The sequence below is a fragment of the Schistocerca americana genome, chromosome 7, assembly GCF_021461395.2.
Source record: "Schistocerca americana isolate TAMUIC-IGC-003095 chromosome 7, iqSchAmer2.1, whole genome shotgun sequence".
Taxonomy (NCBI): Eukaryota; Metazoa; Arthropoda; class Insecta; order Orthoptera; family Acrididae; genus Schistocerca; species Schistocerca americana.
In genome coordinates, this window is record NC_060125.1 from 247,757,855 (window position 1) to 247,902,033 (window position 144,179).

Consider the following 144,179-nt stretch of genomic DNA (forward strand, 5'->3'; position numbering starts at 1 on the left):
CGGTTACACCTAGTTCCAGACTGTAAAGTATTGATTGCTCTGTGCGTGGAACACGTTTCCATCTTTAGTGATGTTTGTTTTAAATATGGATTTTGCTTACGCTATAGTGTGTGTTTCGTTACAAACACCCTTTACACGTTGGAAACACGAAGATAAGGAGGAAGATTTAAACCGTGGACACACCACTGCATTACTACAAACATGTGGTATGAAATAAGTAAAACATTCAGGTAAACACTACAATCTTAGTTTGTAACTAGCGTGGTTTATGGTACTCCCAAGGTTGTCTTCCTCTCCAGCTCTGCAGAAATTGTTTTGTTGGTCATGCCTGCTTTTTACCAATAAAAGCAACGTTTGGAACAGAGAAGGACTTGCTGCTTTGTACAACATGATAATTACACGAACTCTCAGATACGATAGAGCATTTGCAGTGTCAGGTTAATTTGAAAAGTTAAGAAAGAAATCTAAATACAGTTTCAGAAGCACTAAGTGCAAATGATAGAATGTATATCACACAGGTGAAGGAAAGCTTACGTTTGAAGAGGCTTTTACTGCGATTAGTGACGGATGCAGTACTCCATTTAAGTAAGCAAGAATTAGTATATCACGGTTACGATGAATCGTAAGAATTTCAAGGAACCGTTGACGTTGCTGGTATGAAGGAGTCCTGCAGAAATACAGAACCAATATTGAAAAACCAAAAATGTTTTCAGTGATGAATCACGAAGTAAACAGAATGAATTAATCGATTGCATTTCAGGCTAAATGCTTAATTGGAAACTGCTGGATTTATTTCTGCCCAGATACATAAGCAGTATCTATTCATATTCATAAGCAGTATCTATGCATCTCATTGTTCTGTAATAATGACGTTCGTTAATGCTAAAGAATCTGTAGTGGAGTGTTTCTTAGGTTTCTATGACGTAAATGCAGGCAGAACATCAGAAACTTTGTTTGCTTTCATGGAGAACATCTCGGCACCATTTGACTACGAGCACTGATTTGCATGGCGGTTTCGTAATGATGCAATCATGATGTCCGGCCTATTAAGTTGACTCCAGGAAAAAAATTAAAGACAAAGCTCTTTTTGTAGTATCTGTGCACTGTTTCAGACACCGACTAGATCTAGTCTTACAACAAAGTTACAGAAAATTATGGAAATGTCGTATCCTTTCTCCTTCTGTTACTGAAATCCCTGTCCTTTTCCATCACTCAGCATAGATAACTTACTCAATTACTTCTACATTGGAACCACGCATTCCAATGGTAGCACCTAATGTAGTTGTGGATGACTGGGAAACGTTGAAAGAGGTTTTCAAGACTATAGTTTTCTGCGAACAGTCTAATGATAACTCCACCCAACTTGCTAGAGATTTTCTAAACGACATGAACAATTCTGAATTTACATTTCGGGAATAATATTTCACGACATATTTTGTTTGAGAGAAACAGTATAATGCTCGACGTTTTGTAGAAGAGGTTACCGGGCGTTGACTACTGTATATCTAAAGTACGGACTACTTGGGACATCCTAAGAAACCAGATGAACAAACAGTACTTTTCAGTTATTTTTCAAAAGGCCAATAAGAAGGGCCTCCCACAAGTGTACAGTTCACTCTCTAAGGACGAGTGTGTTCAAACTATCGATGGTTCTATTACGATATTTTGGATCAAGCTCTGATGGAAACGGATGAGAGCTTTCGTGATAGTGAAAAAATTAAGAATATACTTTTAAACATTTCATATTTTTAGAAAAATTAGTATAGTTACACCAATGCAAGTCATAGTAAGGTGTTAAACAAGGCAAAACGGTGGAAAATGTATAAATTTTTCTCGTAGCAACAGTCGTTACACTTGGCATAAGAAAAGAGCAACATTAGTTTATTTTTAATTAGATCTATTGTTTCGTCGTACTTAGTACCAAAGCTTTCTAAAGATGCTGCATCAGATTAATTAAACAGGGAGTGTTTTGCGGAAATTGTAGGTTGTCTTTTCACTGGGGTGATTGAAGCGACGTGAGAGAATGAAGTTCTCATTGAGACCCTTCCATGGAATTGGAGATTATACCAGAAAGACCGGAAATAGATGAACAGGAGGCGAAGAATTGTACGCTTCAGGAAGAACTGTAAATTACGAAATTTGGAATACGACATCTGAAAGGTTAAAAAGTAAAAGGATGCTGGGAAAAGCTGGCATGTAAAGAGCGGACAGGAGAAAATATTATTAGCATATTCGACATTCCGTGAAGCAGTAGAACAGAACCAGAAAAAGAGGACCCTCATACAGATGTAGAGGAATATAGAATGCAGCAGAACAATGCTAGGAAACTTATAGATAAATCTGGAGAAAAACAGGAAAGGAAAGCAGAGTTCTGCCGCTAGGTAGTTGTCATGCTAGGGGTGTTGGCTAGCAGATGGGGGGAAAATTAGGTGCAAAACACCAAGTCACAAGTTTTGTGAAACGAAATGCGAATGCTAGCCAGTTAACAAAACACGTAGCACAAATACGGAAATATTTTAACAACGAAACTGAGGAAACTGGAAACAGCTTGGCTAAAAACAAAAAATACAGTATTAGGGGTGAGCAGGAGGAAATAAGAGCAGCTACTGAGTATACAAATGCAGGTATTGTGATGGCTGCTGGCGCCGTGAGTAGCTCCTGGTTAACTCTGCATTAAATTGAGTAAACGTTGGGCTTAAGGGTCTCCTTCAGACCAAAAACACACCACATTATGATTATTGGGATCAGGTGAGACAATAAGGGTTATGCAGGAGTAGGTTTAGTAATGGATGAGAAAGTAGGAATCCAGGTAAGGTACTATTAACAGCGTAGAGAACTCATAATGGTAACTAAGATAAGCGCGTAGCGAACTCCCACCACAGTACTAACAGCTTATATGCCAACTAGCTCCGCAAATGAAAAAGAGATTGAAGAAATATACCATGAGATATAAGAAATTATCCAGATATTTAAGGGAAACGAAAATGTAATTGTGATTGAGGATTGGAATTCGATAGTAGGTAAAAGAAGAGAAAGAAAAACTGCAGGTGAATATGGAGTGTCGGAAGGGAATGAAAGAGGAAGCCATGTGGTAGAATTTTGCACAGAGGGTAGCTTAATCATCACTGACGATTGGTTTAAGTAACATGAAAGAAGGTTTTATGAGCAGAAGAGAGCTGGAGAACCCGGGAGGTATCATACTGATTATAGAATGGTAAGCCAGAGATTTCGGAACCAGATTTTAAATTCTGAGACATTTCCAGGGGCAGATGTGGACACTGAACACAATTTGTTGGTTGTGAATGTTGGATTAAAACTAAAGAATTTGCAAAAAGTTAGGGCATTTTGGAGATGGGAGCTGCATAAGCTGAAAGAACAAGAGGTTTTTGAGAGTTTCAGAGGGAGCATCAGGCAACGATTGGCTAGATCACGGGGAAGGAATACAGCAAAAGACGAATGGGTAGTTTTGAGAGATGAAGTAGTGAAGGCATCAGAGAATCAAATAGACAAATCGACAAGGCCTAGTAGAAATATTCGGTTAACACAAGAGATACTGAATTTAATTGATTAAAGGAGAAAAAATAAAAATGCAGCAAATGAAGCAGGCGAAAGGGGATACAAACATCAAAAAATGAGAATGTCTGAAAGTTCAAAATGGCTAAGTAAGAATGGCTAGGGGATAAATGTAAGGATTCAGAAGCATACTTCAGTAGGGAAAATACAGATACCACCTACAGGAAAATCAGAGAGGTCTTTTGAGGAAAGAGAGCTAAGGTGGAAATGCGGTTCTAAGCAAAGAAGGGAAAGCTATGTGGTGGAAGGAGTATATAGAGAGTGTATACAAAGGATATGAACTTAAGGGCAATATTACAGAAGTGGAAGAGGACATAGATTAAGATGAGATGGGAGACATAATACTGCGAGGAGAATTTGGCAGAGCACTGGAAGACCTCGTAAGTAAAAGCAGCTCCCGTTACTAGACGACTTCCTGTCAGAGCTACGGACAGCCTTGGGAGAGCCAAACATGACACCAATCTTCCACCTGGTGTGCAAGATGAAAAAGACAGGTGAAATATCCTCAGATTTCGAGAATAATGTAATAATCCAATTTAAAAAGAAAGAAGTTGCTGACGGGTGTGAATATTACTGAACTATGAGTTTGATAAGCCATGGTTGCAAAATACTAACACGAATTCTTTACAGAAGATTGTAAAAATTTGTAGAAGTCTCCTTCAAGGAGATAAGTTTGGATTCCGAAGAAATGTAGGAACAGACAAGGCAATACTGACCCTTCGAGACTTCTCTTAGAAGATAGATAAAGGAAAGTAAAACCAATGTTGATAGCATTTCTAGAAATAGAGAAATGTTTCGATAAAGCTGACTGGAATACTCTCTTTCAAATTCTAAAGTGACAGCATTAAATACAGGGAGCGAAATAATATTTTCAGCTTGTACAGAAACCAGACGGTCTTAATAGGAATCGAGGAGCACGAAAGGGAAGCAGTGGTTGAAAAGAGAGCGAGACAGGATCGTAGTTTATCGTGAAAGCTATTCAATCTGTACACTGAGCACGCAATAAACGAACGCAAAGAGAGGTTTACATTAGGAATTAAAGTTCAGGGAGAAGAAATAATAACTCTGGCGTGTGCCGATGACATTGGAATTCTGCCAGAGACTGCAAAAGACTTGGAAGAGCAGTTGAACAGAATAGACAATTTCTTGAATAAGAGGACATAAATGAATATCAACAAAAGGAAAACAGAGATATTGGAATGTAGACTAATTAAATCAGGTGACGCTGAGAGAATTGTAATAGGAAACGAGGCACGTAAAGTAGTGAATACCGGACATTTGCCACGCCGGACATTTGCCACACTTGCCCCTTCGCCATGTAGCTTGAGTAGCGATCCCTCGGGTAAAGGACGCCCTTCCCCGTAGTGCCTCTGTCTGCTTTCAAACCGCCGTCTCCACATCTTACTCGATACAACCAGTACGTAAGGGACATTCTTCTTCGACATCTTGGCCAAATACAGAGCTTCTTTTCCGAAATCGAAATATTTGTATGTTTTGGGAAACGAAAGGAATACCGACGATTGTGTCAGTATGTAATTAGTTCTGCCAAGTATAAATATAGATTCCTCTGTCTGTACGGTCGCTTCCTTTCACGTTTACTGATTGCGATAGAAACAGTCCATTTGCATGGGAGCAACAAGAAAGGAACGATGTAACGAGAATGCGAATGTACGCTAATCATTTCTTTTTGACCACTGCATTTTTGCCTACTTTAAATACTGCAACTGCATACCTTAAAGACAATAGGGAAAGAATAAATGGGTATGTGAATGTTTGAAAAGAAGAACGACATACTCCATATTAATTTACTCTCTAAAAACATTAGTTAGTAAAGTGTAGCGGGGCTGTGTTCAAAACATAATTGAAAACACCTTCACTAAATAGAGATAAGAACATCTATGATTGACATGTCTTCTAAAGTTGACTTACAATTTTAAATGTTAGGAAAAAGGAAATGAAGTAATACAGAATGCTACGCTTGTAACGAACGTTGTTGTTCTACATTGTTTAGCTCTGGTATTTACAGAGAAAGCATCTTAGCTTCTGGAGGGAAAAGCCGTAATTGTAATTATCTGCACTACAACAGAAACAGGAAGGACTACATTAGGAAAAATAATGTAAGCTCACAATCGACTTTTGAAGCAGATAGTTCCTGTGACTTAGTATGGGCAGAGGTTATATTCGACAACCGGAATAAATTAATAACTGGCTCCTTTTACCGACCCCCTGTCTCTCAGATGAAACAGTTGCTGAACGGTTCAAAGAAAACTTGAGTCTCATCGCAAATAGGTACCCTACTCATACAATTATAGTTGGCAGTTACTTCAATCTACCTTCCGCATGTTGACAAAAATACATTTTCATGTACCCTATTGTAAATAGAAAACAACTTCCGTAATTGTTCTAAATGCTTTTTTTTAATTGTTTTTTACAATTAGTTGACGAGGCCATTCAAATTGTAAATCGTTACGAAAACACACTTGACCCCTTAGCTACAAATAATCCTGAGCATCACGACGGATACAGGGATTAGTGAACACGCAGTCGTAGCGAGGCTCACTTCCGTAACAAAGAAATTCACCAAAACTAAACGCGAAATATATCTATTTATAAAAGCAGCTAAACATTCGGGTGACGTCTTTCTAAGAGATAGTCTCCAATACTTCCAAACTATGCAAATGAAGACCATATGTGGCTTAAGTTCAAAGAAATAGTATCAACAGCACTCGAGGTATTCGGTACACAAAACACGATAGAAAGCTGTTGCAGGAGCACCGCAAAAGGCACGTATAATTTAGACGAACGCAAAATCTCCAAGATTGGTGCAGTTTTACTAAGGCTCGAAATTTGGTGCGGATTTCAATGCGAGATGCATTTAATAGTTTCCACAATGAATTTCGCTCTAGAAATGTGGCGGAAAATCCAAAGAGATACTGGTCCTGGTCCCATGTAAGTAAACCAGCGGAAAGGTTCAGTAAGTACCTTTACTGCGCGATGGCGACGGTAATGTTACTGATGACAGTGCCACTAAAGTGGAGTTAGTAAATGAATTTTCCGAAGTTCCTTCACCAAAGAAGACGAAGTAAATATTCCAGAATTCGAAATGAGAACAGCTGAAAACATAATTTAGGAGTAGATATCCCTGGTCCTGCAAAGCAGCTGAAATTACACTGACAGTGACAGAGGAAATGATCGAATATTTTTAAAAAGATTCTAATGTATAAGAAAAGTAGGTATAATACTTTTGATTCTGATGTTCTTTAGTAACAATTAATGTTCAGTAGAAAGCTCCTTGTTTTTACTTACCTGTTTAAAGATTATCAACAATTTAGCAAGAAATTTTAATTTTGTAAGGATTATATCTAAATGTACTTAAGTAGATTTACATCTACTATAAATGTTTGCAGCTAAACTTAAAAAAGAATTTGAGGTGCCAAAATTGTCAACCTTAGGATCCGATCAGTTTTGGGATGTCAATTTTAGGTGCAATTCAAAGGTTCAGTTCCCACTTTCTTTTACAAAAGCGTATACTATCAGTTTAACAAACCATGATATTTTAGGTGATAGTTGTGATTCTGAAGCTTCAGAAAATTATTTTAGAACTCACAGTTATGTAATAGTATGGCCATAATATTGGGAGGTAGAAAACAGTTATCTTAACGTGACAACAATAAGGATACTTTTGTGAGGTTTGAAACACTTTTTAATTTTTACATTAAGGGCTGATTCGCATCACACTTTGCACAGGCTTTGGACCGTCGAAATGATAAATGACCATTTACCATTCTTGCGTGTGTAAAATCAGCCTAAACACGCTGAACTAATGTACACTTTATTTATAATTACAACTTAATATTGGCTCCGATAATGCTGCTTCAGTGTTTTGATAATTTTATCTCAGCAATCTGCGAGGACTCAGTGGTCTTCATAATTTTTAATACATAATTTTTAACGCATTTTAGTCCAGTTTCTGAGTATGGGCAATGGCTTTCAAGCAAGGCCTAATGTTGCCTGTCTCTTCATAATTCTTTACGACTCTCTCTATCCTGTCGTTCAGCTTCAAGTACTTCTTCTGCCTCCTGTTACCTTCAAGATTCATTTCCAATTTCATGTGCATGCAGTTTGTGAGCTCTGCTTCCTTTTTCAAGCACTCCACCAAATAGTTGATTCTATGGTGAGGGTTTCCAATAATACTATTTATTTTGTTGTGCCACCCTTCAACAGCATTCGTCGTTCGGTGCCTTTTTCCGTAACAGTCCCACATTTCTATTGCGATATCCTCATTCTCTAGCCAGTTATCCACAAAGTAGTCAAAAAACTGAGAGAACCTTCCGTTATCAGTAGCTTCTGCATGAATCTCAATCCATCCATTGCTTACGTCCACCGGTTTTACAACTGCCAGTGCTGCACATGCTGACGTGAAGTCTTAAATCCTCGTTCTAGCGGTACTCCTCCGTTAGACCGATAACTCGAATTCTTCTCCATAAACTCTTCTTCATATGGAAATAGAATCCATTTATTTCAGTTGTGGGAAAAATTTGACGAATGGCCGATATCGCAGCTGCCTCAAAGTCCACCTTTACTTTTTTAGGACACCACTCAGACACTGCCTTTTTTATCAAACGAAATGTGTCTTTATCTTGTTAGGGAGCAGTGCAAATACAGTAGGAAGAATGTTTGTTTCCTTAATCGGGCCTCTTAAGTCTACGAGTATGGCGTAGATCTGTGCAAACTGCTTGCTGCATCATGGGAACATGTTTTTAAACTTTCTTTTCCTTTGCGTCCACTAAAAATCATTATTCTCACCTCTAATCTATCGTCTTCAAGAAGAAAACTTCTGCCATCTCCCATTTTTAATAGATCTTCATGAAGATCAATTTCATAAGAGTTCTTAGGCTCTTGTTGGTTCCCCCGCTCTTGACTCCATCAACGACGCATGGTTCTCTTCGTAGATTCTGAATTAGGCATCACTGTAACAAAGTCATAAACTTTATTATGTAGATTTCCCATTTCATCCGCGTATATCTCCGATAACTGTGTAGTTTCTTCTCGAGACCTTCTCTTCGCTCTTTCCACTTGCTTTCTCAATTTCAGAGCCGCATCGTCAGGTGGTCCACAGCGATGTTCTGATACGTTCAACACTTCTCCGTTCCTCGAAAGCAGCTTTTCCTTGCAGTGATCCGCTTTTCGGCGTGAGCACATCCATGTAACAACACCTTCTCTAGATTCCCTCTGTTTAAGATACGCGTAACCTTTGTAATCAGCAGGAGGCCTGCCCTTGTTCGTTGTAATACTTCCATACTGAAAGCAAACAGGCCGGGCGGGTGAGGAGGAGGAGGAAGAGGATGGGGTGGGGGGAGAGACAAGGGACCCGACCCTTCGGAGGAGGTAAAATCGTGGCAAATGTCCGGCGTGGCAACTGTCCGGACACCAAAGTAGTAGATGAGCTGCATTATTCATCCAGAAAAATAACTGATGACAGCCGAAATAGCAAGGATATAAAATGTAGACTGCCCATGGCAAGAAAAAAGCATTTCTGAAGAAGAGAAATTTGTTAACATCGAATCTAGATTTTCGTGTTAGGAAGTCTGTTTTGAAAGTATTTGTATAGAGTGTAGCCACGTGCGGAAGAGAAACACGGACGATAAACTGTTTAGACAAGAAGGGGAAAGAAGCTTTTGAAATGTGGTGCTTCAGAAGAATTGCTGAAGATGTAACTAATAAGGAGGTACTGAACAGAGTTGAGGAGAAAGGAAATTTGTAGCGCAACCAGACCCTGAAGGAGGGATCGATTGATAGTACACTTTCTGGTACATCAAGGGATAATCAATTTAGTATTGGAGGGAAGTGTGGAGAGTACAATTTGTAGAGGCAGACCAAGAGATGAATTCAGTAAGCATATTCAGAAGCATGTATGTTCCAGTAGTTATTTGGAGATGAAGAGGCTTGCATAGGATAGAGTTGTATGTAGAGGTACATCAAACCAGTCTTTGGAGTGAAGATCAGAACAACAGGTGCTGTTATTTGCTTGTAATTTCCTTAACAGAGTTGTTCAAGATAGTAGATAGATAATGATTTACACAAGAAGTAGAAAATAAAAGAGACACAAGTCTCTCCTGTTGTAAACGGGTTGTCAGATCATTAGGCGCAGTTAGTCACATTACATAATTTAGCTACATGTACAGTTTCTAAACACTGAAAGAAAACATTGAGTGTGATTAATGACAAAACTACTGAAGATTTTAAATGAAGTTATATAAAAGTTGAGTGGGCGATAGTATACAATGACCTAACGTCAACTCTGAATTCAACATAAATTCAACATGTTTTTTTATGTTTTTGTATTCATGTTTGAAAGTCGATTTCCTAAAAAACAATAATTAAAGGTAATAACTGGAAGTCATAAAAGAAACTTTAGATCTCAGAGTCTCTTCAAAATTAAAAACGGATTGCATATATATTAGCCAGAACAATTAATAATCCAACAATACTTTCATGTTATAAACAGTATAGTAAAATAAAGAAAAGTTGTAAAAATATTTAAGTGTATGCACATCTTGTCTGAAACTGGCAGATGAGACAATAAAATAAAATCAATGCGGAATACTGTTAATATAGAGACGGAAAGAAGCCTTAACACAAGACATTACTTTTCTTAAAGAAAACAGGAACTTATGAAACACTGTACATGTTGTAATGTGGGAATGTCACTTTCAATTTTGTAAGTTATCGATGTGCACGTCAGAGAGACAGAGCAAGTTGTGATACTGTTAAAACAATCTTTGTCTTGCTGTGGCACTGTCTTTGACTATGTGCAGTCTGATACATTTTTAGCTGAAATGAAGTAGATTATGGACATATTCATAGTGCTGTGTTAACTTGCGATTGTATCTGTTAGATGAAGAGAGATCTGGTGTAAAGGACAGCAAGGACGAATGTCATGCCTACACTGAAAGGCGAAAAGATTATAAATTGCGAATAATGTCATTTTTTAAGAGAAGAAGTTTGAGGTAAGACTGCAGCACTGCGCAGCTAGTTTGGGCGGAATGATTATTGTCAGATAGTTAACTTTGTTAACTTGTTCAGAGCTGAGAGAAAAACCATCCCACTTCCGGAGTCATGCATTAACATAGTAACTGATTTAGCAGTTTGGTTTTTATAGAAATTCCCTGTTAACATTGTACCCTTTTTAAATCGTTGTTCACTTTGTTAAGGATAACATTGTTCAGACCATTGCTATGTGTGAAGTTTCCCGCAAAATTTTATTATGCCTTTCTGAATACATACTTATTCTAAAATCGTTGTCTTGGAATATCGTTTCATAGAAGTAGTTACTCTCCCCTTCCCACTGTTAAAAGAAGGTTTACCATTATGTATTACCATATTGCACCATGTGGTATGCAACAGTCGGAATACTGTTTGGTAATTTTATTTAAAAATAGAAATCTAGCTTAGCCACTTCCTGCTTGCTGTTTGCTGTTGTGCTTTCGAGAAATCTGCAACAAACGTTGTCAAGAGGCAAGGTAAGTGGAAATTTTCATTAGGGTCAGATAATTGTTTTACTTCTGTTGCGCATTTAATATAAAGGCAAGTTGTATTCAGACCAATTATAGTTCAATTCAAATTAGATGAAAACGAGTTTAAATTGGATAACATTTCGAGGACACATAGTTTTGCTAACACGTAGACGTTTTACAGAGTGGGAGGTAAATTTGGGCAAAATTTTATAAAGAAATGTACGGTGGGAAACTTGTAACGTGTATCAAATGTTTTAGTAATTACCTTTTAAAAATAGGTGGGGAATTCGTGCAAGTAGTTTAGAACAAAGAACAAAGCAGTATACCAAAGAAGCAATACACATGACATGGTGTGAAATAAAATTTAATCTCGTATTCTCATATGAAGTAACCAAGATTATGATGACTGTGAAAAGTGAATGTTCATATGGGACAGATAATATCTCAAATAAGATACCAAGAAGTTGTGGCTCCATAATACAGGGTATGCAGAAATTAAGATTGGATTTTGTTGAAATTATTATTGTATTTTTATCATTTATAGTGGCGTATGTTTATCACATGTTATACTCAACATGAGCACCATTGGCATCCCTACAAAACTCCTGTCTGGTGGCTGTGCATGAAAGACATTCTGCTGCAATTGTGATGTTATAACTGCAGTAGCTCGTCTAATTCAGTCCTGGAGCTCCGGGAATGAGTTCATGTGGTGTCGGTGAAACACATATCCTTTAATAAATATCCATTCGAAGAAGCCTCACCCTGCTGGAAATAAACATTATGCACGCAGTCATTCTGTACAAGCTTTGGTAAAAGAAATTGTTGCAGCATGCCCAGGTGTGGTGGCCCATTGATGGAGGTTTGTGGTGAAGAAGAATGGGCTGTTTGACATGGATATTCCCGTCCATACATAAAAGTTGGGGGAGTCTCAGTGGAAATCCAGGTATTCCACTGTTGGTGGATCAGCCCAGGCCATACAGTTATGTCGCTTAACCTAACAAACGTGTGGAAGATTGCACCCTCGCTAAATATGATCTGGTTGACGATGCGATTTGCATCTGTTTCAAGAGAATCCGGCCACATATCCATACACTCTGCCAAATCCTCGTCATGTAATTGGTGGAGAACCCGCAGAAGGTGCGGCAATTTGCTTCAGTACGTATCGAACACTTCATGTACCGTCGATAGTGGAATGTCTAGTTCCACCAACAGTCGCCGCATCGATTATGGACTGCATTCAGTGGATGTTCTAAAGTATAAAGTTCAGTCAGCAGAGGTTGATGGACGGCCTTTCCGGACTCGTTCTTAATAGCATGAGTGGACTTGTTCACTTAAACATACCATTGTGAGCCCCCTCTATAGGAAGGGTGGCTACACAGATTGCAATAACTGCCGCCCTGCGTCGCAGCTTACATAATTTTATAATGTTTTTGTGAAGGAATGTACTCCATGGCTGTCAGCCACCTGTGTTGTAATGGGATACTTAGCCAGTCAGTTTGGTTTTCAAAAGAAGTAGACTACTGAGACAGGTATTTATACATTTACTGAGCGTACAATAAAATCTTTAAATGATAAAATTTTACCAATTACGATCTTCTGTTACATATCGAACGCTTTTGTCTGTGACAATGATAATATTCTATTGGAGAATATAAGGCTCAGAACATGCTTGTTTTAGTTCGTATTTAAGAAACAGCAAGCAGAAAGTTACCTTAGGCCGCTCGAGTAATGCAAATAGGGACGCCGCATCTTTACATGATCAGTTATTGCTATGAGAGTCGCACAAATTTCGACTGTGGCCCACTGCTGTTCTTGTTTTATGTTAACGGTCTGCTATTTTTTCCGTCTTGAATAATTGAATCAGAAGAAAGAATTGGTCATGTTGGTAGATGATGCACGTATTGTTATGAAAATTAGTTAAATATTTGCCGAAATGTGTGTTTTTGTATAAACAATCAACGCGTATGTCCAAAAGTGGATTTTATGACTAGGTATGCGACTGTATTCAACAACGTCAGAATATTCAGTCACGGGCTGAATTCTCATAACAGTTCATGAGACTGCAAATGTTGACTTTCTCACTCATTATATTGAAACTGGAGCTGCTACTATTCCATCATCAGTGATATAGGTATTCTTTCTTACGTCAACTCTTATGATCCAACGGTATCAGATTCGTCGAGGGAAAGCAGGCGAGACCACAAAATAATATTAGAGAGACCAGCTTTTGGAATTGTTAACAACACTCAAGAATAAGCAAATAGTCCAATCACCACTCACGCTTGATAACAATGCGTTAACCTTCTCGTTACTAAATAATTGCCTGGCATATGAGTCTGGCTACGCGGTACTAAGATTAAAACATTTACGTGATGTAATATGCCTTACTGAAACAATAATCACATACGCAACTACAGTTGTATAGTCCATCAAGTGAACAAGACCATCAACATTCCATCTACATCTATACTCTGCAAACCATGTAAAGTGCATAGCAGATGGTGTTGCTCATTGAACCACTTACTGGGGCCTTTCCTGTTCTAATCATGTACGTAGCATGGGAAGAATGACTGCTTAAGTGCTTCTGTGCGAACAGGAATTAATGTGATCTTGTCTGCTCGGCCCCTGCGGAAGCGATGAGCGAGTGCTGGAAACTAGTGCCTCCGATGTTTTTTTTTTTTCCTATTCTCATTATTGAGGTATTATATGTCTTGCATATTACTCGGTCGACTTTCTCGCTTCGCTGACGCTAGAAGGCTTCGAATTGTAGTGTGTAACGCGGTGGTGTGTAGCTAATTACGTCGGCGCGTGAGGAAAAGAGTGCTGTAACCGAGCTTCTAACCGCAGAAAACGTACCTGCAATTGAAATCCATAGAAGAATGAAAGCTGTGTACGGTGATGACTGTATCGACATAAATAATGTGCAAAACTGGGTGTTCGTGTTCGTAACGAAGGAAACCGTTGTGCCAACAGTGAGTGTGACAGAGCTCGGAGTGGACGACGAGTAAAATTTAAAACTGTGCGCTTCATAAAACTGAAGAACTTTGTATCTTATGAATGCGTTATAACTAAGTACCAATTAGAGTCAGTCAACTGATCCAAATACCTGAAAATAACAATTTACAGGGGTGGGAAGTGAAATGATCACATACGATCAGTCGTAAGCAAAGCCAATGTCAGACTCTGATTGATTGGCAAGGCACCGAAAAAATGCGATGTGCGTACTAAAGGAGACTGCTTATCAAACACTCAAGCGACACATCCTAGAATACTGGGGCCATACCAAATACAATTATCAGAGAATATTGAAAGTACACAAAGAAAGGCAGCGCATATTGCGATGGATTTGTCTGACGAGTGAGATGCTGAAAAACGCATCAGACGCTTGAAGACAGACGCCAACTACCCTGCGAAAACACACCTAAAACTTTCTGGAACAGAGATTAAGTGAGGAATCTTCGAGGACGTTCAGTAAAGTAATGCCTCCGAGATTTTTAAGTGTTGACTCTTAAAGCTTTTTAAATAAGACAAACTTTATTAACATTCTACGTCTACGTTCTTCATCTCTGCATATATTCTTCTCACCATAGTAAACCTGACGGCGAACACATTTTTCCAAATGAAAGGCCAATTTGTTGATACTGTCACTGTAGAATGTTTAACTTTGTTGACGGAGCCACAGCGTCACCTCAGCTTGTACCGCTTCATCACTATCAAAGTAAAGTCCTCGAAGTTGTTCTTTAAGTTACGAAACAGATGAAAATCGGATGAGGTCTGTAGGGAGAAAGATCAACGACAATGAATAAAGTCAGTCTGTTGCAGATGTTGCAGCGCTCGTGTCAGGTCTGGCATTGTCATGCTGAAGCATAGGAAGCTACACGCGTGGACAGGACTATTCGAATTCGTGCTTTCAGTTTTCTGAAAGTTTCCTAGTACGTTGTAGAGTATGGTGGTGCATTTACGCATGCATTCAAAATACACCTCACTTTGTTTCTATGTTAACTAACGATTTTCTCTGCTGAGTTCATCACTTCGATTACAATTCTGTTATTGAAATGATATGGAAGAAGTCTAATAAGAGGACGTTCATGCATGACTGATGTTGACATTAATAAATATACTACTTATTAATCCTACTCATGCAACAACACTTAAAAACTAGCTTTTTCAATTTATTGTTCTTACAGGCTACCAGTTTCATAATGAACATTCGTCTGTGGAATAGGAAGAATTGTCCAGGAGACATAACATTAGACTTTATTTAAAACTTGCTTTGCTAATTGTCAGACGCTTTATGTTTTGGGCAAATGGTTAAAAATTTTTGTTACTTCCTTTTTGAGTCACCGATAGCCTTACTAATGTGTAATAACGGTCATTCTTTTCTCTAGTGTTATAACTATAGACGTCGCTGTTCTCAAATAGTGATGGATTATTTATGACTAATTTCATTAATGACCATATGTACTGGGTGGCGCAGCTAAAACGCCTAATTCCTTGAACAAGTAACTACATGGCGACCGCTGACGAACACTACATATTATTCGTACTCCTCACTTTTGTGGAATCAACACTTTCTTTCTAAGAGATGTGTTAGCCTAGGAAATATTTGTTATAAGACGTTATTGAGTGGAAACGTGCTAAATATGTGAGAAATCCTATTCGTTTGTTTCAAATACCAACAATTACACCGAGGACAAAAGTATCACAGCTTCATAGTTTGAGCAGCTCGTTAATATGCTTCTTGTAATTCAAGTTTTCATCAACATATACACCGAAAAATTTGGGGTATTCTACACTGTTTCCTGACACCAGTTCATGTGCTACATAGGTCATTGGTATGACTTTATTTGTGGTACAGAAGTAAATGAAGTGTGTTTTCTCAGAATTTAGAGACCGCCCATTAATAATTCTTTGAAAACCATAACTGACAGTCACTTTTGTTGCTTTCTCTCTAATGGGACTGATTTGAACCTAGTATTATCTGCAGAACACACTAATTCTGCTTGATTCACGTACAGGTGATTCACGTACATAAGCAGTAGGAGTGGACCCAAAATTCAATCTTGTGGGACTTCCTTTGTTGATTATCTCCCCAGTCACTAAAGTTTCTCTCCTTCCAAAACTGTTTCAATTATTGAGAATAGTTTTTTGCATTGTGATAAGCATGATTCAAACCAGTTGTGCGTAAAGCTATCAATTCTATAAAACTTGATTTTTTCCAAGGGAGTAACATAAGCTATGCAATCAGACGCCTTGTAAAGATGACAGAAATATCAATTCGTGATATTTTATCACTTAAGGTTTTTAATATTTGGTGACTGAACGTATAAATGTTATTCTCAGACGAGCAACCCTGAGAAAGCGATTTACAGGTTCAGTCACCAAGTATTGCAGACACCAGGTGTTGTGAATAAAACGGGAAACGTGAATGTCTGAAGAGGAAAACCAGGTAATACGGAGACCCAGCTAAAGCCCTGGTGTCCACATGTGGACTAACTGGTGAGCGGGGACGGCCGGAAGCCGCTGACTCTGACCGGAGCTACGGTTTTGGTGCGGCCCGGAACACGGAAACACGCGCTGGTCCTCCAGCGCGAATGCCACTCTGCAGATGTGGAACGGACGTCCGCCGTGACGGAAACCACGACATGGTCAACAGCAACACTTCTGCTTTGCACTAGCAAATTACATGAAAATCAAAGTGTAACATGTCCTGGAAGTATTTTTTGCCGATCTGTTGCAATAAAACTATCTCGTTTCCCAAGCTACCCAATTACGAATAAAATTATTTGAAATGATGCGGCTTTAAGAAGTGGGATGATTTTACAAGACGCAACCTTTCAACCTTATACGAAGATAGTAACTGTTCTCGAAAGAACAATGGGCGTGAGTAACGAGTGGATGGGCAAAGTATCTATTAGGAACATTACGTATGTAGACTGTGGACAGTTGGGAATGTGGGTCTCACGGGAAGCGTGAAAGGGATAAGTCCCTGAAGTCGCGCTATTCATCTGTGTCCTCGGTGACTGAGATGGATGCCGGCACGGTAGCTCAGCGTGTTCGGTCAGAGGGTTATGTGCCCTCTGTAATAAAAGGAAACTGAGTTAATCGATCAACAACGAACATAAACGGATGTCTTATGACGTCCGCCCCGAGCAGATGCAACGAACAAAAGCGAACAAAATGAGATTAAAAAAAAAAAAAGATGGATAGAGCGTCTGTCATGTAAGCAGGAGATCCCGGGTTCCAGTCCCGGTCGGGGTACACATTTTCAGCTGTCCCCATCAAGGTATGTCAACAACACCTGTCGGCAGCTGAGGGTTTCAATTAATTATCATTTATTCTTTCACACTTTTTTGTTTTGGTATAAACAGAACACGCTTAACTAACAACACAAGAATATACGAAATAACAGTCAACCTTTGCGATCTGAGTGAGGAGTACCTACTAAATAGAAGGAAGAGGAAGAGGAGATTGATGTTTAACATCCCGTCGACAACGGTGTCTTTAGAGACGGAGCGCACAAGCTCTGACTAAGGAAGGATGGAGAGGGAAATCCCAGAAAACCTAAATCAGGATGGCCGGACGCGGGTTTGTACGATCGTTCTCCCGAATGCGAATCCAGTGTTCTAAACACTGCGAACCCTGCTCGGTTTTTAACACAATGAACAGGAGTAAGATCTCTACCCCATTGACTCCTTAACCAGCCTGCATTTATCGTGAATCTCTCGCCCAGCACTAAGTCCCGAGTGACTGGCAAAAAACGCAGGTGACTCCAGTACATAATAAGGGTAAAGAACGGACCCGCAAAATTACTGACCAATATCCTTAACTTCTGTTTGCTGCTGAATCCCTGAACATGTTATCATTTCAAATCTAGTACTAAACTTTCTTGAGACTTATGTCCACGAATCAGCATGGTTATAAAAAGCATCACTCATGCGAAAATCAGCTTGCCATTTTCTCACATGATACACTGCGAACTGAGGATGAATCCATAGTTCTAAATTTGCGGAAAACATTTGACACGGTGACCAATTGCCGACTATTAACGAAGGTACGAGCACTAGAATAAGTTCACAGATATGTCAGTGGGTCGAAGACATCTAAAGTAGTAGAACCCAGTATGTTGTTGTTGACAACGAGTGTTCATCAGAGACTACGGTATGGTTAGGAGTGCCCCAGGGAAGTGTGATGGGATCGCTGTTGTTCTCTGTCTACATAAATCAGTTGGGGGACAGGGTGGGGAGCAATTTGCGGTTGTTTGCTGATGACGCTGTGGTGTACGGTATGGTGTCGAAATTGAGTTAGTGTAGGAAGATACAGGACGACTTCGGCAAAATTTCCAGTTGGTGTGATAAATGACAGCTAGTGCTAACTTTGTAAAAAAGTAAGTTAATGCGGATGAGTAGGAATCAAAGATGTAGCGGTCGGATACAGTGTTACAGGTGTCCTGCTTGACACAGCCAAGTTATTCAAATGTCTGGCTATAACGTTGCAAAGCGATATGAGATGGAACGAGCATCTGAGAACTGTGGGATGAAAGGCGAATTGTCGACTTCCGTTTATTGGGAGAATTTTAGGAACGAGTTGTTCCCCTGTAAAGGAGACCGCATATAGGACGCTGTTATGACCTATTCTTGAATACTTGTAGAGTGTTTGGGATCCGTACCAGGTCGGATTGAAGGAAGACATCGAAGTAATTCAGAGGCAGGCTGCTAGATTTGTTAGCGGCAGATTTGAACAATATGTAAGTGTTACGGAGGTGCTTCGGGAACTCAAATGGGAATCCCTGAAGGGAAGGCGACGTTCTTTTCGAGAAACTCTATTGAGAAAATTTTGAAAACCGGCATTTGACGCTGACTACCACACGATTCTACTGCCGACAACATACATTGCGCATAGGGACCACGAAGATAAGATACGAGAAATCAGGGCTCATTCGGAGGCATATAGACAGTCGTTTTTCTCTCGCTTTATTTGCGAGTGGAACAGGAAAGGAAATGACTATTAGTGGTACAGGATATCCTCCGTCAAGCATCGTACGGTGGCTTGCGGACTATCTATGTAGATCTATGAGGTGCGACAATAAAGTAATGAGACTGATGTGAAAAAAATGTTGCTTACCGTTTTAGTCAAGTTTATTGTTCTCTCCTTCAAAGTAATTCCCTTCTGATTGCACACACTTCTTCCAGCGCTCCTGCCATTGACGGTAACATTTCTGGAACTCATCTTCTGTAATATCCTCCAAGACCTTCTTCACAGCTTTTTGGACATCTTGTGTTGTTTGAAAATGGTGTCCCCTGACCGCCGTTTTGACTCTTGGAAATAGAATAAAGTCGCTAGGAGCGATATCTGGTGAATAAGATGGCTGTGGTAGTACTGAAATTGGTTTTGAGGTTAAAAATTGCTGTACTGAAAGAGCAGTATGAGATGGCGCATTATCGTGATACAGAATGCAATTATCAGCAATGTTGGCATGGACACGAAGTATTTCTAAAATTTCTTAATTGTAATATTGGTTAACTGTTTGTCCAGGAGGCACCCACTCCTTATGAACAATTCCCTTGTAGCCAAAGAAGCACACAATCCTGCATTTCACTTTTGACTTTGACATGGGAGCTTTTTTTGGTCTGGGTGATCCCTTTGAGCACCATTGCGAACTTTGGCGTTTTGTCTCTGGATCGTACTGAAAAAACCAACTTTGATCACCAGTGATATCACGGTTCAACAATTCTGGATTGATTTCCGTTTGCTCTAACAGATCGGCTGCCACATTTTTCCGTGTTTCTCGCGGTTGTGGTGTAGGATTTTTGGTGACCATTTTTGCACAAATTTTTCTAATACCAAGATCTTCAGTTATTATTAGACGAACCTTTTTCCAATTGATGTTCAGTTCTTTTGCAACCATTTTCACGGACAATCTTCGATCAGATCGTAAGAGTTCAAGCACCCTGGCCAAGCTGACAACCGTCCGTTAGGTTGATGGTCGTCCACTGTCGTCTTCATTTTCAACATTCGTTCTGCCTTCACTAAACATTTTATGCCAACAAAAAACTTGAGCTCTTGACATAACCTCCTCCCCAAAAGCGTTCTAAAGCTTACCGTGAGTTGTCGTCGCGTTTTCACCCAATTTAACGCAAAAAGAAATGGTATACCGTTGCGCAATATTATGCGGTTCCATTTCCGTGACGAGAGACACAAAAACATGTTAACTTATTGCAGCACAACTCACGATTGAGCAGCTGCATTGATGTGCCGCTTGGACTAGAAGCAGCTTATAGGCCAAGGTCAAAGATATTGTGCCTACACAAGCCTGCAGGGTTGCCACATCTTGCAAAGAAAATCCGTCTCATTACTTTATTGTCGCACCTCGTAGATGTAGATGTAGATGTAATAACTACCTCGGGCATGTGACAAGGAAGTATGACAGGAACATTGCTCTTCGTAAGTTACAGTGCCAGACAGAAGGAGGAAACGAAATGACATTTCACGAGTTGAAAGGGATTATGGTGTTATTGCAGCAACTACAAAAATCGAGTCAAATTTTCGAATAACTGGATAGTATAAGCCCATTTATCATTATAACGTTACTACCTCTCTGGCCTGGATGCATTCACAGATTCAGTTGGGAAGGGTGTCAGAAAGCCACTGTATGCGCTGCTGAGGCAGGCTGGCCCACACCAGTCGTAACTGGTCATTGACATTCCGGGTACTGCCACTGTGACAGGGTTGGCGTCCGAGCTGGTCCTAGATATGTTTCATCGGGGACAGATCTGGCGATCCTGCTGCCTGTGGGGGTACTTGAGCATTACACAGACAGTTCTCAGAGACACATACCAAGTGTATACGAGGACTGTCCTGTTGAAATATTGCACTACGATACTGTCGCATTAAAGGTAACACATCAGGATGCAAGATTTTCGTGATGTACCATTGTGCCGTCACTTCCCTAAAGCACTACCAGCCGTGATCTGAAGTTATATGTGACGGCTCAACTCACCAAGACGCCAGGAGTAACGACGGTGTGTCTCTGCATAACACTGGAAGTGCTGACCTTCTCTCCAGGTCTTCACCATACTGGCCGACGATGGTCATCCTGCATAGATCAGAACCATGATTCATGGCTGAACACAAAGCGACGCCACTAATTAGGAGGTATGCTTCCCCGTCATGGCACCACTCCAAAATTAGCCGTTTGTATTATGGTATTAATGGCAGCTTACAGCTGGGACGGTGAATTCTTTAGTCCGGCTGTTGTTGGTCTCCGACCAATGGTGCTGGATGACACAGAACGTTGTAGGGACCCAATTACTGCTTCTCGAACGGCAGACGCCCTTGTGAAAGAGTTACGATGTGTTTGGGCGTAATACGGCGTGGTCCCCTCGAACATTGACGACGACTATACCCATCGTCACGTTCCCATGCAGTCCACTGTCACATCCGGATGTCCCAGGGATCTGGATATTGAACGATTCCCCCGCAGACCCACAATGAGCCCCTTGTATAGCCTCTAGGTGCTCATAACGTTGTCTCGCACGGGTGCGCAACATCTCTGTGTCTTTCACAGTGATCAAAAAATGGTTCACATGGCTCTAAGCACTATGGGACTTAACATCTGAGGTCATCAGTCCCCTGGACTTAGAACTACTTAAACCTAACTATCCTAAGGACATGACACACATCCATGCCCGAGGCAGGATTCGAACCTGCTACAGTAGCAGCAACGCATTTCCGGAGTGGAGCACCTAGAACCGCTCGGCCACATCGACCGGCACACAGTGATCACTGACCATCTGACGCTGCTCACGCCCGTTACATGCTCTACCCTGGTGAATGCACTAAACACGAAGAACACTAATGCACTCTGACATCCATTCTACCTGTCACAGAGAAATGCAACTCCAATAATTTACATACCCATCAGCAGCGTCTTCCTGTACGAAGTTACATAGACATCCGAATACGTCTTCTCGGTTTTTACGTTACTTAGTCAGGTATTGTATGTACATGATCTAATGTATAAGGTCGGAAGCTACACAAGACTGTTTCCGGGTTTGACGGATGTAGACAGAGAAGTCGAAACGAATGAATTCCAGGAAGACTAGCTGAGGATTAGCCTTTGGTGTATGGATGCCACATGACCCTCAACATGAACGAATGTAACATGTTGTTCATAAATAGGCGGAAAGTTCCGTTACACTTTGAGTACACTATTGCTTAATTTAGCCATTTGAAACTGTCGAAGCCATTAAATACACTCCAAGACAAAAAAGACAAAAAGACGCACCACGTAGGAATCATCCGAACGGGACGGAAATCGATAGAGGTGACGTATATGCACAGACAAGCAAATGATTAAAGTTTCAGGAAAAATGGAGAATTTATTCAAGAGCTTTACAAATTGAGCGAGTTAATAACGCGTTCGTCCACCTCTGGCTTTTATGCAAGCAGTTATTGGACTTGGCATTGATTGATAGATACCTCTTTGCACTGGAACCTCATTGACTGAGATAGAGTTGTCTTCAGTGAGGAGTCCCTCTTCGAACTGAGCCCCGATGACCAACGAAGACGTGTCTGGAGACGTCCTGGATAACTTTGGAATACCGACGTGACTGCTGCCCACCATACGGCCTGACAACGATGAGAGAGGCCCTGGTGTGCCACTTCATTTCATAACAGGACCTCTTTGTTATCCGCGGCACAGCGTAGAAGTACGTCGACGATATTCAAAAATGGCTCAAATGGCTCTGAGCACTATGGGATTTTACTGCTGAGGTCATCAGTCCTCTAGAACTAAGAACTACTTAAACCTAACTAACCTAAGGACTTCACACACATCCATGCCTGAGGCAGGGTTCGAACCTGCGACCGTAGCGGTCGCGCGATTCCAGACTGTAGCGCCTAGAACCGCTCGGCTACCCCAGCCGGCGTCGAAGATATTCTACGCCCGTTTTGTTGCTCTTTATGACAAGCCATCCTGCTTACATTTCAGCGAGATGACTCCCTCCCGTACACAGCGAGAGTTTCTACCACTTGTCTTCGTGCTAATTAAGTCCTTCCTGGGCCAGGAAGGTAACCGGATCTCTCTGCAGTTGCGAACGTTTGGAGCATTATGGGCAGGGTCCTCCAGTCAGCTCTGTATTAACGATCTAACGCCCCAGTTGGTCAGAATTTGGTACGATATCCCTCTGGAGGACATCAAACAACTGTGTCAGCCATTGCCAAGTCGAATAACTGCGTACATAAGGGCCGGGGGTGGACCGACGCTTGACTTGATAAGTTTGTGAAACTCTTTCTGCCGAATAAATCATCCAGTTTTTCTAGAATTGTTATCTTTCGTTTGTCTGTACATGTACAACACATCTACCGATTTCCATTCCATTCGGATAATTCCTTCGTAAGGTGTTGCTTTCTATCCGTCGTAGAGCGTATATGGGAGTGTAGGTACGTAGAGATTTAGAGTGAGACTGTTATTATTCTCGTCGTCAGTTGTTATAATGACAGATGGCCAATGCTAAATGCAAACATATATTGCAGGTTTGGCATTTGACGCTGACTGTCACACGATTCTATTGCCGACAACATACATTGCACATAAGGACCACGAAGAAAAGATATGAAAAATTAGGGCTCATACGGAGGCATATAGACATTCGTTTTTCTCTCGCTTTATAGGAGATTGCTGAATAGTCTGTATCTGCAACGACTGAAATAATTAGTAGCCGTTAGTAAAAAATAATGTATTACCTAGAGAGGCATTACTTATGCCATACTTGACTAAGCGCCTTGTTAGAGGTTGCTTCCTGTCAGCTGAAGGCTATGCTACATTCCTAGTTGACGTTCCGAGCATGAGTGGACGAGAGCTCGCTAGAAACTTGAAACAACCCGCGGAGCGGCGCTAGCGGCGCTAGTCGCGACTTGCGGGTCCAGCGATATCTATTACGGACCACGGTTGATATCTGCAACCCCTAACAAGTGTGTATCGCACGTTGATACCACACGGACGACCACATAAAACTTATCAAGCGAAAGCCACATGCCAGACTGAATTTATTAAAATAATCTTCAGAAAGTGTAGACCATCAGTGTAGGAGGTAGCTTACGAAACCCTTATTCGACCAATATGTAAGTATTGCTCCTCATTTTGGAACTCTTCTCTGGTAAGGTTGATAGTGGAAGCAGAAGACATCCAAAGAACGGCAGCAAATTTCGTTATGGATTCGTTTAGTAAAGGCTGAAAGCCTCTTCGAGATGATCAGCGAACTCCAGTGATGCAAGCTGCAGGAGAGATATTTAGCATAGTGTTATGGTTTACGTTAGAATTCGGTGAGTCTACGTTCCTGGAAGATTTAGCCAGCATATTGTTTCCTCCTACAAATGCCCGGCCGTGGTGGCCGAGCGGTTCTAGATGCTTCAGTCTGGAACCGCGCGACCGCTGCGGTCGCAGGTTCGAATTCTGTCTCGGTCATGGTTGTGTGTGATGTCCTTAGGTTAGCTAGGTTTAAGTAGTTCTAAGTTCTAGGGGACTGATGACCTCAGATGTTAAGTCCCATAGTGCTCAGAGCCATTTGAACCACTTGAACCTACTACAAATATTTTGTGAAAATATCGTGAATGTGAAATCAGAGGGACTGAAACTCATACGAGCACTTAGCAACAGTCTTTAGTACCATGCACCTCCCGGGGCGGGAACGAGAAACAAGAATGTGAGAGCGTTACACACAGTATCCTTCATCGCATACCGTAATGTTGCTTGCATACTATAGATTTAGGTGTAGACCAGCAACCGGCCCCGTCTCACGGGTAGCACTAACAAGGAGACCACACAGGAACTATATTTTTTTGTGTTTTATATTTTTAGTTTGTTAAGTTTCATGAAGCGCACGTCAGTAAAGCTCACACGAGGCAAGTTTTAATCGACAAGTATCATGAAAGTACAACTAATTTGCACGAAATATTTATGAATCGTACTCACAAATATTCCTCGTGAATTAGTATATCTATTAGTGAAAACTGTATCAAAAATCTCTTAAGCAGTTAGTGGAACTAGCCTCCAAATGCAGAGAGGAAAATGTGGCGGGTGATTTTAATTCACTGGTATGTATGGATACATAAGGAGGCGAAAAGTTTCATTGATTATCTATTCCGACGTATATGAAAGGGTGTCCTTCAGTAATAATATAAAAATATCGGAATTAAAGAACATGTAATTTCAATTATGTTAGGAACTTTATCACTAGCTAAAAAAAGGAAAATACATTCGTGCAATTAAGAATGATCTAACAAATTGCGATGATGGTTCCCAATGAGATGTAGATTGTTTCACAACAAATTAATCCGGTTTCTCCAACTGTCTCGAGGGTGACACCTTGAGTGGGAATCTGCACTGCAGTATTGTTGCAGTTATTACACATGGAATTCCAAAACGTTTGTTAGACAGGGATAGAAGTGTGACCTGATTTCTTTATTAGAAGTTGATTGGATCAGTCAGCACTAAACGAATGACACAAGAGGCCAAAATCAGGAATGGTGTTACTCTATGTTATCCATTGTCAGCACTGATATTTATTTGTGTGTTAAAGAGGCAGTGAAGCAGGTAAAGGACTATGGAAATGAGCGTTTGGAGTCATTGGCCGGGAGGCCCCTTACAGGGCAGGTCTGGCCTTCTTGGTGCAGGTCTTATTACGTTCGACGCCACATTGGGCGACCTGCGCGCCGGATGGGGACGAAATGATGATGAAGACAACACAACACCCAGTCCCTGAGCGAAGAAAATCCACGACCCAGCCAGGAATCGAACCTGGGCCCCTTAGGAGGGCAGTCCGTCATGCTGATAATGATAAAGGACTATCTCAGTATGGGAGTACTATGTCAAGGACAAAAAGCTAGCATGATAAGGTCAGAGACAGAAAAGCAGTAATCATCAAAGTAAACAAGCGGTGTATCCTGTACATGAGCATATAGGGTGACTTAATGATGGACCAAGAGATCATGTGATGGGCGAAGTCTGCTATCTTTGACGTAAAATAGATGAGGAAGTAGCATGCAAGATACAGATTAGATTAGATGTACTTCTCTTCTAATTCATACATAATGAGGAGACCCTCTGTAATGTGGACATGTCATTAAGCAAGAATACAAACTAAATATTTGCAAAATAAGAACAGGTATGCTAATGTACCTTCCACAGGTTCCAAATGAAAATGCCCTTGTGAATGGGTAATTGGTCAAAAAAAGTCTTAGCGATATTTACATTTAAATGGATGTAGGCTAACACTTGTGATCAAGCACTAAATGTTTAACACACTTAGGCTATTATAGCCACGCATCATCAAATAAAAAAGTAAAATAAAAAACATTTTACACCTTTTATTTACATTGATCTCATTACTGCACAGAATTTATGAAGAAGGCAGATTGTACGCAATATTCACATTATGTGATATTATTAATAACATATACATATCAATTCTGCTAAGAAATTTATCAGTAGAGTAGGAGTTGGCCAATAGATCCTTTAGATTCTTCTCAAATATATTAGTTGAATTTTTGTGGCTGGTAGCATGTTATTGAAAATGTTTGTTGCTGAAAATGTCTTTAGATGACTGCCTTTTTCCATGTTGTTTACAGCAATTCGCAGCAGCACGCAGCAGCAGCGGGTAAAGTTTATTGTTACTAAGAATGAATTGAATAAAAAGTAGTTTACTTGGGTCCTGTTAACTACTAACTAACTTTTGAGATGGTATTTCATAAATTAAGTCTATTTAAAACTTCAGAATCATCGTAACCCAGAACCAATAATAGACAATGACAATTACAATGACATCGGTATCAATAATGGCTAAGTGCCAGATTAACAAGTTATTTCAATTTCAACGTTACATTAACATTTAATAATCACAGCATATTTATTAATATTTGGAGGGTAAGGAGGCTTCTTTAACTGACAAGCAAAACATGAGATTATTGCGAACTCAGACTAACAATCACGAGCCTATAACCCTGCAATTGCTTTTGCACTATGCTTGCAAATTTTACCTTGAATTCCATCTTCAAGCATAGTTAAGCCATCTAAATTTCTCCTAGCTATATAAACGAAATCAGGCCTTGAGTGTGGTAAGATCTGCCGTCACCGATGTGAGGGCAGCGTGACACGTCCTCTGTCTCTGAGCTCCTGAGCTCTTGACCGACGCTACTACTTCCACTCTCGCAGACGGACCTCGACTCACAACAATGCTTAGAATCGCGCTCCCATGTTTCGCCCTCAGATTGTTACTGTCGATATCTAATTTCTTACACAATGCAAAGAATAGCGTTAGGTTGACTATATTGTTTTCAGTGTAATGGAGAGGTGTGACACACTCCTTATAAGCGGTAATCCCAATAAGTTAACACTGTCAACTCCTTATATCTGCCTGTTGTTATATTTTAGGCATATTCTGGCAGAGCAGGAAACATTTTACTAGTTTTTACAGAGAACTGGCTATGAAAATTTCAGTAGCCGACCTTTCTAAGGCTATACTTGATTTACTATTTATTGCAATGTTTACATCGTCTCCAGTCTCTCCCTAGAAAGATACAGATAACAATAAGGATTGAAGAACAGTAAAGATCTGCTTATAAAAAACAGCTGCTAACATCCATAACTTTAAATCAGGAGATAAAAAATGAAAAGTTGCGTTTTCAGTACAGTTCTGCTTGGGTAAGAAACCAAAAATGACGATTAGAAACTTCTGAAACGTGGCATGTTCAAAAAAATGTTCAAATATGTGTGAAATCTTATGGGACTTAACTGCTAAGGTCATCAGTCCATAACCTTACACACTACTTAACCTAAGTTATCCTAAGGACTTTTTTTTCCTTTTTGTTCAGCATAGTTCGTTGCGTTTGGTCTGTACGGACGTCACATGGCGCCCGTTCAAGTTGATCGTTGATTCCTTTACTCAGTTTTTTTTATTACAGAGGACAATTGGCCCTCTGGCCGAACAAGCTGAGCTACCGTGCCGGAAACCGCTCGGCTAATCCCGCGTGGCAAACGTGGCATGAAATGTGTTGTGGGCTATCAGATGGATTGGTCAACGACGTCCTGTTGCTACTAAACGAGAAAAGTAAAACATTATATTAATGTACTGGTCCCTGACTTACGGTCATTCGCCTTCTTCCTCCCAATTCAGTGTTGTTAAGACTGAGTTACAATCGCTTAATATTTTATAGTCTTTTAGATGTTCTTTCTTCATGATCGAACCAGTCTTGTAATACAGCAGATATTCTGGAGAAGGCAGGATGGAGATCTTATGCAGCTGTGTGGACAAGCAGTCGTGTCCAGTAGTTATGCGGAATGTAGCTACTCATTCTCCTCTTAGCCCATCAGGTACTACTGGACAGTCAGTAAGGCATCCCCAGATCTTTCCCTCACATGAAATTATATTTGAACATTTTAATTATTCCTGAAACATGTAGTTAATCTTGCGTTTCACTACAAAATACGACATGTTAACTTTTGCAACGTGTATAACTGCTATGCTCTTTTTTGGCTAAAAAAATCTGCTTTTTTATTATCATCTAACTATGTGACACAGTGAGATGGTAATCTCTGAACTGGCATTATCTTTTTCGTCTGTTGTAGAGATTTAATTACTTTTGTAACTTCTTTAACTTGCATAATTTTTTGATTTTGCTTGTCTAGAATCACAAATATGACTGTTTTTCGAAGTGTCTAAAAAGTATTTATTTTTCTCCTAAAATAATGAATTAATTATTATCCAGACTGGATTACACATTCATACGAATTAAAGGGACTGGCTGTCAAATCATGGATACAAACTGAACAAAAAACTTCATAGTACTCTAAGCGATCGTTACAGTATTGCAGTGCCTTGGACGTAAAGATACTTTGGTAATGTTAAATGGACAAGCCTTCTTTCTCACACATAATAATTTGAAACACGAATAAGTGGAATTATACGTATTATACTGAAATTCCTCTACAATGAATAACCTGAAAAGGTAATGCTGTCTTTATCTAAGCCTTTGGGAGTCGTTGCTGCAGGAAGTAATTGGGTGGAAACTATTGGTACAAAAAATGTACTTTAATACTTCTTTCTAATAAAAGAGGAACTATATTTCTTAATAAAAATAAGATTCTTTGAAGAAATTGCGTGCGTTTTTACATATTAAAAAACTCGGTCTTCGTTCTACCTGACCTTAGCGAGAGATGCGTATTACTTTAACGTTTTTATTAGGTCGCTTTTTTGTCTGTTTGCTGTTTGGAATAAATTTTGCAATTCATTTTAAACTAACATTATGATCAGTTACAGTATTGAATCTTTCTACATATAAGTGGATGACAACGCCGTATGAAGTCTCTTTTGTGTCTAGTGTGTGTCGGAGGAAAATTTGTTTTTCTGTCTGTTTGTCTGTGCAGTACACATTTTTCAATTGATTTTGAAGTAACTTCCGGACCTTGTTGTGGCTCAGTCTGCTTATATGGATAAGAAAGGAAAGACAAAGCACTCGTTTCTAGTTTGTATGGGAATTCGATATACGTCCCAATCTCCTTGTCTCTCCCCTGCCTCTGTCCATCTCCCCCTCCCCTCTCTTTATCCATCTCCTCCTCTTTACCTTTCTCTCTGTCAATCATCTCCTCCCCCTCTCTCCATTCATCTTCTCCTCCCTCCTCTCGATCTCCACCTTCTCCAGCCCCCTCTCTCTCTCCGCCTCTCTCATTCCATCACCTCATTGTCTGTCTTCTCCTCTCATCTCTCTCTTCATCTCCTTCTGCACCCCTCTCTCTGTCCATCTCCTCCTTTCCGTTCTCTAAGCGCATTTCCTCCTACCCCTCTGTTCATCTACTCTCCCCTCCCCTCCGCACACCCTCTCTATGACCTTGAGCCGTGTTTAATGTAACTGCAAATTCATATTCCCTTTTAGTATTCTAATCATAAACCAGTAAGCCATAAATATAACTTTCACGTATGCTAACAACGTTTCAGTATGTAGTCTATATGTGTCTAAGCATCTACTACAGTAACGTGTAAAAATTTGAAGTGAATCGGAAAGGTACATTTTGAGATTTTTTGTTAAAAATGATTTCCCTTTATATATTACACGTATTCATATTTATATATTATATGTATTAAAATAAACATATATTAATGAATTCAGTACCTAAATGTAGGCCTATATTGGTATTCAACTTTTTGTGAAAATTTCAAAGCAATCAGTCAAAAGCTTTCTGAGATAAACAGTTTTGAATAAATCAACTTTTACATTATTATAACGTCCTGCCTTTTATTACATATTTTGCAGATGGCGTTCCAGAAGCTAACATAAAAACGCAGAAGTATTAAACTACCTTGTTGTGTCAGAATCTCAAAGCAGACCGTGAAGATCTGAAATTTTGAAGAAACCAACATTTACGTTTTTACTTATATAGATATTGTATATCTACGTCGGTACCTACATGGATACTCTGAAAGTCACACTTAAATGCCTGACAGATGGTTCATCGAACCACCTTCGGTGTAATTGTCTATTATTCCATTCTCGAGTAGCTCGCGGAAAAAAACTAACACCTATACCTTCCCCTGCGGGCTCTAATTTCCCTTATTTTATTATGATAATCGTTTCTTCCTATGTAGGTCGGTATCAAAAAAAATTTTCCTTTTCGGGGGAAAAAGCCGGTCTTTGAAATTTCGTGATAAGGTCTCGTCGCAACGAGAAACGCTTTGGTTTTAATAATGTCCACCCAAAATCCTATATCATGAAACTTCCTGGCAGATTAAAACTGTGTGCCCGACCGAGACTCGAACTCGGGACCTTTGCCTTTCGCGGGCAAGTGCTCTCCCATCTGAGCTACCGAAGCACGACTGACGCCCAGTACTCACAGCTTTACTTCTGCCAGTATCTCGTCTCCTACCTTCCAAACTTTACAGATGCTCTCCTGCGAACCATGCAGAACTAGCACTCCTGAAAGAAAGGATAAAGCGGAGACATGGCATAGCCACAGCCTGGGGGATGTTTCCAGAATGAGATTTTCACTCTGCAGCGGAGTATGCGCTGATATGAAACTTCCTGGCAGGTTAAAACTGTGTGCCCGACCGAGACTCGAACTCGGGACCTTTGCCTTTCGCGGGCAAGTGCTCTACCATCTGAGCTACCGAAGCACGACTGACGCCCGGTACTCACAGCTTTACTTCTGCCAGTATCTCGTCTCCTACCTTCCAAACTTTACAGAAGCTCTCCTGCGAACCTTGCAGAACTAGCACTCCTGAAAGAAAGGATACAGCGGAGACATGGCATAGCCACAGCCTAGGGGATGTTTCCAGAATGAGATTTTCACTCTGCAGCGGAGTATGCGCTGATATGAAACTTCCTGGCAGATTAAAACTGTGTGCCCGACCGAGACTCGAACTCGGGACCTTTGCCTTTCGCGGGCAAGTGCTCTCCCATCTGAGCTACCGAAGCACGACTGACGCCCGGTACTCACAGCTTTACTTCTGCCAGTATATCGTCTCCTACCTTCCAAACTTTACAGATGCTCTCCTGCGAACCATGCAGAACTAGCACTCCTGAAAGAAAGGATAAAGCGGAGACATGGCATAGCCACAGCCTGGGGGATGTTTCCAGAATGAGATTTTCGCTCTGCAACGGAGTATGCGCTGATATGAAACTTCCTGGCAGATTAAAACTGTGTGCCCGACCGAGACTCGAACTCGGGACATTTACCTTTCGCGGGCAAGTGCTCTACCATCTGAGCTACCGAAGCACGACTGACGCCCGGTACTCACAGCTTTACTTCTGCCAGTATCTCGTCTCCTACCTTCCAAACTTTACAGAAGCTCCCTGCGAACCTTGCAGAACTAGCACTCCTGAAAGAAAGGATACAGCGGAGACATGGCATAGCCACAGCCTGGGGGACGTTTCCAGAATGAGATTTTCACTCTGCTGCGGAGTATGCGCTGATATGAAACTTCCTGGCAGATTAAAACTGTATGCCCGACCGAGACTCGAACTCGGGACCTTTGCCTTTCGCGGGCAAGTGCTCTACCATCTGAGCTACCGAAGGACGACTCACGCCCGGTACTCACAGCTTTACTTCTGGCAGTATCTCGTCTCCTACCTTCCAAACTTTACAGAAGCTCTCCTGCGAACCTTGCAGAACTAGCACTCCAGGAAGTTTCATATCAGCGCACACTCCACTGCAGAGTGAAAATCTCATTCTGGATCCTATATCATGTCTGTGACACTCTCTCTCCTATTTCGTGATAATACAAAACGTGCTACCCTGCTTTGAACTTTCTCTATGTACTCCGTTAATCATATCTGGTAATAATGCTACACCGCGCAGCAGTACTCCAAATAGAACGTACTAGCATAGTGTAGGCGGTCTCTTTAGTAGATTTGTTGCATCGTCTAAGCGTTTTGCCGATAAAACGCTGTCTCCGGTTCGCCTTCACCACAACATTTTCCAGCCGTTCTTTTCAATTTAATTTGTTCGTAATTGTAGCTACTAGGTATTTATTTGAATTCGCGGCCTTTAGATTTGATTGAATTATCGTGTAACAGAAGTTTAAGGGATTCCTTTTAGCATTCATGTGGGTTACCTTACCCTTTTCATTATTTAGGCTCAATTGCCAGTTTTAGCGCCATACAGATATATTTTCTAATTCATTATGAAACTGTTTTGATCTTATGATGATTTTACTAGGCAGTAAACGACAGTGTCATCCACTAACAACCTAAAACAGTTGCTCAGACTGTCTCCCAAATCGTTTATGAAGGTAAGGAACACCATGGAGACTGGAACACTTCCTTGGAGAAAGCCAGAAATCGCTTCTGCTTTACTCGATGACTTTCCATGAGTTATAACGAACTGTGACCTCCCTGATAGGAAATCAAGAATTCAGTCGCATAAGGTTCAAATGGCTTTGAGCACTATGGGACTTAACATCTGAGGTCATCAATCCCCTAGAACTTAGAACTACTTAAACCTAACTAACCTAAGGACATCACACACATCCATGCTCGAGGCAGGATTCGAACCTGCGACCGTAGCAGTCGCGCGGTTCCAGACTGAAGCGCCTAGAACCGCTTGGCCACCGCGGCCGGCAGTCGCATAAGAGACACCATGTTCCGTAAGCACGCAGTTTGATTACAATCCACTTGTGTGGTACACTATGTGATCAAAAGTATCCGGACACCGCCAAAAACATGCGTTTTTCATATTAGGTGCATCGTGCTGCCACCTAATGCCAGGTTCTCCATATTAGCGACCTCAGTAGTCATTAGGCATCGTGAGAGAGCAGAATGGGTTGCTCCGCGGAACTCACGGTCTTCGAACATGGTCAGGTGATTGGGTGTCATTTGTGTCATACCTCTGTACGCGATATTTCCACACTGGTAAACATCCCTAGGTCAACTGTTTCCGATGTAACAGTGTAGTGGAAACACAAATGGACACGTACAGCACAAATGCGTACAGACCGACCTCGTCTGTTGACTGACAGAGCCCGCTGAGCGTTGAAGAGTGTCGTAATGTGTAATAGGCAGACATTTATCCAGACCGCCACACAAGAATTCCAAGCAGCATCAGGATCCACTGCAAGTACTATGACAGTTAGGCAGGAGGTGAGAAAACTTGGATTTCATGGTCGAGCGGCTGCTCATAAGGCACACATCACGCCAGTAAATGCCAAACGACTCCGCGCATGGTGTAAGTAGCGTAAACATTGGACGATTGAACAGTGAAAATGCGTTGTGTGGAGTAACGAACCACGGTATACAGTGTGGTGATCCGACGGCAGGGTATGGGTATGGCGAATGTCCGGTGAACGTCATTTGCCAGCGTGTGTAGTGCCAACAGTAAAATTCGGAGGCGATGGTGTTATGGTGTGGTAGTATTTTTCATGAAGAGGGCTTGAATCCCTTGTCGTTTCGCATGGCGCTATCAGAGCAGAGGCCTACATTGACGTTTTAAACATCTTCTTCATTCCCACTGTTAAAGAGCACTTCGGGGATGGCGATTTCATCTTTCTACACGATCGAGCACCTGTTCATAACGCACGGTCTGTGGCGGAGTGGTTACACGACAATAACATCCCTGCAATGGACTGGCCTGCACAGAGTCCTGACCTGAAACCCATACAACACCTTTGGGATGTTTTGAAACGCCGACTTCGTGCCAGGCGTCAACGACCGACGTCGATACCTCTCTTCAGTGCAGCCCTCCGTGAAGAATGGGCTGCCATTCTCCAAGAAACCTTCCAGCCCCTGCTTGAACGTATGCCTGCCAGAGTGGAAGCTGTCATCAAGGCTAAGTGTGGGCCAACACCATATTGAATTCCAGCATTACCGACGGAGGGCTCCAAGAATTTGTAAGTCATTTTCAGTCAGGTGTCCGAATACTTTTCATGACATTGTGTATGTCAACAACCTTCTCGAAATCTAAAAATACGAAATTAATTTGAAATCCTTTGTCGATAGCAATCAGCACTTCGTGTGAGTAAAGAGTTAGATGTGTTTCACAAGAACGATGTTTTCTAAATCCCTATTGACTGTGTGTCTCTTCGAGGTAATTCATGATGTTTGAACAACATATCTTCCAAAATCCTGCTACTTATCGACGTTAATAATATGGGCCTGTAATTTAGTGGATTACTCCTATTGCCTTTCTGGAATGTTGGTGTGAACTATGCAACTCCCCAATCTTAGGATACGAATCTTTCGTCGAGCGAGCGGCTGTATATGACTTTTAAGTATCGAGCTGTTGCGTCAGCATACTCTAAAAAAGAATGTAATTGGTATGCAGTCAGGACCGGAAGACTTGTTTTTATGAAGTTATTTAAGTTGCTATATTACTCCGAGGATATCTACTTCTAAGTTACTCATGTTGGTAGCTCTTTTGAATCGAATTCTGGAATATTTACTTTGTCTCCTTTCGCGAAGGAATTTGGAAGGTGTTTTTAGTAACTCTGCTTTGGCAGCACTGTCGTCGATCGTCGATAGTATTTCTATTGTTACCGTGCAGAGAACGCCTCGATTGTGTCTTGCCGCTAACAAACTTAACGTACGACCAAAGTTTCTCTGGATTTTCTGCCAAGTTACGAAACGAAGTTTCATTATGGAAACTATTATAAGCATCTCGCATTGAAGTCCGCGCTAAACTTCGAGCTTCTGTAAAAGATAGAGAATCTAATTTGGCATGCTTTTTTCATTGTTACTGTAACAGTTTTCTGACCTCTTTTGTTTATCACAGAAAATCTGTTGCATCATTTGTTAATTTATATAGTATAAATTTCTCAATTGATGTCAATTGTATTTCTTTGTTTTCAATCCACATCTGGTCCACACTTACGTTGTTAATTTTGAATGAGTGGAGACAGCCTTTCAGACAAGTGCCATGTGAATTTTTTCTGCTTTTTTGAATGCATATATTTTAAGTTTATTTTTGTAGTCTCGCTACGGCAACCCTGTACTTACTAATCCCTGTATCCGTTTTGATGCCTGTTATTAGCTCAGGATCATTTGTTGCTAAGATGTCAAGTGTGTTTTCACAGCCGTTTACTATTCGAGTGGGCCCATGAACTAGCTTCTCGAAATAATTTCTAGAGAATGCGTTTAGCGCAATTTCACATTGTGTTTTATGTGTACCTCCGGATTTAAACATGTATTTCCGCCGACATACCGAGGGCAAATAGAAGTAACCACCAACTTTAATTGTATGGGTCGTGTACGTGTTTCAAATTAGACTTATGTTTTCTTTGAACATTTAGGCAGTTGTATCATCTGAAGTGGAAGGTGGGTAAAAGGATCAAATTACTATTTTACTCCCGTTGCCAAGAATGACCTCTAACCATACTAACTCACAGGAACTATCTACTTCAATTTCACTACAAGGTAAACTACTTCTAACAGCAACAAACACGCCACTGCCAACTGTATTTAGCCTATTCTTTCTGAACACCGGTAGGTCTTTCGCAAAAATTTTGGCTGAACTTATCTTCGGCTGTAGCCAGTTTTCAGTGCCTATAACGATTTAAGCATCGGTGCCTTCTATTAGCGCTTGATGTTCCTAACCTCAAATCTCCGAAAGTTTTTGACCGAATGCTTTACAATTTTGACACAAGTTGTACTGGAATACACCTGTGTTTTATGCACCTAATTTTTTAATATGTGGTATACATATTTTTTTTATAAATTTAATTATAGAAAAATTTTGTTACAAAAATACCAAAAAGTTATGGGTACCTAAAAAGGCACCTGTATTAAAATGCAAGGTTGTGCCAAATTTCAAAGCAGTCAGTCGAGAACTTCCGGAGATTAACGGTTTTGAGCTAACGAACATTTACATTTTTATTTGTATAGATAGGGGTGCGACTGGAATCGTGAACAGCGATCTGTTCCTAGCAACACAGTCTCATCTGTAAGAAACTCTAGTCAAAAATGGAAATTGTCCACAGCTGAGTTAACAGTCGAGACGACAACGTCGGTTCATATCTGTTGTCTCGGAAGTGTCATAAACAAACGCAGGAGATTGCCACGTAGCCGAACAACCTTTGGGTAATTTCCTAACTACCCCAAAGTTTGCTCTGGGCTTGTCCGCTGGTGATACAAACAGCTAGACGAACGCTCATTAGAAGCGGAAGAACAAAAGTCGTCGGTGCCTGGACTCAGCCGCTCATTAACGCTACGCGGACGTCACGTGGTGTGATTCAGTTGCTAATGAGTCCTATGAGTCCTTGAGGCCGTGTTCGGAAGCTGCCGTCCTACCACACCGCAGCAGGAATGTCCTTCAAGAATTTTACCAACTGTGAATGAGTATCACATGCAGCCTGCTCCAGGAGGAAATAGTAAATATTTTAGAATGTGGTTGTATAAAATAATTAGGATCAGGCGCGGCTCGTGGTTTCTATACTGGGGAAGGCTGCGGTATTTATCGATCGGAGCCAACATAGACCTCGGGTTACGCTACAGATTAGTCTGACGTAAACAGCTAAGAATTCAAAGGGAGGGGGATGGGCATATCACTCTCTACCTATAATTTTACGCACTGTATCTTCTATAATCAGGTATTAAATATCATTAGAAGCTAACTTCGAGTTAAAATCTTTGGTTAGTGTTTTTAAACGACATCATTACATTTTCTGACACTTTGCAGCAAATCATATGAAAAGACGCGTTTCGGAGAGATCTTTAATGCTTAATATTTTAGGTGTTTTCAGTTCTAAACTTAAGGTGTTTATTGTGGTTTACCTCCAAAGCTCGAAGTTTACGAGTTCGCATGACGATACTGTGATGTTTTGGTAACGTCACAGGTCTTGTGCAAGTAAAACTCACTAAAATCTTGCAAAATATACTCCGAAAAAGAAACTTGCTAATATCACACGGTATCAAAAAAAGCAGGCAGCATCAGCAAGCAAGAAAAGTAATGGGTCAAATTTCGCGCGCTTTTTCCTCTAATCACTTATGAAACTCTCGCTAGATGGCAGTACTGTTATGCTACTGTAGTCTAGTGCACTCTGGCGGGATATTTGCAAACTTATTCTAAATGTGGATAAAATAGCCAATGGCAGAAACAAAACAACTATGTAAAACATTATCAAAACAATAATACTAAACGTCGATTAATGACGCATCGAAGCGTAGTAGAGATGTGCAGAGACAGAGATTGGATAGCGAAGTTTCGGCCACTCTACATTCCTTTATTACATAGATAGTGGAACGTGAAAAACGTGTGGTGGTTGGTATGACACCCTTAGGCTGCAAGCTCTGAGCCTTCGGGTCGCCCATAAATAGTAGTACTATGCAGAAGCCACGCCCCCAAACCGCTACCACATGCAGCTTACGGACGTTCCAAGGCGCAGCCTAAACACTACTAACCGTTCGGAAAACATCTATCGATACAAACAGTTCCAAAAACGTTGACCGTCGTTATTTTAATCGGAATGGGAATTATGCGAAATTCGTCCTGATAATTTAAACTATGTAATATGTTCTTGCGAAATTTACTTTAACATACATTTTGGGGCGGCTCCGCCTCAGAGCCTTAAATTACGAGCCGCGCCTGATTAGGATAAAACATTCAGTATAACGTCTCCAATTTTTATTGGTTCTGAGATATAGCCATAGATGCTACAGGTATATTTGTCCACTGCCTTTTTTGTTTTGTGAACTTGTGCTTGAATTTACACCACTGAATTTTTGAACTGTGATTTTGATTGTGATTTGTTAGGTGATCACTTGGCCAATTCTGCTCTATCGTTTAGGCGTGCCACACGTATTTACAAATGCTAAGTGTGCCCATATGGTATTTGTGTATGAACTTTATATTGGAAACTCTGTTGCTGGTTGTGTAACTTCCCTTGTCTTGCGCATCTGCATAGGTAGCGGGTCGAGCGTGTAAGTGAGCGGCCGTTTGTAGCTGCAGTTTATGGCGGGTCGTGGCCCATCGAACATAAGCCGGTGTGAGGTGGAGGTTACACAGTTAAGTTAAGTAACGGTTTAGACTTTGTACATATGTACTGTTTGTGTTTCCCTTTTTTCGTTTATAAATGTATAGCCATGGTGTTCTTTTAATCATTGACAAAGGTCTTCTTAGGCACTTGTGGGTTTTATTGTTCTGAAGAAGGTGTAGTTATCTACGCCGAAACCTAGGTAAACACTAGGTGCTTTTTTCGCAGTCGAGGCGGGTTTCTAGTTTTTTAATATATTAACCAACGATTGCTGACGCGCTGCAATGCTGAAGGTTCTTAAATAAAAGATTCTAACTACTAAAGCCACTAACTACTAATATGCATATGGTTAGCAAAGGAAAGATTTTGTTGAAAATCAAATAAAGTTTTTTCTTGCCTTAATAATGTGACATCCAGTACAAAGATATATAATCATGAATAATTTTCAATCTCCAAGTCGGATACTTCCAGATCGTTAGCCTTCGCTAACACTTCAGACCTCTACCCACCATCAATGCTAACTTCTCACATTTAACATCCATCACTGCTTGCTGTTCACCTCCAACTGCCCAACAGTACTTCCATCACTACTGGCGATTAATTTCCAACTGCCCAACAGTACTTCCGTCACTGCTGGCTACTAACTTCCAACTGCCCAACACTACAGGCGATTACCTTCCAGCAACGAGTCCAACCAGCCACAGAGTCTCCTACAAAGAAAGCGCAGTCAGAGATCCAATGCAAAGTGCTACACAGCGCTGCCAACACAGAAGCAGCCCACTTACAACATTTACGCGGCCTCTACCCTTACTATTTATAGCGGACCCACCGCCTTAAGCAGGAAGGTGCGAATCAAGAATTAGAATTTTGTTGTTGGCTAGATACAGTTCTTCGATATTAATCCCATCAATTCTGTTTAATGCTGAAGTCACTTTCACTCGTGACGGTATTAGTAACGCCCGCAACTCCCATCGGCGGTCCGTCGGAAACATACGTGCATTTGTGCAGACCCTTTTCCAAAGACGCTTCTCTGAAAATATGTGTCGTGTGACAGAGAAGCAGCTGACAGCGCCTATTGCGCTACCGTATCGTCTTACTTATGCTCCATTATCTAGACTTTCTCGCACAGTACAAAGATATAAAATCATGAATAATTTTAAATCTCCAAGTCGGTTACTTTCAGATCGTTAGTCTATGCTAACACTTCAGACCACTACTCTCCATCAGTGTTAATTTCTAACATTTAACATCCATCACTGTTGGCTTCCAGCGCTATCGGAACAAACTAAGAAAGATAGAAACACATTGTGCGTGTCGCTGTGTAGAAGAGGGTTCAAAGTTCTATGTTCGCACAAGTACTATACCATTCGCTCAACATGCGCACGACGCGTGAAACATCAAAATGGTAGTCCATTTAATTCCACACACGTATCAACAAGCCCATATTAACTGAATCAACAGCTTCAACAGTTCTGTTTCTCAGCTGTTGAAGAGTAACTGTCAGAATTAGGACAAAGACTTTGTCTTTATGTAACAGCACAGAAATAAATCGCAAGGTGTGAGGCCAAAAGCAAAGAACAAGATCTCATAGTCCACTTCTTCCGAGCCAACGTTGTGGGATGGAGTTGTTGAGATAACGCCACACCTCAAGGTGAAAGGGAGGCGTGGCGCCCTCATGCATAAAAATGAAATCACTCGAATATTCGTGAAGTTCAGGGAACAGCCAAGTTTGTAGCGTGTCCAGGTGTGACATTTCTGTCACGATTGCCTCCGAAAAACGGAATGGTTGATAAACTTTGTGAATAGAAACGACACAAATCACATTCAGTTTCGGTGAGTCTCTTCCGTGTTCGACGACGACGCCAGGATTCTGTGACCCAACATTCTTACATTATGCTGCATTACCTGACACATGAAGCGTCAGTTCGTCCGGCAAGTATGAGTTTTTCGGAAAATGTGTCCTGTGTCACATCCTGGAGAACTGAGACGCTTAAGTCTTACCTTCTGTTACGGACGCCGGGATGCAATCGCTATAGTAATTGAAACTTGTAAGGCTTTTTATATAGAAAAACCTCAAGGAGGGGGCGCTAAAGATATCTTCAGCTACCTTTACATTTATCGTAATAAAAAATAGTCAAGTCACATGGAAAGTTCAATAAAGTTAAATTTAAATGATTGTACACATTTACAAGACAATGCCATCTTATGATATATGAAAATTACAATTGTGGTTATCTTCCTTAAATGATGAATTCTATGTGCCTATTCTTCCTGTAAAATTGGTTAATTACATCGTCAAGAGGACAATCAATATCAGGGTGAGTGTTCAACAGAGCTAAGCCATTAAATCGATCCTCCTTCATTGTCGATCTCAGCCATGGCTTTGTACGCCGCAATATTGAAAAACTTCTTTCTTCTGTAGCAATAGATACATGTAGACAAGCAAATATTCTGTACAGCGTGTTCCAAGTCAGACCTAGGACAAACAGACGATGCTTGCATAACAGAATCAAATGGTTCAAATGGCTCTGAGCACTATGGGACTTAACATCTTAGGTCATCAGTCACCTAGAACTTAAAACTACTTAAACCTAATTAACCTAAGGACATCATACACATCCATGCCCGAGGCAGAATTCGAACCTGCGACCGTAGCGGTCGCGCGGTTCCAGACTGAAGTGCCTAGAAACGCACGGCCACTTCGTCCGGCTAACAGAATCACGATCATTAAGGGCGTTTATGCCCGGTTGCTTGTGTTGAAGAATCTCTCCCATTAGTCTCTTTTTAATCACAAAACGGTAAAATATTCGTGACTTTTCTCGAACAAATACCAGACAGAACAACGTATCGAGATCACTACAATGGCCGCGAATTTCCTCGTAGGTATGTGTTAGTTATCCGTGTGCCAGACAGCTACATACGCTCTCGCGGATGCGAGTGCTACATGGAAAAGTACAATTACTCCACAACTCGATTCAGTCGATTCGACGGAGGAAAGAAACGAACGAATGCGTGCGGGCTGACTGGCGGGGGCGGTAATGCGGGTGGTCACGCAAGGGTGGGGGGGTGGGGGGGGGGCGATCCCCGCGCGGAACCCATATGTATACGCCACTGCTTCATATGCACGCGTCGTTTCTGAAAACGCAGCACCGTTGTTTGAGGGAGTTAAAGCTCCTGACCTGCCGTCTTATGCACTTCCGAGGGCTTCGTGTGAACGGATCTCGAATGGGCTCGACATTTGCATCCGACGTGTGTGGCCGACCAGTGCTCTTTCCTTTGCATATGCAACCGACTTCCGAGAATTTTGTATGTCAGTCATAAATCTTGATGACTCGATAGCTGTATGCACATTTCACTTGAACAGGACTGACTTCAAACAAATTCCGACACACTAAATGATACCTCCTGTGGTGTAGTCGTCGTGTTGCTACAAACAAACAACAGTACAGCTGTGTCAAAACTTTGAACCTTCCTCTATCCAGTTACATGCTCAACGTGTTTCTCTATCTTTTACAGTATGTCTGTAACAGACACTTGAAATATATTGTTTCTTTTTTAATCACCCGGTATAATATTCCTCGGGAGATGTATGTACATCTACGTGATTACTCTGCTATTCACACTCAAGTGCGTGGCAGAGGGTTCAATGAACCACCTTCAAGCTGTCTCTCTACCATTCCGCTCAAACGCCACGCGGGAAAAATGAGTACTTAAATTTCTCGGTGCGAACCCTGGTTTCTCTTATTTTATCGTGATGATCATTTCTCCACACATAGGTGAGTGCCAACAGAATGTTTTCGCAATCGGAGGAGAAAACTGGTGATTGATATTTCATGAAAAGGTCCGGTCGTAACGAAAAACGCGTCTGATTTAATGATTGCCACTCCAATTCACGTATCATATCTGTGGCTCTATCTCCCCTGTTTCGCGATAACACTAAACGAGCTTTGTGTATTTTCGATGTCATCCGTCAGTCCCACCTGATGCGGATCCCACAGCAAATCCCAGAATAGGACGGACAAGCGTGGTGGAAGCAGTCTCTTTAGTAGACCTCAACAGGTCTAAGTGTTCTGCCAGTGAATCGCAGTCTTTGGTTTGCTCTACCCACAACATTATCTCTGTGATCGTTCCAATTTGGGTTATTTGTAATTGTAATCCCTAAGTATTTAGTTGAATTTACAGCCTTCAGATTTGTGTGACTTATTGCATAATCGAAATGTAGTGGATTTCTTCTGGTACTCATGTGAATAACTTAACACTTTTCTTCGTTCAGGGTCAATTGCCACTTTCCGCACCATACAGATATCTTATCTAAATCATTTTGCAATTCGTTTTGATCATCTGAAGACTTTACAAGTCGGTAAATGGCAGCAGCATCTGCAAAAATCTAAGACGGCTACTCAGATTGTCTCCTATGTCGTTAATACAGAACAGGAACAATAGAGGGCCTATAACACTTCATTGGGGAACGCCGGATACTACTTCTGTTTTACTCGGTGACTTTCCGTCTATTTATACGAACTGTGACCTTTCTGACAGTAAATCACGAATCCAGCCGCACAACTGAGGCGATATTTCATAGGGACACATTTTGGTTAGAAGACGCTTATGAGGAACGGTGTCGAAAGCCTTCTGGAAATCTAAAAATATGGTATCAATTTGACATCCCCTACTTCATGAGTATAAAGAGCTAGTTGCGTTTCGCAAGAACGATATTTTCTGAATCCCTCTGACTATGTGTCAATAAATCGTTTTCTTCGAGCTACTTCATAATGTTCGAATACAATATATGTTCCAAAACCCCACCGCAAACCGACGTCAGTGATATGGGCCTATAATTCAACGGATTACTTTTACTTCCCTTTTGGGTATTGGTGTGACTTGACCAATTTTCCACTCCTTATGTAAGGATCTTTCGTGAGCGAGCGGTTGTATATAACTGCTAAATGTGGTGCTATTGTATCAGCATACTCTGAGAGGAACATGACTGGTATACAATCTGGACCGGAAGCTTTGCCTTTATTAAGTGGTTTAAGCTGCTTTGCGACATCGACGATATGTACTTCTATGTTTCTCTTGGCAGTTCTTCTTGACTGAAATTCAGGAATATTTACTACATCTTCTTTGGTGAAAGAGTTTTGGAAAACCGTGTTTAATAATTCTGCTTTAGTGGCACTGTCATCAGTGACTTCACCGTTGTTATCGCGCAGTGAAGGTATTGATTGCGTCTTGCCACTGGTGCGCTTTATGTGTGACCAGAATCTCTTTGGATTTTCTGCCAGGTTTCGAGACAGAGTTTCGTTGTGGGAGTTATTATGAGCATCTCTCGTTGAAGTACGCGCTACATTTCGAACTTCTGCAAAACTTTGCCAGTCCTGGGGATTTTGCGTTCTTTTAAATTTGGCATGCTTTTTTCGCTGCTTCTGCAACAGCGAGGTGACCCGTTTTATGTACCATGGGGGATCACTATCATCACTTATTAATTTATGTGGTATTGTAACTTCCCCTTAGAAAAATTAAGAATGACTGTGCTGGAAAACCTCTACGTTATTTGATTTTCAAACAGCTGAACAAAACTGAACGTACTCAGACATTTCTCTCTTTACTTATACTGATCAACACTAAACTGACACACAATATTTTTAGCGAAACGCAATCTAACTTTCAATAATCCCTACAAAAGAATGGCCCTGACTAACAATAACCTATACCTTTCATTAATCACTTACCTCACAAAAATCTTCGTTACTCGAACTACTGCAATACAGCGAGCGCCACTACTGCCAACTAAATAAAAGATTCAAACTACTGAAGGCACTAACTACTGATAGGCATAGTTAGCAAATGAAAGATTTTGATAGAGAACAAACAATATATTTACCTTAATAGTGTTCAAAAGTCAAAATATATATACCAGTTCATGATATCTAGTGTTACAAATTTACTCTTTATGGCGGACTCACGTCCAGATCATCCGCTCTCAAAACTCCGCCATCTTTCTCCCCACGATTGTAGCTTATCAGCACCACCGTGCAACGAATTAACAGACATTATTTTGCGTAGGGAAATGGAGCGGGCGTCAAATAACGGTGTAGACAGTGAAACAATTAGTGAACAGGGAAGCATTATCGATCGATCGGTCGGCAACAGCTCGCCTCAGGAATCCGAAATCACAGGACACAATATTGCAAATACTGTAGATTCAGATTTTGGGTCCTCACCGTTCTCTCAAATAAGTCAAGACACATTTTCTTCTTGTCAAAATGTGACTGTTGCCCGTGCAAATGCACTGCCGAAAAGCATAGAGGAACAGATTCCAGACACTAATACATTATTATTGCAATTAATGCAACCAATGAAACAAAATCAGAGATAAACACAACAACAGTTAGACACAATGGAAGAAAATCTTCGAAAGTTAGACACAATAGAACAACACCAGAGACAAACAGATCAACAGCTATAATAGTTAGACACCACGCTTGAACAAACACGTGAAGGTCTAACTGCTGAGTTACTTAAAATCGAATCGAAATGTCAAAAAGTCTCTAATGACTTACAAACACAAATTTGTGAGCATTTCCAACCTTTTTTTCGCATCATGAAAATGCATTTCAGAATCACGAAGCAGCCATAAAGGAACTGCAAACTATTGTTCATGAAAATCACTGACTGTGCTGTGTGCAGTCTGAGGCTGGTCGGCATTGCTGCAATATTTGCTATTGTAGTGTTGGGCAGTTGGCAGTTGGCACAGCGCGTAGCGTTGCGCAGTTGGAAGTGAGCCGCCAGCAGTGGTGGATGTTCAAATGGTTCAAATGGCTCTGAGCACTATGGGACTTAACATCTGAGGTCATCAGTCCCCAAGAACTTAGAACTACTTAAACCTAACTAACCTAAGGACATCACACACATCCATGCCCGAGGCAGGATTCGAACCTGAGACCGTAGCGGTCACGCGGTTCCAGACTGAAGCGCCTAGAACCGCTCGGCCACAACGGCCGGCTGCGGTGGATGCGGGGAGAAAGATGGCGGAGTTTTGAGAGCGGATGATCTGGACGTGTATCCGCAATAAAGAGTAAATTTCTAATACTGGATATCATGAACTGATATATATATTATGACTTTTGTCCACTATTAAGATAAATACATTGTTTGTTCTCTATCAAAATCTTTCATTTGCTAACTATGCCTATCAGTAGTTATTGCCTTCAGTAGTTTGAATCTTTTATTTAGTTGGCAGTAGTGGCGCTCGCTGTATTGCAATAGTTCGAGCAACGAAGATTTATGTGAGGTAAGTGATTTGTGAAAGGTATAGGTTAACGTTAGTCAGCGCCATTCTTTTGTAGGGATTATTGAAAGTCAGACTGCGTTGCGCTAAAAATATTGTGTGTCAGTTCAGTGTTGACCAGAATAGGTAAAGAGCGAAATGTCTGAGTACGTTCAGTTCTGCTCAGCTGTTTGAAAATCAAATAACGTAAGATGTTAATCAGCACAATCATTCATTAATTTTTCTAAGGGGACGTTTCAACCTCTACTCATACTATTTCGCAGGGACTATCTACTTCAATTTCATTACAAGGCAAACTATTTCTGACAGCAATAAATACTCCACCACTAACTCTATTTAATCTATCCTTTCTGAACACTGTTAGATCGTTTGAAAAAATTTCGGCTGAACTTGTTTCCGGCTGTAGCCAGCTTTCCGTCCCATAACTGTTTGAGCTTCAGTGCTTTAGTTTAGGGCTTAGAGCTATGGTTCTTTCCAAACACAGCTACGACAATTTAAAACTACAATACCGATCGTTTCTACAACTAACTTACTGTATTTTACCTGCCCTATCTGTGGTTCCCTGAGACCCTCTAACCTAAAAAACCGCCCAGTCCCTTCCACACAACCCCCGCTATCCGTGTAGCCGCTTCCTGTTTGTAGTGGATTCCTGACCTATTAAGCGGAACCCGGAAACCCACCACCCGATGGCGCATGTCAGGGAATCTGCAGCCTACATGGTCACAGAACCGCCTGAGCCTCTGATTCAGACCCTCCACTCGGCTTTGCACCAAAGGGCCGAGTCGGTTCTATCGACGATCCTGCAGATGGTGAGCTCCGCCTTAATCTCACAAGCAAGACTGGCAGTCTTTACCATTTCTGCTAGAATCTCCTCCGATCCAAAGCGACAAACGTCATTGGTACCGACATGAGCAACCACGTGCAGTTGGCTGCACGCTATACTCTTCATGGCATCCGCAAGCACTCTTTCCACATCTGGAATGACTGCCTCCGGTATGCACAAGGAGTACATATTGGCTTCCTTCCCCTCCTTGGCAGACATGTTCCTAAGGGGCCCCATTACGCGCCTAACGTTGCAGTTTCCAACCACTGTATTGGCATAAATAGTCATGTTTCTTGACAAGTCTTGCTTTCGTGACAGGCACCCAAGGTAATGGTTCAGATCAGTATCCGACCACTCACAGCACACCAAAAGCGTACCTTAGTTCTGGCACAGGCTTGTTGTCATTTGCTGTAGCGATATTTTTTATAGCTTTGTGTTGAGAACCTTTGGCAATTGCATTTCGTATCAACTTGTAAATGTTTTCATTTGTGTTTCCTATCAGTACTTATATATTTTTTTATATTACGCAATATTTACACTCTGTTCTCGACACCAGTTTATCACTGTTGTTAATTTTTGTACTTATTATTATTGTTGCTTAAGCAATACTAAAAGCTATCAGTTATTTTAAGAGTTTGGTAATTTTTTAAGACGACTGCAAGGAGGTTGTCAGGTTGTACATAAAACAGGACATGTGGTTCACGACCTTAAAGACCTACAGTGTCCCAAGTGCCGTAAAATTATCTTAAGTAACACGTCTGTCTGGAAGTTTTCACTCGAAAATTCAGATAAGGCCTCGCAGCCCTCTCCCAACAGTATCATTCACTGTACAAAATATTGGACCGTACTGTTCTCTTGCGTCTTGGACAGTGGCGACCTCTTCGTACTGCAACAGGCTTTCACCGCCTGCATTGCTCTCTAGCAGTATATTCGGTGACTATGAAACAACAACAATGTGTCGTCGCGTATATCTTTGGGGAGGGGGAGAGAATATACATGCAGTGTGGTCCATTGATAGTGACCGGGCCAAATATCTCACGAAATAAGCATCAAACGAAAAAACTACAAAGAACGAAACTCGTCTAGCTTGAAGGGGGAAACCAGATGGCGCTATGGTTGGCCCGCTAGATGGCGCTGCCATAGGTCAAACGGATATCAACTGCGTTTTTTAAAAATAGGAACCCCCATTTTTATTACATATTCGTGTAGTACGTAAAGAAATATGAATGTTTTAGTTGGACCACTTTCTTTGCTTTGTGATAGATGACGCTGTAATAGTCACAAACGTATAAGTATGTGGTATTACGTAACATTCCTCCGGTGCGGACGCTATTTTCTTCGTGATACATTACCCGTGTTAAAATGGATCGTTTACCAATTGCGGAAAAGGCAGATCTCGTGTTGATGTATGGCTATTGCGACCAAAATGCCCAACGGGCGTGTGCTGTGTATGCTGCTCGGTATCCTGGACGACATCATCCAAGTGTCCGGACCGTTCGCCGGATAGTTACATTATTTAAGGAAACAGGAAATGTTCAGCACATCTGAAACGTCAACCACGACCTGCTACAAATGATGATGCCCAAGTAGGTGTTTTAGCTGCTGTCGCGTCTAATCTGCACATCAGTAGCATACAAATGGCGCGAGAATCGGGAATCTCAAAAACGTCAGTGTTGAGATTGCTACATCAACATCGATTGCACCCGTACCATGTTTCTATGCACCAGTAATTGCATGGCGACGACTTTGAACGTCGTGTACAGTTCTGCCACTGGGAACAAGAGAAATTACGGGACGATGACAGGTTTTTTGCACGCGTTCTATTTAGCGACGAAGCGTCATTCACCAACAGCGGTAACGTAAACCGGCATAATATACACTATTGGGCAACGGAAAATCCACGATGGCTGCGACAAGTGGAACATCAGCGACCTTGGCGGGTTAATGTATGGTGCGGCATTATGGGAGGAACGATAATTGGCCCCCATTTTATCGACGGCAATGTAAATGGTGCAATGTATGCTGATTTCCTACGTAATGTTCTACCGATGTTACTACAAGATGTTTCACTGCATGACAGAATGGCGATGTACTACCAACTTGATGGATGTCCGGCACATAGCTCGCGTGCGGTTGAAGCGGTATTGAATAACATATTTCATGACAGGTGGATTTGGCCCCACCGGATCTGACTTCCCCGGATTTCTTTCTGTGGGGAAAATTGAAGGATATTTGTTATCATGATCCACCGACAACGCCTGTCAACATGCGTCAGCGCATTGTCAATGCATGTACGAACATTACGGAAGACGAACTACTCGCTGTTGAGAGGAATGTCGTTACACGTACAGCCAAATGCGTTGAGGCTGACGGACGTCATTTTGAGCATATATTGCATTAATGTGGTATTTAGAGGTAATGACGCTGTAACAGCATGCGTTCTCAGAAATGATAAGTTCACAAAGGTACACGTATCACACTGGAACAACCGAAATAATATGTTCAAACTTACCTACGTTCTGTATTTTGATTTGAAAAACCTACCTGTTACCAACTGTTCGTCTGAAATTGTGAGCCATATGTTTGTGACTATTACAGCGCCATCTATCACAATGCGAAAAAAGTGGCCCAAGTAAAACATTCATATTTCTTTACGTACTACACGAATATGTAATAAAAAATGGGCGTTCCTATTTTAAGAAAACGCAGTTGACATCCGTTTGGCCTATGACAGCGCCATCTAGCGGGCCAACCATAGCGCCATCTGGTTTCTCCCTTCAAGCTAGACAAGTTTCGTTCATTGTAATTTTTTCGCTTGACGCTTATTTCGTGAGATATTTGGCCCTGTCACGATCTATGGACCACCCTGTATATATATATATATATATATATATATATATATATATATATATATATATATATATATATATGGGAGCCATTATACCATGCATGGCGGAGGGTATCTAATACCACTGTTAATCATTCCCTTCCCTGATCCACTCACAAATGGAGCGAGGGAAAAACGAATGTCTAAAAGCTTGCGTAAGAGCCGGGATTTCTCTTGTCTTGCCTTTGTGTTTCTTACGCGAGATGTATGTTGGTAGCAGTAGGATCGTACTGCAGACTCTCGTAAATTCACTATCTCTAAATTTTCTGAAAACTATTTGGCGAAGAAAACGTTTCCTTCCAGAGAGGGATTCCCATGTGAATTCAGTGGTCATTCCGTAATACGTGTTGATGGAACCTACCGGTAACAAATCTTTAACTACGTTGGCTTCTGATTATGTAGGTAGGTGCGCTGACGGCGTGGAGAATGTTAAAACGACCGCAGCCTCGGAGCGTGGCGTGCGGCGTTTACTGAGGCCACCGCCCGCGCAGAGGAGAGGACTGCGGAACGAGTGCTGCGTCTGCAGGATGTGCGGGAAGTGTTGATGCGAGCGCCGCGGCGCATGGTGCTGGCCGGCTGCTTTGCGACCACAGGCGGGCCGGCCAGCTCGTAACGGCACCCGCGCGTCGTGGGTGGCCCCCTTCCTGCGGGCTCTTCCGCCAATGATCAGGCATTCGCATCGCCGGGTGGAATCGAGAGTCAATAAACAGGCCACAAACGCCACAACGCTGTATACCGTTTTAAATGTACAAACCCATGATTTTTTTCTAAACGATGGCACCACATACGTGGGGAAGACAGCCAATGCACGGTAGTCCGTGGTCCGCAGTTAGCGAGCTGCAGCCTGTGTAAGATATCAGATGGGCTACTGGAGTGCAACCAGCTACGAGGGGCGTTCAATAATTAACGCGACACATTTTTTGTTGGCCAATTTATGTCGAAAGAATGCGTAATTTTTTGTGAGATGTGGTGGAATGTACCCGTTTCAACCCACATAGTTACCCGTAGTTTCAATCGTTAGCAGCGCTATTCGTAGCCTCCACAATAGCATCTGTAACGACGGATGTGCGTTACAAGCAGAAAGCTGTTATTCATTTCCTTTTGGCAAAAAAAAAAAAAAAAAGGTAGCGTCGCAGATATTTATAGGCGCTAGGTGAATGTCTACGGAAACTTGGCAGTGAAGAAAAGCCGAGTAAGTTGTTGGACGAGGCATCTGTCATCATCGCAACACGATCGGGCAAATCTGTCCGGCCTGTCACAGCTGTGACTCCTGCGATGTTGGACGTGCTGACACTCTCATTCGATATGATCGATGGATCATATCAAATATCTCGCTGGTCAGCTGGACGTCTCTCCTGGTAGTGCTGGCACACTCGTCCACCAGTTGAGGTGCTCAAAGGTGTTTGCCCCTTTGGTTCCTCACCACCTAACAGAAGGGAGTAAAGAGCAACAAAAGACCACCAGCGCGGAATTACTTGCGCATTATGAGGCTGATAGTGACAGTTCCTTATCGAATACAGTTACAGGCCATGAAACATGGATTCATCACTTCGAACCGGAAACATACAGCAATCCATAGACTGGCGCCACTCCACCTGTCGTCCGAAGAAACAGCTCAAAGCCGCGGCCTCAGCTGGTAAAGACAAGGTGAAGGTCTTCTGGGACTCTGAAGGGGTTATTCTCTTGTATGTCCTTTTTCTTGGTGCGATGATCATCTGAAGTGTTTTGAGCTACCCTCAGGAAGGGGTTACTCTGTTGGATGTCCTCCCTCTTGGTGCGATGATCATCTCTGAAGTGTGTTGAGCTACTCTCAGGAAGGGATTCTTCTGTTGGATGTCCTCCGTCTTGGTGCGATGATCGTCTCTGACGTGTGTTGAGCTACTCTCAGGAAGGGGTTATTCTGTTGGATGTCCTCCCCCTTGGTGCGATGCTCATCTCTAAGTGTATTGAGCTACCCTCACGAAGGGGTTATTCTGTTGGATGTCCTCTCTCTTTGTGTGATGATCATCTCTGAATGTGTTGAGCTGCCCTCAGGAAGGAGTTATTCTGTTGGATGTCCTCCCTCTTGGTGCGATGATCATCTCTGAAGTGTGTTGACCTACCCTCAGGAAATTGAAGAAATGACTTCAGTGTGTTCATCGCCTTCTCCATGACAACGCAAGGCTTCACACGTGCCCACCGAGGGGAGCTCACAGAACTTCATTGGACTGTTCTTTCTCATCCACCCTACAGACTGGATATGGCATCTTCCGAGTTCCACCTGTTTAACCCAATGAAGGATGCACTCCACAGAAAGCAGTACGTGGGTTATTAGGAGGTTATTTATGCAACAAGGCACTGGCTCCCACGTCTGCCAGTAAAGAGGTACTATGCGGGCGTACGGACCATCCCAGTAAGGTGGGGTAAGGCCGTCGCATTGAACAGAGATTACGTTGAAAAACAGGGTTTGTAGCCAAAGGAGTAGGGAATAATACGGTGTAGTGGAATTCTGAATAAAACCAGTCTGCTTTCAGAAAAAAAGTGTTGCATTACTGCCTGAACGCCCCTGGTAGAACAGCGCGCAGTTGAGTGATTTCTGTGAGTCATGTGACTGTCCACCGACCCAGGATTCTACTGGAGGCTCAACACCCAGGAGACGGTGGCTGAGCGCACCATCTACCACTAATGATTAATTCGTATCGGCCGCTGTGGCCGAGCCGTTCTAGGCGCTTCAGTGTGGAACCGAGAAACAGCTACGGTCGCAAGTTCGAATCCTGCCTCGGACATGGATGTGTGTGATGTCCTTAGGTTGGTTAGGTTTAAATAGTTCTAAGTCCTAGGGGACTGATGACTTCAGATGTTAATTCCCATAGAGCCCAGAGCCATTTGAACCATTTTTTTATTAATTCGTAATCAAAGCTCTTTTATTTGGGGGGGGGGGGGGGCGTTCGACGGCCTTATGACTGGGTTGATGTGACTCGCAACACCTTCCTGCCTTGTGCCAGTCTCTCCATCTGAGAGTACACTTACACTCGGTCTCATCACTTATATGTTGGATATATTCAGTCTCTTTCTTCCCCTACAAAATTTACCCTTACACGTTCCATCTAATATAATGAAAGTTAATCCTTGACGACTAACACATTATCCTATCATCCTGTCCCTTCTTCCCGCCATTTTCTTCCACGTATCCCTTTCCTTTCCTGTTCGGAATGTCCTCAGTTTTTATAAGCCCACCTAATTTTCAGCATCCGTCTGTAGCACTACATTTCAAACAATTCGATTCTATTCATTTCCGGTTTCGCGCAGTGCACGATTCACTACCATACGATGTTGTACTCCAAACTTAAACTGCCTGAAATTTTCTCCTAAAATTAAGGCTAAAGTGTGATACTAATAGACTTCTTTTGAAGGACTATGATGATTTGTGGGTGAGAGAGCTAAACAGATAGGTCATCACCGCGCTAGCATGAATGATATACAGACGAGAGTGATGAAAACCTAATAAGAATAGTAATAACTTGGAAAACCAAGTTGCACTCACACATAAGAATTCAAAAGACAACCCCGATAAGGTGAGCATCAGAAAATCCCTCAATAAGAGTCAGACGAAACACAGCAAAATAACTAGATGAGATCAACGATGAAATACTAGTACAGATACGGTTGAAAAGGGTACAGGAGACTGTGGCTCGATGAGTACTCAGAAATAATGGATGACAGAGCCACTCTGTGACACAGAAAAATCTCACACCAAATATTTTAGAAAGAGTTTCGAACATCACGCAGAATCTTAAAACACGAGTCATACTCGCCTCATCATCAATGAAAGCAGAGGGCGGATCCAGTGGGAGACCCACAACAGCCCTCAGTTCGTCATATAAAACACTCTCAATCATAGTATGCCCTATCGACAGCTGTGTCGCACATCTGTGGCACACTGGTGACCCCTCATAACGTAAGAGAAAGCCATGCGTCAATAGGCGACTTCCTTTGGCCAGGGATGTCCTCTTAGCCTGTGCATTTTACGTCTTCCTTGCATGGTCCATCATTTGTCATTTTGCACCTAAGGTAACAGAATTCCTTCACTTAGTCGATTTGATTGTCTACTTTATGACATTTAATTTTACAGACACGTTTTATATGAGTGACGATCTTGTAAACATTTATGACTCGCATGTTTAATTGGGGTTCCTTCTAAGCAATTCTCAGCTGCATGTAGCCTCCAGTTTTTTGCGCAGCGGATAGGAAGCCCGTTTTGTACGGACAAGCCGTCACCGGCAACAGGCAGCAGTCTTAGACAGCACTGCTCCGTTCAGGTTTACAAAATACACAGAGTAGTGGTTTAAGCTACGATATTAGTCAAAACTAACTCTTTAATTAAAATAAACTCTTATCAACGTTCCTTGGCGATTGCACATCAGCGTTAGACATACTGTTACTTATTGCAAACAGTTCAGTTTCCATATTTCCTTAATTTCCGACACCACTTAAATATTATCGAAAAAAAGCAGTCCCAGTAGGTCAGAGAGAAAGATGTTTTCCTAAATCGAAAATTATAAAATTACCGTAGGTCGACGATGCACAAATTATAGTAACCAATTTATCTTTTATTATTTTTGAACAATATACCAGTATTTAAATTAGTGGCACCGTCAAGACCAGAAAGTAGATGCTCAGTATATCTTTTTGTTATTTTCAGAATTGAATGACTAACATTATGTGGTAGTTTTTGTGTGTAATAATGAACGGAAAATGTATAAAATGTATTTCTTTGTAAATTCTAAAACAAAATTAAAACCTAAAAACTTTTTGAATAGTACGACTGGGTTAGCTGTCTTCGACTTAACTTCAATTTCAGCATGGGTTGCCAAGGGAGTGCTTGCACCCCAGAGACAGACTAACTAGAGGTCGCTCATCGCCAAGGGCGTTCCGTATGTGGTGCCAACGGTTTTTGACGGGAAGCTGTGTTCACTTGGGTGCAATAATTTCGACAAAGGTCACCCTATGACAGCCAGTGAAGCCACACTATAGCATGTGGAACAAATGATTCTCGAAGACCATCATGTGACAATAAATGGTGCTTGTCCTACGTTGTTCTCAAGAAACCGTGTGCAGTATCAATGCTAACTAGCTGCATTGTCGTGAAGTTTGAGCATAGTGGTTCCCCAACGGTTGACGCCAGAACACATATGTAACAGGACGGAGTTATCCATGCATTACAGTGCAGATGGATATAAATTTCTAACATTAATCGTTACAAGAGACGAGACTTTCTTAACCTATACCAAAGTCTTCCTCCATGGTATGAAACCATCCCTCCTCCACAGTAAAAAGAAATTCATGTGGTTCAGTAGGCATATTACAGTGCAGATGGATATAAATTTCTAACATTGATCGTTACAAGAGACGAGACTTTCTTAACCTATACCAAAGTCTTCCTCCATGGTATGAAATCATCCCTCCTCCACAGTAAAAAGAAATTCATGTGATTCAGTAGGCATTTATGGCTATGCTAGATATGACCTTGCTGAAATTCCAGACTTCCGGTGCGACGTTTAATACTGTATACTTCTATAACAGTCTGCGGGAACTGTGACAGGACATAGCCCGTATAAGACCTGGACTCCTGACAACGTGCATGATTCATCTGGGTGATAATACCCACTTTAACACAGCAAGAGGAAATTCATACATCTAATTTCGAAGGCTAAAAATATTCACTGTAGAGCCCCAATTGTGCCGTAGAGATTTTCATCCGCTGAGCCCCTCAAAAAATTATCTGCATGCGCAGCAAGCTCTTTGAAGACGATGAGGTTGTATTTGGAGACGGTACCAGTTGGATGTGACAGCTGACACAAGAATCCTTTGCTGCAGGCTTTCAGGGCCATGTCATATGGTGGGATAAGAGTTTAAATTCTCTGGGGAAGCACTATGGAATCCAAAATGACTTTCAGGCTGCAATTTCCGCCGCCAATGCGGATGGAGTTTTTATGTTAGACTGGTACATTAGGGTTTACTGCTCTTACGTGAAGAACTGAGTAGGGCAGAATTGGTTGGTTTATTTACACTTAATTTTGATCTTATAGCTTTCGAGACTATGTAAGTAGATTTCATAGCTCTACTTTGTTATGAAACGATTTCGGTTCACTATGCTCTCATTGGTGTGTCCCATAAAGAAATCTTTCATACTGAGCCATTTCTTTAATAACTTCGGCGAATTCCTTCGCCCGGAAAGTTGAACTAATAGCCTATACACACAATGGTTTCGCAAGAACCGTCAGCGTAATTGTAGGAAATTTACCTCACGGAATGGAAACGGACGAGAAACTGCGTCGTTCGTTCGATGAAGAATTCTTCACGTGATAAAATTTGAAGAAATTGTGGGAAAGCATTCATCAATAAGCACTAGTTATCTTCCCTGTGAAATGCACACCTCCAACAATTTAATGCGGAATGTATTGATGGAGCAGAAATTACGCTGTTGTCATAAACAACATGTGCATCCAATGTTGATAAATTATTTTTGCCCAGAGTTTAGTTTTCATAAAGGATTATCCGCCGCAGTACTGCTGTTCCATACTCCCTTCAATATGTATTGCTCACATGCAGTACTTAGCGAGCCACTGGAGGTGAGGCAGGGTGCTTAACTGTTCCTCAAACTAGGAACGGAAGTGTGAAGTCCTGTGAACATGGCTGTTGTTAGTTAGTAGCATGTTCCACAGGCAATTTGAACGATTCTTTTATCGAAATAATGAGGAACGATGCAGTTAACAGGATGTGTACACGTGTTTAGTGTTACCATTAACGAAAACATAATTTTTTAGTCCTGGTCATGCAACTATACTTAAAAACCAGGTTATTTTTTTCAGGCTACCAGTTTTTAAATAGAAATTCGTTCATGGAATATATGATTTTGGGTTAGATTTAAAACCTGCTTTGCTACCTGCCAAAACATTTTGTGTAATTGGGCAAATGATTAAAAATTTTTGTGGCTGCATATTGAACTCCTTTGTGAGCCCCTGACAGCTTTAATAATCTGTAATAAAGGTGGTTTTTTCCTCTAGCGCTGTAGGTGTGGACATCGCTATTTTTCTCAAATTGTGGTGGACTATTTATGACGAATTTCATTAGGGACTCTACAGCATGATTCAGATGCCCCTACCGGCAGATTTTGCGCAGTCTGGAGCGCCTTCAAAAACCACCGCCGAGTTTTTCATATTCTCTCGCTCCCTGCACGCAAGATATTTATCCTACAGAAAAAAATGGACTTTTTTGCGGCAAATCTAATTTAGCTAATTTTTGTACTGGGATACGGTTTCGATGGAGACCACAGTTTTCGAGTTACACACGAAAAATTCGTTTTAAGGTCACTTCTGTACGCTTTTCTTCAACAATTCGAAAATTACGGCTTCTAGCGAAAACGCCTCCCAGTACAAAATTTAACTACACTACTGGCCATTAAGATTGCTAAACCACTAAAATGACGTGCTACAGACGCGAAATTTAACCGACAGGAAGAAGATGCTGTGATATGCAATTGATCAGCTTTTCAGAGCATTCACACAAGGTTGGCGCCGGTGGCGACACCTACAGCGTGGTGACATGAGGAAAGTTTCCAACCGATTTCTCATACACAAACAGCAGTTGACCGGCGTTGCCTGGTGAAACGTTGTTGTGATGACTCGTGTAAGGAGGAGAAATGCGTACCATCACGTTTCCGACATTGATAAAGGTCGGATTGTAGCCTGTCGCGATTGCGGTTTATCGCATCGCGACATTGCTGGTCGCGTTGGTCGAGATTCAATGACTGTTAGCAGAATATGGAATCGGTGGGTTTATGAGGGTTATACGGAACGCCGTGCTGGATCCCGACGGCCTCGAATCACTAGCAGCCGAGATGACAGGCATCTTATTCGCATGGCTGTAACGGATCGTGCAGCCACGTCTCGATCCCTGAGTTAACATATGGGGACGTTTGCTAGAGATCAACCATCTGCACGAACAGTTCGACGACGTTTGCAATAGCATGAACTATCAGCTCGGAGACCATGGCTGCGGTTACCCTTGATGCTGCATCACATACAGGAGCGCCTGCGATGGTGTACTCAACGACGAACCTGGGAGCACGAATGGCAAAATGTCATTTTTTCGGATGAATCCAGGTTCTGTTTAAAGCATCATGATGGTCGCATCCGTGTTTGGCGACATCGTGGTGAACGCACATTGAAAGCGTGTATTCGTCATCCCAATACTGGCGTATTACCCGGCGTGATGGTTTGGGGTGCGATTGGTTACACGTCTCGGACACCTCTTGTTCGCATTGACGGCACTTTGAACAGTGGACGTTACATTTCTGATGTGTTACGACCCGTTGCTCTACCCTTCATTCAATCCCTGCGAAACACTACATTTCAGCAGGATAATGCACGACCGCATGTTGAAGGTCCTGTACGGCCTTTCTGGATACAGAAAATGTTCGACAGCTGCCCTGGCCAGCACATTCTCCAGATCTCTCACCAATTGAAAACGTCTGGTCAATGTTGGCCGAGCAACTGGCTCGTTACAATACGCCAGTCACTACTCTTGATGAACTGTGGTGTCGTGTTGAAGCTGCATGGGCAGCTGTACCTGTACAGGCCATCCAATGCCCAGGCGTATCAAGGCCGTTATTACGGCCAGAGGTGGTAGTTCTGGGTACTATTTCTCAGGATCTATGCACCCAAATTGCGTGAAAATGTAATCACATGTCAGTTCTAGTATAATATATTTGTTCAATGAATACCCGTTTATCATCTGCATTTCTTCTTGGTGTAGCAATTTTAATGGCCAGTAGCGTATATTAAATTTTGCACGAAAAGATACTTTTAATGTTTTCTGTGGACAAATAGTTTGCATGTAGCAAAGAAGAAAAGGTGAAAATCTTGCATGTAGTATTTGACGGGGTGGCAGATTCCATAAAACCCATGGGTAGGGGCAGCTGAATCACACTGTATGTATCTTGATGGTGCAATTAAAACGCCTAACTCCTTGAAGAGGAATCTACATGACAACCGTGGGTGAACACCACATATTATTCTTACTGTTCGCTGTTGCGCATTCGGTACTTTCTACGTGATGAGTTCCCCAGAGAATTATTCCATAAGACTTTACTAAGCGGATATATCCTAAATATATCAGAAGATTGATTCGTTTGTTCTCAAGACTACCGATTACACGATGAGATATTGTCATATTGGAAGATGTGAATGTCCACAGCGTCCTCATCACGAAGGTGCAGAAGAAAGAGTGAGACCTGTTCGCCAAGAATACTTGTTGAGACCATGCCACGTCGAGTTGCTGCACTATGCCGGACCAAAGGAGATACGACACGATATTAGGAGGTATGCCATGACATTTGACACCTCACTGCATATTAAAAGAAGAGTAAGTGGCTTACAAGTGTTCTGTTACAAGACTCTCTACATCTTCGTGTTTTGCCGTTCTCCTAATCATTCTCTATGGCTTGAACATACTTAGCTCTAACACTGCAATAGTTTGATCCCTGTGACAGTGCAGAGTTAGCAATGCCAAGCACTTTACAGCTTTTTGTATCCACGTCCGCTTTTCATCATCTGCCTTGAGCCTTAAAGTGTTAATTGTAATCGCAATGTCGGTTTGTTTTCTTCCTGATTTCTGTTACTGTGAGTAAAAAGACAACAGTACCTGCGCTTAAAAGTAAAGAAACAAAAAATCGTACAACTGTGGAGACACATTTCACTGATCTCGACACACAGACCAGTCACTTCTACATATCCGTCAGCGAATTCTAAAATTGCCTGATGCATTTTGACATTGGCAGTACCCACAGACTAGCGGTGCACACAGTAAAAACCATTGTTTTATTTGTTATGTCTAAAGAAAGAGAATAAATCAGTGGATGTCCTTAACGTAGTGACTGGAGAAAGCAAGTAGGCCTGTACTCTTCGTTCGTCCGAGAATCGAACTTCCTAATGTTAATGTAATTTTGTTATTTTTTTTTTTTTAATTTGTGGTAAGCTCTTATGGGACGAAACTGCTGAGGTCATCGGTCCCTAAGCTTAACCACTACTTAATCTAATTTAAACTAACTTACTCTAAGGACAACACACACACCGATGCCCGAGGGAGGACTCGAACGTCCGTCGGGGAGTGATTTTCTTTCATGTCAAAAGATGAAGAAAACGTATGACCTCACATACCATATTTTTCCATACTAGTCAGTTTTTCGTGTTAAATATTTTCATGTAAAACTTTTTAACGGCATTAAAGAGCTTTTAAAAAGATGAATATTGTGATACAACGCCTTTCGATGTTTGGAGAGCATACATACCGTATCTCAAGGAAATTGAACAAATTAGATAAACGACAAGGCCCTCACTTTCCAGACAGCTTTGTTCTGGCACCGTTGCTGGCTAAATGTACGCCACGGGTTGGATATTGCACCGAGACAGCGTCTGTGGCCTCACATTCGTAATGTTACCCGCATATATTGACATTCAGATATTAACAATGTGAGTACGAATCGATACCTACAGTATCACAGGAAACGCAAGTGCAGCAGTGAAAATTGCAAATCAGTCACAGTGTTATATTAGATTTTACTAGCAGCAACGTGACTGTATATACCAGTGATAAATATTAGGTAATTCGAGTACTGATTTTACATCGAAATAATTTAAGCAAACATAGCGCAAGTTTTATATTTTACCTTCTGTCAGAAATGCGTGATTTCAGCTTTAAAAAAAAAGTAGTAATGATCCCGTGCAATAATGGCGCCTATGGGCATGATGATGTTTACGTCAAGCCCCATACTTTATTTGGCGGTGGGGATTTTCCTTTTACTCCTTGCATCTGTATCTAATTTTAGTCTAAAGTTGGTTCAAGGAAACATAGCATGATTTCGATTACATTCTAAATAAGATGTTTTGCGTTCAAGGAAGGTTTAAAATATGTAAGGAAACATTAGCTTGTGATACTATCGTTAGCATTACTTTGTACTGATATAATTTTACGTAATGGGGTCGACAGAAAATACGATATCGTACCCGGTGTAGGAATGTCTTTACCCAAGTGTTTAATGAAAAACTTTACAGTAAACTTTAATAAGTGTCATATTCCCGAATTCATTTTTTCAAGAGCTCTTGGATGGTGATACAGAGAGAACGTGGTTTTTAAAGAGATGGTGAGAGAGGGAGACACTAGTATACTCTACTGATGTTATAGGCTCAAACTAAACCCTTTACATACTGTCACTTGGCTAAAGTAGTGTTTCTGTGGCTTGAACAGTTCATAACTTGTAAGTGGGTTTCACTCAGCTTTTGGCTAAAGCTTAACGGCAAGCAGACAGAAAAGGGTGACAACATTAAATGCTTGAAATTATATCTTCATCACAAATTCAGTTCGGAGAAGCGTAATACATAATTCCTGAAACCTCTGAACATTATTGATATAAAAATTGCACAGTAGATGTTTTTGGAGTCAAAAAACATGTAACAGGAGTTATTTGCGGTATAAACTCAAGGAACGTCCTACCGAACCTTGTTCATGTAACTGGGGATACTAAGTACAGTACCCTATTATATTTAATGGTTGATTCCATCGCAAATAATACATAATATATTTTTCAAATCAACAGCTCAATTCCTGGAACGATTACTAGAAATGAGAGTGATCTACACAAAGATGCAGAGTCGCCTACTTTCGTCAAGACAGGTTTCTGTTATTGAGGGGCATATATTTTCACAAACTTGCCGCCCGCCACAAAAACTTTATTTAATTCTGTTGTTGTGGTTTTCAGTCCGTAGACTAGTTTGATGCAGCTCTCCATGCTAGTCTATACTGTGAAAGCCTCTACGTCTCAGTATAGCTACCGCGACCTACATCTATTTGAATGTGATTACTTTATTCCAGTCTTAGCTCCCTCTGTAAGTTTTACCTCTCACACTTCATTCCATTACCAGATTGACATTTCCTTGACACCTCAGGATATGTTGTATCAACTGAACCCGTCTTTTATTTCACTTGCACCATGGTCTAATCCTCAGCATTCTCCTGTAGCATTACACTTCAAATTCTTCTCTTCTCCTCCTGGCCAAATTATTTATTGTCCATATTTCACTTCCGTACAAGGCTACACGCAAAAGAGAACCTTCAAGAATGTCTTCATAGCATTTAAATTTATATTCGTTGTTAAAAAACTCCTTTTCTTTTCAGAAGTGATGTTCTTGATATTGTCTGTCTCCACTTTATAAAACCTGTCACTTATTTTTCTAACCAAACAGCAAAATCCATCAACTTCTTTTAGTGTCTCATTTCCTTGCAAAATTCAGTCAGCATTGCCTGATTTAATCAGACTATATTCCATTGCCCTTTTATTAATCAAGTACAACTGAAAGGTGCCCTTAAGTATATATTGGTGGCCAGCCGCTTCTATTTTATTGATGACTTTATTATTACTAACAATATCAAACAATGTAAGTTATATAAATTCTGTTTTCTGCACATAATCAGCGCAGTAATGGGGTCTGTGTATGTAAATATTGTGAAGTTGCCTTATGGATCTCGTTGCATATAGATTTGCATGTTTGTACAAAGTTTAGCATTGGCTTTAAAATGGAAATATTTCAATTTTTTTTTACTTATTACATGCCCTTGAGGACCATCTCACTTAGGATTATGGATGGATCATTAGCATCCCTCTTATTTTGTAAACAGGTGTTAAGCTTATGTGGGTCATGCAGTATGTCTATAAGTGTCTCCATCTTACGAAATGTTAGGATTAGTTAAGCCTATCTTTCTTTATATCATCGTTAGTCTGTAATTACCTCGTTCCGTTTGCGAATGGTGCGAAGTAAACTGACTGCATACATTCACATGGATTGTAATGTCACTTGCCAAATGTAAGTTCAGCTGGTTTTCCATTTTGTGTCTCATGGTGTGTCTCATGGGATTTTGCTAAGAGCGATGGACGCTACGTGTCAGCCCTTTATCTCCTTTCTTGTGATGTGTTTGTCCAGGGCGTGAAGGATGATAAGCTTACAGCAAATCCTTTCCACGTGCCGAGCGTGAACTAAATCTCCTCATTCCGTTTCTTCGGTACGGTACTAGTGACTTTCTTCTCTAACAAACTTAACAAATTTCCCAACAGCCCTCCCATACCTGCTTAATTAGCAGCCGTTGGTCCTTTGTCATTGTGGGCTCTAATGTATTCCTCTGATAACAGTCAACAAAAAGTTTGGCGTACTTATTCCCTGCAGATCTAATGTTTTTTTTGTCGCATATTGGCTGTCAAACTAGAAATAATAAGGGCAAGTAAAGTCAATGTAATGATGAAAATAATGCGGCAAAGGATTAAAATCAAAAAAATACGTTTAAATTAATTAATTGGGCAAATGGTTATAGTCATCTTTAGACAAATTTTTTGTTTGGCAAGCTCGCATAAACTGATTGCTAGTTTCAACCAGTTAAATAGCCATCTTCAAATGGTTCAAATGGCTCTGAGCACTATGCGACTTAACTTCTGAGGCCATCAGTCGCCTAGAACTTAGAACTAATTAAACCTAACTAACCTAAGGACATCACACACATCCATGCCCGAGGCAGGATTCGAACCTGCGACCGTAGCGGTCGTTCGGTTCCAGACTGTAGCGCCTAGAACCGCACGGCCACTCCGGCGGGCTGCCATCTTCAGATCTCGTAATAGAAAGTTGTGCCTACAACGACTAGTGAAGGAAACGCGTTGTCACAACTATATTTGCAACTCCAAAGTCAAAAATAGTGGTTATAATATATACAGGCTGACAATTATAGAACAATATGAAAAAAACCTAAGTTAGTTGCAAACTACAGCGTGCACACACTTTATTCTACATGCAAACGTCACTGATTTAGAGTATGACATGTTCGATATACCTGCCATCATTGACGATGACTTGGCATAGACGAACAGCGAAATTCTGCATGGCCCGCTGAAGTGTCGGAACACCGATACTGTCGATGACCTCCTGAATGGCTGTTTTCAGCTGAGCAGTAGTTGTGGTGTTATTGATGTACACGTTGTCTTTATATAGCCCCACAAAAAGGAGTCTTACATGTTCAGATCCTGAGAATATGGCAGCCAATCTAGGCCCACGCCAGTGGCCTCTGGGTACCCCAGAGCCAGAATGCGGTCCCCAAAGTGCTCCCCCATCACATCAAGTACTGTCCTGCTTCCACGAGGCCGAGCTCCGTCTTGCAGGAACCACATCTTGTCGAAATCAGGGTCACTTTGGATAATTGGGATGAAATCATCTTCCAAAACCTTCACGTACCGTTCTATATTCACCGTGCCATCAAGGAATATCGCACCGATTATTTCGTGACTGGACACTGCAAACCACAGTCACCCACTCAGCGTGAAGAGACTTCTCGATCACGAAATGTGGATACTCAGTCCTCCAAATGCGCTAATTTTGCTTATGGACAAACCCATCCAAATGAAAGTGGGCTTCGTCGCCGAACCTAATTCCCATCATGCCCAGTGGCCAACAGCGCATTTTGAACGTCCTAACCCAAACCGTTCAGAAGTTATGACGATTTTATTTCATATAGCTCAATAATTGCCACCCTGTACAAAATGGTTCAAATGGCTCTGAGCACTATGGGACTCAACATCTGTGGTCATAAGTCCCCTAGAACTTAGAACTACTTAAACCTAACTAACCTAAGGACATCACACACAACCATGCCCGAGGCAGGATTCGAACCTGCGACCGTAGCAGTCGCGCGGTTCCGAACTGAGCGCCTAGAACCGCTAGACCACCGCGTCCGGCGCCACCCTGTACATACTAGCTACACTATGGGGTATACTGTGCCGACAGACACAACCCTGTTTTGTCAGAATGGTGGTATGAAACCCGTGTGGCGTCGTTTGACGCTAATAAGACATGATTAGAAAGTTAACATTCATTCGCCTCGTGCCAGTGACACGGAGAAATTCCGCAGACTCCTGTTGTCAGTTGGACAGCGCTGGTCGCCAGGGCGAAGTCTTGCGGGCTACCATCTAGTATGCAGAGCTGTAGTGTAAGGTTATGCTCCCACGCTGTGTTAGAGCATCCCCCATCCCGATCAGGAAGAAGACGTGCACTGACCATCGGAATGTACTGCGCTGTCGAATTCGTGTAATTGGCTGATCATGGCGCCACCAGACAGGTAGGCCCTGGCACCTAAAGTGCCTGCAGCAGTCAGAAACAGAGGCAACGGATGTCCTTCTCACCCAACAGTGACGATGATGTTAGTACAATAAGCACCACAATATGTTGGAAGACCCTCAGACTCCCCATGTGGTAGGCGGCAGCCAATGCGAAGTCCCATGAGTGGCCGATTTGAACCATACTCCGCAAGCCACTTCATAGCATGTGGCAGAGGGTACTTCTGGCACCACTAACTGATCCCCCCCACCCTGTTCCACTCACGAATGGCCAATGGGAAAAATGACTGTCGATAAACCTCTGTATGGGCTCTCATTTCTCGTTTTTTCGTCGTGGTCATTACGTGGGATGTACGTGGGAAGAAGCGGCTTAATACGTTGTCCGACTTCTCTCCCAAAGTGCTCTCTGGAAATCCCAATTGTGAACCTCTCCATGATGCACAATATCTCTCTTGTAGCGTCTGCTGGTGGAGTTGGTTGAAAGTCTCTGTATCGCTCTCGCACAGTCTGAACGATTCCGTGACGATAAGCGGCGCTCTCCGTTGGAACGTCTCTATCTCTGCTAATCATCCCAGATTGATGAACAACACTCAAGAATCGATTATTGAGTATATAAAACGTTCCATAATTGTACAACAAACTGATGTCCGCGTTTGAGGTCTGTAATTGTGTGCATCTGTCCTTCGACCATTCTTGGAAACGGGAATGACCTTCGTTCTTGTTAGTCTCTATGGGTACTCTTCGGATCTGCAGCTAGAAGGAGAGCAAGATCTTTCACACAATCTCTGTAGAATCTTATAGCTATCTCATATGGTACTGATGTCTTTCCACTACTAAGCAATTGTAGTCGCTTTTCTGTTCCGCGATCGGTTTTATCAATATTTCCCATTTCGACGTTCGTACGATGACTGGAAGGAGGGGCTGTATTACAATCTTCTACGGTGACACAATTTCGAGAGACCGAATTCACTATTTCGGCCTTCTCACTGTTATTTTTCTTTTCAGTGCCAGAATATGGCTCAAATGGCTCTGAGCACTATGCGACTTAACTTCTGAGGTCATCAGTCGCCTAGAACTTAGAACTAACTAAACCTAACTAACCTAAGGACATCACACACCCGAGGCAGGATTCGAACCTGCGACCGTAGCGGTCTGTCGGTTCCAGACTGTAGCGCCTAGAACCGCTCGGCCACTCCGGCCGGCAGTGCCAGTATAATCTCTGAGTGATTGAATAGATGACTTCAAACCGTTTACTTATTTTATGTAACACCAAAACCTTTTACGGTTGTGCTGAGATCGGTTGACAAAATTTTACTTACGTAGTCATTGAACGCTTCTTTCATTGTTTTCCTTACTCCCATTTTCGTTGTTACTAGCACGTTGTGGTTACGGCAACGGCAACCAGCCTGTTCACGGCAAGTACTGGAACATAAACGTACTCGCAGAGTGATATGACAATGTAGAACAAAACAGAAGGGGATCGATCTTATTGTCTAGTTAGTTGTTTCTACAATAGTTCTACTGTAAAGAACTAGCTGTCAGTCTTTGTTATTCTAAACCGAGTGTAATGTGAATATGTGGCGGTCTCTTCTGAGATGCTAAGATATTTGAACCCTGATCAATCAATCAGAACGCTAGGCAGCTATTTTGGCTGGTTACCCAGTCACGCAGTCGCGAACACACAACGCTCTCTATGCCGTTTTATCTGCTCCTGGTAGTTCGTTGGGTGGAGCTGACTTTCGGCGCGCCATATTCATGCATTTATGTAGACCTTTTGTCTACAGTCCGATTAAAATTGGTTGTTAGTTGATGTCCGTAACTTGCCGCTCGGTTAAAGGTGACACGCAAACGCGGCGGATAAGGTTTTTCAATTTATTGGCATTCAGGACGTGCCTATTCAGCCATCTGAATAGTGGAATTTCAGCTATGACGATACGAACGTAAGAATATCCCTGCACCCTGTTCGCGAGTGCAGGAAAATCTCCGACCCACCCGGGAATCGAATCCGAGGTCCTTTCGCTTAGCAATCAGCAGCGATGACCACGCAGTTACCGTTTTTTTCTCTATCCCCTCCTACGGTGTTGAAAATGCCACTTCCGCCCTAAGAAGAAAAAAGAATATTTTCGGCCTTTTATTCTTGATTAGTTGCCTTGATTGTTTCATCTGAATGTTGCTGTCTTGTTTTCAAACTGATATTAAAATCTGGAAAAGATGTTATCTTTTATTCAAATATGTGAACAGGTATTGAATTGCTCATTTGTATCCTACTTGGTAAACCATTACTGCCTCCCATAATCAAATCAAATATTATACGGGGTTCTGTCAAGTAACTTTTTGGAGAACAAGACTGGCGCGAAATTACGAATGTTCTGGAATTTTTTGGGCAGGCTCCTTACACGTTCGTTTCATGCGTATAACATGTGAGTTTTGTAACTATTCCAGATTAGTTACTGAACAGCAGTTTTTTGTTAGGTAAGCGAAATGCGTATGGCACAAAACAAATAGCGTTTTATTTAACTGCATAAACGGATCACATCCGGAAGAATATACAAGTAATTAAGGAATTAAGAAAAATACGGAAAATGACTGTAATTAAACTGTACGCATAGCTACGCAGAAAGAGTAACCTATCTAAACAAACATTCATTTCACTTATTACTCTCTACGTTACAGAGAAAAACACCTTATCTGAAAAACCGTGTATATAAATTACCTAGTGGATAGTGTTTGCAGCTATGCGACGCTGCTCACTGACAACGCACATGCGTACAGGGAGGAGACAGGAACTCATTCCGAAATGCAGACAGACTTGAAGATGAATAGCAACAGGTGGAATGTTTGGTGTTACTGGTGTTAGTCCCAACTCTCACGTACCATGAAGTATCTGTCTGGGTAGTTCTAAAGCGGAAAAACGACGTAGATGTATCAGTGCTAAACCAAATGACAAGATTTATTAGAAATTCTGTTATAGCATTTTTTGAGGTCCTCAGTCCGAAGTCTAGTTTTATCCAGCCTTCCGCTCTGTCTATCCTGTCTTAACTTTATATCCGCACTAGTTCGGTCGTCATTAGTTATTTTGCAGCCAGAATAGCAGAACTCACCTACTACGTTTAGTGTCTCATTTCCTAATTTAATTGCCTCAGCAACACCTGGTTGAATTAAATTACAGGCCATTGCGTTTGTTTGACTATTGTTGATGCTCATTAGATAACCTGTTTTCAAGACACTATCGAAGTCTTTTGCCATCTCTGGCACAATTACATAAATGAATTCGCACTCCTAACAGATCGCTTGCAAAATTTAGTCCGACTACTTTTTAGGTGTTACCTGTCTATGTGAAATCCTTTATAAAGATTAACAAAAAATATAGAAAATATGTAAAGAAGCGCACGACTCGCCGCAGGTTTGTTTAATCAGGTTGAAAGTTTTAGAGAGATGCTAAGAAAACTACAATCGTGACCTTACAGCAAAGACGCTGAGAGTCATCAAAATATTTAATCAAATAATTCCGAGATCCCACATTCCAAAACGATACAATAAACGTATAACCTCGTCCTACGTACATCTCCTGTAGCAATGGTGACATTAAAATTAGAGAAATTTTACCAGGTACGGATAGGGCACGGATAGTCCTTCCTCCTATGTACCTTCCGCGAACGGATGAGGAAGGAGAGGAAATTATACCGGTACGTTATTGGATTTGAGGTCCTTCTGTTATACAAACAATTGTTGTTAACCCAGATATGCGTCAGTGAGTACTCTTTATTCGGTTATGTAAAATGTAAACGTGCCACTGTATTAGGTCCAAGAGTTTTGGTCTGTTGTCATTGCCTTAATTTTTCTACGCTGATGAATTATGTAAGATCCTCCGTACATTATTGTATATTGGTAGTTTGTCGTCTGCAGTTATATAGTGTGATATTACCCGGCGAGTTAACAAATCAATCTCTGTATACAAAAGGTAATGCCTCGACTGACTCACTCACCCAGTGACTCATCTTGGCACAGCCCAAACTGTTAAGGATAGAAACTTGAAATTTGGAGAGGTTGTTGATCTTATGCTATAGTAGATTAAAGTTTTTTGAAAATACGTCGCTCTTAATGCAGTTTTGAAGCTGGACCTACGAAAAATGGTATTTGGTTTCTGGATCAGAAATAAAGAAATACATATTTCGGAATTTCTCGAAATTTAAACCCTAAGGGGGTGAAGCAGTGGGTGAAAAATTTTTAAAAGAAATATTTTTAAAGCTACACCTATGAAAATCGTTTACAAACAAATAATAGATACTTCAGTATTTCTGAAATTTCAGCCCCTTAGGGACTAAAATAGGAGATTTTTAAAGCTAAACCTACGAAAATCTGAATTTAGCATCTTGGTTGGAAATTAAAAAAAAAAAAAAAAGAGTTTCACTGTTTGTGGAAATTCAGCCTTTGTGTGGGTGAAATAGAGGATGGAAATTTTTTATGGACATGTTTCATTGCGCAAGCATTTTTCTAGCAAAATCTATGAAAATCTGTATTTGGCTTCTCTGTTAAAATTTAAAAAAAATACACATTTTACTGATTTTGGTAATTCAACCCCTAAGGGAGTGAAATAAGGGGTGAAATGTTTTATGAAGATTTTTGATTCCAAAGGTATTCTTAAAGCTAAATCTGTGAAAATTGGTATTTGGCTTTTCGGTTGGAAATGAAAAAGTACGGGTTTCACTGTTTTCGGAAATCCAACCACTAGGAGGGTCATATAGATCACACTGATTCACGAACTCATTATCGCCCAGGCCAAACCGCTAACAATAGAAGCATGACATTAGGAGGGGGTGTTCATCTCACAATGCAGACATCGTTTTAGAAGGGATTCTTGCAAATTCCACTCCTAAGGGGGTAAAATGGGGAATGAAAGACGTTTTGAAAATATGTCACTATTAAGATAATTTTGAAGCTATAACAACGAAATTGGTATTTGCTTTCTCAGTCAGGAATTTAAAAAAAATTATTTGTTTCAGCATGTTTGCAAATTGAACCACTAAGGGGATAAAATATGAGTGAAAATTTTTTTCAAAATAAAACATTATCAGTGAGCTACTTCAGCAATTTTAAAGATAAATTTATGAAAACTGATATCTGACTTCTCGCTTACGACTTAAAATAGATACATATTTCAGCGGTTCTGTTAATTCAGTCCCTTAAGAGAGTGAAATTGGAGTGTAAAAAGTTTTATGGAACTATTTCATTGTGAAAGACTAAATCTATGAAAATTGGTTAAAATGGGGACTGAAAAAGTTTGAGAAAATATCTCATTATAATAAAAGATCTTAAAGCTGAATCTATGAAAATTGGTGTTTCACTTCTCGGATAGATATAAAGTTAGTGGATGAAAGATTCTATGGAAATCTCATCACAAGAACACGAAACGCGTGATGAACAAAAACTTTGGACTCCACCTACCAGAGTCGCCTTTTGATCACATGTACATTCGGAAAAGACCGTGCTTCTATGGCCCTAATTAGTGTGCAAAGTTTGGAATGTGTTGCAATTTGTGAACAATATAAAAATTCTATTAAAGAATAACAAAAGCAGCAAATGTGTACAGATCATACAGTCTACGGAAGCGATGCAGCGGGCGCTAAACTAATTTATCTATAAACATAATTTTGTTGGGAAAAGACAACATTCCACCGTGTTGTGTTGTAAACCACTGTATTCAGTATTGCAAGTTCCGGGCATGGGCCTTTTTCATGTGCATCTATAGCAACAAATGTGAATACATAGTCCTCGTCTCGTCAACAACTCGCTTGCTATGCGTATTTGGGCAAAGCACGGCCGCCAACGTTCATGTAGTGATACATAGCTGCAAATCACATGTATACACACTCTGTTACGGGTTCCATTAAAAAAGGTGTGTATAGATGTAACTTGTAACTATGCATCACAAGATGAGCGTTGGAGCCTCTGCTATGCACAAATACGCATGGCACGCGAATTTTGGACGAGAAGAGGACGGAGTATCCACTTCTGTTATGAAAATGGGTCATGCCCGAAAATAATACTACTGAAGACAGTATTCTTAGATACAACCGGTGGAATGATTTATCGAGGCTGCGGTACCCACCCAGAAGAAAATGGTAATTTTATTATGCGAAATTACTTTGCGAATGTCGTTTTCGATTACTTACAGTTGGTTTGGGAATGTAAAGAACTTCAAACCAAATAATGGATAATACTGGTACGTTACATACTCTGCGCCACGCACCGCGCGTAAGTTTGGGGAGTACAGGAGTGGATGTAAAAGATGTGGCTGGCGAGGAGGACAGCTGTAAGGCGTTTTACAACCTGTTTCTTAAATTCTCGAGACAGAGCCACAGAAATAATGCATATATTTCGAGAGACTCTGGCAGGCTTCCGAGTGAGGAACGTCACACTGAGTCTCCAAAAATACAGCGCTGTCCCGTCCTCTTCCGGGTAAACACTTCGTCAAATCATAATGAATAAACGGTTCCAGACGCAGACATCTTTGCCAGACAAGGCGTCACTAAAGTACACAGTGTTACGGCATGCACCGCACTAGTTAGTACTATTACCGGATAGTATTGAGTGTGCTGGGACCACCGACAGATACCTCAGTTTCGCTCTTAAGAAACAATCAGTAATAATTTAGCGTGTCGTCAGCAGACAGGCTGAAGACAGAAACACAGTATAAAATATACACGAAATGGACGTTTACGCCCTGTCCAGATTGTCTAGAATGCTGTTAAAATATTGAGCGAATACTGTCAATATTTTTTCTATCGCTACATGTAAAGTTCACAAACCATTGCACACAGTTTGTTGGAGATTACACGTTACCAACATTTTCGATTTTCTTACCTAGTCGGTTCGTATACTGAGCGAGGGGAAAGAGGCCATCTACCTTCTTCTCACCATCCGTACGCGAGATGTACCATGGTGGCAGCATTACGACCACACAGCCTTCTTCGAACGCTTTTTCTTCAAATTTATACAACATGGTTACGCATCTCTGAATTAGTTCAGTGCTTTTCGTCGTGCTAACATGATAAGGACTCAAAATACTGGAAAAAAAGTCTTGATTTCCGTTACAGATGCAACGTGTACACCCAATTTTATATCGTTTCTGGGCGTTAACCCCAAACACATATACGGTACGACGTGCTCAAGGTGTTCACAGCTAATTTTGTAATCGTATAGTATGGTTCTTTCTTCTTGTTGCGAACACTGTCAGCATTAATGAGAGCAGTCATTCATTACAAGTATAAACTTTGTCCAAATCTTTCATTTCGTCACGTCCGTCCAACGACTGTAAACAATTCCAAAGCTAGACAACAGCCTGATAGTGATGGTCATTCTCTTTGATAATGAGCGTTCCCTATGTATTTATAATTTTTCCGCATCATTAATGGTGCCCCATTTGACTCATCATTAGAGTTGCATGTACGAGTATGCAGTACTTGGCTCTATCCTCGGTGGCAGGACAATCACTAGAAGTGTAATCCCTGCACAGTACAGCCCATTTTCCCAACTGCTGTTATTATGCAAGTGGACAGCGTGGAATGTGATCTTCAAGGACCGTACTAGACGACTGAGGTTCTGCGGAAGGAGGGCGTCAACAAGTCGGATATTCACAGACGACTAGTGACAGTGTGTGGAGAGTGCGCACCGTGGTGAAAAGTGCTCATGCAACAAAACAAAGTTTGTCCCGGCAACAGTGGGAAAACCATGGCTGCCATCGCTGAAAGGGGGTTCCGGTACTGCCACACGCACTGTATTCTCCTGACTTGGTGCCCTTTAACTTCAATAGGCCCTACTCGAACCACATTTTGCAGTATGTCTCACCCAAAGCAAGACAGGTAGTCGCAGTTCGTGAAAATCAGAGAAACGATGGCCGCGCGGAGGTTTCTTCGTAGCCCCCAATAGAACAGAGTCAAAGTCTGGAGAATACTGTGGGCGTCCCAGTACCTGGAACCCCATTTCAGCGATGGTACCGGTCGTATTACGATTCTTATTGGAACGGGTGTTGTCTTGTTGAAAGAGCATTTTTGGTGACACTGCACACTCTCCACACACTGCCACCAATAGTCTGTGAATACCCTTTCTGTTTACACCCTCGTTTCAAAGAAACCACGTCGTCCAGGGCTGTCCTCGATCGTCACACTGTGTTTTCCGCTCAAATAATGACAGTGGTTGGGAAAATGGGCTGTACTGCGTATAGATTACACTTCTAGTGATTGTCCTGGCACCTACCCATAGACCAAAGGACTATTTACTTGCAACTGTAATGAATAGTCAAATGGCACAACCATGAATGAAGGGAAAAAGAAAGTGTAAATCGATATGGAACGCCCCTGGTACATTCAGAACTTTAGAGGTCATATTACGATTCCTTGGGACACACCCGCCATTGCTTTAGTTTACGTTGAAAATCCGCTTTTCAGTACTACATATTGGATTCCATCAGACAAATATTCATCGAGACAGTCCCATACCTGCGAGGGTATTCCGTATGACTGTAACTTGGTTAGTAGTCAGCGATGTGATGGTGTGGAATGTTTTTCGGAAAGCTAAGAAGACATAGTCTGGCTATTCACCTACTTCTATTGTTTCCATCCTATAGTGTATGAAGAAAGCACGATGTTCACGTGTACCGTTTCCCTTACTTTACTTTTAATTACTGGGAACGAAGTCTGTGGTGGTATGCTAAGACAATACATTAAAAATTTAAGTGCTTGTATCTACATATGCCTGAAAACTAGAAGGATTGCTAATCAGTCAGCGTACTCCGCGTGATGATATGCAGGCCAGGTATCGAAGCTTGTAGCTCGTTGCGGAAGCTAGAATTATACACAGACCATGTACAGCAGACTCAGCTGCGGCGTTCAAACTCCTTACCACTCCGTCCCGATTCACAGGAATTTCTTATATAAAACTGAATAAAAAGTCAAAGGACTGAAGCTGCGTCACCATCAGTTTCGTGGGTCCGACATTTATTACAATCTTCTCGACATTCCAAGTACTGATTGTTTCAGCACGCAGTAAACTCAAATAATGATTCTTCTTGACAATTCACAGTTTACTAATTATCTATCGGTACTGGAGACTCGACTAGGTCACGTACTCATATTCAAAAAATAACCTGAGTCCTACTTCTCTACGTTGTTAATAAGAAACAATGAGGAAGGAGTAAAAGCAAACCGCATGGCGCACATATCAAGCTGGACCATAGCCACATACAGTATTTGGTCTAGTTTGTTATCTCGTTAGTTAATTTCATGTTTCATGGTTCATTTTGCACCATAAATTGCAATGAGGTGGGAAGAGTCATTTTAGATTCATACCGCAAAATAATTTGTAACTATGGATAAATGCTGAATATTTATAAGAAACACATTTTATTAGAGGTGTAATCTATTTTAACACTCAAGGCCAATGTCAAATTAGTTCAAAGAAATATTATACACTCGTGTTCAGGAAAAACGGAACACCTTCAATGACTAGAGGTAGAACGTTCATATTCACAGGGCATGTACATTACTATGCTCTGCAGAAATGATTAGCATTTGAACCATGTCGGCCCGCAGATTCAAGGCCAACATCGATATCGTGGTGCAACACAACCTACCAGTAAAATGTGCCTACGGCTCTGACTGTCGCTGTAAACCGAAGATAATGGATCAGTGTCACTTTAGCAGACGTTCTGGATGACTCGCAGACACTTGCGTGAAGAGTACCGTCAAACCAGTGAGTTTGAAAGAGGGCTGATTATTGGCATGAGAGGGTGTCATGCATCCATCCGGGAAACTGCTGCTCGCGTGGAACGACGTGTTTCAGCAGTGCAGCGGCTGTGTGCAGAATGGCTCACGAAAGGCCACTGAACACGACGAGGTAGGTCAGGTCGCACCACCCAGACCACCTCCCGAGAAGACCGACAAATCATACAAATGGCATTGCACGACAGATCTGCGTCCTCCTTTGCTCGAGCGTTACAGTGAAGCGTACACTATCAGGGGTGTCAATCCGTCGCCGTTTGTTAAAGCATTGGTTTCATACGCGTCGTCCACTTCTCCACCTACCTTTGACGAATGTGCAGTAACATGTTGGAGAGCAATCATATATGGGATGATATCACTGGGAACAGGAATAGCATCAGACAGTGTTTTCGGACGAATGTAGGTTCCGTTTGTTTGGAAATGATGGCCGCATTTTGGTTCGCTGCAGACAGGGGAATGGCGTCACGATGACTTCATTCACACAAGATATTCAGCGCCAATTCAAGGCCTTATGCTGTGGGGTGCCACTGGATACAATCACAATCGCAGATGGTGTGTGTCCAGGGCACTGTGACCAGTGTGATCTACGTGAATGATATCCTGCGACCCATAGCCATTCCCTTTCTGCACAACACCACAGATCCCATTTTTCAGCAAGACAATGCACGACCACATGTTGCTGCACGAACACGTGCCTTCTTGGTGTCACAGGATGTCAGCCTTTTGCCCTGGCCTGCTAGATGACCGGCCTTGTCGCCAATCGAAAATCGGTGGGATACGGTAAAATGTCTGGTGGAGTGCTGTGACCCAGTGCCAACCAACCACCACAGATGAACTTTGAAACCAGATGAATGGAGCATGGATGGCTATACCACAGGACGCCATTCGCGCCTTATACGCGTCGATGCCATCATGCGTGGAACAAGTTATCAGGGCCCACGACGGACCCTGTGCCTATTAGGCAACAGGACACATGTTGAACCAAGATGATTGAAATGCAAATCATTTCTGCAGAATATACTGATGCATATGTACTGTGAATATGATCATCCTATCTCTGGTCGTTCAATGTGCTCTGTTTTTCCTGAACATGAGTGCAGTACGCACGCGATTGATTTTTCTAAATCCGTGCTTCTTATTTCAGATAAGCTACTCTAGGATCGTTCGAAATTATAAGTACGTCTTAACATACCTCTTATGCTGCTTCCCACACTCGCCTTCACAAACGTTGTGCTGCTACTCCGTTTTAGAAACACAACTCAGATAAACTTAAAACTGAAAACTTCGAGAAAAAACTTTTGCGATTCAGAGAACGAAGCTGCAGGGAATATGTTTCATCTCACAGAAGCAATAACGCATCTTAATTGCCATATTGGTGGAGAGCGTCCTTGATCTACTTAAATTAGACCGTAAAGGCTATCAATCAAACGCTCACACAAATTTTTTTGACTGTTCCAGTTTCGACTCTTTAGCCGTTTTAAGTAATTCTACGAAACAAGATACAGTATACAAATCACACTTGTCAACATCACATTAACAAATTAAACATGCTCCTACATACACTATCAAAAAAGGTACCACAGCAAACGCTTCTCCTAGATGACTGAGTGCGAGAAGCCAGGGTAAGTCCTTATATAGCTAGACGTGTCCGTACAAGCTAACACAAACTGGTTTGTATGCGTGATTAAAATAAAGAAGGGTAAATTATACAAGTATCGTCACGCCGCGATATGAAATAATAAAATCTTCTCGGGCTTCCAGTCGCGTCAAGTGGCTGAAATACCATGAGCTTTCAACTGAGTAGGGATACACTGAGGCGATGGTAAGAAGTTAACCTTATCTGTGATATTATAAGTGGGGTTGAACAAGCAACCCGCAAGATGCCTAGTGATAGTGGAGACGAAATTCGTCGCGAAACATGCAGGATTATTTCAAAATGTAAACCACCACCTTACTTGACTAGGGCTGAACACAACTGACTTCACGAACTCCGCAACGACCTCCTCGTCGTGGTTCTGCCAGCTAACCAGGGCAATGCATCCGCCATTCTGAATAAAGCTGATTGCGATTCTAGAATTCAGTTGATTCTCGGGGAGGACACCTACAGGAAACTGCCGCGGGATCCGTCGTCAAAAATAATGGTTAAAATGGCTACGAGCATTATGGGACTTAACATCTGAGATCATCAGTCCCCTAGAACATAGAACTACTTAAACCTAATTAACCTAAGGACATCACACACATCCATGCCCGAGGCAGGATTCGAATCTTTGACCGCAGCAGCAGCGCGGTTCCGGATTGAAGCGCCTAGAACCGCTCGGCCAAGGCGGCCGTCGTCAAGAATAATGAAGAAGATATCAGTGCTCCTAAAACAGTCATCTTTGGAAGATGCCGATATTAAGAATCTAGTCCCTCAGTCTCCGAGACTACCTACGGTTTGTTGGCTACCAATGATCCGCAAAAAAGGTTGTCCTCTTCACCCCATTATGAACACCACTGGGTCACCAACTTGCAGACTGGCAAAGCATTTAGCCGCATATTGGTTGCTGTGCATCACATCAAGAACACCGACGATTTTATCTGCCGAATAGAGTCCTGCGTCAAGGTTCCAATGGCTCTGAGCACTATGGGACTTAACATCTGTGGTCATCAGTCCCCTAGAACTTAGAACTACTTAAACCTAACTAACCTAAGGCCATCACACACATCCATGCCCGAGGCAGGATTCGAACCTGCGACCGTAGCAGTAGCGCGGTTCCGGACTGCGCGCCTAAAACCGCTAGACCACCGCGGCCGGCCCTGCGTCAAGGGAAAGTAAATATAATGGTCAGCTTGATGCGGTCTTCCAATTGATGTGTGTTGCTGCCGAAGACTGTATAGATCGACTCCCTCAGTTATTTGATAGTACCGTTGTAGAATTGTTTAAGTACACATTGACATCGTCTTGTTTCCTACATTGGTGGCCAGTATTTCGACTAGTCGGACGCCGTGGCAATGGGAAGTACGTTATCTCCATCCATAGCCAACCTTTTTGTGAAAAAATTTGAAGACACCGCTTTTGACACGGCTCCAGCTAAGTCAAATTACTTTCATCGTTATGTCGACGACACTTTTATCATCTGGCCCTATGGACGTGGAAAACTGGGAGAATTCTTGGAACACATGAACAGCATTCACGACCATATTACGTTTAAGATGGAAGTAGAGACAGATTACTTATTGCCCTTCTTTGACGTCCTCCTTTGCCGCAAAGCCAATTGGCACCGAGACGCGCAGAGGAAACACCACCGAAGAAGAGAGCGAAAAATTTGTGATTTTGCCTTTCTGCGGAACAGGGCCGGGAAAGATTAGCCAGCTCCTGAAGATACACAACATTTCATTGGTTTTCAGACCGCAGCAAAAATACGACATAGAATTCATGAGGTCACGTGAGGTCTGGGGAGGGCGATCTAGAGCCTAGAAAGCTTGGAGAGCACAAAACGCCACGTCAGGGTGGCTGCTGCTATGTTGGCCAAATAGTACGCACTGTAGAGTGACGCCGTACGAAACATTAAAGGCGCTTACTCCTACGCTACCCTGAAAAGCCAGCTGTGGCAGAACACGCTTTAGAAAATCGACACCGAATTCTGTTCGACAAAATATCTGTCATTAAGAAGGCATAGGGATTTTTGGATGTAGTTATAACAAACTAGATAAGTAAAAATGCGTGAAAACGCCGTCAACAAGGACGGTTGAAACTCCTGGCAGACCAAAACTGTGTGCCGGACCGAGACTCGAATCGGGACCCCTGCCGAGTTCGACTCTCGATCCGGCACACAGTTTTGGTCTGCCAGGAGGTTTCGTATCAGCGCACACTCCGCTGCCGAGTGAAAAGCTCATTCTGGCAACAAGGACGGTTGTTTGCTGCTCTGCACAGCTGGGACCGGGACATAGCGAGGTTGAAGCGAGCGCCACGAACGCGGGACGAAACCATTACCATATTTATCGAGGAAGCACCAGTGACGTCATAGTCTGCAGCGCGGCTACATAACGACGAGGCCGTGGCAGCCGTTTACCACTTGAGAATGGCTGAGGAGAGTTCGGTCGAAAACTCATGCAATATTACCGCTTGACGCGGCTGGAAGCCCGAGAAGATTTTATTAAGATATCAAATGACACTTGAGAGCGCTTTCCACCATTAAAAAGTGTCATATTAGAATTGTTTTAGAAATTATTAAATAATTTAATAGTGCAGCCACATGTATTATATCTAGCAACCAACTGAGAGTAATGATGTGAAGTGCTTCTAAAGATGGTCTAATTGCAGAAGAGGTCAGTGATGTATTCAGCGAACGCAGCTAGCGTCGATTGATCGCAGCAGACGCCACATCTGCCCGGGCCGCGTGGCTGAGCGATAGCATCGCCTAGACAAGCCAGCAAAGACCTGCAGAGCGTTACAGTCTAATGATAACATGGAACGCGTTGGTGTGGCGACAGAATGATTTAATACATTAATGTTAGAAAATGTCCTATGTATTGTATACAATAATCGTGCAACATAATGTTAAAATAAACATGTCAGTTGTACCAAAAATAAGTACGTGGGGCGTTGTTGCAACACATTTCTATTCTGAGAGCAAGTTGGTTTCATTCAGGATTCCAATACGCCATATTATTCCCCACTCTTTTGGCTACAAAATCACGTTTTTTCAATATAGTCTCCGTCCGCCCCCGGTAGTTGAGTGGTCAGCGCGACGGAATGTCAATCCTAAGGGTCCGGGTTCGATTCCTGGCGGGGTCGGAGATTTTCTTCGCTCAGGGACTGGGTGATGTGTTGTCCTGATCATCATCATTTCATCCCCATCGACTCGCAAGTCGCCGAAGTGGCGTCAAGTCGAAAGACTTGCACCCGGCGAGCTGTTTACCCGACGCGAGGCTCTAGTCACACGACAATATGATCTCTGTTCAATGCGACGGCCCTACGCCACCTTATTCGGGGCCTGTAAGCTGGCATGGTACCAGTCTACTGGTCGACGTCGGACCCAGCGTCTTGCTGCATCCATAACATCCCCATCATCGACGAACTGTTCCTCGGAGTGTACATTCTTCATTGGGCTAAACAGATGGAAGTCGGAAGGAGCCGGACCCGGGCACACACCTTTGAGAACCCCAACTGGTGGGCGAGTGTGCAGCACTACGCCAGAGACGTCCAGTTGTGCAGCGACGTGTTCGTGATTCGTCGATCACCTCGAATGAGAGTGCCCGCGCGTTCCAACATTGCAGGAGTCAAAGCTGTGTGAGCACGGCCGGCACGTGGAAGATCGGACAGATTTGCACGAACTTGCTGCGATGATGACAGACGCCTCGCCCAACGACTCACTAAGCTTTTGTTCACTGCCAGATCTCCGAAGACATTCAGCAGTCGCCTATGAATATCTGCGGTGCTCTCGTTTTCCGCCACAAGAAACTCAATGTCAGTTGTTTGTTTGGAACGCACTTTCTTTGCAGACGCCAATTTCAAGGCTACATATAGCGCCGCCGCCTATCAAACTTTGTAAAACTATAGTGGCTGAAGAGGGAATATTCCACGATGTTCCAATATTCCACGATGTTCCACAACAAATTCTACATTTTTTTAATCGAAATTGTTTGCGAAAATGTGTTGCATTACTTACTGAACGCCCCTCGTAACATTAGGGTTTCAGACTCAAAGCAGGTCGTTGAACATGGACTAAAAATCGTTACTGCTACATCCATCTGAGTACCTTTATAGTAAAAAAAAATTACGGCAACAGGAATCACATCAAGTCAGAGAAATAAAATGATTGCGAAATACAGTGTGGGTCACAGGAAATTGTAGATTATACAAGATGAAGAGAATAAATAAATAAAATGTCGTGTGACTAGGGTCTCCCGTCGGATAGACCGTTCGCCGGTTATAAGTCTTTCGATTTGACGTCACTTCGGCGAGTTGCGCGTCGATGGGGATGAAATGATGATGATTAGGACAACACAACACCCAGGCCCTGAGGGGAGAAAATCTCCGACCCATCCGGGAATCGAACCCGGGCTCTTAGGAGAAACATTCTGTCGCACTGACCACTCAGCTACCGTACACTTGTACTTACCTGTAAAATATCTATCACGCATCTATATAGTATAACGTACACCACTTCCCTCCATTCCTCTTCCACGCCATGGTCGTATCCGTAAACATCCGGAAATGAGTATATAAAAGTAATGTTAATTAGACTTTCATTGTTATGAACATGCCCTATTTAGGGAATCACACTTAAAATCCTACTGTTATCATACATGAGCCATAAGTCAACTATTATGCCAAAAACTAAACACAGCCAAACAACTAAATAGGTGTTAAGAAGTGCAAGTTGTATCCTACGCTAATGCCTTCCTTTAAAATTAACAATACCACTTATGGATTGTTGGGGGAAAACAGGACGCCGGACGAGCAAAGTGTTGGATGTGTTACACGTTACGAGTGAAGTACACCACTCAACCATGGCACTGTCTCTCTGCGTGTCCTTTCCTCTCGAGTTCCCAGCAACAACTGTCTTTTCGAATCTTCGTCTCCCGACAGCTCACGCATCCGGAGGTTGTCTTAGCCAATCGGGAGGTGAAACATCCTCCACCTTACTGAAGTCTTTATTCTCAGCTAAATTCCGATTACGCGATAAGTCACACAAATATGAAGGCTGTATATTCAACTAAATACTTAGGGATTACAATTACAAATAACCTAAACTGGAACGATCATATAGATAGTATTGTGGGTAGAGCAAACCAAAGACTGCGATTCATTGACAGAACATTTAGAACGTGCAACAGGTCTGTTAAAGAGACTGCTTACACCACGCTTGTCCGCCCTATTCTGGAGTTCTGCTGTGCGGTGTGGGATCCGCATCAGGTGGGACTGACGGATGACATCGGAAAAGTGCAAAGAAGGGCAGTTCGTTTCGTATTATCGCGAAATAGGGGAGATAGTGTCACAGACATGATACGTGAATTGAAGTGGCAATCATTAAAACAAAGAAGTTTTTCATTGCGACGGGATCTTCTCATGAAATTTCTATCGCCAGTTTTCATCTCCGATTGCGAAAACATTCTGTTGGCACCCACTTACATAAGGAGGAAAGATCATCACGATAAAATAAGAGAAATCAGGGCTCGCACCGAAAAATTTGAGTGCTCGTTTTCCCGCGTGCCGTTCGAGAATGGAACGGTAGAGAGACGGCTTGGAGGTGGTTCATTGAACCCTCTGCCAGGCACTTTACTGTGAATAGCAAACTAATCACATAGATGTAGATGTAGATGTTTTGTTTTATATCATGTGACATTTCAAAAAGAAGAAAAAAACCTCTCCGATGAATTACTGGAACAAAGCCTCTCGTTGCCTGTTTCCAATGAAGTTAACTGCCTCTTTTATAACAAACAGAACATCCACGATTCAAATGCCAGCCTGTGATTTCTCCACTCGCATTTAGGCCGTTAGCAACATAGCTTAGGCTATGCGGTAGAGTGGGCTCCGTCGCCAGCTGTTGTGTCTGACTCCGCGGGGTTTAGACGTGTTGACATCACGAGCATTTACGCCCTCCATTTTCCCCTTTGAGACCAGATTTCACGTGGCCACACAATCGGTGGTGACGAGTTTTTCCTCCCACGACGTAAATTGGATGTTTCTCTTCACTAAACGGGCTTGTAACATTGCAATACGCCACACGATACTTTCTCTTATGCCATTGTCCCCCTATTGAGAACAATGCACTTGGCTCTATAATACGAAACCCATGATCAAAGCTCATTGGTATTCAGTTGTTCTGTAAGCATGCACTTTGTTTCCTTCGCTAGGGTGCTGAATAGTGTCGAAACCTTTCGGGAAATCTTGAATCATGGACTGAATCTGTGTTCTACTATTTGCAATCCATGCATTGCGTAAGTGAACAAAGACGAATGAAAAATTTCGACGTCAGCCACAATCGGACACTGAAATAAATCCAATGATTGATAAGTAAAACTTGGTGCTAGATTGGGATTCGAACCCGGATTTCCCGCTTATCGCGAGCGGTCGTCTTAACCACTCCAGCTATCGGCCCAACATAAATTCCTAAATGTCGCACACTACATATAAATATATGCGCCTTGATGGCAAACAATGAGAACCTCACTGCAGATGCACATATAGGTCGATCTTTTGTGGAAATCACATGAGGCTGCGAGCAATGGGGATAATTAACTAGGGAGACTACATACGTAGTGTGCGGCGGGAAGCGTGCACAGACAGAAAATGTTAAGATGACGGCTCGTGTGAAATCAGGATTCGAGTCCTGGTCCGGGACAAATTTTCGCCTATCGCCAATGGATTTATTGCAGGGCCTGATTGCAGCTTATGTCGGAACTTCTCTTTCGTCATGAATATTCGGCTGCAGGATCGTGAATGGTGTATGGTCTTTGGGACATATCAGAGAGAACAGACACCACACGTATATAGAAGAAGAAGAAATGTTTCACATGGTCGGTGCTTTCCGAATCCTTATTAATTACTATGGTCAGGTGTGAGTTTAGAAAAAGGTGATTATTATTCAATATGACTCCTTAGCTGCGCATACTTTTTTTTCTAGTTATTTAACACTTACAGCACGGTGGCCGTACGCCATACGGGCGCGGCCGCCCTGACGTTGGCGACGGCGCCCGTACACTGGACGGGCGAGCCTTCATTTGGCTCCGTAAGCGCGTTTGGCGCGTCTCCGAAGCAGTTTCGTCAACTAATGTGGACGTATTTCGTTCTTCTTCCGCAAGAGGCAAGCACTTATCGGCTATCTCATCCTTCATCCTGGGAGCGGCTGGGAGCACTGCAAAGTCGAAGCTACCTGCAGTTCATTCACAGGTATTTACGATCGTGAAAATATCGCGCAGCGAGTTGGCGGAGGCAGAGATCTTAGATATTCTTTGTGGATATGAAGGATCTGAAGTTGATGATTCTGACAAAGAGGATTCGTACTCTCCAGACGAAAGTACAAGTGACGATTCAGATATGTATATGTCTCAATTGTTCATAAAGTGAAGAGCCCGTTTGCCCGAAAAACTTTGAGTGGTGGTAAAAGCTGTTTTTCCACTTGTTTATAGTGTCAACTGTCAACAGTTTTATTTTATATAAAGAGAACACTAGGTAGAATGTATTCCTAGTAGACTTTATTCACAGAGTGGGGAAGAAATTACCTGAGAAGGGCGGAAATATTTTTCAGCAACAAGCCGCTTCATCCTCACAAATTGAGAGAACATTTGCAAGGCACTTTCCAGAGAAGGTCCCACCCACTGCAAACAAGGTGAATACTAGTAGGTATTGCAAAGTATGTTCAGACAGGGGGAACAAAGAGACGGGTAAGCGCATCAGGAAGGAAGTAGATGGTGGTGCAAGGACTGTGGCGTTGGCCTTTGCGTCCCACAGTGTTTCCAGGATTTTCACACGAAGGCTAACTACATCTGAACTATTAAAATACTCTAGTTTACAGGTACCGGCAGTTAGACAGTCAAGTGATATTTTGTTTTAAATTTAGATACAGTAATAATGGCATTACTCAAGAGAGAGATCATGTAAAACTTTTTTATTCACGATATTCTTGTGTTTTCTTTTTTAATTATAACACCCATTTGTATTTTATATTGTAAAATAAACTCACTATCATGTAAAGCTCTTACTTTTTCCTTTTAAATGATGCAAGAACCATATTCCTATCATTTTCCTGTTCTTTGCAATCTAATTTCAAACGTTCATTAAATATGCCAGTTCACAGCCAAGTGCCGGGTGTAAAGAGGGCAGTGTTGAAAGTGTTAATCATTCAAAAATGTACGATTAACGTCTGTCTATTTTTTTACCACAAATATGTTTTTATAATCATTACTGGTAAATCATGCAGGGGAAGATGAAGCTCGCATCATGAGACGATGGTTATGGTTCTGCAAGTGATAGAATGGCGTGGATTAAATTACCTTACGAGTACATAGTCTCATTAAACCTTTCAGAACACTCTCATGTAATATGGAACTGACCATTAGCTGTCACGAGAGGCGGACCTGCCAGTGTAAAAAGAGGCGGGCAGTAGTGTGTTGTCAGCAATAGAATGGGTCGTTCAGGAAAGCCCAGTCACTTTGAACGTATACTAATCATTGGAAGTGTCCACCCCGATAACTGAATGGTCAGCGTGACGAACTGCCGTCCCAAGGGGCCCAGGTTTGATTCCCGGCTGGGTCGGGGATTTTCTCCGTTCAGGACCTGGGTGTTGTGTTGTCTTCATCATCATTTCATCCCCATCCGGAGCGCAAGTCGCCCAACGTGGCGTCGAATGTAATAAGACCTCCACCACGGCGGCCGGACCTGCCCCGTAAGGGGCCTCCCGGCCAATGACGCCAAACGGTCATTTCCATTTCCAATGGAAGTCACATGAGTAACAATTCCATCAGGTACATTTCAACACATCTAAAGCTACCCAAGTCGACTTCTGGTGATGTGATTGTGAAGTGTACACGCGAACGAACGACAACAGCTAATCAAGACCAGCCAAACTTTTATGTGCTGACGGACGAGCATCGGCAAGAATTGCGGAGAGTGGTTGTAAAGAATCTCATGAAATCTGCGGAAGGAACCACTCGTCATTTCCAAAGTGCTATCAGCAGTCCAACCAGCACAATGACTGTGCGCAGGGAGTTAAAAGTAATGGGGTACAATGGTCGAGCAGCTCTTCAGATGTCACACATTTCTGTAGCCCGTGCTAAGCAACGATTCAGGTGGCATAAATAGCGACGCCACTGGACAGTGGGTGAGCAAAAACGAGTGATTTGAAGTGACAAATCATACTGTAACTTGCGGCAGTCCGACAGAAGGGTTTGCGTCTGGCTGAAAGTTACATACACAGTGTAAATTAATTCAATTTTTGTGAGAAAATATTATAATGAACCTGAGTTGGTCAAACGTAGTATTGATTGTGTAGTACCGTCGCTGATGAACAGCGATCGCTGCTTCAAGGTGATATGGGTAATGTGTTAAAGTAGATTAACGCTTTCAGACCTGAATTTTTTCTGGAGGAAGGAAAATTTTTCTTAATGTGGCAATGCTCTTAGGTGATTTTTTAATGAATTTAGGTACGAGATCTATACAAAAATATGTACCCGTTTTCAAAACATACATTGTACAGTTGGCTTCATTTTATGGACTAAAATAACTAACTACGAAATATTCTCTATTGTAATAAATACCAAAATGATCATTCAGCTGTTACCATGCAAAATAACAATAACAGTATTATACTGGGTGATCAAATCGTCAGTATAAATTTGAAAACTGAATAAATCACGGAATAATGTAGATAGTGAGGTACAAATTGACACACATGCTTGCAATGACATGGGGTTTTATTAGAACCAAACAAATACAAAAGTTCGAAAAATGTCTGACAGATGGCGCTTCATCTGATTAGAATAGCAATAATTAGCATAACAAAGTAAGACAAAGCAAAGATGATGTTCTTTACAGGAAATGCTCAATATGTCCACCATCATTACTCAACAATAGCTGTAGTCGAGGAATAATGTTGTGAACAGCACTGTAAAGCATGTCCGGTGTTATGGTGAGGCATTGACGTCGGATGTTGTCTTTCAGCATCCCTACAGATGTCGCTCATTCACGATACACTTGCGACTTCAGGTAACCCCAAAGCCAATAATCGCACGGACTGAGGTCTGGAGACCTGGGAGGCCAAGCATGACGAAAGTGGCGGCTGAGCACACGATCATCACCAAACGACGCGCGCAAGAGATCTTTCACGCGCCATCTGTCGGACATTTTGTGAACTTTGTTTTTTTTTTGGGGTCTAATAAAACCCCATGTCATTCCAAGCATGTGTGTGAATTTTTACCTCTCTATATACATTACTCCGTGGTTTATTAAGTTTTAAAATTTATACTGACTTTTTGATCACCCTGTACATTGGAATATAGCAAACCAACCACATCCGTGTATTCTGTTAGTCACGAGCTGTTGCGCACTGCTACATTGACTTGCTGATATTTTCATAGTGATGCCCAACAGTTGGCGGCACTGGCGCATGACGAAAAGGGTGAACACTCACAAATGTGTACCTCAGGTTTACATTAGTAGAAAATACTTCTGTTGCAGCTAAGACACAGTAAAACTTAATGTACACAATTGCAAACAGAGGGTCTGAAAGGGTTAAGATAGAGAGATGTATGGAGGACTTACAGTCCTGGTTTAGAAAAACTAGTCCCACTATAGACACTAATCTGGTCGCTATGGACTGTTGTAGCCGTTGATGAACTAAACCCTCTCTGCGAGTAAACTGACAGACGCCAAACTGGGTGAGGAAGTGAGGCCCTCTAGTCAGCAGCGACGGCCTAAGTACATGCCAACGAGAAGGCGTTGGAGGCGTGTTGCTGGTCATCATGTCTCTGGCCTCTCTCGTGATAGATGCGCTTGACCCAGCGCCTACTAATCGACCGATGTGCTGGTGACAACTTACGCAAGCGCAAAGTACACGTTCGCATGCCATTCCCGTTCTAACAGTTGTGCGTGTCAGTCTACTATCAGTTACATAATTTCAATCGTATTTCATGGCAAGTGCCTGCATAACGTTACCTACCGTCATGTGTGTGGCCGAACAGAGAAGTACGTATGATGTAGCGTTACGGTATGGAGGTGTTTTCATGGTTGGGATATGGTTTCCTTATTGCGTTTGAGAGAAAGGGTACAAACACATTTTGCGGCATTGTGTACTGCTTACAATAGAGGGACAGTTCGGAGAAGATAACAATATCAACACGACAAGCGGTAATTTCCAAGAATGATTGCCTATCGAAGTCGCGTGGTCCAAAAGATACATATCGAAAGTGCGATTCTAAATCGATCATGCGACTCTGGTGGCGGGCGTTATGAGTATGTTTATGGTGGTCATTACAGCAACAACAAAAGAAGAGCGTTACAGAAATACTTGTAATTACAAAGGAGACGTATTACCTTACTCGCCGTCGGTGCTGTCGTCATGTGAAAGTCCATGTGATTTGTACGCTGCGGGAGCAATTCCCTTTTTGCCATAGCCTGGGTAAACTCTGCCAATATCACGCAAGAATTATGGCAGAGTGTCATATGCGTTAACTTTACCCTGCAAACGCAAGTTGTGGAAATAGAGGTACTGAAACAAGTACAGTTCGTCTCTTTATCCTCGACGCCCTTCTCTTTTAATGGAATATTTCACATATTTCGATAGCCGCCCGATGTTCTGCCTGTGCACACTGGAGTCATCCGAAGACACGAACTCTACAGAGTGGTTGACGAACTCGTGGTCAAAACCTTCTGCTTTGAGTTTCTTGCAGGACTGAAACCCGTCTGAAATGACTTTACTACCAGGCAGTATGAAGTGCTTTATCAGACGAACTAAAATGAGCTTGTCTCTGGACAATATTCTGACAACGAAACACTTCCGGAACTCTCGTTCTATTCCACCGAATACCAAAATATGATCGATTTCGCTTTTTGTAGGTCGTCCTCTCTGGTTCTTCCTTCTTGCTATTTGAGATTCGTCCACTTCAACAACTTTACTCGGTCCACCAATCGGTGTACTGTCGTTCGTCACTACCACATAACACACTTCTCTGCAAAACCAAAAACAGTCGCACACGGTATTGGCGGATACGTCAGTTTCCGATGCTGTTGCTTGCAAGGTGTAGCAAGATAGAAGAATTTCGCTGGTGTGGATGGATAATTTGGAAGAGCCGAACCATGTATTCTTCCTAATACTCCTTAGTTTTCTTCATTGTCCGCAATGAAATTGTAACGGTATTTCTTCTTACGAAGTTTTACACACTTCGCCCCACCACAGTCTACACAGTCGCTACTTTCCTCGTCCGGTAGTACTCCATATTTTCGACAAAACGTCAAACAATTTTCTACGCTGGATAAGCATGGAATTAGATTTTTTCAATGTCAGAGAATCCGTCGAAGACACTTCAAGAACACCAGACATCCCACTCACTACCGACATAAATCTTCTGGGTTTTCCTGGCAATTCATAAATAATTCGCGGCGGTATGTAATTTAGAGCAGCTAAGGGAACGATGGAAAACAGATGAAAATGACGATCACAAATAATTGATCATTGGGCCTGTCATCAGAGTCGCATGATCGATTTACAATCGCATCTTCGATATGCATCGTTTGGACGCCGCGACATTGATTGGCAATCGTTCTTGGAAATAACCAACCACGCTGTCACAATCCAACATTTGTGAAGCAACAGTTTGTGGACAATAACATCCTGAAAAGATCTGGTCTGCCCAGAGCCGCGACCTCAGTCCAATCAAATACTTATAGGATGAGATACAACGTCGACTTCGATCCAGACTGCAGTACCCACATCTCTACCTCGTCTGATTTCGCCTAACGACAAGGGAAACTCACCGTCGCACCCCTTCAGATTTATTGGTAAGATGGCCCAGTCGATAGTCCATCAAAAACAGAACACACATCAGTAAGACGGTGTACTGAACTGTGAAAAAAGAAGGAAAACAGAAACAGTGAACTATCTAAGCTTACGAGGAGCAACATTGAGTAATTTGGCAACGCCGCTGCGTCGTGGTTCTGTGGTCGCGGTGTGGGACTGCAAAGTGGGAGATCCTCCTTCAAATAGCCCTCGTGCCCGTAATCTTCTTTTTTCTACAAAATTATGAACTGCCCATACGGTCATAGACGTGTCTGTTTTCTCCTTGCACGAATAAAGATTTTGCTTTACTACGTGACAGCTGTACAGGAAAGAATGATCAGGCATTGTGCAACTCGGATGTGGGTGTAGACGTGGTTACCATTCATTCAGACTGTACACCTCTTGTGCAACAATTAAATGTGTTTGGCGTTAGAGAAGTGAAATACTTTGTGAAGAGACTCTACGATTATGCAAAGTTGCTCGGGTACAAAGAGCAGTAGTGTTTACGCGAGCATGTGTCTATTATCAAAGTCAAAACTCTCACGTATAATCAACTTCACTCTCCAAAACTCCAGGACATGTTCAGATTTGTTTGAACATATGCAGGATATGATGGTGTGCATGGGGAAAACATAAAAAATGTTAAAAACATGTTTTTATAGAGCACAAGTAAAGCCGTGTGACTATGGAACTGTAGCATTCATTTGTTGTAGATTAGGTGACAAACTATTATGTTTTCATCATTTCTTTGGGAGCGTTCACATTCCCATTCATACGAACACCCAAATCGGGCAAGGAGGCACATCTCATTGACTCACGAGGCGTACAAGTTAGGTGCGTCGATATGAGATTCCTATCACATGATCAACAAAAAAATGGCTCTGAGCACTATGGGACTTACCTTCTGAGGTCATCAGTTCCCTAGAACTTAGAACTACTTAAACCTAACTTACCTAAGGACATCATACACATCCATGCCCGAGGCAGGATTCGAACGTGCGACCGTAGGGGTCGCGCGGTTTCAGACTGTAGCGCCTAGAACCGCTTGGCCATATGATCAACATACCCTCAACAATATCTTGTGTGGCAGACAGACGTGATTTCCGGTGGAGGATTCGGTTGACTTGTCACCTTGTCATCAGATGCTCAAGGCTCCCTCTCGAGAGCCATTTCCTTTCGGCTGCTAATAGAGTAGGTGTGCGAAACCGACCTCTCATTATAGGTACCTTCCTTACATCTCGCCGTTGAAAACGGACATTACGCCTATCCACAAACACAAATTTGAGTACAGCGAACATAAATCTCAATGAACGGACGGACAGTTCACAATTTTTTGAAAACAAGGAAATCGGGCACTAGGGAGATATGAACACAGATCTGCTTCTTTGCAGCCTAACTCCGACAACATAACCACGACGCCGTGGCTCTTCAAAGTCGCTCGTTGTTGCTCGTCATAAACTTAGACCGTTCACTGTTTCTATTTTGCTTATTTTTTCACAGTTCTTACTGTTTTCATACATGATGCGTGTTAAGTTTTTGACGGGCTATGCTGTGGGGAGGGGGGAGAACTCGATGGGAAGTTTCCCTTGCGAGGAAAAATAGGTTACCTTTCCCACAAAGAGAATGAGATGCCTCATTGAAAGTGTTTCCAGCAGGCTTTGGGCCGTCATGAAGGCGAATGGTGGGCACACCTCGTATTAATGTCAGCTGATAGGAGTCAGGATACTTTTCATAAAATATTGTACAAACTGTTGTCTATTGTACAACTGGCCTCTTCACGCCTGAAGAGGACAAGCTGGCTGATTTCCTGCCATACTGTTGGGCAAGGAGCAGCAAGTTATGACGTGTGGCTGTGAGCACTATGGGACTCAATTTCTGAGGTCATAAGTCCCCTAGAACTTAGAACTACCTAAACCTAACCAACCTAAGGACATCACACACATCCATGCCCGAGGCAGGATTCGAACCTGCGACCGTAGCGGTCTCACGGTTCCAGACTGTAGCGCCTAGAACCGCACGGCCATTCCGGCCGGCGATGACGTGTGCTGCAGAGGCATGAACTGAGATCACTGTTCCGGCCCGCCCCCAAAACGAGATATTCTGCGGCGTCCTTCTTCGGTGGCACTTGAAAGCGTTTGCAATGTCTCTCTTGCTCTAACCTTTCTTCTGAACACCTGTCTCAAGTGCTTCAATTCGGACTATAGGCGGTCGTCCTGAGAAATAACTTTTGCTCTGTGTATCAACGTGTTCAGGACCACTTTCTTGTGTATTGGGTTTCGAAACTATCGGCGTTGAAGTATCGAGCAGTGTACGTTGACTTCCTGTAAACCGAATGACCAAGCCGGCCTCCTTGCTTCCGCGCGACTAAAACACCCAAGGACGGTACCTCGCCATCCTTCTCTACCTCGATGATAATGTTTGGATGGATACCACTCATGTTATCGACGAACTGCCACAGGAAACTTAGCTAAGTTACAAGTTTTACGTATAATGTCTACAGACATAGACAGGCAGCAAGGCACGGCTACTGACAGCAAGCAACGCTGTTGTCAAACAAGACGCGAACCGTGCAGCAAGCGGACGAGCCCGCTAACCGCCTCCATTATGAGCTTAGTGTCAATTGACACGTGACGCGCCGACACACGCCCTCAGCTGCGTATGCCACCTCAGTGAGCACTCAGTCAGCAGACACAAAGCTTACCAAATAAATTAGCTTACCGGTCGCTACCCAACGAGATCCAGTGAATCCTCTGATACGTAACTATAAAGCATGTGTCAGACAAATGCTCACGTGAATTCGTTATAGGTTGAACCGATTATGAGTGACTCGTCATCACCAATATCCTATAAATTCTTCTGGGTGGATGGCTGCATCAGAGCAAGACTGGTGTGTCCAGATGGCATCATCGAGTGAGAAGTATTTGTAGGCTATCGCTAATGACTAGTCAGTCCATATCGGCTTATAAAGTTGCGACGCCTCGTTATTTAAAGTTAGTCACTACCGTATGCGATAATCTTTGTAAAAGATGAAGTATCGCTTGTTTTCAAAATACTGATGTAGGATTTAATCTCTAATCATCACGTCCATTACTCCTTATTCGCTCTCTCCAACGGATTTACAGGGAAAAAGATCATGTAATTCTTTTAATAGTGTACCTGATAACTAAAAATGTACCATGTTTCATTCTATTCTGCGAACACTAATATTCCGTCCTACTAAGAGTCAACCACTTACACATTGAAACGCCAAAGAAACAGAAACTGGTATAGACATGCGTATTCAAATACAGAGATACACTGCTGGGCATTAAAATTGCTACACCACGAAGATGACGTGCTACAGAGGCGAAATTTAACCGCGAGGAAGAAGATGCTGTGATATGCAAATGATTAGCTTTTCATAGCATTCACAAAAGGTTGGAGCTGGTAACGACACCTACAACGTGCTGAGATGAGGAAAGTTTCCAGCCGATTTTTCATACACAAACAGCAGTTGACCGCCGTTGCCTGGTGAAACGTTGTTGTGATGCCTCGTGTAAGGAGGAGAAATGCGTACCATCACGTTTCCGACTTTGATAAAGGTCGAATTGTAACCTATCGCGATTGCCGTTTATCGTATCGCGACATTGCTGCTCGCGTTGGTCGAGATCCAATGACTGTTAGCAGAATATGGAATCGGTGGGTTCGGGAGGATAATACGGAACGCCGTGCTGGATCCCAACGGCCTCGTATCACTAGCAGTCGAGATGACAGGCATCTTATCCGCATGGCTGTAATGGATCGTGCAGCCACGTCTCGATTCCTGAGTCAACAGATGGGGACGTTTGCAAGACAACAGCCATCTGCACGAACAGTTCGACGACGTTTGCAGCAGCATGGACTATCAGCTCGGAGACCATGGCTACGGTGACCCTCGACGCTGCATCACAGACAGGAGTGCCTGCGATGGTGTACTCAACGACGAACCTGGGTGCACGAAGGGCAAAACGTGATTTTTGCGGATGAATCCAGGTTGTTTACAGCATCATGATGGTCGCATCCGTGTTTAGCGACATCGCGGTGAACGCAAATTGGAAGCGTGTATTCGTCAATCCCATACTGGCGTATCACCCGGTGCCATTGGTTACACGTCTCGGTCACCTCTTGTTCGCATTAACGGCACTTTGAACAGTGGACGTTACATTTCAAATGTGTTGCGACCCGTGGCTCTACCATTTATTTGATCCCTGCGAAACCTTATATTTCAACAGGATAATGGACGACCACATGTTGCAGGTCCTGTACGGGCCTTTCTGGGTACAGAAAGTGTTCGACTGTTGCCCTGGCCAGCACATTCTCCAGATCTCTCACCAATTGAAAACGTCTGGTCAATGGTGGCCGAGCAACTGGCTCGTCACAATACGCCAGTTACTACTCTTGATGAACTGTGGTATCGTGTTGAAGCTGCATGGGCAGCTGTGGCTGTATACGCCATCCAAGCTCTGTTTGACTCAATGCCCAGGCATATCAAGGCCCTTATTACGGCCAAAGGTGGTTGTTCTGGGTACTGATTTCTCAGGATCTATGCACCAAAATTACGTGAAAATGTAACCACATGTCAGTTCTAGTATAATATGTTTGTCCAATGAATACACGTTGATCATCAGCATTTCTTCTCGGTGTAGCAATTTTAATGGCCAATAGTGTACGTAAACAGGCAGAAAACGGCGCTGCGGCCGGCAACGCCTGTATAAGACAAGTGTCTGGCGCAGTTGTTAGATCGGTTACTACAGCTACCACGGCGGGTTATCAAAATTTAAGTGAGTTTGAATGTGGTGTTATAGTCGGCGCACGAGCGATGGGTCGCAGCATCTCCAAGATAGCGACGAAGTTGGGATCTTCCCGTACGACCATTTCACTAGTGTACCGTATCAGGAATCCGGTAAAACATCAGATCTCCTATATCACTGCGGACGGCGACTGAAGAGAATCGTTCAACGTGACAGAAGTGCAACCCTTTCGCAGATTGCTGCAGATTTCAATGCTGTACTATCAACAAATGTCACCGTACGAACCATTCAGCGAAACATCATCGATATGGGCTTTCGGAGCCGCTCGTGTACCCTTGATGACTGCACAACACAAAGCTTTCCGCCTAGCCTGGGTCCATCAACAGCGATATTGGCCTGCTGATGACTGGAAACATGTTGTCTGGTCGGACGAGTCTCGTTTCAAATTGTATTGAGCTGTTGGACCTGCACGGGCATGGAGACAACCTCATCAATCCAGGGACCCTGCATGGCAGCAGGGGACTGTTCAAGCTGTTGGAGGCTCTGCAGTGGTGTGTGGCAAGTGCAATTGGAGTCATACCGGATCCCCGATAGTCTAGATACGACTCTGACGGGTGACGTGTACGTAAGCATCCTGTCTGGTCACCTGCATCCATTCATGTCCATTGCGCATTCCGACGGGCAATTCCAGCAGGACAATGCGATACCCCACACGTCCAGAATTGCTACAGAGTGGCTCCAGGAACACTCCTCTGAGTGTAAACAATTTCTCTGGTCACCATACTCCCCAGACATGAACATTATTGAACATATCTGGGATGCCTTGCAACGTGCTTTTCGTACTCATACGGATATATGGACGGCCCTGCTGGATTCATGGTGTCAGTTCCCCCTAGCACTACTTCAAACATTAGTCGAGTCCATGCCACGTCGTGTCGCGGCACTTCTGCGTGTTTGCGGGAGCTCTACACGGTACTAGGCAGGTGAACCACTTTCTTTGGCTCTTCAGTGTATGTTCCAGCTAATTCAACAGTTCTAACGTGTGTCATGTCATTAAATTATCTGAAAGTTATAAAACGGAAATGTCGTGTAACTTGTGCCTCCCGTCGGGTAGACCGTGTAAGTAGGCTGTTTATGTTTTCTTATTGGCAACGTTGCGTAGCGCTCTGTATGAAAATCACTGGCTGTGCTGTGTGCAGTCTGTGGCTAGTTTGCATTGTTGTCTGCCATTGTAGAGTTGGGCAGCGGCAGCTGGATGTTAACAGCGCGTAGCGTTGCGCAGTTGGAGGTGAGCCGCCAGCAGTGGTGGATGTGGGGAGAGAGATGGCGAAGTTTTGAAATTTGTAAGACTGGATGTCAATTATGACTATTAAGGTAAATACATTGTTTGTTCTGTATCAAAATCTTTCATTTGCTAACTATGCCTATCAGTAGTTAGTGCCTTCAGTAGTTTGAATCTTTTATTTAGCTGGCAGTAGTGGCGCTCGCTGTATTGCAGTAGTTCGAGTAACGAAGATTTTTGGTAAGGTAAGTGATTTGTGAAAGGTATAGGTTAATGTTAGTCAGGGCCATTCTTTTGTAGAGATTTTTGAAAGTCAGATTGCGTTGCGCTAAAAATATTGTGTATCAGTTTAAGCACAGTCATGTATAATTGTTCAAAATGGGACGTTTCAACCGGTCTCCTGGGCCAAGTCTTTTGAGTTACGCCACTTCGGCGACTTGCGCGTCAACAGGGATGAGATGATGAAGACAAGACAACACCCAGTCCCTCAGCGGAGAAAATCCCCTTCCCAGCCAGGAATCGAACCCGGGCCCCTCGGCATGACAGTGCGTCGCACTGACCACTGAGCTATCGGGGCGGACTGAAAGTTATATTTCAATGGTTTTAATTTGCAAAAGAACCCGGCCTTAGAAATCGATATCGTATATGCCATCTGTAAGTCGAAAATGAATTTACAGAGCCCAACAGCAGCGCATATGGACCAACGCTCTCTCTGGGATTTGAGAATTTTGAGAAAGTTTTTCACCCAATATGAACTAAATCTGTCCTGCCAATCCTGACAACCGAGGCTTTTATGCATCCTGTAAACTGGGGAAACGGGGTAGTAATACATGTTAATGAAGAATATCTGAACCAACTTCGTTTTCTGATGACAGTATTCTGTATTGTAGAAAGCGTAGAAACTCTTCAACAATGAACCGATGTGCTTAATAGAACAATTTTGAAGGCAGGCTTGAAACTCATTTGTAATAAGACGACTATAAAGTACAATCAACACATCATGAAAAAATAGTGCAAATTAAAAGATTGGGAAACAATAGTACGAGGCGACTTAACAATTACGCATTATTATAACAGAACAAGTAAATTTTATTGGCTGCAGCACTACACTTCAAAACGACATAGATACACGATACTATTTTTCAATACAGTCGCTGGGTCACTGTAAACAATTGTCAGAACGTCCTAACAATTCTGCAGTTCTTCGACGATAGAAATCTCTTGCAATAGTTGCAGATCAGTTTTTCGACTGCGTCGACATTGTCGTCTGTGGTCGTCGTTGTTGGCCTTCCTACCGGATCAGTGTCACCCATATCTGCGCGGACTTGTTGGCACCATTTCAGTATGGCTGGACGAGACACTGCTTTGGTAGGTGCACAGTCGTCATTCGGCGGTGAATCTGCTTGTAGTTTAGACATTCTACCGATAAGAATCGTAGTTCACAACGCACTTCACATCTGGAGTAAGCTTCCAGTTTCCGCACTATTTCACTTCCACACTGGAAAGCATCTGTCATCCGTACTGCAGAACAACTGTTTCTGCAGGCGGCCCAGAACACTGAAAGTCTTCTGAAAATGCGCCACTTTAGCTGCACAGCGGTTTTAGCGTGGGACGACGTGTGTAACTTAGTTTTTGAAGTCCCGTCGTGAAGATCAACAATCAGTTCATAGAATCTTTTGATGAGATATTTGGGGCAGGTGAAGGTCAACGATTTAATGTTTACGGAAGTAAATAGTTGGCTGTCCCTACCGATAGGTCATAGTCTGTCTCACTGTTTTACACGGAGGTCACAAAAGTCATGGGATACCTGCTAATATCGTGTCGGACCTCCTCCTCCCAGGCGTAGTGCAGCAGCGCGTCGCGCCATGCACTGAACAAGTCGTTGAGCCGTCCGAAAGTGCGAAAGCGTTGACGGTGCAGCATGTTGTGCACGAACTTATGATTATAAATGTTCGATGGAAGTCATGTCGGGTGATCTGGGTGGCCAGATCATTAGCTGAAACTGTCCAGAATGTTCTTCAAACCAATCATGGACAACAGTGACCCGGTGACATAACATCGTTGTTTGGGAACAAGAAGTTCATGAATGGCTGCGTATGGTCGCCAAGTAGCCGAACATAACCTTTCCCAGTCAATTATCTGTTCAGGTCGACCAGAGGACTCAGTCCATTCCATGTGTCATGCAGTTAGCAAAGGCACTTGCGTATGTCGTCTGCTCCCATAGCCCATTAACATCAAATTTGGCGCACTGTTCTAACGGATACTTTCGTCGTACATACCATATTGATTTCTGCGGTTATTTTACGTAGTGTTGCTTGTCTGTTAGCACTGACACCTCTACACAATAGCCGCTCCTCTCGATCGTTGTTCGTGGTGAGCGATAATGCCTGAAATGCTGTATCCTCTGTACACTCTTGACACTGTGGATTTCGGAATAATGAATTCCCTAACGATATCCGAATCGGTGTACTATGCCCCAAGCTCCAACTACCATTCCGGGCTCAAACTCAGTTAATTTCCGCCGTGGCGGCTAGAATAACGTCGGAATCCTTTTCACATGACTCACATGAGTACAAATGACAGCTCCGCCAAAGCAACGCCCTCTTGTGTACGCGATACTTCCACCATCTGGGTATGTACATATCGTTTTCACATGACGGTCCGTGCTGGCACGGTATCTCAGCGTGTTCGGTCAGAGGGTTAGCTGCCCTTTGTAATAAAGAAAGAAATTGAGTTAATCGATCAACGACGAACTTAAACGGGTGTCTTACGACGTCCGACCCGAGCAGATGCAACGAAGAAAAGCGAGCAAAATGAGATTATAAAAATTTTTAAAAAAAATAAATAAAAATTAAAAATTAAAAGTGGTCAGCACGACGGAATGTCATACCTAACGGCCCGGGTTCGATTACCGGCTGGGTCGGAAATTTTCTCCACTCAGGGACTGGGTGTTGTGTTGTCACTGTCGTCATCATTTCATCCCCATCAACACGCAAGTCGCTAAAGTGGCGTCAACTCGAAAGACTTAAACCCGACGAACGGTCTACCCGACGAGAGGCCCTAGCCACACGGCATTTACATTTACATTTATTGTAGAAAGAAGCATTTCTGTCTTATTTTAATCAGTTTTCGTGCCCTCTATAGATACACACATCCACACAGTCGACGAATAACCTCTCATTGAAACCGTCATCTGATTGTTTCCAGTGTATTCTAACATCAGTGACTGCCACAACGCTTAGAAGCAGTGCAGACGTTCTCAAGTTGTCTATGAGATGATCACCAGGAACTGTGAAATTAGACATTTTAGAATTGCATACGAAAAAGTGGCCTTGGACTTTGTTCGTTCCTGCGGACTAGAAACAGTCATTGCTCCATACTCCTTTTCAAGCTGGAACTGTGCAGCGCCAATGAATTATGGTCAACGACAAGTCTCATGAGTACATCGGGCTTTGCTAGCGATCATCGCTCCCCCCCCCCCCCCCCCCCAAACCCCACCTAGAGGCCACCAGCTGAATCGGAAACGGTCCTTCGGATGATTGTGAGTCTCAGAAGAAAATATTTGTTGGATAAGAATTTGCTGCACACCGGAGGATCATCAGCGGCACTTTCTAATCAGTACAGCTGAGGACTGCTTCAGTCACTCGAAAACCCTCTTTATCATTCACAGTCAAGGCTATCAACCAGATCACCAGACTGCTGTAAAAGGCGAACCTACGCTACAACCACACTCTGTATTCAGTAGACGACGTAAAAATAAATTTCTGATTGCTCCATAGTTTTCTTACGAATGGACTAACCTAGATGTACACTACTGGCCATTAAAATTGCTACACCAAGAAGAAATGCAGATGATAAACGGGTATTCATTGGTCAAATATATTATATTAGAACTGACATGTGATTACATTTTCACGCAATTCGGATGCATAGATCCTGATAAATCAGTACCCAGAACAACCACCTCTGGCATAATAACTGCCTTGATACGCCTGAGCATTGAGCCAAACAGAGCTTGGATGGCGTGTACAGGTACAGCTGCCCGTGCAGCTTCAACACGATACCACAGTTCATCAAGAGTAGTGACTGGCGTATTGTGACGAGCCAGTTGCTCGGCCACCACTGACCAGACGTTTTCAATTGTTTAGAGATCTGGAGAATGTGCTGGCCAGGGCAGCAGTCGAACATTTTCTGTATCCAGAAATGCCCGTACAGGAACGGCAACATGCGGTCGTGCATTATCCTGCTGAAATGTAGGGTTTCGCAGGGATCGAATGAAGGGTAGAGCCACGGGTAGTAACACATCTGAAATGTAACGTCCACTGTTCAAAGTGACGTCAATGGGAACAAGAGGTGACCAAGACGTGTAACCAATGGCACCCTATACCATTACGCCGGGTGGTACGCCAGTATGGCGGTGACGAATACATGCTTTCAATGTGCGTTCTCCGCGATGTCGCCAAACACAGATGCAACCATCATGATGCTGAAACAGAACCTGGATTCATCCGAAAAAATGACGTTTTGCCATTCGTGCACCCAGGTTCGTCGTTGATTACACCATCGCAGGCGCTCCTTTCTGTGATGCAGCATCAAGGGTAACCGAAGCCATGGTCTCCGAGCTGCAAACGTCGTCGAGCTGTTCGTACAGATGGTTGTTGTCTTGCAAACGTCCCCATCTGTTGACTCAGGGATCGAGACGTGGCTGCACGATACGTTACAGCCATGCGGATAAGATGCCTGTCATCTCGACTGCTAGTGATACGAGGCCGTTGGGATCCAGCATGGCGTCCCGTATTACCATCCTGAACCCACCGATTCCATATTCTGCTAACAGTCATTGGATCTCGATCAACGCGAGCAGCAATGTCGCGATACGATAGACCGCAATCGCGATTGGCTATTATCCGACCCTTATCGAAGTTGGAAACGTGATGGTACACATATCTCCTCCTTACACGAGGCATCACAACGTTTCACCAGGCAACGCCGGTCAACTGCTGTTTGTGTATGAGAAATCGGTTGGAAACTTTCATGATGTCAGCACGTTGTAGGTGTCTCCGCCGGCGCCAACCTTGAGTGAATGCTCTGAAAAGCTGATCATTTGCATATCACAGCATCTTCTTCCTGTCGGTTAAATTTCGCGTCTGTAGCACGTCATCTTCGTGGTGTAGGAATTTTAATGGCCAGTTGTGTATTTGTTTCATTACATATACTTACATACTCCGGAATCCACTTTACGGTGTGTGGCTGAGGTTACATTTGCTACCTTTATCATTCCCTCGCACCTTTCGTTTTCCATCCTCTAACGGGCGTGGTGGAAAAGTTGAGGTCTACTTTCTTTTATTTTGTTGTAGCCATTTCGCAAGACTTACGTGGGAGAAAGTGATATGTTATTCGTCTCTTCTGTAGTTATCCTCTCTATAAAACGCTCCGTTATTGGTTGTATCTTATGTATCTCTTCTATTAACCCAACCTGGTATGAGTCTATGACTGATGAATAGTACTTAAGAATCGGTCGAATGAGTGTTCTTTAAGCCAGTTCTATAGTAGACGAACTACGTTTTCTTTAGAATTTTTCAGAAACCTGTGCCTGACATTTAGTTTCCCTACAACTACATTTATGTAGTCCTTCTAATTTAGGTCGCTCTGGAAGATTACACCCAGGTTTCTTTCGGCTCTAACACTTTGCAGTGATTCACCACCATTAATAGTAATATAACAGTAGTGGCTTTCTTCACCTATTTATGCTCAATGCGGTAATTACTCCACAAGCTAACAGTCATATATTGAGTGAAACATGACAGTGCTTCACTTCTAAGTCGATTATTAATAACTTACGTAGCTTATTATAAATATTAATTGGTATCCTCAGGAATATAAGAAATACGGTAAAACATCAACGTTTCAACGCCGGCCACGGTGGCCGAGCGGTTCTAGGCGCTTCAGTCTGGAACCGCGCTGCTGCTACGGTCGCAGGTTCGAATCCTGCCTCGGGTATGGCTGTGTGTGATGTCCTTGGGTTAGTTAGGTTTAAGTAGTTCTAAGTCTAGGGCTCTGATGACCTCTGATGTTAAGTCCCATAGTGCTCAGAGCCATTTGAACCATTTTTAAAACATCATCTCTCCGACATCGCTGCGGTTGGAAAAAGATTCTGCAAGAACGGGACCAACGAAATTGCTGCAGATTTCAGTGTTACGCCAACAAGTATCAGCGTTCGAAGCGTTCAACGAAACGTCATTGATATGGGCCTTTTGAGCCGAAGGCCCACTCGTGTATCCTTGATGACTGCACGACACAAAGCTTTACGCCTTGGCAGAGCCCGTCAACACCGACATTGGACTGTTGACGACTGAAAACATGTTGCATGGTCAGACGAGTCTCATTTCAAATTGTACCGAGCAGATGGAAACAACCTCATGAATACATTAATCCTGCGTGTCATCAGGGGACTTGTAAAGCTGGTGGAGGCTCTGTAATAGAGTGGGACGTGTGTAGCTGGAGTGATATGGGACCTCTGATATGCCTAGATACGAGTCTGACAGGGGACACGTACGTAAGCATCCTGTCTGGTCACCTGCATCCACTGATGAGAATTATGCATTCCGACGGACTTGGGCAATTCCAGCAGGACAGTGCGGCACCCAACACTTGCAAAATTGCTACAGAGTGGTTCCAGGAACAGTTTTATGAGTTTAAACACTTCCGCTGGTCACAGAACTCCCCAGACATGAACATTATTGGGAATATCTGGGATGCCTTGCAACGTGCTGTTCAGAAGAGGTCTCCACCCCCACGTACTCTTACGGATTTATCGACAGCCTGCAGGATTCATGGTGTCATTTCCCTCCAGCACTCCTTCAGACTTTAGTCGAGTCTACGCCATGTCGCGTTGCGGCACTCCTACGTGCTCGCGGGGGCCCTACGCAATATTAGGCAGGCGTACCAGTTTCTTTGGATCTTCAGTGTAGATATTTTTGCTTTTATAATATGAGCTGAGAGACTAGGCGTACGTAAAGCGTGGTTCTTATTACAAAAAGAAAGAAAAGAAGAAAGGAAAAATTAGCTACATAGACGACGCTATGACAAGCAATTTAATGTAAGCATACGGGGCCACGAATGTCCCACCCCAAAAGTGGGTGACAAATGTTGAAAATCTGACGTCACATCTGAAGTACGAAGGGTATTTTCGAGCGATGCTTGAAGAGAATACTGAGCGATGTCGTACTTGCGTTCAAGCAAACGGTGTAATTTTCGAACACCTTACGTAAATGTGATCTGTTGTAAGTGTAGAAGCTACACCAGTATTGTCCTCGCTGTAGCCAAACAAGATTTGTTCCTGCTTAGTGTTTCTTTCCTTTTACCTCTTCTTTTTCTGTTTACAGGCATTACGTGCTAAAGAAAACGTAGGTCATTTACTGGTAATTAGCACTTCGGAAGCTTATACTCATTTACTTGTCAAGCAGTACGGCAAGTTACTGTTGTATTGTACTCCACAATAGGCCAGCGGAGGCCGTGAGACCGGTAAATCAGTTAATGAATTAATACCTCAATATAAGAACATAATTGTGTCAGTCAATAAAAAACACATAATTGTCTTAGGCAACGGGAAAAAAATATTGCGTGCTGGACATATGACTCGAACCCAGAGCCCCCCCCCCCCCCGCCAGAATCGCGCACGTCGGCACGGGACCACACAGACTTGTATACATGGGTTGGGATGATCAAGTGTGACAGACGGATAAACTCGACTTCTCCTCAAATGGTTCAAATGGCTCTGAGCACTATGGGACTCAACTGCTGTGGTCATCAGTCCTCTAGAACTTAGAACTACTTAAACCTAACTAACCTAAAGACATCACACACATCCATGCCCGAGGCAGGATTCGAACCTGCGACCGTAGCAGTCGCACGGTTCCGGACTGCGCGCCTAGAACCGCGAGACCATGTACAGTACAAATACAGAAACAATATATAACTTATGTTATACTGTAGAGCCGAATGTCGAATGATGAAAACAGTAAGTGTCAAGTGGATTTAAAATAGTTCGCTCTCAATGACGTCAAGATAAAAAGGGGTGTGTCGTAACTGTAAAAACGCGAAATCAGAAAAACTGGTAACATGGTTAAGAGTTATATTCTGACGTTTTCCAGAATTGAAATTCGATGGTTTTCAAATAAAAGCTGAAAATAGTATTTGGAATTAATAAAAGTGTAAAGTAGTTCCAATGAACTAGGTGTCCCAGTCGAGAATAAAGGTACGACCTCGAACGAATAAAATTTGAGCCACCGAGAAATGTTGAGGGCTCTAGGATAGCTGTGACGCATCGTCGATTGTTTACACATGTATGTTTGTCGATAAGTAAAGTCATCAGAAGATCAAAACAAATTGTAAAACGATTTAGAAAAGATATCTGTATGGTGCGAAAATGGCAATTGGCCCTAAATATCGAAAAGTGTGAGGTCATCCACATGAGTGCTAAAAGGAATCCGTTAAATTTCGGTTACACGATAAATCTGTCAAATCTAACGGCCGTAAATTCAACTAAATACCTATTACAATTACGCCGACGGTGGTGGCCGAGCGGTTCTAGGCGCTTCAGTCCGGAACCGCGCGACTGCTACGGTCGCAGGTTGGAATCCTGCCTCGGGAATGGATGTGTGTGACGTCCTTAGGTTAGTTAGGTTTAAGTAGTTCTAAGTTCGAGGGGACTGATGACCTCAGATGTTACGTCCCATAGTGCTCAGAGCCATTTGAACCAACCAATTACAATTACGAACAACCTAAACTGGAAGGAACAAACAGAAAATTTTGTGGGGAATGCTAACCAAAGAGTGCGTTTTATTGGTAGGATACTTGGAAAATGTAACAGATCTACTAAAGAGACTGTCTACACTATGCTTTTGCATCCTCTTTTAGAAAAAAAAGTTCAAATGTGTGTGAAATCTTATGGGACTTAACTGCTAAGGTCATCAGTCCCTAAGCTTACACACTACTTAACCAAAATTATCCTAGGGACAAACACACACACACACACACACACACACACACACACACACACACACCCATGCCCGAGAGAGGACTCGAACCTCCGCCGGGACCAGCCGCACAGTCCATGACTGCAGCGTCCTAGACCGCTCGGCTAATACCGCGCGGCCCTCATTTAGAATACCGCTGCGCGGTATGGCATCCTTGCCAGATAGGATTGACAGAGTACATCGAGAAAGTCCAAAGCAAGACAGCACTTTTCGTATCATCGCGAAACAGGGGTGAGAGTGTCAATGAAATGATGTTGGATTTGGTATGGATATCATTAAAACAAAAATGTTTTTCAATGCGGCGGAATCTTCTCACGAAATTTCAATCGCCAACATCCTACTACGAATGCGAAAATATTTTGTTGACGCAAACCTACATAGGGAGAAACGATCATAATAATGAAATAAGGGAAATTAGAATTCGCACGGAAAGATATAGGGTCTAGGTGTTCGTTTCTTCCGCGCTCTGTACGAGATTAGAATAATAGAGAAGTGTTGTGAAGATGGCTCCATGAACCCTCTGCTAGGCACTTAAATGTGATTTGCAGAGATCCATGTAGATGTAGACAGATGTTTATCAAAGAACTAGCTACGGCTGCGGAGTGGCGGAAAATCTTTAAGCGAAAAAATGTTCAAATGTGTGTGAAATCTTGTGGGACTTAACTGGTAAGATCATCAGTCCCTAAGCTTACACACTAAGTAACCTAAATTATCCCAAGGACAAACACAGACACCCATGCCCGAGAGAGGACTCGAACCTCCGCCGGGACCAGCCGCACAGTCAATGACTGCAGCGCCTTAGACCACTCGGCTAATCCCACGCGGCAAATCTTTAAGCAAAGTTGTCAATAACTAGGAGGAAGATATCCAAGAAACTGGTGCTTGTAGGTTGGCTTCCACTTCCGCCACTTAAATATTTTAGTATTCGTTACCACAATGGAGACTGTTTATACGAGATTGGCGTTAAGGACTGCGAAACCCAGGATGTCGACTGACTGAATTTTAGAATATGTAATTTCCACATCGTGATTTATTTATCGCTTATACCGTTTGGGTGATTTTTTAAAACAAATTCGGACCTCTTTTCTGAATGACTGCAGGTTCCACACACAATGAGTAAGAAGGAACATTGCAAATTAGTATCGAAATCACTCTAACGACAGATCGGCGCCACATCAGTGTTGCGTCTTCCCTGCTAGAAATGCTGAAAAATAAAACTCATAATATTGTTAATAATGAAATAAACATTGGATTGGTTGACTGATAATAAAACAGCACATAAGTAACTTAAAATCAGTTAGCATATCGTGAAATTATTGCAACTACAGTCCACGATGCTTACATGTCGAAGGTTAAAAACAGAAAGAAAAGTGCAGTTCATCTCCTAGCTGCTCTCAAAAAAATTTGAAGCCTGCGACTTCTTTTATTACACAGATAATCAAAAACATAAACATCGACTCCTCGGTAGGAAAACTTTTAAACAAATTTTTACATACAATATAGGTTTTAGGAGAGCGGTAGTACATGCTCCATAATGTGTATTGCTCTTTAAGCGTCTTTTCCTTGGCTTTTTTCAGGTGGGCGTAAATTTCTTTCTCTTCATAAATGTCCATAAAGTAGCCGTTCTTTGTTGTATGAAGGAGTACAGTGTTGTTTTCGATACTGTGTACCTTGTGAATATCTTGCATAAGGTGAGCTGCGAATGTAATAATTACGACACGCCCATTTTATTGGGCGCAAATGTTTTAAACACTTGACTTCTACTGGTTTTGCTATTTGAAGTTGCTTCTCCACAAGATAAAATAAGTTGTGTTTCATTTTTGCATTTGTACTGTATACATATAAGCATTGTCTCCCATTTTCTATTGTATATATATAAAAAAAATCTACATGCGCAGCATATTATGTATGGAAATTTGGCAGCCTCAGATATACTTGATTATAGCCTAATATAAAGGTAAAAAGCGGTCGTGCCAACTTAATAAAGTTCTAGAAAAAAGCAACAGGAGCGGCTTTTCATTACCTGAACAACAGTTGCGGAGTCAGCACCATCCAGACATGGAGAAACTAATAAAAGCCAAGACAGTTAATGCGAGAGTATTGGTAATGTACAGACATCGACGTTGTACGTAATGTATCGAATCTACCCTAGCTTACCTTTGCTATTCGGTAGCAGCACAGACCACTTGTTGAGTGAGATGCGGCCAATGACACCCGCATGAGCGAGTCAGGGCGACCTAATCAAGCCACAAGGGCAAGCCGTCTGTGTGCTCGCTGTACGCGATCGCGCATACGTGTCAGCAGGTTTTGTGCAAACCTCCCTGTTTGTGGATTAATATCATTCCTATACCAACTGGAACTGAACACTACACTGTCAATACAGACTGGGTCGGCGTACCGAGCGGGTCGCGAGAGAGCGCGATGTAAGAAATCGGAGGTAGAGATGTTTTAATTGCAGATTGAGGTTAACATCGCATTTGATGAAAGAAGAATCGAACCGAGGAGCAATGAATAACACAAAAAATACGTGTTATTGTAACCGCGGTGTGAATGGCGATTAGGCACCGTAGAGACATTGTTATTGAGCCTAAAGAACGATAAATTCATTGCTCATTTAAACTTTGTATAAACTGGAGAGACTCTTTCCATCATTTTATTCTTTTGGTGGGGAATGACGTCCAAAAACAGTAGGAGATTCGGCAGGGTCTGTGTCACTACGCGCACAGACTTTCACTTTTGTGATACGTGTACCTTGCGCTTGGCCTTAAGTCTGTCCTCCATTGCTGTCCTCAAAATTATAAGTTCGGTGCCTGTTAATTACGACAGCTTTATAATAACCGAGGCCGCGGAGGTCTTACAGTATTAATACACAGGTTTTCACTCTCCTGAATGGTACCTCAGGTTGAGTAACTACAGTGTGGAGACGGATGTTTAAGGCGGGTAAGCGTTCCTGAGCAGTTTCTGTAGTTCACAGATGGAGAGATACAATCTGGAGAGAAAGATACTGTGTAGTGTAGTTCCCGCGCAAGAACACCCACAGGTATTCAGGACATAGCCCTGTGTCCATAAATGGTGCATGAAAAATGCTGAGTATAACGGACTATAAACGCAACGAGTCCCATCGTAACAGCAACAAAGACATAAATCGCCCCCCTCCTACCAGGAAGGCGAATATCTAACCTCTATAAAAGTCGCTTATATGGGTGTGTTTCCCCATTTCGGCTTGCATCGTCACTAGGATGATCGCAAATTCGTCTCCACTCTGCTTACCGGTACCTAACGTATTCCAAATCGACGTGCATATAAACGAGAATTTACGTATGTCAATTTCACATAAGTGAACTATCAAAATTTTATTTAACCACAAAGTTCTTTCCGTATGAGTGAGCTGCCCTGCTGTAGCAAGAAAAGAAGGGAACCAGTGGAAAAATTCTCCTGTCGGAGCTAAAAAAAAAAGGAATATGTTCCTGTTTTAAAAAAGACTCTGACTGAAAAGTGCGGTACCAACTGCCTCATTCTATCTTCATCACTACTTTTAAAAATTTTCCCGAAAATTTCGGCATGTGAACGTATTCGCACTTCTTTATGCTGAGAAAGGAGGCAACGGCAGTGGGAAAAAGACGGAAAAGTAACAAACACTGGAAGACAGTAGACAGTGGTCGTGGTATAGAAAGAGTTCAGGCGACAATAATAGTGTGAGAGAAAGAATCAGTGGCACTGGACCATAGTTGACAGTGATATAACAGTGCAAGAAAAAGAGTGAAGGATACAGTGGCAATGGGAGAGGTATAAAGAGAAGGAGAACGTAGAAGTGGGTGAGAGCCAGTGATAATGAGATACCGTCTATGACAATGACAACGAGGAAGAAAGAGAGTGGAAGTGAGAAGAGATAGCAGTATTGGAAATGAATGAATGAGGTAGCAGCACTAAGAGAGAGGAAGAGGGAAACAGTGATTGTGAGAGGAGATACTAGTAATAGCACAAAACGATGGACTGTGGCTGCGAGACAGGAGACACTGACAGTTACAGAGACACAAAGAGATAATGTCAATGAGTGACGCTGAATGAGCGAGTGAGAATGCGCGAGTGGGAATGGATGGTTAATGAGCAACTAATAGCGATGGAAAAAAAGTTTCAGGAGTGGAATTAAAATTCGAGGTGAAAGGATATTAGTGATACGATTCGCCGATGACATTGCTAGCCTGAGTGAAAGTGAAGAAGAATTACATGATCTGCTGAACAGAATTAACACCCTAATGACTAAAGAGTATGGACTGAGAGTAAATCGAAGAAAGACGAAGGTAATGAAAAGTAGTAGAAATGAGAACAGCAAGGAAATTAACATCAGGATCGATGATCACTAAGTAGTTGAAGTTAAGGAATTCTGCTACGTAGGCAGTAAAATAACCAGTGACGGATGGAGCAAGGACGGCATCAAAAGCAGACTAGCAATGGCATAGCATTCCTGGCCAAGAGAAGTTTACTAATATCAAATATCGGCCTTAACTTGAGAAAGAAATTTCTGAGGATGTACGTCTGGAGTACAGCATTGTATGGTAGTGAAACATGGACTGTGGGAAAACCGGAACAGAAGAGAATCGAAGCATTTGAGATGTGGTACTACAGACGAATGTTGAAAATTAGGTGAAGTAATAAGGTAAGGAATGAGGAGGTTGTGCGCAGTGTCGGAGAGGAAAGGAATATGTGGAAAACACTGATAAGGAGAAGGGACAGACTGATAGGACATCTGTTAAGACATGAGGGAATGACGTCAGTGGTACTAGAGGGAGCTGTAGAGGACAACAACTGTTGCGTACGACGGAGATTGGAACACATCCAGCAAATAATTGAGGACGTAGGTTGCAAGTGCTACTCTGAGATGAAGAGGTTAGCACATGAGAGAAATTAGTGGCCGGCCGCGTCATAGCAGTCAGAAGACTGATGACAACAAAAAAAGACAGGGTGTGAGCGAGTTACAGTTTGGGGAGCTTCTGGGATGTCCGCCCCGATAGCTGAGTGGTCAGCGTGACTGTTTGCCGTCCTACGGGCGCGGATTCGATTCCCGGCTGGGTCGGAGATTTTCCCGGCTCAGGGACTAGGTGTTGTGTTGTTTTCGTCATCATTTCATTCCCATCCGGCGCGCAGGCCGCCGAATGAAGCGTCGAATGTAATAAGACCTGCACCAAGGCGGCCGGACCTGCCCTGCAAGGGGCCTCCCGTCCAATGACGCCAAACGCTCATTTCATTTCCATGGGAATGAGATGTGATTGCGTGTTAAAAAGAGCGCTAATGCGTTCGTATGTCAAAGTTCTTGGGGTAATTTTTAAGGATACTGAGAAAGCTCAAATAAGGCAACTGGTATCCTACTTCTCAGTCAGTCTTTTAAAACAGTAGTGTATTAGCCCGTTTTCCGCTGCATACTGCGCTTTGGTTATCGCGTCACATGTCCGCAACAGCTGCAATCGGCATTCGATCTCCCGATAGGAAGTTGTCATATTGTTTTGCCTCATCAGTGTGAAATGAATTTTACGCCAGGTGGTTGCGCGCGCGCGCTTGCGTGCGTGCTTGCGTGTGTATGTGTTTGTGTGTGAGTCTTGGTGTGTGAGAAAGAGAGAGAGGGTGTTTTGTAGAATATTGGCTGGGTCGGCCACCCTATGCAATTGGCTATTTTGCTGATTGTGCACACACTGCCGTGCTAGAGGACAGCAGTTTCAAGGTTAGCGAGTGGCTCGGCGGCCAGGCTGCGCTGACCCCGGCCGCCACCTGTCGGGGTCTTTGATCTCGGCTGCGTTTGTATTCCCACCGCCCACGCGGCGCTGCCGGCCGCGACGCAACGGAATGGCCAGCTGCCCGACCGATACGTCACGAGCCCCCCGCTTCCGCGGCCGGCGCTGGCGAGCGGTAAATAAGGCAGGGCGGGCACGGTTCGGCAGAGCGGCGTAGCGCCTCTTGTCGTGATCATTGCAGGTTTCTCTCTACACAACAGCGCCAGTTGAGTCGCATGGCAAAACACCACAGCAGAGCGCCTCTCTCCGCCTGCGTCACACAGATTTCGATGGGGTTCTCGCACAGGCGATAAGCGATGCGACTCGTGGTACGACTCAGAAGTAACCCGCATTGGTGGGGCACATAGAAAAGTACAGCCCGATTAAAACTGATTGATAGTCACATGTCGGAAAGATCAGACACCACGCATTCATATAATTGATTCTCGATAGCCAATGAATCCATCCACATTCAGTGCAGTTGCACATTTACGTCCGACCTCAAAGTACCGAGCATGGACGACATGGACCGCGACTGCGGATAGGTGCCGCTAGGTGGGAACCTGGGTCGGCCGAGATAGTCGACGCAGTTGCAATAAACACTCTGCCCGTGAGGCGTTGTGATTAAGAGAACTGCTTAACAAGCAGGAGATCCCATGTTCGAATCAACAGTCCGGCACACATTTTCACTCGTCGCCGAAGATTCCACATATAAGTCTCGATGTAGCTGAAATAGTCCCTTCCCTGTCCTTTCCTCTTTCCCCCCTCCATCTTCAATATGCATAATTGATAGTTGACACTTCATACTCTGGAGCTGGTTTCCTCCAATCGGAACGCTCAACGTCACGCCCGGACCGTTCGCCGTTGCCAGACTGCTCCAACACCCGGTCATTTTAGTTCCAGTTCCTTGTCCAGCTCTCGCTCTTGATGTATTTGGATCACGAATCCTGGTCCTGGCCCTTTCATTTCATATTTAACACACACACACACACACACACACACACACACACACACACACACACACACAACGGTGCTAACGAAATACACGTCTTTCACACACAGTACTAACCACACACTACTGGATCCTTCCTTATGGGGCATGATTCAGAGTCACGTATACAGTTAGCGTAATCACAGACATCGTCTTGCATTAGATAAGCTTTACACGACATTGCGTGAAGTCAGTTTTTTTAAAGCTACAAATCATCATTCTAACAAGGTAACCAGCGTCAGAACATTTCAACGCAAGGAAGTGGTTAGCGTACAGACCTGCTGTCTAGACTGACGTAGGTTCAAATATCGTGAAATTCAACCAACACCTTTTTTTAAAATAAATGTAATCAAAAGACTTTGCTATTTTTATTCTGTTAATTGATTTAAATTGTAACCTCCCCACCGTAATTTTAAAAGAAATGAAAGGACAATACTTAATACAAATGGGAGCCGAGTGTAACCTCCCCACAAAAATTTGAAAGAAAGAAACACGACAATATTTAATTATGAATGCTAATGGACATTGCTCTATGTGTAACCTCTCCACTGAAATTTTAAGACAGATATAATAATGAATGGGACCCAAGTGTAACCTCCCCTAGCAATTAAATTTAATGACAATAAAAGTGATAATCGCAATCTGACTTAAGTATAAGTTTTTCATAAAAAAAAATTAAAGTCCATTCAGTGACAAGAAAATTCAATTAAACCGAAATATCGGTCTTTGGCCCCGTGCAAAACAATCAGAATTAAAGTCTTACCTCAGAATAAATGGATGTCACATTTCTGCTCTTGTTGTTGCGCAGCGCTTGGAGGAACTGCATTGCAAATAATAATATTCTCTTTTTTTGTGATTTTAGTGAAATTTTTCTTCAAAAGAAGTGGAATGAAATGGGAAGTGCAACGAAATCATTACTTCAATAAAAAATTAAATTTTTGAAAAATGCTTTTGAAATAAAAATTATTATTGGGGAACTTGTTGGAGAATAATTACAATAAATAAAATTTTTCATTATCTAATGATTATATTAATTAACAGTATACCTTATTCACCATCTTGACCAGTGTTGCCGACCGCTTACATCACACAACCGCACTGGGCTGCTACTACTGACCGACCGCTCTGCATGACGACTATTAGCGTACTGCTCTGCAACTAAACAGAGCTACAGACTTGCAACGACTACTGACAGACTGAGAACCGCTCGCAACACTCGCGCGGTCAAGCGCATACTCTCTGGTCACAGATGCTACAATGCCTCGCCATCGCTGCTATGTTACATACGTGTTTCATAACCCTCCACTGGGGGGGCAAAAATTTGGCAGCGATGGTGAGTCATTTGGACTTGCCAAGCGCGGCAAAATTTTTCTTTAATTAACAAAATTCTACAACTTACAGAATATTTAAACGTTGTGCACACGCACTAAGTACAAAATATATCAGACAGAGACAAAATGTGAATACAAAACATAGTAGCAAATCAGAAAAATGTATATACAAATTTGACAGATAACAAAGTGCACAGGCACTGAAAAAATTCTTTAGCATATTCAGAACAAATAAACAGACTGGCAAAAAATATTATGTTGACAAGTGACATGAGTGCACATGCACTGTAGTTCAGAAAATAAAAAAATGTATATACAATATAAAAGACAAGAGTGTACATATACTGTACTTCAGAACAAATCGAAAAATGTCTTTAGCATTTTGGCAATAAATAAACATAATGGCAAAAAAATCATGTCCAAAGTGCACACGCACTGAAGAAATGTCTTTAGCATTTTCACAACAAATAAACATAATGGCAAACATCATGTCGACCAGTGACATAAGTGTACTCGCACTGGAGTTTAGCGAATCGAAAAATGTATAACCTATGAACATAAATGATGTTACCAAAAAATTTTTTCTTTATGTGACAAGAATCAGGATAGGAAAGGGAAGGATTGCATCATGGTTGTAGCACTTTAGATTGCACACAGCTGCTCTGAAAGTCCATATCTTTCCACAGAAGTACAACACCAAGTGACACAACTTGAAGTTCTTTTCCCATCAGAATTTATCAGTGTAGCCAAGACACTGAACTGTCGTAGTAATGTTCCATGTTTTCATTTTGGCAGTACATTACGTACACCAAACAGTGGGACCATAATAATGTCTTCATCGCTCATGGTGGTGGACAGCATGTCGTGTCAACACCACACTCTTACAAGGCACACCAACGTAGAATTAGTGCAAAACCAAATATAGTGCTCCATGATCACTGGGATAAACAGGACAAATGGACATTGCAGTAATTCAGGGTAGTCAGCTTATGAGGTGAAGGACATCAAGTCACATAATATTGACAATTACAGACTTAATTAGTAGTTTGTGGCATTCATAGCCCAGTTATTGAACATTTCTGTACCAAGTATGTAGTATTACAGAAAAATGTTCATTAATTGTTTTACATAGAATCAGTAGTCTTCTTTTCCTAGTTACAAAATGTAGCATGGTTAATTAATCATTTGTCATTCCAATATAGTAAGAATCATTAGCCTTCTCCTGATTACAAAGCATTATGAAACAATCACATTCTTTTCCAGTTAAAGAGTATAATTAAGAATCATTAACCTTCTCCTAATTACAGTTAATTAATCATTTGTCATTCCAATAATAATCAGTAGCCTTTTCCTAATTACAGTTAATTAATCATTTGTCGTTAATTAATCATTTGTCTAATTACAGTTAATTAATCATTTGTCGTTAATTAATCATTTGTCATTCTAATAAAGTAAAAATCATTAGTCTTCTCCTAATTACAAAGCATTATTAAACAGTCACATTCATTTCCAATTACAAAGTATGAACATTGAAAACAAGAGTTAATTAATGGCATAATTAATAACAATTTCGTTGATTGACATTAATTATTGGCACTCAGTGGCCATCAAGTATTGAATAGAATAAAACATAGTTCATCATTCAGTATTATTCAGATCATTACGAAGTCATTATTAAAAATCAGTTAATTACAGTCCAATCATTAATAATCACAGGCATTATAAGTAGTATCATTACAATAAACAGTGGCAGCTATTAGCTAGTGACAAAGCATTATTTTGAATATAGTCTCATTAAGAGGTCATTACTCAAGTGACATGCTATTCAGAGTTGATCAGTATTATTCAGAATTATCATAAACTAGTGACATTATGTGGGACTGGTAATACATTTTTTTGGTAGCAATGCATTGCGTTGGGATCGATAATTAATTGCTGAAACATAACACTATTTGCTTTTGACCTATTGCAGCAAATGAGGATAGGTAACGTCATTCGTCATGAGTCAGCTGTAGCAAGATTATGTAACAAGGCAGTACATGTGATCACATTTATAAATGATAAACACAAATGGGTAAAAAATATAAAAATGCAAGTACTAGAACGGGTATAATAAGTAACAGGTTTAGTAAGTATCATGAAAAGCTTCTCCTGGAAAAAATACAAAAACGGATTATTGACCTGAAAGAAGAAACGCACACTATGCTGAAAAGTAGTGAACTTCGAATTAACAGGTAGTGAAATGTGTATAAAATATGTTCCATATCTGTCCTTTCCAAAACTTTCCGTCATCCTACTATGCAATATAACACCTGCTGTCAAAGCAAACTGCAACAAATACTTAAATAACTACGTAGCATAAATACATAACTTCAACACTATCCTCATCTGTAAAGAAAAACTTCATTATCCATATCATCATAACTTCACTATTATCATCATCTGTAAAGAAAAACTTCATTATTCATAATACCATTTTCTTCATCATTATTCATCAGTATTCATTATCATCTGCAAAAAATAACTTCCTTACTCATTATACAACTATTCCTTATCTCTAGCATATTTCATCACTAAAACTAAGATGTGTAGTTCAGTCTGACAGCCTGCATCAATCACCTTGTATTCTGAAAGAAAAAAATTAGTTAAGACTGCTATTCTGTGATGAGTATAGTATAGTCTTGTTAATGCTTGTTAATCCTGATCCATTTACTCTTCCTCATAAAGTTATTGCATCTCCTTTCGTTTATCCCGTAGGTGAAATTCCCATTTCTGTTGAATTTATTTCTTACATGCATCATTTCTTTCTGAAATTGATGACAGAGATTAATGTCCTGCATTTAAATCATATACCCACTAAATAAGGACTGGTTTATGGTAACATACTTAAGCATACAGCATAACATGACAGAAAACGTAATATGTTAAAGACGTTGACAGTGTTCAGATGCAAAAATGTACACAGAATAATACAATGCAGTAGCAAAAAAAAAAAATGTAAAACAGTCACGATGTTGAGATGTCATAGGGCAAAAAAAAATGTCAAAGTCGACTGTTGTGTGTTATATCTTAACTATTTCACAATACATACAAACAAAACTGGAGTACAATCATATACACAAAAAAAGAGGAAAATGTGCACGGTCTGATGTGTAACGACAAGAAAAGCGACCTGCTAACCTTACCTTGCCGGGCACTTGCCAAGAAAAAATACGATAATCATCAGTAATTAGTCACGTGAAATAATTGCATTAGTAAATGGCATCATAGTGTGTTGAATCATACAGTGGTTTCACTCAATAAACGGTTTAATGTTTGAGATATGGTGATTGCCTTTCGATTTTCTGGTTCTCAAAGTTTCGACGTGTACAACATTGGGGTGAGGGATGCTGCGAATCCGATATGGACCTGCGTATAGAAGTTCAAATTTACTGCACTTACCTTTTAATTTACTGGATAAATAGTGTGTACGTACTAATATCTTCTGTCCAACGTGAAAGTCGCGGCGTGTACAAACCTGTTTTTGCTGTCTTCTCCGGCGCTCTGCGGCACGTTTGATGTTGTTCAGCGCAATGTCAATTATTTCGTGGTGTCGTAATCGACGAGATGTAGGAAATGTTATTAATTCTTTAATTTTGTTAGGTGGTTCAGCATTTTTCAGTATAACAGACGGAGATAGCATAGTGGATTCATTTGGTATGGAATTAATTACATCTTGGAATGAGAGTATGTATGTATCCCAATCAATATGTCTTTTGTGGCAGTATATTCGGCACAGCTTACCAATTTCTTTCATTAATCTTTCACAAGGGTTCGAAGAAGCGTGATACTTGGATATATAGATCGGAGAAATGTTTCTGGCTCGTAACATGCGTGTCCATACGCTACTACGAAATTGAGATCCATTGTCAGAAATTACTTTCATTACATGCCCTACATGAAATAGAAAATGTTTTACAAATGCTTTCGAAACAGTTTTAGCAGTAGCTTTGCGTAATGGAGTGAAAGTAACAAATTTTGAAGTGAGCTCAACAGCGACAAAAATGTAGCAAAAACCTCTGTTAGTTCTCGGAATCGGACCAAAAATGTCTACTGCGGCCATGTGTCTTAATTTAACAGGTATAATGGGATATAATGGAGGAATATGTGAAGTGGTGTCTGATTTAGCTTTCTGGCAAATTTTACAAGACGCTAAAACTCGTCGTATACGTTTCTCCATGTTGGCAAAATAACAGTTCTGTCTCAGTATAAGAAAACATTTTCGTGCTCCGTAATGTGCGTAGCTTAAATGAGTGTACCAAATTAATTTGTTAACCAGTTCGTCAGGTATGCATAATAACCAATTGTTGCTGTCAGGATGAGAGCGGCGAAACAGAATGTCATTGCGTACAGTGTAGTGGTTTCTAATCGTAACATTATTGTTATCTTGCCAAAGGTGTTTAATTTCTTTCCACACATTGTCTTTATTTTGTTCTTGTGCTATGTCCTGTAATGACGATGAAATAAAGTTTTCAAATGCAACTTGCTGAATGTACATGACACTGAAATTTGTTTTGCAGAAGTTAGTTGCTACGTCTTGCTGATTGTTGCCGAGAGAACGCGATAGTGCGTCTGCTATAACATTTTGTGTGCCGGGAATGTGAACAATCGTAAAATTAAATTCCTGTAAATACAGTTTCCATCTACTTAATCTATCGTGAGTGAATTTGGCCGAAAGTAAAAATTGTATCGCTCTGTGGTCTGTGTAAACGGTGGTATGTCTGCCATAAAGAAAGTGCCTAAATCTCGTGAAAGCCCATACAACACATAATGTTTCAAGTTCTGTAACGGAGTAATTTCGTTCAGCGGGTGACAAAATGCGACTTGCAAATGCGATGTTTTTAATTACTGTTGAACCATCTTCTTCAATTTCCTGAAAAATATGTACGCCTAAAGCGGTATTGGAACTGTCGGTGGCAATGGAAAAATTTCTAGTAAGATCTGGGTGCGATAAAAGTGGAGCATTCAACAAAGCATGCTTCAAATAACATTCTCGTGAACAAAATTCTGCGTGTCAAAAGTAATGTTTGCGTTACTGTAATATGCAATCTGTGCTGTATCTGGTTAAAATCTATCGTACGTGTTATTATTTACGGGAGAATGTTGTAGCATATCCACTATATGAACTGCTCTGTTATTTCTTACTGACGTATTACGCTATCGATGACACCTATCGTCTGTTTCATTCATGATAATATGTTGTTGCTGATGTTGTTGCTGCTCATAAGATCGACTGTTATTAAAATTACGCTGAAAATTGAGCTCATCATTTTTACGTCTGTCATGATAGTCGTTCCTATACGGTGCATTGCGATAGGAATTGAAATACTGTGTTTTCTGTACGTAGTTATTTCCTTGCTGCCGTGCGTTACCATTTGTTGGATCTGGGACTATACGTGCACGCGGCGAAACATTAAAGTTTGGTTGACCTTGTAGACTGCATTGTTGGTTAGGTATGCTAAGCGGCTGACTTTCATGCTGTTGTGGTGAAAAGGTCTATTGTTACCAAAATGTGGTTCCTGTTACTAATAATTTTACACATACTGATGATTACGATTTTATCTGTTATTAAAATTACGGCGGTAGTTGTCATTACGGGAGTGCCTACTGAAAATTGTCACATTCGGTAAAGATTTGTCATATGCGGTTTTCATTACATGTTTCTTAATACTAGGTAGAGCAATAGTTAAAGAGCAGTTTGGATAGATATAAAGGATAGTAGAAGAGAAGGCAGCAGTGCAGAAAACTAAAGATGAAACAGCACTACTACAGCTCGGGGCCCTATGCTCGCTACGGCACATATTCATTAAAGCGTAATGAATCCCCTGAGGTCAATTACGCACTGCAAATCAATTTTAGCTTTTGCGTTACAGGCAATGGCGGTAAAAATTCAGAAATAAATTGCTGTCTGCATGCTAATTCCAATTTCTGCATAATAGATAATGCTGATGAAAATGCAAAAATAAATTGTCGCATCTGGTACAAAGCTAGTTTCTGCATTACAGGTAATAGCGGTAAATGTACAAAGATAAATTGTCGTATACAGTGCAAAGCGTGTGCCTGTACGCTGTCATTATTACTTTCTTTACATTTTCGGGCGGATAAAATTTGCTCGTAATCTACGTTCTCGTCATTGAATTTGAAAACACGTTCGGGTTTGTGTGTGAATCTGTTTGTCTGTGTCATTTCGGATTTCAAGTTGCGTAGCTTTTCAGATTTTAAGTCGCGTGGCTTTTCGGATTTTAAGTCGCGTAGTTGCTGTAAATTGCTCACATGATACGCGCTGCGTGAGTCTGACACATGTTCATAAAGTGGCGTCTGTTGCGGTATGTTATTAACTGAAATGTTTCTCATCTCTGTTACTTCTTGTTGTAAATTTGACAACTTCCTACGTAACGTATTGTGAGATGAATCGATCTCATTAATTGTCTGCTGTAAATTTTGAAATTCAGGTGTTTGGATAAATGAAACCGGTGCAGTATCGTCTGATTTATTGTCATTAGTATTTTCGATAACATCAATACGACTGGCCAATTCATCATATTTTTCAGTCAGTATTTTAACCTGATCATCGGTTTTAGAATCAGACGCATTAATCTGTTTTTGCAACTTGCGCGTAGTTTCGCTCAGTTTTTTAACATCAGCTTTGATAACATCACAATCCTGTGTTAGATCTAATTGTTCGAATCTATCTGTCACTGTTTGAATATTTACTGTGTGTGTATCTGTTTTTGATTTAAGGTCAGAAATTTCATCCCGTAATTCCGCGTTCAATTGTTCTATGGTATTAATTTTGTCGGACACTGTAGTAATATTATTGTCTACATACGTCTTCGCTTTCGCGAATATTTTACGTTTGTCCTCTTGTCTTTGTGCAGTGATTGTTTCCATGACTTGTCGTTTTACTTTGTTTTGATCCTGAATAAATCTGCGGAAACGCGTATCACTGTTCTGTATGTGCTGATTAAAGCGCTCGTTAATCTGAGTGTTCTGCTGTTCGAATTTCGCGTCTAGCTTTGCGTCCATAGTGCGCGAAAGTTCTACCGTCATTGCTTTAAACTCATCCCGTAATTGTGTAGCTTTTTCAGAGCATTGTTTAGCGACTCCGCTAATTTCGTCTCTGAGTGTATCTGTTGCGGCTGTTTGCATTTCTCTTAATTCCTGCGCAACAGACTTAATTTCTTCGCTATTTTTTTGTGAACAAGCCTTAATTTCTACGCGCAACTGTTCCTTAGTGTCATGGCACTGCGCAGCAACGGCTCTAATTTGTTCACTAAGCTGTCTCGAATTGTCGTCTAATTTTTCATTTTGTTGTCTGAGCTGTTCACTAAGTTGTTTGAAATTCTCTTTAAATTGTTTGTTATCTACACTCTGTTGTTTGAAATTGTTGTCCATTTTCTCACTTTGCTGTTGTATCAAACTTGTCATAATTCGTACCAAGTCAAAATTAGCGTTTATATTATCTGTACTGTTTAGTGGTGGATCTGGTATTGTCTCGTTTTCTGTAACCATTTGGTTATTCTGAGATTTACAAAAAGGTTTGTCCGTCGGATGTACACTGTCACACATTATTTCGGAATTAAATGGATCCGTCGTACTCTCACTACACTGACCATTTTCATTCGAAAAATTTGTTTGTATGTTACATGAATTTTCCAAATCGGGTGTGTTAAGCTCGGCAGCGCTCATTACAATAGAGCGTCCCGCGTCATCAATTGCCGTCAAATTAACAGACGAGACAATTGAGTTCGTTTGTTCATCATTAATATAAAAGTCATCACTAGTGGATGTAATGCACAGATTGTTAGTGAACGCAGGATTGTCATCATTACACTGCGTGTCACATGTCCTATCGGTAGAGTCGTTTGAGCCGGTAATTTCGTTCGTAATACCTCGCGATACACTATTCACAGTCTTTCGCGGCATTTTTGCAACAGTCACAAATATTCACAAAACAATAAGCACAAATGCAAAAGCAACACACAAATACAATAGAGCAACGAATTGCCGTTGACCTGTAGAAAGAAAGTCACAAGTTAATAAAAGCGTTGCGCCAAATCCTAATTATATCTAAGCAAATAAGAGCAGATATGTGACTGTTTTTCAAAAGACTCTCAACGAAATTCGATCCTGGACTGGGTGTCGCCAAGTGTAACCTCCCCACCGTAATTTTAAAAGAAATAAAAGGACAATACTTAATACAAATGGGAGCCGAGTGTAACCTCCCCACAAAAATTTGAAAGAAAGAAACACGACAATATTTAATTATGAATGCTAATGGACATTGCTCTATGTGTAACCTCTCCACTGAAATTTTAAGACAGATATAATAATGAATGGGACCCAAGTGTAACCTCCCCTAGCAATTAAATTTAATGACAATAAAAGTGATAATCGCAATCTGACTTAAGTATAAGTTTTTCATAAAAAAAAATTAAAGTCCATTCAGTGACAAGAAAATTCAATTAAACCGAAATATCGGTCTTTGGCCCTGTGCAAAACAATCAGAATTAAAGTCTTACCTCAGAATAAATGGATGTCACATTTCTGCTCTTGTTGTTGCGCAGCGCTTGGAGGAACTGCATTGCAAATAATAATATTCTCTTTTTTTGTGATTTTAGTGAAATTTTTCTTCAAAAGAAGTGGAATGAAATGGGAAGTGCAACGAAATCTTTACTTCAATAAAAAATTAAATTTTTGAAAAATGCTTTTGAAATAAAAATTATTATTGGGGAACTTGTTGGAGAATAATTACAATAAATAAAATTTTTCATTATCTAATGATTATATTAATTAACAGTATACCTTATTCACCATCTTGACCAGTGTTGCCGACCGCTTACATCACACAACCGCACTGGGCTGCTACTACTGACCGACCGCTCTGCATGACGACTATTAGCGTACTGCTCTGCAACTAAACAGAGCTACAGACTTGCAACGACTACTGACAGACTGAGAACCGCTCGCAACACTCGCGCGATCAAGCGCATACTCTCTGGTCACAGATGCTACAATGCCTCGCCATCGCTGCTATGTTACATACGTGTTTCAAAATGTATATGTTTTTTTTATTTCCAAGTCTCTGCCGCGTCATTTTCATGATGGTATTGACTTTTTTTTATTTGCTGTTACTTCTCTTCGTAGGTCTCTTTTATCGTTTGCAATCTACTTGTGTAACCTATACTCTCCAACCTAGTGCCAAACAGTACTCCTCATCGGTTGGTAACGCAGCATCTCGTGCAGCCAGTGTGAGAATAGTTTCCGGTAAGCACTGACAGCGAGAAATTACACTTTGCCTTTAGCGCTGAAACTGAAATTTTTCTGTCATGGGTTTCGTCGTAGATGTTAGCTTTAATCGCCATAGTTTCTTGACCAACGTTTCCTCGGAAACGTTCCACGCCATTATTTTGTAGTTAGGTTTGGACATGAGTTTAAAGTTAGGGCCACAAAACGTGTCGTCTGCCGCAGTTTACGCATTGGTCACTAAAAATCAAATGTCGACAGAGCGTCTCGCACTTCCGTCATACATCGTAGAGGCCGATTGCAACATTGCTGCGTGTAACACACTAGACAGCGTTTGGGAAGTGACTCGCCGTGTTTGTCTGTCGCCTACGACCGAGCACCAGCCACTAGCCGACGTGACAGCACTGTAGCGGCCAGTGACAGACCTCAAATGTCAGGTAATTTTAATCGGACTTACAGCTGAAACGACTTAATACTTAACACGGCGACGTCAGCGATACGACACGAGTCTTTATTGTATCGCCTGGCGCAACAGGGAGTGCTCGTTGCTCCGTGCAACTCATATCGTATGATACAAACTTCGAGTCATCAGAAATACCTCCACAAAAAAATTTTTCATGCCTCTGTACTTAGTTTCCCAGTACAGCGTTTACTTTTTGCGTAAGAAATTAATAACCACTGTTTTTAGATTCGCATCTGTTGTCAGCTGACGATGCCCACTATCTGTTTTTTAGCTTATGTTCCCTGATTTCAGGAAACTTCTGTTACTTCTGAATGAAAACCTGGACGAAGCCGAGAAGGATGCATCGGGATTATATTTATCATCATGAGCTGCTTCCATTTCCCCAACCACACCGTCTACCCCTACGCAGAGTTCACCACGCACTGCTACACCATCGATGGTGAGAGATCTTACTTCAAATCTAGCGTTTCTTCTGTTAACTCCTCAGGATGAATCATCTATTACTGTGATGAGGGGGAGGAAGTACCATACTCCTTGAAAGAGCGTAGGGGAACGATGCGGGAGACCCACACTGCCTTACTAGGCAAGGTCCTAGTGGAGGTGGTTTGCCATTGCCTTCCTCCGACCGTAATGGGAATGAATGATGATGATGAAGACGACACAACAACACCCAGTCGTCTCGAGGCAGGTGAAAATGCCTGACCTCACCAGGAATCGAACCCGGGACTCCGTGCTCGGGAGGCGAGAACGCTACAGCGAAACCATGAGCTACGGACTATACTACTGTACGAAACTGAAAATAGTAGATATTCCTTTCTTTATTAATTTGTAATAAGCAATTATACATTGTACAACATTGAATAAAGTGCCATACTGGCCGGTCTTACATGAAATTAACTTTTTATGGTGGCATTTTAACGTCAAATACACTTCTTCAGCAACTTACAGTATTGTCATGGGTAACATTTCAGCAACACAAATAGCAAGTTAAAAATTCGTGTTCTACTCTGTCAGAGTAGCTGATACTAGTTGCTCCAAAAAATCTCAAGTGGCTTGACTCACTCTGTACTATTCGTGAAATTTGTATTCGTGTTGAGAGAGCTCATGAGAAAGAAGAGCGTAATTGTGTTGTTATTTTCATCAGTGTTCGGGTGCATTCGGCACTTACTTACCTTTTTCAGTTTCTTGAACTTTAAATAACGAAAACCATACCATCGTTCTCTTCAGAAGAGTTCATGATTGCAACTGAAATATAATCAGAAACGCGGGTCGCGTCGCTTATCGCAGAGCAGACTGCGTCATCCCAGTGGGAACACGAGTGTTGCACTAATAAGCATCGTCTCAGTGAGAACCGCGCATTCGAGGCACCATTTGCTCTGCGCTTGCCGCGCGATTTAATATACTGAAGCACCTCTGCTGAGCGTTCAGACCCCTTCAGCTCAAGATTCCGAAATTCCTCGCTCTTCCAACACTGCAATCCCTTGTTACTCTACAGACGGCGGCAGTTCACCCTTGACATTTCTTAATTAACATGGACTAGTTAGACCTAACGCTCAACTCATAGGCAAGTTAGAAACTTCTTAATTAACTATCTAAAGCTACAAACGTAATTACAGTTTTCTCCCTTGCTGTTGAGGTAAGATAACAGGCTATGTTTAAAAGAAATTTAGATAAATCTTACCTCAAAGGCGCGGACAGTTTTCTTCGCTTTCAGTTGGTGTTTGGACATTACAACACTCAGAAAAGACAGACTTACGCACATGCTCGTTAACTTAGTGGAATCGACTCTGATCCAAAAGGAAGTAGTTAGTGAACCGTTTATCAGAAAACTCGGACGTCAAAGCGGATCCATCCTTGTCCATTTCCCCGTCAGAATCTAACTCTGAAGTTCAAGAGTTCAGCCATAGCTATGCATGGAAATACTGCGCGATACCAGCTACGAAACTGTCACTGCGCAGTTACAGAGTTTCCCGTACTTTTCCTGTGCTGCACTACCGTCTGTGTGCGAGTGTGCCGGCATAACCTGGCTTGACTGTAGGCTGCCAGGCATAGGGGACGGATAGGTCTTTTGCTGAAGCTATCATACTAGTGTGTGGGGTGCGGAAAGTTACTGGATGACAAAATTCTGAAGCTTCCTAGCAGAATAAAGCTGTATGCCTGACAGGGTCTCGAACCTGGTAGCTTTAACCTCCACTCTGCCTCGGAATCCTAAGTGCAGATTTTTACTGTAGAAACTGGAATTTTTCAGTATATAATGGCTTTTCTTTATGTGCATCAACTGAAACACAATAATGCCTTTTTTACTCAACTGTAAAAGGCGCAGTGCCATTACAGTCGTCTTGCTGGAGATTGAAACTCCTGTTTTCGTTTTCTACATGATTGCCATTTAAGTTGGATTTATAGACCTCTCCTTCCGCAAAACACAATGTACCTTCTTTCTTCTATTTCTCAAAATATGTTTCGACACCTATGTGTCATGTTCTGAGAGTTTCGATTTATTTCTAACTACTGTATATTAATTCTGAACGTGGGTTTGTACAGGCCTTTTAATGGTTTGGCAGTGCATTATGTTTTACGTCCTACTTTTGTTGTTGTTATTACTTGCACTGTTTTTCACCCCTTTTGAACTTCACTCTCACCTTGCCTTTTTGTGTTCGAAACTGTGTGATAGAAGGTGAGAATAATGTGTAAATGATGTGAAAAACAGTGCATGCATTACAAAAAAAAAAAAGGCAAGATGCACTGCAGGATCGAAAACATAACATAATTTCAGACGCTTAAAAGGCCTGTAAAAATCCAGTTTCACAGTTAATGTAGTTTCTGAGACCCACAGAATATGACAGATAGGGGCCGAAACATGTTATGGTAAATAAAAAAAATGGTTCAAATGGCTCTGAGCACTATGGGACCTAACATCTGAGGTCATCAGTTCCCTAGAACTTAGAACTACTTAAACCTAACTAACCTAAGGACATCACAACATCCATGCCCGAGGCAGGATTCGAACCTCCGACCGTAGTGGTAGCGCGGTTCCAGACTGAAGCGCCTAGAACCGCTCGGCCACTGGTAAATAAAAAAACGTAAAAACATTGATTTGCACAAGATGGAGTTTAAAAATCATAGCAATGAGATTAAGTTGTAATGGCAAGGCCTCTTCTTACACACAGTGACGTCAGACATCGACACGATTCCTGACTGGTCAGCTGAGACAGTACAGAGATTATTTATCCGGACTGTAGATAGCAAGGGAAGGGACGATTTAATGTCGCTCGAGTCCCTTGTTCAGGAATATGTACTTTTCCATCACATTATTTAGTTTCATATAAAACGTGAAGGCAACGACTAAGAAAATTTTATTTCACTAACTTAAGTACAAGATTATCTTAAAAAAAAATGGCTCAGCACAATAAAACTGATACAGAATTTCTGGGCCCTGAATACCCTAAAACTGACCAAGTGACTAGGGTATTCTAAGATTTAGTTCCAATAAGTGGGAAGGGTAAGATAACTACAGTGGTAACCACTATTATAAGTGTGTGGCTGCTCCATTTATAAAATAGAGGGTTGAATCCCTAACACTAAAGTTCAATAACAGATCAAGTTTTTAGTCTGCCTCGGATGAACCATTGCTACATTGCGCCTAAAATAAAAATCCCCTGGAATATTTAAGTAACCTACCGCTACAAATAGAGTTGTTGATTGCAAATCAGGGAGTAAATAATTGTCTCAGCTTTATATAGTAATTAAAAAAACTGCTTACAGCATAGACTGATTGAAAATTAAATAATGTTACTTTCATCTTAGTTCATTTTGTATAGTAAACGACTGTACCCCTAATACCAAATTACGTATTCTTCCAATAGCATCAAAGGCTATTCAGAGTTTTTTTTTAACGACATTAGCCGCATTTGCGGCTTCGAAGTGAATCGATTGTAACTGGTGAAAACATCTGCCAGACCGGGACACGAATCCGGATCTACTACTTGACGGGAGCGGCTGCCTTAACGTCCTCGGCCATCCGAGTATGCTTCCCATCAGACCCAAATTCGCATCGTGTTACACACATAGCGTCACCTACCCATGAACGTCTCACTCGCCATTTCAGATTTCCGCAAGAGATCAAGGTAGGTGTGCATCGGAACTGAACGATTAAATATTTGGTCGTTGCCCCGTTACAAACTTCTAGGACTTGCAGAGGGGAGTGAGTATGTAAAATTTTGAACAGGAATTCATGTCCGGTAACTTACCGTTTCCGTTCTATGAAAGTTTCATTTCAGATGTTTAACTTGTCCACTTCTGCTTGAGAAACTGAATGAGGCGTGACGCAGCACAGTTACTAGGTAACAGTTCGAAAGGAAACAAGGGATCGATGTGGCGGCCACCGACGTTGTTGCAGAGGAATACAATGAGGTCTACCAGTCAGCGAAGGAAGTAAGAAACCTTGTCGAAGAGTTCAAAGTGACAGACGCGAATCCCTATTTAAAGGCCTAATTTTCATATTTAAGTACCAAGCTACGGTAAACATTCATACTGATACGAAGGCAACTGCATTCTACACACGACAGCAAGCTGCAAAAGAGTGAAAGTTCTAAAATGCGGATGGACCATTACGAAGCTCTTTTCTTAACAGCAAGCTCAAGTACTTCCAGCCATCCAATCTCAGATGACAACAAGAAAGATGTTGATGATTTACTGCAAACTATTTTTGGAGAAGATTGGCGGAAATCAAGAGGACTAAAGTACTGTGTACTGTTTAGAAAATGATTCTGGTCTATATGTCAAAGTGTAACAGATGTCACCGTTACATAATTATATTCAGCCACGGTGATCTGAAATATTTTAAATAATTGTGAACCAACAATAAAATAAATTAGAGCTTTCGGTACAACACTGAATATGAATATGAGTGTTACAGTTGCCAATTTATAATTTTCTCCTCAAGATATCGCATATTGAATCGTTACATATACGTACAACGATAGAATATATCAAACACTAGACAACCAGATATAAGTTGCGTTGAAAAAATAAGATATTTTCTCGGAAAATCATTCAAATCTGAACATGTCCGAATGGTTCATGCAATTCCATGTTTAAATGTACTTTTTAAAGGAATATTTTCACTGTAGATATAATTTTCAGGTATTAACTACGATTTTTCTTCATTTTTATGCCTGAAAGAAGTTTTATGGTGACTTTAAAAAAATGCATCTAGTGAACAAGCTCGTCTTTGCATGTTACCTCCTGAAATATGAACCCACAACGTCCATAACTGTCTCGCTCATCACAGCACCACTTAATTGTCCTACACCCACATAATACTTTCCTAGTACAGGTCCTATGACTTAGTACAGTAAAATGAGGTGGTTCATTCTTGTTATAAAACGGCCACTGACATTTGTTATCTTTTTGAAGAAACAACTTTCAGATTTTAATACCTTTAATGCAGATATGTCCTCATTAATAACTTAAGAAAAAACGTGTAAATATTTCGTAATTGTAATATTTTAAAATTGCTCGTATACGTTTGCCAATGCTTTCAGCTGAAGAGAAGCCTGATGGGCGATAGGAAGAAGCTATAATAACAAAATGGGAAGTACAAAAAATGGTGCAAATGGCTGTGAGCACTATGGGACTTAACTTCTGAGGTCATCAGTCCCCTAGAACTTAGAATTACTTAAACCTAACTAACCTAAGGACATCACACACACCCATGCCCGAGTCAGGATTCGAACCTGCGACCGTAGTGGTCACGCAGTTCCAGACTGAAGCGCCTAGAACCGCTCGGCCACTCCGGCCGGCTCCATAGATTAGCAGAGAGATAAATGTCTTGTGTGCGCAGTGGCAGCCCGCTATTCGTGAAGTAAAGCATTTCAAGCTGCGCCTGTTTTATCTTCCCGTTTGCTATCGTAGTCTTCAGGGCCATTTTCCGATGCCTATGGAGAAGGGGGATTTTGTTCGGCCTGGAGACCATGTACTGTTCCTTACATAATTCTCCTAGATGGCTGCTGCTCGGAGCTAATTAGGGAAGCTTGCGGCCTTGTGATTTTCCACGATAGCCGGAGTTTTCCGTCACCTGTTGGAAACAAACTTTTGAAAGTCTTGAGAGGAAGTAGCATCTTTCAGAAGCAATATTCACGGAAACAGGAAACGGCCAATGCGAATGCCTACACTCTGCTGCTGAATCTCCTTGGATGAAAGGTTTGGAGAACGTGAAGTCGTAGAGTCGGCCGCCAGCTCTCGTGGGTTTGAGGTGGCAAGTCAGTCAGTCAGTTCGTAGATCATCTGAACGATTCTCTTACCAAAATGATGTATAATTAGTCAGTTTACAGGACATGTATGCACGATTAGTGTTAAAATTAATGAAAAATATTCGCCAGTGGAAATGAAGGAGTGGTGAAAGAGGAACAATTTAAGTTAGATTTAAAACGATCAAAAGTTTTTATTGCTGCATATCTAATTCTTTTCTGAGCCACTGACAGCTTTAGTAATGGATACTAAGATCATTTTTAGCTCTGGTGCTGCGGGTTAGGATATCACTGTCATTCCCAGACTGTGATGGATTTTTATGACGAATTTCATTAGCGAATATACATATTGTGACGGCGCAGTTACAATGTCTAGCTCCTTGAAGAGGTACCTACATGTCGTCCGTGCGTGAACACCGCAAATTATTCTTACAGGTCGCTTTTGTGCAATCAATATTTTTTTCTAAGTAATAAGTTACCACAGAAAATTACTCCATATGACGTTATTGAGTACAAATATGCAAAATACGTCAGGTTGATTTGCTTTTTTCCAAGATCAGCAATTGTACAAAGACAAAAGTAGCTGAACTTGGAACTGTTTGAAAAGCTCAATAACATAGTTCTTGAAGTTCAACCTTTAAATCAGTACATTCGCCCAAAAATTTGAAATTTGGATCATCCTAATCTACTTACTGACTTGTGTTAATATGCTGCATCAAGTAATTTGTATGATTGTTGTACACAACTGAATACAGAATTTTTTTCAGATTACGGAGTGTCCGTCTTATGAGAACTACTTTATAATTCTTTCGAAAATTTGACATACCATCTCTTCTGTTGCTTTCTCTCCAGTGGCATTTGTTATAACACTAGTATCGTCTGAAAAAGGAACAATTTTGTTCGTTGAATGTTAAGTGGAAGGTCATTCACATAAATAAGGCGCAGGAGTGGACCAGAAATAATACCCTGTGGGTCTCCCTTTGTGATTTCTCCCCAGTCACTAAAATTTTCTGCCGTCTGGACATCGATTGAATTATTCATTCCGACCAGTAGTATTCCGTTTGTTAAGTATGATTCAAACCACATGAGCGTAAATCCATCAGTTGCATAAAAGATGAGCTGTTCTATGAGAGTAACATGGTTTCCACAATGAAACACCTTGGAAGGAGTACAATAAGTACCAAATGGCAATATTTTATTATTTAAGGGCTGTACTCTTTCAAGAGTGAATTTAAAAATAGCATTCTTAGTTGAAAAATCATTCTGGAATCCAAACTGTGATATGCTAAGTAAATGATTTTCTCTGAAGTATGAGACTACTTCAGAGTACATTACTTTTTCAAATATTTTAGAAAAATATGGCAGTAAGGAAACTGGACGATAATTGTTTAAGTCTGTCTAGTCACAGATTTTGGCTCTGGCTCTGAGCACTATGGGACTCAACTGCTGTGGTCATCAGTCCCCTAGAACTTAGAACTACTTAAACCTAACTAACCTAAGGACATCACAAACATCCATGCCCGAGGCAGGATTCGAACCTGCGACCGTAGCGGTCGGGTGGTTCCAGACTGTAGCGCCTTTAACCGCTCGGCCACTCCGGCCGGCTACAGTTTTTATAAAGAGGCTTAACAATTGCATATTTTAACATGCCTGGAAAAATTCCCTGTGCCAGTGACGCGTTGCCTACATCGCTGAGGACACTACTTATTAAGTAGAACGAAAAACCACTCCATTTTTACTTTTTGTTCATTCGATGGTTAATTTTGTGCCGAAATTTGCAATTTGGGCTGGTTTTTCGTTCTACTGATTAACGGAAGTTGCTGAACCAAGCTACTGCAGCATGCTGGAAGATTGTAAATTACTTACTAAGTTGGAACAACTTTTCAGACCCTGTTTGAAGTTCCATCAGCCCCATGTGAGCGTTACTTTTTTAGAATTTTCGAATTCTATGAATTTCGGTGAAGAATGTTGGTGTTAGTTTTAGTTGCTTAAAGTGATGTGAAATGTACACTGTGTAATGGAGTTGGTGCTGTGAAGAGTTGAATTGGAGTCAGGAGTTAGTGATCGTTCGTGATGAACAAAATTATATTTCAAATATGGGAAGATCCTTGTGTATGGATGTTGACCTGATTTTCTAGGCGACTATCGCGTTTTCGGAAGCGTGCAACTGCTCGATAGGAAGAGGCAGCCCATAGCACAGTGTGGAGCCATTAGCAAAAAATGGTTCAAATGGCTCTGAGCACTATGGGACTTAACATCTGTGGTCATCAGTCCCCTAGAACTTAGAACTACTTAAACCTAACTAACCTAAGGACATCACATACATCCATGCCCGGGGCAGGATTCGAACCTGCGACCGTAGCGGTCACACGGTTCTAGACTGAAGCGCCTATAACCGCACGGCCACACCAGCCGGCAGCCATTAGCAAGCAGGAGGTAAGGTTCACTGAGAGAACCGGATTGGGCGAGATTTAACGGAAACAGACGAATTTCACTTCTTTCGTGAGACATTTATTTGTGTTTTCTTAGGGTTCCGTACCTCAATCGGTAAAAACTTAACCTTTATAAAACCAGCTGCTGTACGTCCGTCTGTCTGTCTGTCCGACTATCAAGACCTCTTTTTTTTAGTAACGAGTACAGGTATCAAGCCGACATTTATGGCATATACTAAAGTCTAACGTTCCAGTGTGAAACATAAAAGCTTCTAAGACAACGCAGTCAAGAGACACGGCCATACGCTGAGCAGACGATAGTTATGGGATAGCGATATGCAAATATACAGATGGCGGTAGTATCGCATACAGAAAGTATAAAACGGCAGTGCACTGGCGGAGCTGTCGTTTATACTCAGATGACTCACCTGGAAAGGTCTCTGACGCGACTATAGTCGCACAATGGGAATTAACAGATTTTGAAAGCGGGATGGTAGTTGAAGCTAAATGCATGGGACACACCAGTTCGGAAATCGTAAGTGAATTCAGCATTCCCACACCCACAGTATCAAGAGTGTGCCGAGAGTAGCAAATTTCAGACATTACCGCTCCCCATGGACAACGCAGTGGCCGATGGCTTTCGCTTAACGACCAAAAGCAGTGGCGTTTGCGTAGGGTGGTCAGTGCTAGCAGACAAGCAACACTGCGTGAAATAACTACAGAGTCCAGTGTGGGACGAACGACGAACGTATTCGGTAGGACAATGATGCAAAATTTGGCATTAATGGGCTATCTCAGCATACGACCGACGCAAGTACCTTTGCTAACAGTACGACATCATTGCAGCGCCTCTCCCGGGCTTGTCACCACAGCGGTTGGCCCCTGAACGACTGGATAACTGTAGCTTGGTTGGATGAGCCTCGATTTAAGTTGGTGAGAGCTGGTGGTAGGGTTCAAGTATGTCGCAAATCCCGCGAAGCAAGGGACCCAAGTTTTCAACAAGGCACTGAGCAAGCTGGTGGTGGCTCCACAATGGTGTGGGATGTGTTTATTTGGAAAGGACTGGGTCTTCTTGTCCAGCTGAAACGATCATTGACCATTTTCAGCCATTCATTGACTTAATGTTCTGAAAGAATGATGGAAATTTTTTGGGTGACAATGTGCCAAGTCACTGGGCAAAAACTGTTTGTGACTGGTTTGAAGAAAATTGTAGACAATTCGAACGAATGATTTGGCCACGCAGATCGCCCAACATGACTCCCGTGGAACATTTATGGCACATAATCGAGAGGTCAGTTTGTGCACAGAATCTTGAACCGACAAGGCTATAAGACAGCATAGCTCAATATGTCTGCAGGGGGCTTCCAACGATTTGTTGAGTCCGTGCAGTGTCGCGCAGCTACACTATGCCGGGCTAAAGGAGGTCCGACACCTTATTAGGAGGTATCCCATAACCTTTGTCACCTCAAAGTACCGGGTGATCAAAAAGTCAGTATAAATTTGAAAACTGAATAAATCACGGAATAATGTAGATAGAGAGGTACAAATTGACGCACATGCTTGCAATGACATGGGGTTTTATTAGATCCAAAAAACAAAAAAGTTCAAAAAATGTCCGACAGATGGCGCTTCATCTGATCAGAATAGCAACAATTATCATAACAAAGTAAGACAAGGCAAATATGATGTTCTTTACAGGAAATGCTCAATATGTCCACCATCATTCCTCAACAGTAGCTGTAGTCGAGGAATAATGTTGTGAACAGCACTGTAAAGCATGTCCGGAGTTATGGTGAGGCATTGGCGTCGGATGTTGTCTTTCAGCATCCCTAGAGATGTCGGTCGATCACGATACACTTTCGACTTCAGGTAACCACAAAGCCAATAATCGCACGGACTGAGGTCTGGGGACCTGGGAGGCCAAGCATGACGAAAGTGGCGGCTGAGCACACGATCATCACCAAACGACGCGCGCAAGAGATCTTTCACGCTTCTAGCAATATGAGGTGGAGCGCCATCCTGCATTTTGGTCGGACATTTTTTGAACTTTTGTATGTTTTTGGTTCTAATAAAACCCCATGTCATTCCAAGCATGTGTCAATTTTTACCTCTCTATCTACATTATTCCGTGGTTTATAAAGTTTTAAAATTTGTACTTACTTTTTTATCACCCCGTATGTCACATGTTTTATACACGCAAACTCATTCATCAAAATCTATAAATAAACTAGCTACATACATGTCGGGCTTGCTGGCCTAGCGGTTTCTACCTTCTGTAAGAATAAAAACAAAAACTAACTGAATATTTCATCGATGAACTTGCGGTGATGTCGTGCAACATCTGCACAGACTAAAAGACGAAAAATGAGGAAGAAGCCGACAGATAGTACTAAAAGAAAACCATAATATCCATGCCTCGAATCTGAGAGGTCGGGGGCGGCCGGAGTGGCCGTGCGGTTCTGGGCGATACAGTCTGGAGCCGAGCGACCGCTACGGTCGCAGGTTCGAATCTTGCCTCGGGCATGGATGTGTGTGATGTCCTTAGGTTAGTTACGTTTAATTAGTTCTAAGTTCTAGGCGACTGATGAGCTGAGAAGTTAAGTCGCATAGTGCTCAGAGCCATTTGAACCATTTGAGAGGTCGGGCATCGAATTTAGTTCGGACAACAGATTTTTCATTACCCGTTTTAAGCTACCACTTACCTCTCAACGATGTGAGGAGTGGCGAGAAACAACACGAGCCTTGGTTTTCACGTTAATGTATGTGTCCCGTTTCTTGGGTTCGATAGCTGGGGTAGGATGAGGGCACGCAAATCGCTGAAGTGGCGTCGAAAGGAATCGCATGAACCAGGCATTGAGCTATTTGAAATTATTATGGTTATCTACATACATAATTAAGTTTGCAAGGAATCGTCACAAGGTGAGTCCTTCTCGCACCTGTCCACTGTCTGTTGAGTGTCATTTTCCTACTGACATTGAATTACATGATCTCTGAACTTTGGAAGGTAAGAGACGAGGTACTGGGAGAATTGAAGTTGTGAGGACGAGTCGTGAGTCATGCTTGTGTAGCTCAATTGACAGAGCACTTGAGCACTTGCCCGCAAAGGGCAAAGGTCCCGAGTTCTGGTCTTGATCCGGCACACAGCTTTAATCTGCCAAGAAGTTTCATATCAGCACACACTCCGCAGAAGAGTGAAAATTTTATTCTGGAATTAGATTATTGTTTTGTTGTTGTGGCGATCACAGGCGAAGTTGCTAGAAGCTAATCGGTGGCGGTGTACTAGAAACTGTTAGCGGGGTAAATATTCCAGTCTAGTGGTCGGATCTCGGAATATTTCTTGTAGTAATTTGTTAGCTACAGGAATCTCGAGAAGTGAGAAGCTTAACACTGTCTCGCAAGTCAAAGCGAGGCTGAAAACTCTCAGCAGACTGATAAAACACTGCTGGGAAAAAAATTGGTACACCCTTTTAGAGGTTTCCAATTCACTCAAGATTCATTGTTGCAACAGTGCTCATGAGGCACATGAAATGATTATATTTATAGATCAATAGCACAAGCGGTTCTGAGATATACTAGGTATCGACCCATGCTGAAACATGCATATTAGTATGTGGTATTGTAACACCAGAGCTCTAATAGTCCACTGATTTATTTTGCTTTTGTTTTGCTTAATGTTACATCGTTGAGCTTCTGTAAATGTTGTTTGATTGAATCGATAACATAAAATTGTATACTCCTTTCTTTGTAAAAAAAACTTTGATGTCATGCTTTGATTCTATGCTATGAAGTGTATCTATCATTTAAATTCATTGTCCCATTTGGAGGGAACAAAACTTACTGTATATAATTGTAATTTCTGTGTGAATAATTTTTTATAGAAATGTTAATACGTGCAAAGGTTCCGTTTTATTTAAAATGTTTGTTTGCTGTTATATAAACTGCTGACCTTCACTTAGGATTCTTACTTATTTTGTATGTAAAATGTAGTGTGGTTCCCCTCGGGAACGGAACTTAGTAGCGCGCGCAAATTGTGGTTGGCTTAGGTAGAAAAGGTGGAACAAGAGTCAGTCGGGGACGAGCTACCAAACTGTGAACTGCCCATGTAAAAGTTGTACATTGTGCTGGTTCCGAGGGAGTCTTTTCCTGACTTTTTCAATGCCTCGGGTTGATGGATAAAGAGCTGGAACTATTCTGAAATTAGTATCTATCATCGCCACCAAGAAATGACAGAGTCCAGCAATTCTACCTGCAATTCCACCGGCCAAAATGCAATTGCCACCACATTGCGCAGTCACTGTAATGGAGCACTATAGTAATGTACAGTGATGGATCAGCTCATTGGATATTTTAGTGTGCACAAATATAAGGTAACTTATAACTGAATCCATGTACCTACCTTGATTTTTTCCCTATCACAACACCTCTCAGGTTCCTCTACATTTGAACTATGATTACCGGGTGTCCTAGTTTGTTGAAAAAATGAAAGCCTCAAAGCCAAATAGTTAATTAAATAATGAGTTTGATCTTTGATAAGAAGGGAGTATCAGATTTACTGTGGATTTAGTGAAATTGTGGGAGGTAGCAAATGTAGTTTTGTGAAAGCCTCCCACTGATGGAAACAGTCCAATTTAAAGTTTTGTGGAGTTTCAAAGTCACCTATTTAATCATTTACTTGAAAGTAGAAGACTGTGGTAATAAAGACAATTTGCTGTTTCTTTTAAAGATTAAAAGTTCTAAAAACTGAGGCTTATAAAGTTTTGCTTAGTTAATGATCATGATCTTAGTGTTGCCTGTAGTAAATTTTAAAAGATGAGTCAGTTTCTTGCAAATTTGTCAACATTATGTCTCACTGTAGTGAAAATGGAATACTGCAATAGTGGAAAGTTATATACTCATGCTTGCTAAGTATTTGTTTCTTTTGTGTAATAAAAGTGCATTTTAATGTTGTAACAGGATCCACAGTTTGCCTATTGTCCTCATACTGCATAGTGATTAATAAAAAGACAACTATCTATGAAAACAGTAACTTCTTTATTAAAAAAAAAGTGATCTGTTAGTGGATTCCATTTAACTTTCACTCTAAATAGAAAAGTATTTAGCTAAGAAAGACTTAACCTGTGACCAGTTCATAATTTTGCAGTGAACTACATTTATAAATTTATGTCAACTAGGAAAGTGTTTGAAAAATAACACTTAACCTATCTCCTATTTATGATTCTGCAGTGAATATTGATAGTAATGTTATAAAGCTTATTCAGTTGGAATAAGCCATGAAAGTAATAGTGTGTTCCGTTATCTGTTATATTTTTGCAAATAATTTGTGCTGCTCTAGCTGTTAGTTCCAATCTTAACGTTGACATATGCAGGTGACAGAGTTCATTGCACTCGCGTGTGGTAGAGTATAGGTTGTGTTTGTCCGTTAAATTTACTAATAACTATTTTCTTGAACAAGAATGTTAATCATTTTCTTGCCTAATTAGGCTGGCGACCGTTTTCTTTATCCTTTAAACAGTGTGGATAGGTTAAATATTATTTATTACTGTTTAAATATTTACGTATTCCTGACTTTTATTTCCGATAAGCCACCTCCGTTAGGTACAACACGGTCAACATAACAAAATTCCTCTCAGAGGGTGACACTGCTGTGTTGCGTTATACCATACTTGCTTTAATAAGATAGTTTTATTTCACAACCTGCCTCCAACTTTAAGGTTATGGTACAGCAGAAGCAGACGGTAGTGTTATAGTGTAGCCTCCACGGGTGACAATGGAGATGCTGACACTGACATCCAGTCGATCGTGCAGGTGGTGACTACTGTCCTGGGATAAGTTACGCCACGCCTGCTCGACCTGTTGGCTTATTTCCGTGAGTTGTTGGTGGACGAGTCGCACAAGTCTCTTCTCGTTCTATCATATCACACTCGTGCTCGAGTCTGGAGTTCAGGCTGGCCAGAATGTTGCTGCACTTCTTGCAGAACATGGTGAGTTTCACGAGCAGTATGTGGGCGAGCGTTAACCTCTTGGAACAACGCATCATCTTCCTGCTGCATGAACGGAGAGAGAACAAGTCTAAAAACATTCTGCACCTACCGAGCGCTGGTTAGCGTCCCCTTTAGAAAAAGCAAAGGTGAACGAGAGTTGTAGCTTACAGTACGCCACACCATAAGACCTTGGGTTAGGCCCGTGTGTCTTGGACTAATACGCTCTACGAGACAGCGCTCACCAGGTCTACATCATACGGGCAAACGATTATCACTCGCCTGCAGGTATAATCTGCTTTCATCGCTGAAGGCCAAGGCGTGCCATTCCATCTTCCAAGTGATCAGCTGATGGCACCAAGCGAGCAGTAGATGCCATACTGTAGCGTGACTGGAATACGGGCTAGAGGCTTGTGTACCGGTAGTCCCACTGCTAATAGCCAGTTTGTAACAGTTCGTGCTAACATGTCTGAGCTCAAAAGTTCTCATATCTATTCTGTAGTAGCGGTACGATCTGCTACTGCTGCCCTTACAATACGACGATCCTGGTCGGCGTCTGTGCTGCGTGGACGTTGTAATGGTACTTGAATTACGTAACCATTGTGGTACCTCACCTGAACCTCTCGATACCAGTAATATTCTACTGTATTCTAGTAACTACTTAACATATTTCTGAGACAACATTCAGATTTGATTTCGCTTTTGATTCATCGATATGTTTATATTGCAATGATATTATTCTTATGTGTATTCATTCTTTTGTCGCTATGATCTTTGACGTACTTGTAACTCTGATTTTTTGGCGCGTAAGCGGTAGTTCCTTAGTTGTTAACTTGTTAGAGAGTCGGACCTTGAAAAAGTCAAGTCTTGGACGTCATGTTGGAAAGACGCATAACGTAGTCCGCTTATAAAATGTGAACTTTAACAGTGACTGTGAGAGAGATGTTTTCAAGTATGTTTTGTATTGTGAAGTGATGTTTTGTGTTTACGTGATATTGCAATAAAAGCAATTAAAAGGAAGTGTAACTTAATTTCGGAGTACTGATTATTTTTCTACATCACCATTGTCCAGTAAAAGTGTAATCTTCAAGAATGGTTTGTGAAGCGCATCTACAAAACTTCTGAATATAGCAGAATAAAACCTAGGTCTCTTTGCATCCGAGATTGGAATCATAACCACCTAGATTTTCAACGTTTGAGCCATGATTTTACGACGAGACCAGCGTGGAAAACATAAAAAAGTGAGTGCCTAGTTTTTTGATTATTACATGAAATGACTTTATTAACTGTGCTCTAATGACACCTGCCACATAATATGACTGTTGTTGCCCGAAAATGCAGTATTTAGCAGCGTGAGCAACACCACAATCGTTATTAAATGCTGACCTTTGTTGTGGTAGGGTTGTTAGAACGTCCAGAACCTCCACTATGAGTGTGAGGATGTTCACGTGACCAGTTATAATAGCATCGTTGCATAACTGACGCAGAACGTCCAACTTGTGTGGCAGTTGCCAGAAAGATGCTTGCCGATACCCCTTTCAAACTCGCTCATTTGGCTGTAGGAACCACAAGTGCATCTCCGTGACATTGTTGCCTGCTTGCGTCACACATTTGCATCACATTGAGCCTTTTCGCTGTCAGCATTCTCTATTAAAGTGTAGACGCGGTTGGCACTCTGGTGGCCATGCCACTACGCTATCTGTTGGCGGACGACGCTGAAACCATTATCGGTATATCTACTATCCCCCAGGTGGCATATGCTGCCGTCGGATCAAAATCGACGACTTCTTTCCAGGTGAACTAATTTTTCTTTTTCCGTCAGTGAACAAATGTAATAGTTCAGGTAACCGATCTGGCTCCGTCAATAAATGCTTCTGAGTACGTCTGCGGAACAGTCTTTCCCGTAATTTGTCCCTCCCGCGGCACACCTGCTGCAGTTTGAGGTACAGAATGTTTGGTGCCAGATGTAGAAAACAAAACAGTACGGAAGACAGACTTGTAGCAGCGCCTGATTGCGATGTTCTTATAACGACGGGGTTAGGACGATTTTTTATAGGAAATGCTGATGCCTACTACGACTGATAGAAAAGAGATGCTAGTTCTGTAAGGCAACTTCATTTTTAATTTCTGTAAGAGGTGTTCATATTTGAGGAATTACGTTAGTGGTGAAATCACGTGGCATAGTGAAATAGTTTCCTGATCACTTAAATCCTCATAAGCAGCCACTGTCTATGGAAAATAATGACTCTTCTATTGAAAAAGTTGTCCCGGGATACTTTGCGGCTTTGCTCAGCGAGCCGCGGGAACATCAAACAATGCAGTAACAGGAGCAGGCATGCAGCGCCTGCTCCCCCACTATTAGAGCTCCGAAAGAAGTTTTCGAAGCAGTAGGCATAGAATACTTACGTTGAATAAGTATAAAGCACCATTTATATTTTGTAAAGTTTTAGAAGCAGTAGGCTTAGAATACTTACATTAAATAAGTATGAAGCACGATTTATACACTCCTGGAAATGGAAAAAAGAACACATTGACACCGGTGTGTCAGACCCACCATACTTGCTCCGGACACTGCGAGAGGGCTGTACAAGCAATGATCACACGCACGGCACAGCGGACACACCAGGAACCGCGGTGTTGGCCGTCGAATGGCGCTAGCTGCGCAGCATTTGTGCACCGCCGCCGTCAGTGTCAGCCAGTTTGCTGTGGCATACGGAGCTCCATCGCAGTCTTTAACACTGGTAGCATGCCGCGACAGCGTGGACGTGAACCGTATGTGCAGTTGACGGACTTTGAGCGAGGGCGTATAGTGGGCATGCGGGAGGCCGGGTGGACGTACCGCCGAATTGCTCAACACGTGGGGCGTGAGGTCTCCACAGTACATCGATGTTGTCGCCAGTGGTCGGCGGAAGGTGCACGTGCCCGTCGACCTGGGACCGGACCGCAGCGACGCACGGATGCACGCCAAGACCGTAGGATCCTACGCAGTGCCGTAGGGGATCGCACCGCCACTTCCCAGCAAATTAGGGACACTGTTGCACCTGGGGTATCGGCGAGGACCATTCGCAACCGTCTCCATGAAGCTGGGCTACGGTCCCGCACACCGTTAGGCCGTCTTCCGCTCACGCCCCAACATCGTGCAGCCCGCCTCCAGTGGTGTCGCGACAGGCGTGAATGGAGGGACGAATGGAGACGTGTCGTCTTCAGCGATGAGAGTCGCTTCTGCCTTGGTGCCAATGATGGTCGTATGCGTGTTTGGCGCCGTGCAGGTGAGCGCCACAATCAGGACTGCATACGACCGAGGCACTCAGGGCCAACACCCGGCATCATGGTGTGGGGAGCGATCTCCTACACTGGCCGTACACCACTGGTGATCGTCGAGGGGACACTGAATAGTGCACGGTACATCCAAACCGTCATCGAACCCATCGTTCTACCATTCCTAGACCGGCAAGGGAACTTGCTGTTCCAACAGGACAATGCACGTCCGCATGTATCCCGTGCCACCCAACGTGCTCTAGAAGGTGTAAGTCAACTACCCTGGCCAGCAAGATCTCCGGATCTGTCCCCCATTGAGCATGTTCGGGACTGGATGAAGCGTCGTCTCACGCGGTCTGCACGTCCAGCACGAACGCTGGTCCAACTGAGGCGCCAGGTGGAAATGGCATGGCAAGCCGTTCTACAGGACTACATCCAGCATCTCTACGATCGTCTCCATGGGAGAATAGCAGCCTGCATTGCTGCGAAAGGTGGATATACACTGTACTAGTGCCGACATTGTGCATGCTCTGTTGCCTGTGTCTATGTGCCTGTGGTTCTGTCAGTGTGATCATGTGATGTATCTGACCCCAGGAATGTGTCAATAAAGTTTCCCCTTCCTGGGACAATGAATTCGCGGTGTTCTTATTTCAATTTCCAGGAGTGTATTATGTAAAGTACCTAGAAAACGTTAGACTGTGATGTTCAGAAATGTTAGTTTGTTACTGATTGCTGCATCTTTTTGGAATTTCAAATAAATGTACGAAAAGAAGCATAATACGTCTGAATCAGTAATAAAAGCGATTATTAGCTGGTCTACAGTTAATTCTGTTCACGTATTCAAAGATCATGTAGTTCTGAAGGCAGCAGATTAAAATGCGGAGACTGAAATCTTATCTACAACTCGTACAGAAACGAGGCCTCAGTTAAAACAGCTGAGCGGCATTGCTCGGCGGTTTATAATTTCCCAACAACCAAATTCCAATTGCCTACCTTCATCTCATTCTTGAAGGTGTAGAGTCCGCTGTAAATGATAAGGAAGTAGATTGTCCATGCGCAATGTCCGCCATATTCTTTTATGTAAAACACCTACAAGTGAATAAATTCTGTACATCCTTCTACCAACTGAATGAAATCTTCTACTTCATCCACACTGCGTTCATGTGGACGTTCAGATGAAATACGACTGACAAACACTGCAGCAGCCTCACGCAGTTCAGTGAAAACACAATTGAACACTCTTGAATCTAGTGCTATGCCGTTAGCCAATCGTCCAACGTATCATCCAAAAGCAGCAGCAGTATTTGCATTACAAAACCCTTACACAAATATCATGTAGACATGTTCAGCACTTGAAAATATGTCAAGCATGCTTCACCGAGACAGTAAAATACGGAAATTAAATCAAAATGCCGTTCACAGTTGAAAAGTTCAATTATATAAACTCAAGCACAACTTCACAACTCGAACTTGCGTAAGCTACATGTACCTTATGTCAGAGACCAAGGCCAACTACAGTTGACCTTAGTCTCTTACATAAGGTACATGTAGCTTACGCATATATTCTACCTTGTGACGCCTATTGCATCATGTGACGTAATAAGGCCAATACTTCTGAAGGGGATATTTTTACAAATATCGAAACCCATGGTCATAGGATAATAAACCTTAATTTACTTCTGATTGGCTGATTTTTTAATCTATTCTAGTTGGTACGTCCATAATTATCAGGTGAAAACTGACAAAGCTTTTAAATTAAAAACTTATTAACATTCCACGTCTTTATTCTTCATGTCTACATATTTGCAGCGGTCTGTCGCTCAGAATTGTAGCGTACAATGTAGCCGTGAGTAACATACCTTTGTCGGTGCGTCGGTGCAAGGAAAGGTCAGGTTGTGGCTCCACCAACAAAGTTTAGCGTTCTACGGTGACAGTATCGATAAACTGGTCTCTCGTTGAGAAAAATGTGTTCGTCGCTAGGCTCACTACGAGTATGTTGAGAATTAATTTCGTAGACACCAAGAATAATGGCACAGAACGTTAATAACGTCTGTTTCATTCAAAAAGCTTTAAGATTTATCGCATACAAAAGTTAAGAGGCATTACTTTTCAGCACGCCCTCGTGGTAAATGCATCTCGCACTGAAGTCTACGCTAAATTTCGGTCTTTAGTAATATATATCCAATCTTAGAAATTTTGCATTCTTTTAAATTTGGCATGTTTTTTCATTGCTTCTGCAACAGTGCTCGGATTTGTTTTGTGTCCTATACACTTGCTGCTCTCAGATTACACTGTTGTTGTTGTGGTATTCAGTCCAGAGACTGGTTTGATGCAGTTCTCCATGCTACACTATCCTGTTCTTCATCTCCCAGTACCTACTGCAACCTACATCCTTCCGATTCTGTTTAGTGTATACATCTCTTGGTCTTCCTCTACGATTTTTACCCTCCGCGCTGCACTCCAATACTAAATTGGTGATCCCTTGATGCCTCAGAATATGTCCTACCAACCGATCCCTTCTTCTAGTCACGTTGTGCCACAAATTTCTCTTCTCTCCAATTCTATTCAATACCTCCTCATTAGTTATGTGATCTACCCATCTAACCTTGCCCGCCGGGGTAGCCGAGCGGTTCTAGGCGCTACAGTCTGGAACCGCGCGACCGCTGCGGTCGCAGGTTCGAATCCTGCCTCGGGCATGGATGTGTGTGATGTCCTTATGTTAGTTAGGTTTAAGTAATTTTAAGTTCTAGGGGACTGATGACCTCAGAAGTTAAGTCCCAAAGTGCTCAGAGCCATTTGAGCCATCTAACCTTCAGCATTCTTCTGTAGCACCACATTTCAAAAGCTTCTATTCTCTTCTTGTCCATACTAGTTATCGTCCATGTTCCACTTCCATACATGGCTACACTCCATGCAAATACTTTTAGAAACGACTTCCTGACACTTAAATCTATACTCGATTTTAACAAATTTCTCTTCTTCAGAAACGCTTTCCTTGCCATTGCCAGTCTACATTTTATATCCTCTCTACTTCAACCATCATCAGTTATTTTGCTCCCCAAATAGCAAAATTCCTTTACTACTTTAAGTGTCTCATTTCCTTACCTATTTCCCTCAGCATCATCCGACTTAATTCGACTACATTCCATTATCCTCGTTTTACTTTTATTGATGTTCATATTATATCCTCCTTTCAAGACACTGTCCATTCCGTTCAGCTGCTCTTCCAGGTCCTTTTCTGTCTCTGACAGAATTACAATGTCATCGGCAAACCTCAAAGTTTATATTTCTTCTCCATGGATTTTAATTCCTATTCCTAATATTTCTTTTGTTACACAAAGTGGTCAAATTACAGTTGCCTTCCGAATGAAACTTCCACTCTGCAGCGGAGCGTGCGCTGATATGAAACTTCCTGGCAGATTAAAACTGTGTGCCGGACCGAGACTCGAACTCAGAACCTTCGCCTTTCGCCGGCAAGTGCTCTAAGTTCGAGTCTTGGTCCGGCACACAGTTTTAATCTGCCAGGAAGTTACAGTTACCTTCACTAGATTTGTGTGGATAAATAATGAGTTTAAAACAAATCGCATAAGAGAATGGATGAACTTAACAGATACCCATCATCATACAATTGTAATGAATGACAGTGCTTACAACCTCAAGTACCTCTGCAAAAAATGGGATTTATTGGCAAACTCTCGTACAAAAATGCTAACATTCTGAAGTATTTCGTTATAAGAACTAGCCTTTTCACAAAAAAATTGGGACATCAGTTAATAAAAGAACCAACTAAGCCGAGCAGTTATCACAGGCCACAATGCATAAAATCAGTTGTCAAAACTGCAATCATTTCGATGTTGGTCAACGGTTTCAATGATAACCTTGTAGCTTTTTGTTTACAATAGCCATATCAATTAGTCGTAGCCGCCAATTTTTCTGGAATCTGGGCGCACTGTTGAGGCTCTACTTCACTTTCACTTGCATCGCTTCTTCACTATCAAAGTGATGTCCTCGAAGGTGTTCATTAAGTTTAGGAAACGGATGAAAATCGGATGGTGCCAAGTCTATGGAGGATGATCGATGACAGTGAATCCAAGGTGTCAAACCGTTGAAGATGTCGCAGCGCTCGTGTATGATCTGGAATTGTCATACTGAAAGAGAGTACGCTTAATGCGTGGACGTACTCTCCGAATTTAAAAAGTGGATTACAGGACGCTGTTGCTCACGCACCGACATAGTTACGTTACACACTGCCTCGTCGCACGCCACAGTTCGGAGGTTTTTAGCGGCAGAGGACTGAAAATATGTAGATATGAAGAATAAAGATGTAGAATATTAATAACGTAAGCAGGA